This window comes from Thamnophis elegans, chromosome 4 (assembly GCF_009769535.1).
Source record: "Thamnophis elegans isolate rThaEle1 chromosome 4, rThaEle1.pri, whole genome shotgun sequence".
Classification (NCBI taxonomy): domain Eukaryota; kingdom Metazoa; phylum Chordata; class Lepidosauria; order Squamata; family Colubridae; genus Thamnophis; species Thamnophis elegans.
The window spans coordinates 76,290,571-76,418,309 of NC_045544.1; the positions used below are offsets into that span (position 1 = coordinate 76,290,571).

The following is a 127,739-nucleotide window of genomic DNA, read 5'->3' on the forward strand; positions in this document are numbered from 1 at the left end:
TTATTTTAAATCAGATTCCAATCCAATCATTAATTATTGTTGTGGGGAGGAGGATGATGTATTGAAATATGCTTGCCATCTTGACTTATTTGTAAAAATAAAAAGGATACAAATAAATATAAATTAAATGAATCCGGCTTCTCCCATTAACTTTGCTTGTCAGAAGCCGAATTAGAAGATTCTAAACCTCGGGATACTGCAACCATTATAAACACTTGCTGGTTGTCAAGTGCCCAAATTTTGATCATGTGACCATGGAGACTGCAGTAGTCAGCAGTATAAGAACCAGACTTTTTTCAATGCTGGTGTAACTTTGAACAGTTCCTAAATGTTTACAAATCAAGGACTACTTGGGATAAGGGTAGAAATTCAAGGCTGATGCTAAATGGTCACTCATTCAGCATTACAGATTCTGTACACTTTATGGCATTTGTGATCACTGCTACAGGATGGCAACTCTCCACAGTGCAATCATGCAAAGTTTTAGCCCAGCAATGGGACTATACAGACCATACTTGAGATGTTCCATCTCTCATATACGCATTTGAGATATTCTGGAGCATTACTTTCCCTTTAATCACTTGAAGTAGCCTGATTTTGTAGCAGAAGGCTACCTTGCCACTATTTGTAAATAAGTTACAAAGCACCATCACCAATGTAGATCCTTGCAAAGGGAGGGAATCCATTTAAGCTTAAAGGCAGTATCGTCCCTTCCACCCGTGGTTGGTAGCATGTCCATCAGATCCAGGTACGGTCTTATGAGCTGCAGTAATTCTTCCAAAAATTTGAAAAACAAAAATGAAAACAAACAGCATAACGAAGGGATAGGAACTCAATGTCACATGTACCATTTTCTAAAAAGCAGAAGTCAAAAGTCAATATCCATCCAATCCAGATATGGTTACTATTAAATATTCTCTTCATCATGATTAGATTAAGCATTTATCTAGTCTTCCCCAATTCTGCCTGTTCTGAAGATATGACAAAATGACTTTACCAAATGACAGACTATGTTTTGCTATTGTTAATTTCAAGAATTACTATATGCCTGTAGAATTATTTCAAGTTCCAAGTAATGTCCTCTCTTACAAGTTTTTGTAGGATATAGTCACTTCATCTTATGAGCTGCAGTAATTCTTCCAAACATTTCAAAAACAAAAATGAAAATAAAAAGCAGAATGAAATGATAAGAACTATATGTTGCCTGTATTATTTTAAAAAGCAGAAGTCAAAGGACAGTGTCATTTTTCCAGTGCTTTTGATTAAATAATAGACAAGGAATGCATCTTGCCTTCTGAGAAATACCCAACAGGGAAGTTGTGAAAATATACACGCTGTATATTAGGGAGACTTCTAAAAGCAAAAATAATTGCTGACAATCAGCTAAAGCTTAAACTTGTTTTGAAAAGATATAATGGAGACTTAACAGGGTGAGCTAAAACCTATTATAAATACAGATGCATGACTTTAATCAATTACTCAATTAAGAATGTTTCACTGTTCTAAATGAGGCCTTCATTAAATGTTATTAGGTTAACTGAAGAAAACCAGTCTTGACATAAAAGACTGTAGGCAAGATGCAGCTAATTGTCGGCTTCAGAAGATGACTGTGGGCATTTAGTGATGTACCTGATCTCAATTTATGATGAAGGTCCAATAGAAGAAACTGCTGAGAACCAATATCCATTTAATTTAATTCTTCCCTTGACAAAGAAGATTTACATAGTCTAGAAAGACAAAAGCAAGCACAAAGAATATATGCAGGAAAAGAGTGACTTATGCAATCCCAGTTAAATATACAGGGCCCATTAGGAAGGCTCTATCCGCTCCACTTTGGCCAAAGTTGGACAGAGGCAGTTCTTCTGAAATGTCCTTGGAATCTTCTTCCAAAAGCAAATCTGCAGATAAGCCAATTACTTCTGCTGTGACTTTGTCCATTTATTGTGGCAACAGCAGCCAATGAAAAACAGGGTGAGCACACCAGTCTGTAAGGCTAGGTCTATGCAGCAACTAATTTGTTTGTTATATTCATTACAGCAGAAGAAATGGCTGGAATGTCTCTGGCAACTCTCTGAAAGGGAGGAATGCCGGGTCTTTCCAATGTGTCCAGGATGCCTACAAGTGAGAAAATCAACAATCAACAGTAAACATTAGGCTGTTTGTACCAACACTCATCATAGTTAATTTCATATTACCTTACCTTTTTTGTTTCAGTCTAACATCTATGTACACATGGGCGGTTGGCTTACAATTGCAATTGGGAGTACAATTGCTGTCAACTACAGTTGTCATCTAGCAATAACAATTCCAGCAGTCCTGCTTGCCATCGTTAACCAAGTGGTAGCAACTTCCACATTGTGGGAATGTTACCACATTGACTTTGCTTGTGGGAGGCCAGGAGGGAACAAGGAAAACTGATCTCAGCTTGCCGAGATGTCATAATTATGAATATTATAAAGATGGGATTTATTGCTTTGGTAAATACCAGCAGTGCAAGAAACTGACAGCTTAGGTACAATGCAAGGCAAAGCTGGCTCCACTCCAATCACGTTTTGTGCTAATACAAGTGGCCCTCAATCTACGACCATAACTGAGCCCAACATTTATGTTGCTAAATGAGACAATTGAGTTTTGCCCCATTTTACAACCTTTCTTGCCGCATTTGTTAAGTGAATCATTGCAGTTGTTAAATTAATAACATTGTTGTTAAATGAATCTGGCTCCCCCATTGACTTTGCTTGTCAGAAGGTTGCAAAAGGTTACATGACCAGGGACACTGCAACCGTCATAAATACTAGTCAGTTGCCAGACATCTGAATTTTGATCAGCTGACCATTGGGATGCTGTAACAGTCATTGAATGTGAAAAATGGTAATAAGTCACTTTTTTCAGTGTCATTGTAACTTTGAATGATCAGTAAATGAATTGTGAGTCTAGGACCTGTACTGCTTCTTCTTAAGTTAAATCTGTCTCACTTGAATGAATGTATACATACTCTAGAAATAAGGGCTGCACTATCAGAGGATTATGCTAGAAGAGTCCACTTAGGCCACAACTTCTACAGACAGTGGGCAGTTCTTCCAAACTCAAAACACTTTAATTTCTTCTCTTACCTTCCACAACCTTATGATAAGCAAAGTGCAGGTAAAGAAGGAAGAGCATGTGCAGGGTAGCAAGTACTCCACACAAGATGAGTCTCTGGGTATGTCCCACTGTGCGTGATACCAACACAGCAACCTAGGAAAAATAGAAATCAGATTACAATCTCCGGATATAAAATCTGAACAGCATGGGGACAACAAAAATACCAATTTCTGTGATCCATTTATGTATATTTCTGAACCCCCCCATCTGCTCCATTTTTCTTCAAAAGGAAGCTATTTTAGGTTCCAAATAATTTATAATTTTATACACCCTCCTAGCCTTACAAATATCCCTTTGGAGATATGGTGACCAGAACTAAATATAGTATTCTAAACTTTACACAATATGCAGGATTCTTTTTATGGTTGCTTATTCACCTTTGGTTGCCATCTCTATCCTAGCTCTCACCTGTAGCTCCAAGTAGCTGTAGTAACATGGGCAGCAGCCACAACGGCCTTTTGGTCAAACCAGGTAAGATTAGCCAATAGGTCTTGGACTCTGAGTGAGATAGCAGATTTATCTATCCCTGCACATAAAATCTGGCCCTCACAGACTGAGTGTGGGAAACTGATCAATGGTCCAATAGTAAAAAAATGAAGGCTCAGCAAGCATTGAGGGCCACTAAGAACACAAAACATTTAGATATCCTAATATCCACTGCAGCAGGAGATATCTCCAGTCCTATCCACAGCACTGGATTAAGGTCTCTTCTGCCAAGTGAGTGGAACTTTCCCCATGCAACAGCTATTCCACTTAAAACTCCATTATACCCAGTTTTTTGTTGTGCAGTTAATCATCATCTATTTTTTTGCTGTGCAATTAATATTCATTGCTTACATGCAATCCAAAATCTAAGTTGTTGAGCCCTGTACTGAAGAGAGTGTCAAAGCAACAGGTGGAAATGACCACTGGCAGGTGGCCCTTGGGTCAGAGGTCATTCGTCTTAGTACTCAGGGCAGCAGGAGATGGGCATCTCTTTCTAGGATAGCACTGCCCAACCTCGCACGAGGCAGGTGCTTAGAAAACATTGCCTCTCCCAGAACTCTTCTATGCCTTGCACAGAGCCTCCCAATGACTCCTATAACTCACCATTCGTAGTGTGGAGAGACCACCAATTCCCAGCCAGAAAATATAAAAAAGAGAGTGAAGATGGATATTGTAGGTGACAAACAGGGTGACACAGTGCCCAAAAAGTCCATAGCCCTAAAATGAAGGAAGAAAGCATAGCTAATAAGAGCATGAAGGCAGGGAAATGTCTCAGACAAAAAATAACATCATTATATACATTCTGCTGTTCCTCCTGACACAGCAGGGAAAGAAAACAGTAACAGATTACTAAAATAATATTTGGCTATTACAGCCAACTCAGTAATATCCATGCAAACTAATAAAAATAAATTGTTTAGAAATTGATCAAAATGACTGAACTTTAGCATCATTTGCCTCCATTGTCCGATTTACAGTAATGAAAGTTTGTGAACCCATGAGAACCAATTCTAATTCTACAACACTGTGATCAAAGCATTAACAAATACATTTGCTTAAACAAACGATAGTTCAAACAATGTACTACATATTATTTTATTGAACATACCATGCCAATATTGACTGCCTTGTTTGGAAAAAAATATACGAATAAACTCTCTAAAGGGCATAAGTTGAATCAGGTGTTCCAATCAATGATATGGCAATCAAATGTATGTAGGAAGGATTTCCCTTATAAAAAGCATACACATATTGGTTGGCACCACTGGAATTAATTTTTACAGCATAGACATGATAAAATTAAACGCCCGTGTTGAAACAGAACCCATTGGATTTCATAACGAAGATTGTTGTTGCTTATGAGAAGGGCTACAGAGCCACTGCTAAAATGTATCTCAATCAATCCAAGGACAGGAGGTTATATACAAATGGAATTACAGTACCACCATTTTAACTATTTGCAGAAATGGTCACCCAACAAAAAAAGTATCACTCTAATAGTCTAGGAATTTACAAAGAATTCCAAGACAAAAGGCAAAAGATGGACAGGCTATTCTTGCATTGTCTTGTAGCAGTGTTCGAGTCCACCAGAAGAACACTGAGCAAGAATGAGTAGCAAGGATAAAATCATTGATCTCAGAAAACATACTTCTGCCTGTTTCAAGCTTGTCAAAGACCACCTGGATGATCCAGCAAGCAATTAGAAAAATGGCCCATTGACAGATGAGAAAAAAATGAATCTATTGACCTTAATGAGAAAACTGTATTAATAGAAAAACAAAACAAAGCATTGCACAAAAAAATGACAGTATTATTGTTTGAGGCTCTCTTAGGGTCTCTTAAGGTCTCTTAGATGAATCTCATAATCATTGTGAGAATGATGGATTATAGATTGTTAACTGCCCATTCAGGGGTTCTTTTTGTGAGTTGAAGTTTGAAACAAATGTAATCTAAAGATAACACTATAGCTGAATCTGATGTTTTGTAATGCCTGAATCTAGCAAGAACAGCGAATATTATAAATTCCATGTCACAATACCTTGCTTTGGTTTGGTTAAGCTCAAATCACATTGTAAATCACAGTATTGCAAAAAAAGACTTGGGAGGATACAAATGAGTAATAAAAGCAATAAGAAACCAATCCAAGATGGATACCATGAACATTCAATTTGTACTGTAGGCTCTAGGATTAACAGAAAGTTGTTCATCTATACTTGATGTGGATATAAAAACATCAGTTTACTCAAAATGGAAGTATACAGCGGTACTGTTAAACTTACTATCTTTAATTCAACATTTGCCAGATATGGTGGACTATCTTAACTATGTTGTTTTGAGGTAACTCTAGATTGGGAAAACTTGCTCTAGATTCCAATAGACTAGTCCTTGATAGAAAACTGACTTTGACTTACCAGGAGTGACAACATTTGGACCATAGTGATCTGAGCATTGCATAGGTATGCCAAGAAATATATGAAGGAGGAAACACCTATCCAGTAACCAAAGCAGGTGCCAATTGCTGTGCCCATCAATGTACCTTCCCTCTGCAGAAAGAGCAAGAGAATATCAGAAAAGCATTCCAGGAAAATTGCAAACGGGGCTATCAACTAATACTTCCCATAAATATTCCATGTAGTGAAGTCTGCAGTAAGCATTAATTGTACAATTGTACTCCAAACAAATCTTTCTCCATCAATACACACACACACACACACACACACACACACACACACACACACACACACACACACACGACTGCAACATCAAGGAAGTTCAAAAGATACATAGAACGGATCACTGATCAGACAGGAGAGCAATTTCCCTCTACTTACAATGATAGTATCTGATGTCTTCATTCCATGCAACAAAATAGCCACCAGCGTAAAGACTAGCATGAGAGGACCATAAAGCTCACCAGCTATTTTCTGGAAAATAATGCATGGTAGCCATTTATCAATGTTCAAAGAAAGTTATTATGTCAGCTAGTCAAATATATATTCAAAATCTCATTCATATTTTCTTAAAACATTTGCAAAAGTACCGTATTTTTCGGAGTAAAAAGCGTATAACACGCAGCAAGGTTTTAAAGAGGAAAATTAAAAAAAAAAGTTTTTGCACTCTGCAAACCTCCCAAAAATGCTCCCCCACAAACAAGAGGCATGAATAACCCTCAGGAGGCTTGTAGAGTGCTCCTGGGGGTGGGGGAAAAACAAGCAGAAAATGGCCCAATTTTTTGCAAAAATGGGCCTGTTTTTTGTCAAAAAAAAGGGGGGGCATGGATAGCCCTTAGGAAGCTTGTAGAGTGCTGGGGGGGGGGACAGGCTGTTTTTCACTCATTTCTGCCTTCCCCAGCCCCCAGGAGCTCTCTGAAAGCCTCCTAAAAGCTATGCACGGCCATTTTGGTGAAGGGGAGTAGTTTTGGGAGGCAAAAAATGCTGTATTCAGTGTACAAGACACACCCAGATTTTCAGCCTCTTTTTTGAGGGAAAAAGGTCCGTCTTATACTAGAAAAAATACAATAACAGAACTATTAGGGAAGAACTCTTATACTATTTTCATAAATGACAAGTTATTCTATGTAATTGTTTGGGAAATGATTCTGATAGTGTTCAAATGACTTGATATAATATGAAAACTCATGTTATAAAGTTCTAGATGAAATCAATTTCATAGTTTGAGTTTATTGAACTTGGAATTCAATTTCTACAATTAATTATGATGCCCTAAGCATTTGTCTGTTGGGACAATTACGTTTGAATGGCCTGACAAGTTTGGCTGCCCACTGTGCTGAAGGACTATTCACTAAATATAAACTAAGAGATGTGACAATATAGTATTGAATGAAGCAATGAAGCCATTACATTTTGAATATGGTCATCACTCTTTAGCATTCATTGTTTACTCTCTTCTATTTGAGCAGTTTATCAACTAGAAAACAGAGGGTTATACTGGTGAAACGTAAGGTAGATATCACTCTGTCACACTAGTTTTATTGCTGAAAAGAAATGAAGTAATATAGGGATGATTTTGATTTTTATGATCACCCATCTCATCTAAATGACTTTGGGCAGCTCACATTAGCAATAAGCTTACCTGGGGAAAATTGATCATCTTGACAGGTATCATGGATTCCAGCAATCTAAATTAAAACAGATTGTACAGATTAATAGCTAGAAAGAAAACACCTGATTATTTAGGCAACCATCCCATTTAAACATTGTTGGTTTTCTTAGCAAATAAAATAGGTTATGAAAAAAAACACGCCAGAACTGATACAACATAAGCAAAATGATCTCTCCATACATAATCTTTACATAGCCATGCTCATACCAATACTAAGCCTTAGGGTGAAACAAGGAAAAGAAGAGAAGGGTATAACTTATTGCATAAAGTTGCATTTCTTATTGTTTTCATGTGATCAAGACAATGGTCAGAGAAGCTATGGACTCAGAAATGAAATTTCTGACTTTTAATTATTAATAAAGGACCGATTAATAGAACTTTGAAACAACGTTTACTAGATAAAAGTGCTAAATCAAATACAACTGAAAATTAATATTCAATAGTTTTGCATGTAATTCTTTCATCTTCTGTTTTTTAAAAACTCTTTGAAAAAGGAAAATAGAGCTAAGAATATCTTGAGTACCCTCCCACTTGTGAAAAAAGGCTTGAAATAGATTTTCAATAGAAAACAAAACCAAAACCACTTCTAAGCCTGAACAATATTTATGGAATCGAATGGCCTTTTTTCCCCATTAGCAGAAAACAATATCATGGTGGATAACTGATTTCAATCACAATGACAGCTCTGTAATTAACACATTAAACTATTAATTGAACTATTAATAAGCAGCACCTCTATGAATGGCACTGATAGATAAGGCAGCTGATATTCTTATAGGCTTGCTTACCTGTTCCGAACTTGGTTTGGCTCAACGTCAAAGTAGGGCCTGAGGATATCAATATTAGCATAGAGATTGAAGGCTTTGGAGGCTTGTCTCTTTCCAGCCTGCCACATCTTAAAAAAGAGAAAATATTAATTAAACATTCTCTCCTTTCTCGTTCTGAAGAATTAGAGAACTTAAAAAAGAAACAATCTGCAAATCAAGGGCATTTCTACCACACCACATCAAAGCAGAATTACTTAGTATAGGATTATAATGCATAGAAAGATACTATAGGTCTAGAGTCATTCCGCCCCCCCCCCCCTTAATACCATGAACAAGATTTACTTTACTTCTGAGATAAGGAAGTAAAACCAATTTTTCATAAATTAGTAGTAAGTATTGACTATGCAATTTTGTTAATACACTATGCTAAACCATGTTTTGATTAAACATAATTGTTTAATCAAACAATTGCCTGAGTTGAATGGTTAAGAATCAAATGATAACCTAACTTATAAATCACAATGATATCATTTGTACAGTATCATAAACATGGTATGACTCTTATTAAATTCCCAAGACTTTGGGTGGTAAAGATATCCCGTATATCGTTTATGTAAACCACATATTGTTGATGTAAAAAAGACAGGTATAAATTTAAAATCAATACTGCATTATGAAAGAAGAATCAGAACATTGCCCCCTTGAGGACTAGAATCAGAAGCATATTGGAAGCAGGAGTCTACCGAGTTCAAATGTCATCAAATTGGAGGAACACTAGTAAACCAATAAGAGCTCCATTTACCTGATCTGCTACCTGCCGACTCAACTGCCCCTTGAAACCTTTCATTCCTAAGAATTCTCCATCTTCTTCATCTGCAGCAGCAGCTGCTTCTGCATCTACTTCTTCCTCTTCCTTCATGCGTTGGTGCATTTCTCCCATATCTTCAAAACTAGAGCCAGAGGTGTCATCCATGTTTTCCATATCAATTACAGCAGAGCCTGCACCCTGTGTAATGCAAAAATAAAGAAGCAGCTCAAGACAGGTACGCAATTATCCGCTCTTAACAGGAAACATTGGATTATCACACCCCCTCCCAAAAAAAAACCCAAAGAAAAAGGATCCAGTTAGAGCAGGAAAAGGCACAGACTGTTACAAACATTAGAATAAGAATAATTAGCATATAATAATAATTAGAATAGGATAATTAGAATGCATATTAATTTATGCAGCTAATGAGGACTACTCAAAGAGCACGAAACCCCCTATCTGTCACTATTTGCTATATTCTTCCATATATACAGAGTAAACTTAATATCAGGAAATAGAGATTATCATTGGGATTTATAAAGAAAAGCTCTATGTATAGGTGCAAGAGTAAGTATTCGTAAAAGTGCTGTTTTCAACTTCACCTTGGAAACTATTTCAATATAAAAATGTAACAGCCTGAAGAAAAGTTCAAGGTAAGAGACAACATTGTTACCCAGCTCAGGAAACCACAAAGTATCCTACAAGGGGTCTGGCTTAGAATCTGCAGGTGGTGTGAAACACAGCTGTGAGGCCACTGCCCACTGGGGATGGGATCCTAGCAATCATATCATTCCTATAATATCATTGTTGTAGCGTTTTATTAGGTCAAGTTTGGTCTGTTTCTGAGCTAAACTCAAAGTAGTATGCTTATTTTTATGTCTCTATGATGGCCTGGGCAGTAGACATAGAATAAATTCTGAGTTGTATCTACCTGAAAGGGAAGACACACAAACTGTTATCTGGGTAGATTCACCAGGACCTAGAGAAAAACTTTTTTTCAGATATTCCACACATTTGGGATCTTTTGCCTAATCTCCACTTTTGATATTTTTTAAAAAAAAGATTAAACAAGCTGTATTTCTGTTTTCTTAGGCATTAGAACTTTCATTTTTTTGTACTTGTTAAAAATATCCCAACTGCCTGCTTTCTCAGCTAGGGCAATTGAGCTCCTTTCAGCAAATGAGGCTTTGCTCTCCTGCAATGTTTGCCTTTAGAGATCTGGACCCTTACCACTCTCCCAGCCTTCCGTAAAGCCGTCAAGATCTGGCTGTTCTGGCAGGCCTGGGGCTGTTGATTGATATCCAGTCTCGCTTAGATGGAATGGATGATGTGGACTTTTAATTGTATTTTTTACTCTTAAATTTTAAATGTTTCTTTTGTCTTGTTGTGAGCCGCCCAGAGTCCCAATGGGAGTGGGCGGCATACAAATTTTATTAAACTCGAAACTCGAAACTTTATATGTTTAGTTTTTTCCTGTTTTTATGTTTGATTAAACTGAAATCATACAAAACACTCTGGAAATATCTCTTGAGAACGAAATGTAAAATTACACAACAGAAAAATAGATCTGTTACTGAAAAGAAAAAGAAAAACAAAAGATGTAGTTGATAGAATTATCATATCTTGACTGCAAAAATCCAGACAATTACTAAATGCCATCAAGGAGATACAGAACATGTTAACTTTTTTCTGCATCTGGCAGCTGCCCAGTTTCCTCAGCCCAAAATTATATGTTGGAACATATATAGTTATATATATATATATAGACATAGTAGTTACCTTTAACTGAAAGAAAACCTGCTAAATTAATTTATGGGTAAATTGCTCCATTTGCAAAATCAACAGTGAAATGACAAAATGCTACTACTTGGAATACTGCATCCAATTTTGGTCGCCACAATGTAAAAAAGATATTGGGACTCTAGAAAAGAGTACAGAGGAGCAAAGATGATTAGGGCACTGGAGGCTAAAACATATGAAGAACAATTGCTGGAACTGGATATGTGTAGTCTTATGAAAAGAAGGACTAGGGATGGCATGATAGCAGTGTTTCAATATCTCAGGGGTTGCCACAAAGAAGAGGGAATCCAGCTGTTCTTCAAAACACCCGAAGAAAGGGATGGATGGAAACTAATCAAGGAGAGAAGCAACCTAGAAGTAAGAAGAAATTTCCTGACAGTTAGAACAATTAATCAGTGGAACAATTTGCCTCCAGAAGTTGTGAATGCTCCAACACTGGAAGTTTTTAAGAAGAGATTGGATATCCATTTGTCTGGAGTGTTGTAGGGTTTCCTCCCTAAGCAGGGGGTTGGACTCAAAGACCTCCAAGGTCCCTTCTAACTCTGTTATTTTATTCTATGGTTCTATTGAAAAAACATAATCATATCTTCCCTTTTAAACACATGTACTGTTTTTCTTTTGATTGTACAGTTCAATGGCAGTATACTGTGCATATACAGTTGATTTAGTGGTTAAAGCACAAGACTAGAAACCAAGAGTTTCCAGTTTTAGTTTTGCCTTAGGCATTAAAGCTGGCTGGGAGACTTTGTGCCAGTCACACTCTCTCAGCCCAACTCACCCATTAGGTTTGTTGTTGTAGGGAAAACAGGGGGAGAAAACAGTATCAGGTATGTTCACTACTTTGAATTATTTATAAAAAATAACATAATGGCTGGATTAAAAAAATATTTTAAAAAAAGTGCCCACATTTTGATCATGTGACTGCAGGAGTGCTACAATGACTGCAATTTTAAGGACCAGTTCTAACTACCATGATTTCAGTGCTATCATAACTTTCAGTGATTGTTGAATGAATGGTTATAAAGAAAGGACCATTTGTTTTGTATTGTATCATAAACTGCCCTGTCTTAAAGATACTGCTCTTCTCTCCTACTCTCCATGTCTCTTTCACAACATTGAGGCAGGTTACAACACTGTTAGCAAAGAATGCTGGGCAGGACACTTTACTACTAAATTAAAATGGAACACAGAATAAACATTAATATTTATTGCTTTGGGGAACTATAATTAAAGCTGCTGCTTTATATAGTCTGATAGACAATCTGTTAAACAAACATCTAGTGATAGTTACCCACTGAATATTAAATACTTCCTATAACAGGGCACGTGATAGGGAGCGATTGGTTACTGTAAATAAGCAATTTATGCAAAATCCCGGAAAAGAGAAAGAAATAATCAAAGATTTAAGGGGTATGGTAAGAAAAAAACAACAACCAAAATTTAGTTTACATCAATGCCATTTACTGTTTTACCACTTCATACTTTTTATCCTTGTAATTTTTTTTTTGTCCATACTCCCTGTGTACTGTATTTTATTGTGTAATACAGTGTTTCTTAGAATTGTTGGTCTTCTGGCCTGTTCTCAAAATTATGGATGATCCCATGTTGGTGTGGGTTATATTTATCAATATTTACTTATTAAAAATTAAAGCTGATCCATTTATACAACAGCTGAGTATTGAATCATGTACAAATAAAAATATTAAACTCATTCATTTTTTTCATGAAAACTTTTTTTTTTAACAAACAAAAAAATTTAACAAACAAAAAATTAAAACAAGAGTGACCTTATTTTAATTAATTGCAAATATCTTCAAGATCTGGCAAATAATTTTGATTTTGCAGAGCCCTCAGAGGATCCTGGAGTCACACTTTAAGAAACACTGCTTTAAGGCATTCAATATTATGGATACATTCCTGAATCCTGTGCAACTGTGTGTATAGCAAAGGCAACAGAAATGGACGACCGAACTGTTTCCAGAGCTTGGCTGGATTGGCAGAAAGGCTGATAACAAGCAGATTGGACTCTGCCAAATGTTCAGTAAGTTTGACAAACAAATGGCCTACAAAGAACAACAAGGGAATGCGGATCGCTATCTTTTATTAGTCCAAAAACCAATCCAAGCACAAGCTTAAAGTTAATGTTGTGAATATCTTTTCAGCTGCATAGCTATCCAAGTCTGCCTGGAAACCAGGAACTAATCTTACACAAGGTGCTTGCCCCCCCCCCCCCCCACAAAAAAAAACTAAACAGCAACTTGATGGATTGGATATGTATCTGGAATCCACCTTCTTCCTCACACAATCTGCCTTTGAGACCTTTCCCTTGTATTTATTTTGCTGTGACACTATTCACGTTTGTTTGTTTGTTTGTTTGTTTGTTCGCACTACACACAAGGATTCTCTTTATGGACTGCCTGAGTTCCAAGGGACACGCCGGGAGGCTCAGCTGTTTCTCCTCCATCCCACAGAGAACACGGGCATATTTCCAGCCTTGTTGGGTGTTTTAAATTTATTTTTATTTTATATTTCTTCACCGCCCATCTCCCTCAGAGAATGGATGGTGTACCATATAATACAGGTAGTCCTCGACTTACAACAGTTCATTTAGCGACAGTTTGAAGTTATGACACTGAAAAAGCTAACTTACGACCAATTGTTCACAGTTTCGACCTTCACAGCATTTCCCCTATAGCCCCTTGATCAAAATTCGGACACCTGGCAACTGAATCGCATGTACGACGGTTGCAGGGTCAGGTGATCCTCTTTTGCGGACCGCCTGACAAACAAAATCAATGGGGAAGCCAGATTCACTTAACAATTGCGGTGACTCACTCAGCAACTGGGGCAATAAAGGTCATAAAACGGGGCAAAAGCCACCTTAGGAAATGTTTCACTTAGCATCATAAAGTCTGGCCTCAACTCTGGTCGTACGGCGAGGACTGCCTGTGTAGGTGTTTCCCAAAGCAAAGCCCAGGAACGGGGCGACAGAGGCTGCGGGGAAGGGAGCCCAATTCGAATTGGGGGGGATGGATCTCAAGAAACGGGAAACCCCGACCCCCCTTCCCTTTACCTGCATGTTGTCCTCGAAGGCTCCCCACTCCGCAGTCGCCGTCGCAGCCCCGCTCCTCGCTACCCCGGCGACCGGGGCTGCCCCAGGGCCGGACATCTCCCCAGCAGCGGCTGCGGAGGCACCGACGCCCCCGGCCGCGCTCTGGCTAACGGAAGAGCCGGGGGGGCGCGGAGACCCGACCGAAGCCAGGCAGAAAAACCCCGGATGGAGCAAAGCCAAAGCAATCCGCGCTCGGGGGGGTTAAGGAGCCGCACCGGGGGACGTGGAGACTCGGGAGTTCTCGCGAGATTTCCCAGGAGCCGGTCTGACTACGGTGCCATCTTGGTTGTTCCGGCTACGCCAGACGAAACAGGAGGGACGGATAGCGACGGGACAAACAGAAAAGCGGAAAAAATTACCAAGACGTTTCCTACACGTCCTCTTGACACGTGACTCTAAAACACGCCGACCCACCCACCCACCCAAAAATGTTCATTTTAGAAAGCGCCACACACAACATGGCAACACACCGCCACCCATTTCCGTTCTGTGGGAAGAGCCGCTCAACCGGAATTCGAATGTCACGTGAGAGGGGACGCTTTCCTGCTCGATGGTAAAACTTTGCGCTTGCGCACTGGACTTGGCTGGACCCTATGTAACGTGTTTGCGTGAAGGATGGCAGCGCCCGGGAGCGTGGAAGAGATGCGGACCCGCGTGGTTCTGGGCGAATTCGGTGTTCGCAATGTAAGCGAAAGAAAGCAGCGGGATGGGTGGAGGGATAGTATTGTCTGGCCACGAAACGGGGCTTGTAAATTATTTCAGTGGATGTTTCCTGGAGAGAAACCTGACATATAAAACAATATAAATCTAATGCAGCCGAATGAATGAATGAAGCTCTGCTAACAACATTTGTGATGCAGAGGAAGGGATTTGCGAATTTTGTCTGGGATATTTGACAGTTTCTCCACATAAAAACAAGTTGCTGCTTGAAGATACACAGATGCATGTATGCAAGATGGATTAACAGAGTTGGAAGGGACCTTATAGGTCATTTAGTCCAACCCCCCCAATCCCTGTTCAAGCAGGGGACCCTACACCATTTCTGACAAATGGCAGTCCAATCCCTTCTTGAAAGTCTCAAGTGATGCTGAACACCAGTTGTCCAGATAATTCTGTAAAGCGTTTTTTAGTAGTCATCTTGGCTTTGAATTTGGAAACTCCTGTATGTTGAATTAAGTTGTTGCAGCTAGTCCTTGAATTACAAGTTTGTTTAATGACTATTTGAAGTTACAAGAGCACTGCAAAAAGTAACCTGTGATTGTTTTTCACATTTACGACCGTTGCAGTATCCCCATGGTCACATGATCAAAATTTGGATGCTTGGCAACTGACTCATATTTATGACGGTTGCAGTGTCCCAGGTCATATGATCACCTTTCGTGACCTTCTGACAAGCCAAGTCAATAGAGAAGCAAGGTTCATTTAACAACCGTGTTACTAACTTAATAACTGCAGCGATTACATTTAACAACTGTGACAAGAAATGTCATAAAATAGAACCAAATTCACTTCACAACTTTTAACGACAAATTTTGGGCTCAAGTGTGGTCATATGTCAAGGACTACCTGTAGTTTATTGAACACATACCCATATAGAGAACACAGGTTGGCAACTGTTCAGGATTTCAGTTCTATCCAGGGATTGAACCTGGCATAATCTGCATTTTCTATCAAAGAGTTACCAAGTGTTTCTTTCCTCTCCAGGTCCACACAACAGATTTTCCTGGGAATTATTCAGGATACGATGATGCTTGGGATAAGCAAAGATTTGAAAAGGTGAGAAGGAAGTGATTCTTTCCGTTAAGTAGTTTAAAGTCAAAAGTTGCCGATTTCCTTGGAACGGTGGTGTTTCTAACTGTACTTGATAGCAACAAATCAGTGCAAAACACTATTTCTGAATCTTATTAGCTTGTTTGTAGTCTGGTTCAAGCTGTAGTGTATTTTCAAATGTAGATATTGCTTGTATGGTGGAGAACCTAGTTCAATTTCTTGCTGTTTATGAAAGATTTGCACAAGCCATTTTCTATGCTCATCTGACTGGAAAAACTAGGGAGAATGTGAATTGAATAAATGAATATTTATAGAATATTGTAAAATACCAGAATTTTCAGCATTGATAATGACATACACATTTAATTACATGGTAAGACTTTTTCAACCAGGGTTCGATTTAAAGAGGCTACTGTTTGAATAGATTTGGTTATAAGGATAATTGTTGTTTTTACTATTTGTCAGCAAAATCTTTTTTTAACCAAAAGAGGATGCCTATAGATGCCTGTTTTCAAACTTTGTTTTCACAGAATTTCAGAGTAGATATGATCCATATGGATGAAAGTACTTTGGAATTTGACATGGTGGGGATTGATGCAGCCATTGCTAATGCTTTCCGAAGGATCTTGCTTGCTGAGGTATTGATTTCTTTTCCACAAAGTAATGCCAGCATAGTCATATTGCAGTGGTGGGATATGACTGGTACACCCCAGTATGAGCGTACCGGTGCCTGCTGGGAGCACCAGATCCCATTCCAGTAGGGTGCTCCGGAGGGCCCACCTTCCCACCTGCCCTCCTTACCTGCATTTGAGCTGATTGGGGCGTATGCGCACGGAGCTTATGGTGCCTGCGCGATGCTCCTCCGAGCAGCTGGAGGGTCGTGGGCGGTAAGTACCACCACATGCTGTGCACGTGCATGTGGTGGATGCCCAGCCCTGTTGCAGTGTACCGGTTGCAACGGGATCTGGAACCCACCACTGTCATATTGGTATTTTAATGCTTAGGCATACTCTGAAAAATATCACAAGATTTGCATTGAGAATAGCAATAGCAGTAGCAGTTAGATTTATATACCGCTTCATAGGGCTTTCAGCCCTCTCTAAGCGGTTTTACAGAGTCAGCACATTGCCCCCACAGTCTAGTCCTCATTTCACCCACCTCAGAAGGATGGAAGGCTGAGTCAACCTTGAGCAGGTGAGATTAGAACCGCTGAACTGCAGATAACAGTCAGCTGAAGTGGCCTGCAGTACTGCACCCTAACCACTGCGCCACCTCTGCTCTGGATTGTCAAAGACACTGTTGTGAAAGACAAATTGTAATATGAAGTCTTCAGAACAGTTTTTTAAATGAGGTAGTTTATTAGAAAATAAGATTTGTAGAAGTTTAAACTACTTTTGTGTTGTAGGAAAAGAGCAAGTATTATTATAGATAAGGTCTTTGAAATTTAGAAAGCTGTTGTCCAAAAGGGCAAACCCATAGTTATCTCTCATCTCCATCTCTCTCCCTCTCTCACATCCCACCTTTATTATTTATTTAAATAATTCAAAGTGGCGAGCATTCTTAATACATTTCCCTCCTCCTATTTTCCACACAGTAACAACCATGTGAAGTGAGTTGGGCTGAGAGAGTGTGACTAGCCCAAAGTCACCCAGCTGGCTTTCATGCCTAAAGCAGGACTAGAACCCACAGTCTCCTGATTTCTAACCTGGTCCCTTAACCATTAGGCCAAACTGGCAGTATTGTTATATGTGCCTAGTAGGTATAAGCACATGAAGTGGGTACCTCTGGGATCTCATTTATTGTTAAAAATTGCTTTGTTCTTCTTCCAATTGGAGCTTGAAGAAACTTTTCAGAAATAAAGATCAGAGGGTAGTGAATAAATAATACAAGAACATTGGGGAGTCTACAAAACCTTTTTTTAAAAAAAAATCCAACTTAAGACTTGATGTTTAGATCAGTATGTTAGGCCACCAGAATCCAGAAATTCATAAGATACTGAGAACCAGTGCTTTGATTAATTGCTACCTAGGTGCCAACCATGGCTGTGGAGAAAGTCTTTATATACAACAACACCTCCATTGTACAGGATGAAATCCTGGCTCACCGTTTGGGACTGATTCCTATTTGTGCAGATCCTCGTCTCTTTGAGTACAAGAGTGAAGGTAAGATAATGTTGGAGGTGTTTGTCAGAAGCTGAAGCTGGCTACTACTAAGTAGAACTTAAAGCAATGTGTGTGTATCTTACTTTACTTTGTTCTTCCTTGCTTTTTTCAGAAGATGAATGCGATGAAATTAACACACTACAGTTTCGATTGAAAATAAAATGCAGCAAGAATCTTCAGGCGGCTAGAGAATCATCTGATCCTAATGAGCTTTATATCAACCATAAAGGTAAAATTCTTGCTTTCAAGTCATCCGTGGCTGCTATTCTATGTTTCTAATACAAATATTCTTTTGATATAATCTCATATTCAAGGCTTCTCAGTCTACCAAATCTTTCCCCTTCTTTAAATTGAAATAAAGAACCCAGGGCTTCATTTTGTGTGTGTGTGTGTTTGTGTGTGTGTGTGTTTGCCTTCCCCTCTCTTCACTTTGAATGTAATTGTTAAGCTATTTCCTTCTGATTGAGAAGATGTCCTGCTGGATTGGAGCAGCACATAAGGCCCTACAAATAATTGAATCATGCCATAGTTTTGTCTGTGTAATTGTAAGCACAACTCTTTTTAAAAATAGTCTTCTTATAGTTTACAGCAAACACATGGAGTGGGTACCACTAGGATCTCAGGCTGACAACATGAATGCAAATTTCCGACCTGTCCACGATGATATCCTCATTGCTCAGTTGCGTCCCGGCCAAGAGATCGATGTACTTATGCACTGTGTAAAGGGCATTGGTGAGACAGCTAAAGTTCTGATATAAATTTGGCTATTTTCACTTCTTTTGGGGTGGTGTGCCTATGGGTGATATTTTCTCAATAGATGCTAGATCTCAGTGATGGGCTCCCTTTTAGAGAGGGTAAGGTGTAGTTGATTCACCACTTGGATTATTCTAGCTTGTTTAATAAGTCAGTGTTCTGTTGTTTATGGGCTAGCATAACTGGTCCACAGTACTTTGTAATTCTTGTCTTTGCATCGTAAAGAGCGTGTTTGAGTTTTGGATTAGATAAAGTCAGAGACGTGAAATGTAGCATCCCTGTTGCTATTCGTTTTATCGTTTGTGTGCTTCAGTGAATCTGTTTCAGTCGATAATTCATTTTTGTGAAGCAGCAAGTTGTAAAGGTTGGTGGTAGTAGTAGGTTGGAGACAAGGGCTGAGGTAAATAGAGTACTAATAAGCTAATTGCAATGAATTAGTGGGAAGACTGTTATGGACTATGTGGAATTCTGGGAATCTGCAGACCATAGTTTGAGAATCCCTGCCATGTGTGTTCTCTGCTTATGCTCAGAGGCTTCTTTGGTGTAACCAGCATTACTGGTTACGAAAGTTTAACGGCCTATTTAGAAGAGTGCAACTGGTTTTTATTATCTATCTAGAGCAGGGCCGTCAAACTCCCAACCCGTGGGCCGGATGCGTCACGGGCTGGCCACCCCCATGCCTGGTTTAGCGAAGGCCCAATATGTCACGTGACGTCACTATGACGATGTGACTTTGACACCCCTGATCCAGAGGGTTGGACAGATGTGCAGAACAAATCCTGTTTGCTGCCAGCTTTCTCTCCCTCCCTCCACCTCATCCCATTCATGCCTGATTGCATTCATTTGCTTTTTAAAAATCACTCTTTTTCTTTAGGCAAAGATCATGCCAAATTTTCTCCAGTTGCCACAGCCAGTTACCGTTTGTTGCCAGAAATCACTTTATTGAAGCCTGTTGAAGGGGAAGCAGCTGAGCGGCTGAAGAAATGTTTTTCTTCTGGAGTTATTGAGATTGAGGAAATCAGAGGTAATTTCTTTCTTCATTCCTTAAATGGTACAAAATCACAAATCGTATTTTATTTCGACCAGTTTCTAACCTCCTCCCCCTGCCCACACACAAAATCATAGAACTTAATATCTTCTGTTTGATGAAATGCATATTTGCCTTCCTGATGGTCTAATTTTTGATCTTTCAATCAGCTCTTTGGGGGCTGTATTACAAAAAAATGGCAACATAGCCACAACAAAAATGAATCTTTGGTTGGATGCCTCCCTTCACTTTTTTTTCCTATTTGCTATGCAGAGACTGGCTATTTTCCTCGACTAAAATCAAGTGAATGCTTGATGTTGGGTTCTGATAAGTGAAGGCTGATTCCCACCCTTAAGAGAAGCTCAATGAAGTTCATTGAGGGGTATCTGGAAAAGTCTACATAGAATCAGACTGCTTGGGGGTGGGGGGGGGGCGGTGGGGTTGTCCAGGTTAAACCAGCAATATAGATGGGCAAGATGTTATTTGGAATCTGTTTTATAGTTGGGTTGAAGCAGAGACAAATAAATATAATCCAAAAGTATGTAGAAAAGGTTCATTGAAGCTATGTTAATATTTTTTGAAATTTAGGTATTGTTTTTTTTCCCCCTCCCTAGGAAAGAAAGTAGCAAGAGTAGCTAATGCTAGATTGGACACATTCAGTAGAGAAATTTTTCGTCATGATGACTTAAAAAACCTTGTACATTTGGCTCGGGTACGAGATCACTACATCTGTGAGTAATTTCCTTTTTAAAAAATTGATATTTATGGATTGTAAAATTGATACACAATTTTCCTTGAATCAGGAGCAATATTCCTTTTCTTGGAGGTAATAATTAGCAGGTGGTTTTTGACATGAGAATGGGGTGAATGTTTCACCATATTGTTTTTTTTTTTGAGGGGTAAAGGTTTGGAGTCCTAGGCCTCTGAAAATCAAAGGGTTTTCATTCCTAGTATTTTTTTTAACTCATATCAAATTTGATGGGTATGATTTAGGACTGTTTTGGAAGTTGAAATAATAGAAATGAGAATTGTGGGTGTGGCTCAGCCTTATTAATTTTTAAAGAAAATTGTGCCACCGAAAGCCAGCCTTTAGATAGGACTGCGTTGGAGAATGCCTGCACTAATATTATTGTGTAGTAGCTAACCACTAGCTTGGAAATGTCAAATGACTAAGCACCTTGTGTAATTTCCTTACTTTTTATTCTAGTTCTGTATTTTATTTTATAGTTTTAGTTTTTGCATCAAATCTCAGTAGAACCAAAACAGAACCAAATTATCTCAGTAGTCATTTTAACATCATTATGTAATTCTATCTTTAGATCATTTTGATCCAGTCCTTCATTCAGTGCTAAAAATCTGTAACCATTTATACAATGGTTTATACCATTTAATGCCTTATCTGCTACTTAACTGTTTTATACCTTATCTTGTTTATGCTTTGATAGTTCAAACTGAGACCCTTTTTTCTCCCTTCAGTCTCTGTAGAATCCACAGGCATCTTGCCTCCAGATGTGCTGGTGAGTGAAGCCATCAAAGTACTAATGGGAAAATGCCAACGCTTCTTAGAGGAGCTAAAATCCATCCAGAAGAAATAAATTTGGGAACACAAGAGACTCTTGTGGGGAAATCCCTACGTCTGATTTGAAGAACAAGAAGACTGCATCAGTCTGTAAGGCAATGACCCTTCTCTGAGATGTCAAAGAACAATCATTGCTGAACCATTACTATCATTATTTACACAACATGGACACAACTGAAATTCAGGATAACAAGTGCCCTGTGTACTATTTGTGGTCCGGCAATGGTGGATGCCATTCTTTGATAAGGCTTTGCAATCTGAAGCTCCTAGCGTGAACTGTACAATTTCCTGTGTTAGTCTTAGTTTTCATTACAACAGTGGGATAGAAATCTTACCTGTGTAGTCGATCACCTATAATATAGTACCTTTTTGCTGATCTGGTATTATATACTATGACAGTTTTATGATTTAGCACCTCTCTACTCGAGGTCCATAGTTTCTATAGTCAGCAAAAAAATCCCCAAGTCAGTTGATCTGTGCTTAACCTGTAGTTTTCTGCTTCAATATCCATGAAAATACTTGATTCTTTCAAGAATTTAAATGCTGTTAACTGTCATTATTGAGTACATTTATATATAATACCGGTATTACATGCTGGTCTAAAATATTTACTCCTAACATTCTCTCACTACATTTATTTTAAAAGATTACTTTTTAGTTACTGGGACACATGCCTCTCTTCAAAGTAGGGAAATACCACCTTGAATATTCCTCCCACCCCAAGTATAGGATTCCAATCGTTTTTAAAGTTAAGGAAGTACATTTTAGCTACTTTCTGGCAAAACATGAATATACTTCCAGTTTAATAAATTATTCACTGATAGAGAATTTCTAATTGAAACAGGAGAGAAAATTCCTATTGATAAAATAGTTGAAGTAGAAAAATTAAGCTGCAAGAAATCATCTCTTAACTGGAATATTGTTATGTCTAAGTCTTTGAAGTACATGAGCTAAGTATATAACCTTTGGCAGCATATAACATTATGAAGAGTAGAAGGCACAGGGCAGGAATTGCTCTAGCTCCTTCTACTTTGTCATCAAAAATGTTATTTTTAATTTATTGAACAATCCTATAAGCCTCAAAAAGCTGGAGTTGCCCAACTTTGATAAGAATGTCTAATTTTTACCCCAAACTTAAAATAATGTATTCTTTATTGAGTATATTCAATAAAGCAAGGCAAAGCATTCATACAAAAGCTTGAAGCATTAAATCATCTGCAGGCTTTGCATCCTATGCTTATTTATTGTATGTGTAAAGTTTACTAAAGGTTTCTGTGAAAATACTTGTGCATGCACAATCAGGTACATCTTTTGAAGAAGTTGACCGGGAATTCTAAAGGATGCAGCTGATTTAATGTGTTAAACAGGAGCGCTTCTGTCAGGGCAGCATGTTTTGTATTAAGTATGCAATTCTCATAATTGCAGTGTTTGACCCAGAGAACAGTCATGGTGGTGATATTCAAAAAAGGTGTGAAAAGAGTTAAGGGGAAAGGAACAGCAATGTTTGTATAAAATTAAGAGACTTTTATTGACATTGATTTGGAGACATCTTCAGATACAACATCTCTACAAATAAAAAAAACCCTCGGTTGTTTTAAATGCATCTATTACGGGCACAGTAAATTAAAATGTAATTAAGACACAATAAATACAGTTAGGCTAGATTCCAAAGCTATTTTAACAGGGGAATTTGGTTTAAATAAATGTTACACTGAGATCAGGATTATAAACAAGTTAGAGTGGAGTCTGGCTACTAGTGAGAATCCAAATTACCCCATTACCTCCCTACGGCCTATAAGATCTCATAGGTTAGGCCTCCTCCGCATCCCATCGGCCAGCCAATGCCGGCTGGCAACCACAAGGAGGAGGGCCTTCTCAGTAGCGGCCCCGACCCTTTGGAACGAGCTCCCCGTAGAGATCCGCACCCTCTCCACCGTCCAGGCCTTCCGCATAGCCTTGAAGAACTGGCTCGCCCGTCAGGCCTGGGGATAAGGACCATTGCCCCGCCCGAATGTTGTATGCATGTTGTGTATTATTTTATTATGTGTTGTTGTTTTAGTATTGTATTGTTTTGTATTCCCCTCTCCCTGGTTTCTGTGAGCCGCCCTGAGTCCCCTCAGGGAAAAGGGCGGCCTACAAATAAAATCAATTCTAATTCTAATTCTAATTCAAATATCAATATTAAGACCTGTTTTCTTTCATGTAACCAGATGTGTATACTACTAAGCCGCTTAACTGAAAATCTCCATTCTGTTATACCTGTAGTCAAGCTATTACAGCAGCCCCTAAGGAAAGTCCTATTTGATACTAATTCTTCAGACTGCAAATTAAATTCTGGCAAATTTATGCCCACATTCTATTGCTCTCTCGGATAAACAAACACTTAAGACCTGGCCTGTAGGCATTCTGTATCATCAGACACTGAACAAAATTATCCAGAACTGTACTGCATTCTACATTCAGGGGGAGCGTTTCAGCATACGTTTTTTTAGACTGGTATAAAATGGTTCTGAATTCATTATGTTTAGAAAATTCTTACTTTTGACAGCTGAGAACTGATTGCAGCTAGAATACCTATTTCAACAATGTTTCTAGGGCAAAGAAGAGGATGTTTAATCGGAGGCTTCCTGAGGCTTGGTTGAATTTAAAAAAATGTTTTCACCCCCCCGTTTCTCAATGGTGCTTGGTTTGGTGGAACATACGACCAAGTGCTACTTCTCAAAAGTAATAAAACTTTTGAGTTAGCATAAGTTAAGTGATTCATCAACGCCCAATATGCACATCTGCATTTCTTCATCCAAGCTGTCTTTTTCCAACAGGGAAGCAGGAGTCTCCTATTAGTGTCATGTTGAGGCAGCAACAATACAGGTGTCCTGAAGGAGAAGTAGCAGAGAGAATGAGAGGCTGCAGAACCTTCTCCTTTCCACGGTCAAGTACTGTATGCATGTATGAAGGGCTGTTCGTAAAGAACTGGACAAATGACAGTTGGACTGGAATGCTTGAGCAACCACCATCCAAAAGTAAAAAGATAAAAGTTATTCAGTAAAGCTGCAAATGGAGCTAGAAAATCTTCCCCATCTCCCCTCCCCCCTCCCCAAAAGGAGAATGAGGCCAGTGAGAATTGTATCAGGGCTCAGGAAAGGAGTAAACAAAGGAAATATGGCTACTGTGAAACAACACAGAGTGTAAAGGAGGAAAAAGTGGAATTGTCTTTAGCTTATGGCTCAAAGAGGGCAATGAGGATTTCCTCTTCATTTTTGTCAAAAACGTCTGCTCCTAGGGGTGCTTTCACCTTCTTGAAAAGAGATGGAAGGTTTCTGATGTGGACTTCTTTCCTGAATTGTTCTCCTAGGGGCTTCTGCAAGGAAACAAAGATGAATAGGCAAACGATGCATAGAAATATTCCACCAAGAATAGCCTCTGCTAAAATTGTAGAATTTCCTGCCCCCTCACTCCGTGGTGTTATGACCCCCCACATAATTGGGGTGGGTGGGTGCATCTTGTTCCTGTATCCTAGATTGTTCAGCATGTGTTGAATTTAGCTCAGATCAACTTCAAGTCACTCAAAGCCAGAAACAAAATAGCAAATGCTATATATTCTATTGCCGTTAAGCAGAAAGTAGGTAATTAGCCAGGGATGGCCTGGTTCTGGAGAATATTTTGAATCATATAGAATAGTAAAAGCTACATGGTTATATCTCCGTAAGGACCCAATGTTTCTACCATCACAACTTAGGATTTGTGTAACATAAGTCACAACTAATGGGCTGAACACGTAAGCTCTGACATTGGTTAAAGTCAACAGAGGGGAAGAAAAAAAAAACCTGTTTATCCTTCTGAGAAATGAAATGATTTCTCTGTTGCTTGACATCATGCCTTACCCCTATGCAGCCTGCAATTAGGCGTTTGAAATGGTCCTTCCGCCGTTTGTCTGCCGCCTTCTGAAGCGTTATGTTGAGTACTTTGGAATCAAACTGCTCCAGGGAATCTTTCTGGATTTCTGGGACTTGTTCCATCACTGTTTTCAATTCAGCATAGCGTGGACGCTTAAAATAACAAAGAGGAGACTCAGGAGGCACCTTTGCCTGAAGAGAAATGGCTATTTCCAAAAAGGGAATTAACCACTAATGGTATGTTCAGAACTTTGCATCCCACCAAAATGATCCTTGGATTTGGAATGGCATTAAACAGCAAAGATGGCAGCAGACCTGGGACTGGATTATCTCCCCCATTCCTTACCAAAGCTTCATAGATCTGGAAAGCCAAATGGACAAGTGCTGCCATACACCCATCATGTTGTCCATGAACTTGTAACCCTTTCAGTACACTTGTGAAAAACCAGATCACTGCTTCAGGGATCATCATATTCTTTGAGAGCACCTATGGCAGAGAGATTGAAGTGAAGCAAGATGGGGAGAAGGGGCTGAAATTCTGATATCTACCCCTATCTTATTTAATGAAATACCCCTTTATTACATTCACCACTTTGTATCCTTCTAAACTCAATATTGAGGTACCTGCTTGAGCAATGGCCAACAGAGGTGGGTGGTAGTTCTTTGACAGGACAAGGTATCCTTCCAGGAAAGGGATGTGAAGGCTGTAATTAGCAGAGCGGTACAGACATTCTTAGGAAAAAATAAAAAGAAAGTCAGATCAGTTACAGCCTTACAGGATTTTTCTGTCTTATTGTTATGGGGCAGAATTAAGAACTCAAGATGTTTCACGATATATAAGAACTCTTAATGTTTCATGAAGCACAGAAATAATACTTTTGTCAGTTTAATCAAGTAGAAAAAGATGAATCATCCTATTTCCCCACGGAACTAGAATTGGCCACAATATATCCATATCTTGTAAAAAGACGTTATTCATAATAAATGTTTTTCACAAAAGCAGTATCTTTTAAGAGCATATTTGATTGTTTTAAAAGCAGATCTGTGCTGAATATTCTGTGTGTAATTTCTAAGTTTACGGACATTTTTTTTCTACAAGGATCCCAATCTCTCTAGGGCTGCTGGAATATAACTGGTAATGTAATGAGGTTACAGGAGAAAGAATCTTTTTTCTTTTCTTCAAAAACAGAAGAAAGGCCTTGTTGAATCAGGAAAAGAGTGTACAGATAGTCCTTTAAGTTATATTCATTAATTCAGGAACTTCAAAGTTATGATGGCACTGAGAAAAAGGATTTATGACTGATTCTCAAAAGTTCTAGCCTGCATTGCCTGCAGTCATGTGATAAAAATGCGGGCCTGCCTGCATTCAGGATTGCCACCTCATCACACCAGTTTATTTTTGTTATTTTCTTTGTCTAGGAAGAGGCAGGATTCCCAGGCAAGCAGGCCAGTGGTTGAGAGCTATGGGTAGGGTGGCTAATTCTGTGAGTGGGCACTAGGGAGCATGGGGCTTGAGACCGGCAGGTGCTGGGAACAGTGGCGTGGGCCAAGATTGCTGAAGGCCATTGCCAAGGAGTGCTGCTAGCAAGTCCCATGATCCCTAGCTCCCACAGCAACCCCTTGGCCTGTAGCCCTCATCCATTAGTCTGCTTTCCAGGGACTCCTGACTCTTTTTACAATGAAGTCATGTGAAGTCCTCATTTAATGGCTTCCATGTTCCTGTGGTTATGGCAACTGGGACTGCTATGATTTCCACTGCTGAGAGAGATAATCATAGGATGTGACAGTTTATGACTGCATTTATATCTATCTATCTATCTATCTATCTATCTATCTATCTATCATCTATCTATCTATCTATCTATCTAATCCATCTTTCGTCTGTCTGTCTGTCTGCCTACCTACCTACCTACATTCTATCTATCCATCCATCCACCTACCATCCATCATCTATTTTGAACAAAGATGTTCAGAATTGCTCACTTCCTAAATTTATTCTAAAAAAAGGGGGGGGGGCTAAAAGAACAAATTCCCCCAAAGAATGTGAAACAGGAAGAAGTTATTATCAGATATTATATTTTCAAGAGTTAAACTGAACCCTTCAATTCTCACAAATAATATGAAGACAATATTGAACCAGTTTCCTTACCTCTTGTTTCATTAAGCATTTGCCCAATTCAGTGAGCTCAGAGCTGGCTGATGGAGTCACCTCTGTGGACATCATCTCCTCATCTATCAGGGAAAATAATGTGAACAAGATTCATTACTAATTCATTACTAACCATATCTCGATCAGAATATCTGTTCCTTGAACAAGGCACAGATGTATCAAAAATGCTGGCCGGACACACACAGAAATGTATTTCTTCACAATTCCATTTATCTTGAAGTCACAGTACCAGAAAGTGTCAAGAGGTGGCAGATGACCTAAAGAACAGCAAGCCGAAATATGAATCTTCGGGGATAATCAATCTGAGAAAAAACCTGCAGTGAAGAAATACTATTCTTGGAGTCATGGATAATTAAGATTCTTACATCCATTTTTGGGCTGGGATATTGTGTCACTGATTCCTGAAGTATGGCTTTGATTCCTTGCTAACAATTAAACTACTGGTGGTTAGCAATTCCAAAGGTATTTATAGAACAAGGAGAATAATCTTATTTTTTAAAGTAAGTTAGTCACAAAAATTTTATACATGTAGGACCAATTCAATTCAAATCTCAAGGGCAGCAGAATGACCAAAACTTTTACCTACCATCTCCATCTGCAGTAACTGTATTATTCTGCTCAGCACCTTTTTTTGACACACAGCAAACAGCTATAAATACATCAAAAGAAGATAAATATCAGAGTCAATGAGACACAATGCCTTCCTTTCAAGAATTCCTTTCAATATCATTTAATTTTTATTTTGCAAAACTTTGAAATTTATCTTACACTGGAAAATCTCAGTTCATTTAAAAAAAAGGAATGCTATCCTTTTTTATATTAAGTGAATAACATAAAATGTGATCACTAAGCCTCCTCTGATATCACCATGGTTAAGAGCAAGGAATTCCAAGTGTTCAAGTGATTTGGACACAATAGTCAAATGATAAAAGCCAAGGAGGAAGGAATAAGGCCAGACTCTACATGAATGTATATTTTGAGAAATTCCTTATTAAACTATCACACACTGCAGGACATACTTTCAAACAATTTTGATCTGGTATTTAGCAGCTGAGAATATGCTGTAGAAAATGGCTGTTCTTTTCTTGTTATTTATTTGTCATTATCAATCTTTTCATCCTGGAGATCAAGATCCAAGTACAATGATTGAAAATAATTAGGCCTATCTTATTAACCTACCGCTGATAAAGGAACTTCTTGATGAGATGAGCAAGAGCATTTTTGAAAATAAAAGAAAAATAGCAAATACTTATATAATCTGGTAGTTGTCAAGTATTGTAATATCTAAATTCCTGTAAAAACTGCGAATAGCATTCCCCCCACTTAAGGAGATGTATCCATATATTACTCATTTCACCCACCAATTAGATCCATAACTTCTCGGGTGAGCAGTCTAACAAGCTGCTCTTCCAACATCTCTTGAGATTCTGGATTGTCATCTACTGCATCTTCATCACTGTTCAAAAATAAAGGAAACAGATTTTAGGATGGCAACAGAAATCTGAGAGGCACAACAGATGCTGACTATTATCATATTACCAAGACTAAAATATTAATGAAATATGGTTCATCTGATCCATATGGTGATGCCCAGCCTGTTCTAAAGGAGATTGCAATAGGCTCAAGATCATAGCTTTGCGATATAATATCAGCAACATTGTGGCATAAAATATTTTGTTATTTTTTAAAAAAATTCAACTTGTTAAAATTTAACTGACAGGTAGGTTGCTGTCTAGGAGTAGCCACCAAGTGAAACAATCCTTTCCATTTTTTAAAAATGCTGATCTGTTTTTAAATCAATTCAGAAGGCAGGTTCAAACCTTTAAAAGTTCTAAATTGGGAATGAGGTAATCAAACATCTTCCAAATGAGTCGTTCAGGTAAGTCAATGTGTTGATAATCTTCTGGGGTTCCACAATCACAGATTAGACAGAACATAATTAGGGGAAAGCTTCTGCATTATTCCACCTTAGTTTTGAGTAATTCAGCAAGAACGTCTTGTCCAATGCCAAAAGTCCTCTTGTTTAAGCCTTAGACTTACCATACCAAACTCCGCTGATTGATAACTTGCCATTTCTGAGACAGCCTCTGGCAAAAAAAAAAAAGCAACATGACATAAAGGATTTCAATGATAAGGTGTATGCTTGGAGTTTTGTATGATCTACATGAAATCATTTTAAACTCAAGTGACAGATCAAATTGAATTCAGTGACCTGTTCATGCTATGACAGGTTATCAAAGTTACCTAATTCATTCTCCTTTGGCTGTGCTCTATTCTTTACAAGAGTTATAATAAGCACTGAAATCTTTATAAAACATCTCACTCAGCTGCATTTTTTCAGAGTTTTAAGTATTTTGGAGGTTAGTTTTATATACCTATGAATTTCACTGGGTATCCCAGTGGCCGACACTTCTCAATTTACTCTGTTTTATAGGGCATAAAGATGATATCAAATTCCACGTAAAACTTATCCAGAAGTTTAAGGTCCAAGAGAGAAAACCACTTGCTATTACTGATATCTCCAGTACAGAGTCTATTCTTAGTACCTGTTATGAACAACAGTTCAATACTGTTTTCAATACAATATATTTCTGGGTTGCCAAAAACTCTCAAGTATACTATAAGGAGGTAACAAAGGCTAAAATATTATAAATCAATAAGGAATGCATCCCAAATTAAGTTTGGGATCATCTTAAATCCTCACCAAGATCTGTTTCTATAAACTAAAGCTTTGAGCAATAGTATCTATTAACATAAAGATGTGGGGAGTATGCATTCTGTGATTGGGTTTGGGTCATTCCTAATGATATGCAAAAATATCTCTAGGAATTTTGCCACAACATCACATCTAGCAAAATCCTTTGCTTAAAAGATGCTTTCAAGCATAATAGTGCTTGACAAGTACAAGGAAACTGAGAACAGATGTGATCTTGGTTTTTTTCTAACTAATTTAGCATTTTCAAACTTTCATCGCAAAAACTCACTCTTTCAGTATTCTCAGACACAGTATTTTGTTCTTACCATATGTAGGTAGGTGAACAGAGGTCCAAGTATAGGGCAGATCAAAGATTCATAGTGTTCAGGTGGGCAGGAGACAACCAAAGGTTTCACAAAAACACCTTGCATGAAACTAGTTAAAGAAGTGGAGCAGCACAAATACACATCTATATTTCCCCCACGGAAAACCATTAGATTCATCCAGTCATGGCAATTTCTGCTCTTGAACTGATAATTTTGCTCCCAGATACCTCAGAACAGGCAGATGCACTCATCTCTGAATTTTTAATAGATCTGATTTTTTCCAGCACCCCTCCCCCAAAAGACATTAGATTCTCAAGGAAAGAATGAGAGAAATCTAATTTAGAAATCTAAATCAGGATTTTACAATGCACTGATATGGCCATAGTCCACTAGAGGCATCATGTAACAAAATGCAGTACATTATTTTAAGTGTAGGATGAAACAGCTATTAAGACCACACTTGCCTTAGTAGACTACAAGTTCTACAAGTCTGATTTAAATGGGATCTCTCTTTCCTTTTGGACAGTGAAAAACATTGGATCAATGGATGCAGATGTTTAGTAGGATCTACCCGCTGAACATCTGAATCTGTTGAATCGTGTTAGAATCACAGAAATGTCTGCTTTCATTCTGAGCTATTCAAATAGTTTAAAAACCTTGGGAGGCATATACCTTTATATTCTATTCTGATACAAGTAGTCCTCAACTTGTAACAGTTCATTTAGTGACTGTTCAAAGTTACTACAGCACTGAAAAAAGTGACATGATTATTTTTCACACTTACAACTGTTGTGACATTCCCATGGTCATGTGATCAAAATTCGAACACCTGGCAACTGACTCATGTTTGTGATAGTTGCAGTGTCCCGGGGTCATGCAATCACCTTTTACGACCTTCTAACAAGCAAAGTCAATTGGGAAGCTAGATTCACTTTACAACCGTGTGGCTAACTTAACAACTGCAGTGAGTCACTTAACAACCATGGCAAGAAAGGTCATAAAATGGGGCAAAATTTAACAACCATCTCACTTAGCAAAATAAATTTTGGGCTCATTTGCAGTCGTAAATTGAGGACTATCTGTACTATCTAGATTGCTTTTAGTATTTTTTTTTAACTAATTAGATCTACAATCTATAATGAATCTGGTCTGTTGCCGAAAAAGGGGTCCTAATTAAGAACAAGACTCAAGCTGGGACATTGTATGGAAATCAGAACAAATTTGGAAGGAGAACTATAAACAAAAACCAGGCAAAGGATACGAAGCATAGGGCGCAGTCTGTAGTCAGGAATATTGTCCAGATTGATGAAGGCTGAGTTGAGGAGCTCAGCTGCTAGACCCTCAACAACATAGAAATCTTGCTGCATGGATGAGCCAGCACTACCCAGAATGTGGAAACTGCAATTCAAAAAGCACAGTCTAGGAGAGCCAAAAGGTACTCTGCTTCAAAAAACTTCCTTGTACTTTATCCGTGCAAAACAAAATTGGCATTTTGGATCAGGCCAATTTCCATCTAGCCCATCTACATTCCTTTCTCTTTATAGCCGTTACAAGAACATACAAATCCAGCTGGGTCAAACAAAGATCTTCCTTGTCCCATACTGGAAAAGTAGTAGAATGTCCACAGGTGAGGTAACATAGCATTATGGAAAATCTATAGATTTCTTACCAGTTGTCATAGAGTGTACAGAAGAACCCCTGCATCCTTTCTAAGACTGTTTTGTAAACAGGAGAATCATAAAGTTCCAGCAAAGGCTGGGGGAGACCTAACAAAAGAGGAAATACTATCAGTGGAGAGATTCATGTCCTCAGGCAGTGACCTGAGCAGTTCTGGCTACCAAAAGCACAAATTTACTTGTGGATGTTTGGAGTGGGTCAATTTGGAGCATGAATGCTTTTAATTTAAAAGTTGAGAGAAACAGCAGTAAAAATGTGATGTTTTCAGAGAGTAGTTATAAGCAAAACAATATTTTTCATGATTATTTTTACAAAATAACTAATTATAATCATGCTCGTGCAGACTTCTACCTGCTTGGAAACTAATGTAATTCACGATGCACTGAAATCCAAATAAATTTAGAGCAGAAGTATCCTCCAAACATAATATCTGTGTAATGTAAATAAATCTTTCCAGTCCGCATTATAAACTTTATATAATAAAAATTATTTGCAAAACAGAAGTAGCTTCAGATCCTTAACCCATGTACAATTAACTTGTTTAACAGAATGTATAGGTATACCATAAATATTTTGAAACAACACTTTTGTGTGTTGAGTTTTTTGAACACTGATCAAGTCAAATTATTTAGCAATTTCCACCTTATTTGTTAAAACAGATGGGGAGCTGGTATCGAATAAACACAATTTAAAAAATACTTTGACTAGGGATAAGCAAGTTGTAAACCATGTCCTTCATGAGGGGGCGGGGATAGGTGTTTTCTACGCAAACAGTGTTAATCCCCCGGAAGTTAATTCTCAGTCTCAACCCCCCCCTCCATCTTTCTTCTCTTTGAAGAGAAGGGGGGCTTCTATTTTTGACTTGGCTGGTTGGATAGAGCCCCACTCTAAATTGGCATTGATGTATTTCCTTAATTCCAGCATTTCTTTAGTGGTCATGGAGTACATCTTAGGCTTCGGTAATTTTGCCCTAGGCATGAACTTTATTGCACAGTCGGTGGGTCGGTGAGAAGGGAGATAATTATAATCTTCCTCACTAAAAACTCTTCCAAGTCCCAGTACTCTTTTGATATTTACTGGATGCCTGGAAGTTTAGTGTCTACTGCAGGAGCTGCAGGCTCTGGATTGTCTGCTTTGAGGGGCTTGATGGTCCCCGGATGGCCTTCTGGCTTCATGGGGGGTAACGGCCAATGCCTAGGGTCAACTTTTGATAGCTGTCACATGCTGATAATGTTCATTTCTTTGCTACAGGCGTTTATGTGACTTTGGTGCAAATGGACTCCAGCAGTTTTCTCTGTAAAATTATTTTGCCAGTAGGCAAGAATAAATAGAAACACTCCTGAGAAAACCAGACAGAGCTATAAATATATGAGGGGAGCTTGGCTTTGGTTTGAAAGGAAAGAACATCCCTCCAAAGGTCTTGGGGTGGAGATCATTAAAGGCCGACATGACTATCAGCTGTTCTAGTCTGTCAGTGTCCTAACTGCAAGAAGAGACCCTATAGAAAATGAGTAGACATTGTTGTCCATGCAAAGATGAATCAAGGACTCACCGTTTTGCTAGACCAGTTTCTCCAGTTTTGATAACCAGTATAAATTTGCTAAATCTCTTCCTGTATAAAATCCAAATATAATACAAAATGGCAAGCAAGAATAGCAGTTTAGAGAAGTCAAGTTCAGGCTGAGTTTGGAAGGAAAAGTCAGGATTTAAACTTGAATTCTAAAAAACCTGAAAGTCAGTAAAGGTCATGTAAAGTACGGCAAAACCTTGATTCAACAGGGCCTTGTTTAGCGGACATGAGATACAATGGACTACAATGTAGTCTGAATGAGGTATTTTTGCTAAATTGTATTTAGTTCTTTTGCATAAATTTATCATTTGCATACTAATATCATCATGCAAGAGATCTATATCATCCCAAATGATGTATTTTGCACTGGTTATAAGGTAGCATCACAAATGATGCACTTTCAGTTTCTACGGATGTCCCCTTTCCTCAAAAGGTCCATTCAACAGAGGCCTTATTGCATGTGGTAACTGTGCTTGGATGACCTGGAGAAGGTGTAGGTGGATTAGTTAGATTGTGTTGCACTTGAAAGCAAGGAAAGCAGTGTTGGGGAAGACAGGGGCACATTTTTGTCATATTTGCCTTGCCAGACCATCTAAAATTTGTTTCATTCAAAACAGAAGAAAATCAGAGGCTCTGGGTTTTAGTTTGAATGGACAATAATTTACTCCAATTTGGGCCACCTTAATACTCGACTTACAACCATTCATTAAGTGACTGTTCAAAGTTACAACACCACCAAAACATCTAACTTATGACTGTTTTTCACACTTATGACTGACTGTTCGACATCCCCATGGTCAGGTGATCAAAATTTGCCTGCATGGCACCTGACTCATATTTGTGACAGTTGCAGTGTCCAGGGTTCACCTTTTACAACCTTCTGACAAGCTGAGTGAATGGGGACGTCAGATTCACTTAAATGTAACACTTAACTTTGCTAATTTAATCACTGCAGTGATTCACTTAACAACTATCTCAAGAAAGATAATAAAATGGGGCAAAACTCGCTTAACTGTCTCTTAGCAATAGCAATTTGGGGCTCAATTATGATCGTTAAGTCGAGGAATACCTGTACTAAATGACATTTCCACTCTGGGCTTTCCTGTAAGCAGCAGCTACTTACCAAGGATGGCATTCTTCTCCACTTCCAGCATATCAAAGGCCTTTGCAAAGGTATCTCCCAATTTAGCCACCATCTCTGGCATATACAAATTGTTGTGGGTCCTGGAAGAAAATGTGATATTTTACAATCACAAGTTGAATCTAACAGTTACCCTGACAGTGGAAGTCCGGATTCAGCTTGTAAACAGCTCCTGTATCTGGTGAGGAGGAAGGTGAGACCAAGCACTTGTGCATGGGATCCCCCTTCCTTGCCAATAAAAAACACCCTTGCCTTGGGCACATGGAGAAATCTCCAGTTTGTGTGGAGGATTCATGTTACTCCAGACAACATTTTGCTCCAATTTGCCTGGCCTTGGCCCTCTGAAGCGCTGGCTGCAAGGACCCATGCAGGTCACACTGCCTCCCTAAGGATGGGTCACGGTGCCTAGAATGGCAGGCGGCTCTGACAGAATGCAGCAGCTTATGAATACGCTCACATGCTACAAGCAACGTTGTGGCAGAAAGATGCCCCCCCTGAAAGGCAGGACAACTCTGTGTTAACCACACCATGCTGCCAGGGAAGAACCTCCATTCAGCCTAGGGTGACGTCTTTCTTGCCATCCAGGCTAAAGAGGGACCCTCAGCAGCTGGATGGACCATCTGAGTGGGGAGGAAGGGTCTCTGTCTCACCTACCTCTCTCCTTTTGAGACCTCAGACCTCCACTCAGGGCTTCGGTAACTGCACACAGCACAAATTCTGCAGCCAAGGGGCCCAACAGCCTTCGCCAAAACTGCCTCTGTGCCTGCTGCTAGAGGCGATCAAGGGTAACTCAGACTGTTCCCCCTAGAGCAGCAATCCCCCAAAGTAAGAGGGTGCAGGGCAAGAAAGGACTGGGTCGTTGGGTGGCAGGGGCAGGCCTCTCAATTGCTCTCCAGAGTCTCAGCTGTCATTTTTAGAAGTCTCTAAAAGAAGTCTCTATACTTGTGAAGAAACGGGACCAAAGTGAAACCAATTGCAGCGATGTCTGCCTGAGCTTGCAGAGGGCCTGGAACAATAGTTCTGAGGTGTGAACTGCCCATTCATTTCAAAGGGTGCTAACAGAGGCTGCAAGAAAGGAGAAGCATCACATTATGAAGAGAGAGTGACTATTTCTTTTGGTTAAGCCTTTAAGCACTAAAGTAGGGGCTTAAAATCATATTGCATTAGATAAAATGGCTTTTAAGCCAAAACTTTCTTTAAAAAAAGATAGATAGGTCTATGGAGATTCTCAGTCATCAGGTCATGGTTGCCCCAAAGGTGCTTTTTTTCAAGAGGCAACTGGACTTTCTGGTTTTTCTCTGAAGACATTTTGCTTCTCATGCAAGAAGCTTCTTCAACTCTGGAGAAGTGAAACATCTTCAAAGAAAAACCAGAAAGCCCAGTTGCCTCTTGAAAAAAGCACTTTTGGGATAAAGATAGAATAGGGTTTCCAAACTTGTGGAACTAATCAACATTAGATTGGGCAGCATTGTAGTGTGAGTAACACTGCCTGCATTGGCATAAAACAATACATCCTGCTCAAAGCTCACTGGTAAAGCTATCCTCACAAGAGTATTGCTCTAGGGAAAATTGGAGGAGGGAGAGGTATGAAGAAAAAGCTCTCATCCTTAGATTTTTTTTGGGGGGGAAGTCCTTAACGCCTTCCAGATTGGTGATAAGGGACACTTCTCTGTTATGGATATGGGTGGTTCCTTGGACAGCTTTCTCTTGGTCAGGTTTGGGTTATCATATATTTTAATGTTATATGGTATTGCTTTTAGACTGTAAACTGCTTTGAGCTTCACTGGATGGAACAGCATATACTGTTGCAAATAAGCATGTAAACCATCTTAGGTCCTAGAGGACAGGAGGGATGTAAACCTGGTAAATAAATCCGTAAGATACAGGAGTTTGTCATAGATTAAGTAAAATGTGTCAGGGACAATTTATGGTCTCACGAATCTCTGTTACTTCTGGAGATGAAGAATGCCAAAGAGCTGAAAACATATTTTTAATGTTCTGTCAATGTGACTGACCACAACTTAATGCAGTCAATATTTTCAAACATATACTGGAATCAAAATGGCATGAGTGTGTCTGTGTGTATGATATTTTAAATATGAAAAATTGATACTCAAAAAGTTTTGTTATCTGAAATAAGAGTGAAAGCTGATGCATTAGCTCCTGGGGAAAGCAAAAGAACAGACACTGAAAGATGCCTTTCAGTGACCTGCAAATTCTTTTCCCATACTAGGCAGCACTCAGTGGATTATCTATTAAATTTGTAAGCATGGCAGTGAACATTTTGGCAATGCCATCAATGCCAATTTACTTGATGTGTTTACATGCCCCCAAATTGTGTCGGAAATGATTATGACACCACTTTGGATGTTTGGATATTTATCAAGATCACATATACAATGCCATTTTAAAATGTGTAATCTTGCTTGGAAAACATTTCCTTATCCTTTTTATAGTAGCCTGACCCAGCTGCACAATCTTGCTGACCCCTTAAAATACCCTCTCCTGTTCCTCATCCAGTCTCCTCCGTTGCCCTCTTCCCTTTTGTTCCTGCATCTTCATAATATCAGAATGGTGGCTGCAGGAAGGAAAATCAGGGTAAAAGAGTTAGATTGCCTATGCAGGTTACTTAAAGAATAATTTGCATGGTGACCACACAACAATTCTGCATCTGCATGCATGTGATTTGATTTTCTGGCAGGCTATAAAAATTAGGCCTAGGGGGAGATTGTTGCTATAGAAGATTCTATGAGCTCTGGGTAACAGGTCCAAGTAACCGTTAATTTGGCCAATAAAGTTCTAACTAAAAGCTAGGGCACTCAAATCTGAAGCAGATGTGCTTTGGATCTGACATGAGTATCTCTGCTATACAGGTAGTCCCCACTTAATGGCCACTTGTTCAGCGATCACTCAAAGTTATGAAAGCACTGAATGACGGGTCTTATGACAGAAGTTCAAAACTGCAGTTGTCACAGCATCATGTGACCACTATTTGTAACCTTCTTTGCTGGTTTCCATCAAGCAAAATCAATGGGGGAACTGGCAGGGAAGTGACAAGCCGTGATCACGGGACATCACACTTAATAACCGTGCTTGATTCCTTTAATGGCTGCAACTGAAACTGTGATTGTAAGTCATTATAGTCATCCATCTTTTCAATTTACAACCACCTTGCTTAGTGATGGAATTCTGTTCCCAACTGTTGTCATTAAGTGAGGAGTACCTGTACCTCTTGGTAGCTCTGTAAAGGAGAGGCAACCTTTCCTTGGCTCAACCATAGCTATGTAGGGTCACAGATATGCGCACATGAGAAACAGAAATCAATCATGTGTTAATTAATTACTTAATTCAGCTGAGCATTTTCTTGAGCCTGGGTACTACATACAAGCCCAAGAAAAGGTGTGGTCCCTTTATGAGCTGTTAACATGTATAGTGAAGGTTCCATTCTGGAATGGAAGCATCTCTACTTGCTTCATGTCCAAATGCTGCATTAGCTCTCAAACTAGCAAAATAAAGCATGCAATAAGACAGCAATAACAAAACTATAAGGTGTATTCGAAATAATGAATTACTAATGATACGTTTTCTTCAGACCACAGAAAATGAAAAGACCCGAAAAACACCCAACAAGATGTGAATAAGCAGCCAACACAACAGTTCAACTAAAAACAACATTTGTTGCATCACAGTAGATTCCCTAAATAAAAAAGCCTTCATTGAGTGCAGCTTTGTGACGTGTATACAGTTACACTATTCTCTACCAATGACACAGCTGTGGAAGTTTTATATTAATATTTCTCCTTTTTGCAAATGTATTCACTTGTCACACAGAACACAAATTTCCATGTGAGAAATCCAAAGCAGAGCCATTTATTTAATTCTGCTATTCAAGAGAAAGTGATTTATGCTGGGAACAAGTTGTGGACAAACAGTTTACCTCCACAAAAGCCACCAAGAAACAGATACGAGGCATTTAAATGAAAGAAGATAAATGCCTCTGTAATTTAATTATGTAAAAAAAAAGCTGACATAATGAGAATGCAATGCTTCTAAATAGGGATAAAAACAAATTCTGAAAGAAGGCGGCTCTAGCTCAAACTATTTCTTTTTGCATTAGTTCTGTACTTATAGGGGGCCTTCTTTATAAAAGAATACATTATCAGGACACAAAATGATACAAAAGTTTTAGCATGAAAGGGTCTATTCTAACATATTTGAAGTTTCCCAATTTAACACGTCTAAGATACATTTTTTTTTACAAACATATAGGGGCCCATATTGCTTATTTCCTACAAACTGAGACAGTCAGGAATACTGAGTTTTGCTTGTACTTTGTACCCTATAGTTACTGTGAATGATTATGCATCCTAGTTAGTGGGATGTAGGCAACAACATGTTAGTTAAGACAGATAAATTAGTTATTCTAGCTTTCATAGAGAAGTATAAATATATTTCGAACAAAAACTGCCTTTGACTGCGCTTGTGAAAAAAAGTGTTGAATCTGACCACTACTTCATCCTTATAGTTAACAGAAAATGCTGTCTGTGCCATGGGTCCAACTAAGAATGGTAATCTAATGCATACTTGCTTATTTTACTAAAATTTATTATATTAGAGCTACTATGGACAGCAACACCCAATGTTCCTGCTCACCTCAGTTGGCAAGATGTAGATGATTACAACTTGGATTGTACAAGATATTCATGGTAGAGGATGTCAATGAATACATGTTAAGGAACAAAAATGGTATGTCCCATTTTTGTGAACCAAGGCAAGGTTTAAATTTAATTATAAATAAAATAATTAATGTATATCAAATAATTTGAACTAGTATCATCTAGGTTGTTTGGTATATACCCTATTTTCCTGAAAATAAAACCTTGCCGGATAAGCCCAATTGGGCTTTTGAGCGCATGTGCTAAAATAAGCCTTCTCCAGAAAATAAGCCCTCCCCCCAAAATACTGCAACACAGCAGCAGCCATGAGATGATCACGCTCGCCACCTCCTGCATCTCAAAAATAATAAGACCTCCCTGAAAACAAGGCCAAGTACTTATTTGGGAGGTCAAAAGAAAATAATTTGGGAGGTCAAAAGAAAATATCTTATTTTTGGGGAAACACGGTATGAAAATAGGAATTAATTGATTAGTGAAAATGTATGTTATATGAATCAGGGCATAGTTTTAAGGAAAAATGAATGGAGGCTAACCCAAATAACATTAACTCCCAAAATTGTTCTGCTACAATGAATGAATGGGGACAAGTACTGAAAATATGATTAGATCATTTGGCGATCCAATAATGAATAGTAAAGGTGATAATTTGGTATCTGTTTAGAAAAAAATCTGCTTCAAATATGCAGTTTATACTTAAGTCTATTCTTATGGAAAGATTAAAATAATTGGTAATTACAGGCCCTGAAAGATCCTTCAGTTATATCTTTTCAGATGCCATCATGCTGAATTCAGTAAGGCTTGATTCTGAGAGAGTATACAGCAGGCAGAGTTTTTATTCTCAAACTGTAATAGGTACATATGCAAAACTGACGCCACCAGGAGCCACCATTTTGAGATCAGTTCTCAAAGACTATTTATCCTTCACTTTAAAAAGGCTGTGCCTGACACAGCAGCTCCCCTTTCACTCCAATACAGGCAAAAAAGGAAGTACACAAGCTAATACTATGAGAAGTGCAGGAACACTGTTCTCTTTGAGTCTGGTCACTCTAGCAAACTGCATACAAGTAAATATTGTTCCCCTGAATTAGGTTGGAATGATACTCTCCACTCCAAAGATAAAAGTATTTAATATGAGATTGTACTATCAGATCAGTACTGACATTTCATTTGATTATTCCTCTCTCCTTCAAGGTAAACAAACAAAAAATATTCCTAACAGAGAGGCACAAGACATTTACCAATAGTGTCACTGACAAGTTCCCTACTCCCTCAAGATAAACTTACAGGCTTAATACAGAAAATCCTTCTTCAACAATAGATACATGAGAAGCAAAAAGTTATCGTATAAGACTGAAGATATGACCTGACTAACGGGGTTCAAAATATATGAAGACTATTACGAAAAGCTGGTATTAATTTTATGTTATAGGAAATTGGAAGACTCTCACAAAACATACAGTCCAATTGGCAGGATAAGCCAAGGGGTTCCTTTTTCTTCTCTATTCTTTACATGCTTTCCTATAAAGTATTTCAACAGATGCCACCATTCACTTTAAGGGGAAGTATGGAACACATTGACTATGAAACAAGGATCGTGTCATACTGACCCACCTTATCAGAGCAAGCAAGTTGTCAAAAAGTTTCAGGATCTGCACTGAGCAGGGGTTACGGTAGATTGGATTGCCATTAGGTGTATATCCCACCACAAATCCTCCAGCTTTTGCCTCTTCCAAGGAAGTGGGCCAACGAGCTCGTTTTATAACTCCCAGAATTGTGTATACACAAAAGCTTATCTACACAGAAAGACACAGAAGTTACTTGAAAAGTCAGTCTAAGTACACTGAAATTTAAAATGTCTCAAGAAAATGGTTTTAGATATAACTATGTCCCTAAATCGCAATAAAGACATTCTTAATTATATATACATAATCACATGTGATGAATGCACATACATATTACTTCATGTATCTTTGAGATGAATGGAACTGCAAATGATTTAAAAAAAAATCTGTATAAAACTATTATTGTGTATAAATTATCCATAAATTCATTTTTCCCTGTCTTATTCTAGAGCTTTCTCTAGTCATCTCTCTTCTCCTGTTTATCATTATATTCCAGGGTCTTCTAGAATCTTCTCAAAACATAGCTGTATATAAATCGGTCATTTAAAAACCAAATTAACTGAGAAGGCCTGAACGTATTTAATTGATACAAAAAGATAATTACTTGTAAGAAAAACTGAGTGCCATTCGGGGAAGCTCATATCTCAACTCTGAAAAGATCTTGTGGAACAACAAACTGACTGATGCAATCTTAATAGTCTATGCCAAATAGTATGTCACGAAGGAAGTAGCAAATCTAAGAGTTTCAGATTAACGAACTGAGATCTATTATGACCCATCTTGAAAGAAGCCAATTATTACTATGCAATAGGAAACATTTAGCATTTTAGGATAACCCCCTTCCAACTTCCAATAAGGCAAATAACTTTAAAATTACTTGGGCCCACTTAAAATTATGCAAACAGAAAGACCAAAACCTTACCCCCACCCTACTGTGATTTCTTCTTGCCCAAAAGCATGAGTAGATCTCAGCATATCTGTGTTCAGATCACACATCATATACCCTATATGGAGTATAAGACGCATCTTTTTTCCTCAAAAAAGAAAAAAAGGCGCTGAAAATCTCGGTGCGTCTTATACTTAAAATACAGCATTGTTTTGCCTCCTGAAGCCCCGCCCCTTCACAAAAATGGCCGTGCATAGCCTTATGGAGGCTTCCAGAGAGTTCATGGGGGCTGGGGAGGGCAGAAATGAACAAAAAATGGGCCATTTTTTGCCCCCCCCCCAGCCCTCAGCAGCACTCTATAAGCTTCCATAAGGCTATGCATGCAATTTTTTGACAAAAAATGGGCCATTTTTTGCTCGTCCCCCCCCCCCCCCCCGGAGCACTCTACAAGCCCCCCCCCCCCCCGGGCCGTTTTGGGGAGGTTTGCAGAGTTCAAAAACTTTTTTTCCCCCTTTCGGAAAGCTCTTTAGTTAGAATGGTTGATGAGAATTACATTGAGCTGCAGGGTGTCAGCGATTTCCTTCCCCAGCACATGGATAAATACACCTGGAAACATCTACCTACTTACTTTCTCTCTCTCCCTACCTACCTACTGTTTTTCTTTCTCTCTCTATCCCTCTATCTACCCACCTAACTACCTACCTTCTCTCTCTCTCTCTCTCCCTACTTACCCACTGTATTTCTCTCTCCCTCCATCCCCCTACCTACCTACTCTCGCTCCCTCCCTACTGTATTTCTCTCTCTCTCTATCTACCTACCTTCTCTCTCTCTCTCTCTCTCTACCTACTGTATTTCTCTCTCTCTTTATCCTTCTACCTACCTACCTACCTACCTACCTACCTACCTACCTACCTACCTACCGTATTTCTCTCTCTCTCCCTCTCTCTCCCTCTATCTACCTACCTACTTTCTTTTAAATTTGCCTCTTCAAAACCTTGGTGTGTCTTACACTCTGAAAAATACGGTACTTACTGTGCTGTTATTTCCAAGACTATCCACTATTCACTAAGGATAAATTTTCAGTGATATGGGCAAATCTCTTTTTCTGAATTCCATATTTTCTGACAACCTAATACTCACTCTGGAACGATTCAAACCACAGGGATCTTCCATGATGGGGTCTACAATCCTATTATCAGCACCAACATACCGGATAAAATCTTCAGGATTCATCAGAACTCTGTGTGTGAAAGCAGAAAACAGAGCCATAAACATATTTTATTCCAAGAAACCAATTCAATCTAATGAGTTATGGAAGCTGGTTGTCATGAAACACTATTATTAAGTTAGATCCATGAATACTTGTGATATTATATCTACAGTGATAGATTAGAGCAAGCCAAGATAAAAAGATTTATACGTTGAAATCCAAACAAGCACCTCATTAAACTCAGTAGGACAGATTTCTAAATATGTATGCATAAGATGTTATTTGACATTACCATGTCTACAAACTGATCTCAATCTGAGTTATAAATGACTTTGCTACAGTATCTCACTTAGTGGACTAGTCTACATGCCGTTCTTGCAATTTTCTGTGAAGATGATTTTAAAGTTGAAAAAAGGTGATCTCTACTGCTCTTTGTATAGAAGTCTGCATCTTTTTTTGCATTTGCATGCCTCTTAATTTTACTTTCTCACATAAAAGATGAAAGATATTCATTTTTATTCACAATAGGTTAACCATTTATCTTCTTAATCTAAATCCCACTTTAACCATGAAACCAGCTAGGTGACTTTGGGCCAGTTACTTTCTCTCAGCTCATCTCATCTCACAGAGTTGTTGTTGTGAGGAAAATAAATGGACAAAGGTATGTTGGATGTATTCACTGCCTTGAGTTATTCATAAAAATAATAAAGGCAGGATATAGATAAAAATAAATTTAGACCGTATCACATTGTCAGTAGAAAAAACCCACATACTATTTTTATCAACATCATCCATCGATATTAAGCACATTTTCTCTTTTCACTTTTAACTTTCAAAGATCTTTGATGCAGTTCACACCCATGGAGCTCATATATTGTATAAAGAGTGTGAAGTTGCTAGTAATTCTCATTTCCTGTAACAATATTCCATCAGAGGTATAAGATGACTGCCATGGAACTCTGTTGTTCTAAACTCTCCTGAAAACTGGAAATAAATGGTAATCAGAATAGCTGACTAGATTGGCTTCATTTCTGCACGTGCTAATTAAGTCAACTGTACTGTGTGGTGAGTTTTCCAAAAATGACACTGCCATGGAAAAGGAGCTGGAAGTTGTGAATTCAATGGGAGGAGTAGCAGCTACTGTCTTTGTATTAATAGTTTGTACTGAAGACATGCATCTCTTTCCTCTCTTGTACTCCACTTTATTCTGGAGGCAACCTACATATTTGGATTAGAAAAATCTCTAAAAGGACAAACATTTAGCAAATGCCATATTCCTGCACACTGAACTCAAAACAAGAAAAGGTTTAATAAATGCCTGCACAAAAGCACTTCTTATGCACAACTACAATGAATTAAAATAGCTGCATACATGTTTACTGCAAAGCTCAGCACACATCTGTAGGTTTATATGTGTGTGTATTTCTTTTGTCAAAACCTTTTCTCAAAACAAGAAAAGGTTTAATAAATGCCTGCACAAAAGCACTTCTTATGCACAATTACAATGAATTAAAATAGCTGCATATATGTGCAAGGCTCAGCACAGATCTGTAGATTTATGTGTGTGTGTGTGTGTGTTTCTTTTGTCAAGCTATTTGGTATGCCCAAATAGCTTGAAATAGATCTATATTAGTCTCCTTTTATTTATTTATCAGCAAAAATGCAACACACACAGACATATATATGAGTCTATCAGTGGACTTGATTAAACTTTTCATACCTTTTCATCTCATCAGATAACCAAAGTGTAGCAACAGGAGCCATGAGCTCTTCCAAGAAAGCTTTTTGCCGCTGATAATCCTTAAATTGATTGCTAATTAGGACCAAGGCTTCCATGAGAGCACACTTCTCCATCTGAGTCAGGAGTAGCTCATTTGATAGCAGCTGCTTCACATGGTTATATAGCATGTCAAAGTTGGGCTATAATCAACAGATTAAAGAAACGGTTGGTTAAGGGAAAACGCCACACAAGATTAACTGCAAGGATACATTTTGCACTACAAGAAGTAATATTTCAAGATAAGGGTCACCTCCAGTTCCGTTCTGATGTTTTAGAGAGGGCAAAGAGTTTCTTTATGCTGATTGTGATAAAGATTGAAAATCAACTCTTTACATATTTTTTCTTTATTATAGTCTCATTTTTGTCTTTTTCTTTTTTTGTTTCAGGTTTTATTCATCTCTATTATTCTTTTAGTTTGTATTACATATTACTATTATAAATATTCTTAATAAAAATTATGCGCACAAACACAAAGAAGAATTAAAGTCCCTTATCACTATTACCTTTTGTTTCGTTGAACGTCTTTACAATCAAAGACTATACAATCACAGGGTTAGGTAAGAACATATTACCGTGTTTACGCAAAAATACGACAGGGTCTTATTCTTTTGCCCCACGAAATATGGTCTTGGGCTTATTATCAGGAAGGGCTTATTGTTTTGGGGTTGCTGGGTGGCTGCTCTCCCAGGGCACTGCCGCCGCCACGCTCCGAGCATAACTTCCAAACTCCAAAAATCGGCTGCCGAGTCTTCCAGCATCGGCTGCTCTAGGAGTGCTCTCCATGGTGGGCTGGCTGCTGGAACTCTCTGTCTGGAAGACTCTCTGTCTGGCAGCTGGCCCACCATAGAGAACACTCCTAGAGCGGCCGATGCTGGAAGACTCAGCCCCAAGTTTTGGAGTTTGGAAGGTAAGCTTGGAGCGTGGCGATGGTGGGCGGCGGTACCCTGGGAGAGCTGCGCAAGGGCTTGGTGAGGCTGGGGGCGGAACAGGCGCTTGTGGAATTCCCCTCTCCAGCTGGGAAGAGCTCCATGCACTGATCTAGGGGGTATCCCGAATGTGCCAAGCCATGGGAGCTGGGGGGCGGGCACAGCGCCACGTGGCTTGGCGCCTTAGGGATACCACCTAGGTCAGTGAATGGCGCTCTGCCTGGCTGGAGAGGGGATTTGCCGGGCGGCTGCTCATGAGCGTGATTACCTCATGGCTGCTTTGCCCCTGAGGCTGTGCCTGGCTTTTCGGGCGTCCGCTTGCAAGGGAGCAGCCGCCCGGCAACTCCCCCCTCCGGCCAAGCAGAACACCATTCCCCAACCTAGCGGTATCCCGAAGACAGCAAGCAATGTGAGCGCCTTTCCCCCGGCTTGGCGCCTTCGGGATACCGGTAGGTCAGTGAGTAGTGCTCTGCCTGGCCAGAGGGGGTGTGTGTCTACAGGGTTTATTTTCGGGGGTGGGCTTATATTTTTGCCCACGCGAAAAATGTGGCAAGGCGTTAGTTTTGGGACAGGTCGTATTTTCGGGGAAACACGGTAGGCCTTTGAGAACAATCTCCTGCTCAATGCAGGGATCCAAATTGAGGTATGCCTAACAGATGGCAGGCCAACCTCTGGTTGAACAAATCCACTGAAATGGAGAATCTGGGCATAACTGGTTCTGATAAGAACAGGATCAATTCATATTAGAAGCTTTCCCCCCTAATTTTTTAAATTTAGTTTTTAGGATTTTCTTCTAAGAAAATTTTGTGTCTGGAATGACAAACTGGGTATGACCTTTTTTTGTCTGAAACCTCTTCTATATTTAAATAGTGTTGCCACGTTGTTCATAGGATAAAGCATGTCTAGAAATTTATTATGGATTCCCAGCAACTAATTTCTAGTATCTAGCCATCCACCCATTACCATTCACATTGCCTTTCTCTAAATCAGTATTTCTTTGAATTTCTCTTAAAGTTTGGCTCTAGAACTGCAGTCTGCTGTTATAAAGCTCCATCCACATTTTCATAGATATACTGTATACACACTGCAATCTAAGATAATTCATAACTATGTACTTGCTATGAAAAGAACCAAAGTATTCTTGAAAACAAAAGTGGGCTGTTTCTCACTTCTGACACCAATGAAAGTCAAAAACCAACCACGATTATCTTTTTCTACTAAAACATACGAAGATCTATTATTTAAACTTGCTATGCTACAGACTACAAATAAAGATCTTAGAGAGCTCTAAACCATCGACTAAAAATGTGCATTCCTACCCCCAAAATAGCTTAAGTTTGAAAAACTGTTTCAAACTGAACAAAATGAAATTGAATACCAGAACAAGTTGAGGGTAATCCCGACACATCTTGATGATGGAGGAGCAAGCATGTCTTCTCACATTCTTTACTGCACGGGTTCTTGGTGCCTGGATAGACAAATAAAATTTAAAAATAGCATTTTTAGCTTTAGCAAAAAAAACCTTAGTTAAGTATTTAATACATTTTCAAGATATTAAACAGAATAATTGAAAACAACTTCAAAACAAAGCAATTTTCTAAAACTTCAGTAGAACTCTAGCACAACTGTCCTGTTTGGAAAACTAAGACAGCTTGGTTTCTATCCAAACCTCTAATGGCAGAACTTTTAACATAATGCCCTACTCTTACCACTGATCATGACAGGGGTAGCTATTGAGGAATTTTTTTATAGTGAATTCTGGTTTTGCTCTTAACAAGAAGGGAAAGAGAATTGCAAGGCTCTTAAAACCATTACCTGACAATTTCCCCCGCAGAAACCATTCTAGTGTCTGAGATTTCAAAACTACCTACACAGCTTCTTGTTCTGTCCTTTTATGAGATTAATATTCCCAAGATACTTAACTGTATATTGAATATAAAAAATATCTGTTGTATAAAACTTGCTTTGCAGTGGAAATTCTATGAATGAAATTCGTTTCTATAAGTTTAGTATTACTGCAAAAGTGACTACTCAAATTTTTGTTTTTATATCATGCCTTTATTTATTTAGTTACCAAATTTCTATACCACCCATTACACGTACATGCCTCTGAGCGGTTGGCAAATAAAAACTCTATAGTTTGTAGTGTCTCAATCCTGTTTTCCCTGGCTACAGTAGTCCACATAGAGCTTGGCCATTGAAGTATCCTTCTCATTTCATAGTCTCAACAGTGTCTAAGACAGGGGTGTCAAACTCACATCGTCATGGCGGCATCATGTGAGATATCAGGACTTTTTTCTCCTTCGCTATGCTGGGCATGGGAGTGGCCAGCGCCTGATGCATCTGACCCGTGGGCCGGGAGTTTGACAGTCCTGGTCTAAGAGTTTTTATATAATCAAAATGAGCTTGTTCTGCAGTTTCATCAGGAAACATCATCCTCACATTTATGAAGTGACCTTACCTTGCTTTCTTCTTCAACTTCAAAGGTGACAGAGGCAAACAGCTATGAGAACAAGAGCAAAAAGTTACTAATCATTTCCTGGGAACATATTTTCTCTTTATGTGAGTTACTTGTAAAATACTGCCCCTTAAAATTATTTACCAATTAAATTATTCCTGTTTTTATTTTAGATAAGATGATATATTACAAAGCCACGTGCATGATTTTTTTCTTTTTCCCCTCCAAGCAAATTCATAGAAATAATGAATAATATACTTCAGTGAATCTTTTCTAGCACTGCTTCACAGTTCCAAGGCTACACTGAAAAAGCTTTCTGCCTAAGTAGGCAACTTTAACCTCATTCACTAATAAAACCAGGAGAGAGGGGAGGCAGTCTCTGCAGTTATTTTATTTATTTAGCATATGGCACATGTTAGCAAGTGGCTGGCTGTCTCTGTGAAAATATTTTTTTTCGGGTGGTGTTATCTTACCTGTGGGACACCTGAATACCAGTAGGCAATTGGGGAAGGCTCCTTTCCTATCCCTGCGCAGTTTATTCGCTCATGGGAATTGAGCCGCCGAGCTGCCGAACTCAGTGGAGCGCTAGCTCAGCGTCTTACCACATGAGCCACCACGGCCCCCTTACACTCTTAAGTGTAGCAGAATTAATATCTGCAGATATTAATTCTGCTGCACTCATTGCAATTCCAGCACCTCCTGTTGCAGTCATTAAACAATTTCATATGTCATTAAGCATACAAAGTTCCTCTCTGTGCCTGTGGCAGGACACAGGAACACATTGGGAAAATCAGTCATGTACTGTAAATCAAATATGAACACTACCATTTAAAAACCAGCACCTGGACTTGAACCTCAGATAAAATAATCAGTCAATTACAACATTGGCTACAGGGATTCTTTCCTTTTCAGTTCTCCAGTATATATTCAAAAACCCCTTTCCCTATCCTAGAATGCTGAAAAACATAAATGTGTCGTATGGAACATGGTCTACGTCTAGAATTAAAATAGCTACTTCTTTATTACCCAAGAAATTGTATATTTAAAGTTATGCACCCACAAATGAAATTGAGTCCCATATTATAAGTTAACCCAATGTTTACTGACTGTAATAGAAAACATTTACCTTAACAATAACTTCTGGCAGGTATTCTGGTCTGTACGTAACAAATGGAAAGAGTGCTGAGACATTAGAAAGGATGCAGGACAGAATCAGGGGGTCTTTTGTTTCAAAGCCAAGGACACATTGCAATAGTTCTATGCCTTGAGAAACTGGGATTTTCTGGAATAGGAAGAAAATGGACAGTGATCATGCATCTTTTTGCTTCATACAATATCAGTATTAATTTGTCAGAAAAAACTCACAGGTCTGACTAATTCTAACTGGACAGTTTTAACAGAAAGTAGAGGTGCCTTACACAGCTGTTAAGATTTAAGCCTTAAAATCTAAGGCACCCAGAATTCTTCAAAACACACAAAAGTTCATTTGTTGGCTATATCTATGTAATGAGGCTCTGGGAGGCACAAAAAGATAGAGGGAGGATAGAGATGGGTACATGAAGTCTGATGTGGCATGATAAGAGAGTAGAAAAGATTTCAGAGGCTGCTGTGGATCAGGGGAGAAGATGCAAGGATCCAGTGTGGTGTAAGGCTTTTGGTGGGGTCTGAGGAAGGTGTGCAAGGATAAGTGAAGGTCTGGTGTAGTGCATTGTTTTTCTGGTATTAATTCCTGTTTACTGGGATTAACTCTTGTTGGTTTATCTCTATATATCTAAGCTATCAAAGGATACAGACAGGTCATCACATGACTAAGTCATCAGTAGAGACATAGAGATAAACCACATTTAGGCACCATTCAATAAAAAGGCTAAAAGGGAAACAAAACGAACACATCTTTTCCAGCAACCAACACCCAGATAAGCAGGGATTAACACCCGAAAAACAATTAAGCAGAAAACAATGCCCTAATTAAGGAATTACCAAGGGAGGGGGGGAAGCCCCATGCCCAGCAACACTGGCAAGTCAAGCTTCTGTATATAAATAGGGAACAAAGCCAACGTTAACTATCCCTGATGATGTCTACAAGCAAACAACCAAGCTCAGAGAAACCAAGGACTTCACAATGTCATTAGCACAACAAGCTTTAAATATTTTAAAATTAAAATTTTCCCATGGAAAATGTTACAAATAATATAACCTAAATATAATTAAAAGGCTTGTATTCCCCAGAATGTTTATCAAGAGACAATATAGTCACATTGTGTCAAGGATAACTGAAAGAAGACAAAAATTTGGGCACGTACTTCTTTATCCAGGGTTCGGAACATCGGGCTAACGATGCTTTCTAAGAAAAAGGTCATAGCATCCCAATGCACAAAGGAAGGAGAAAAAATGGAGTAGGATCTTTTATTTCTTTTAGCTATCAAGGAAGACAAAGTTAAGAAAACTTGAGAACATTCACAGTATCAGACTCTGCTTTTAACAAGAACTGATTGTCATAAAAAATGTCACAATGAATGCAGTTACAATAAAAATAGGTTTTGCTGGAAAACTGCTTTCACTATAAAAAGCTGTAATTATGACATTATGATTAATTGGAGAAATGTATGGATTTTAATCAAACACTGAATGATCATCATGTTTCAAGTATCCCCATCTAAATGGAAAGTCTAACTTGGAACAATTAAGAGAAACTGCTAGAGCAAAGCAAACAAAACTATGTTGTGCATCACTATTGAATACTGAGCATTTTCCCCTCCTGTTAAAGAAACTTACAATTTGCAGTTTCAGTATCCAGAGGAAGGGACAATTGGTATTTCAGCCATTCTCCAGCCATCTGGAAGCCAGTGTGAGGATCTAGCCGACATGCCATCCTTATCACGTCTCCCTGTTGTGCACGGAAAGCTGGCAAAGAAAAACAATAAAAGTCTGACTTGCAGCTACCATAACTGAGAATTACTCATGTAAGCAACTTGGATATAAAATCTGAAATTTGAAGTGTTTGTCCTGCAAAAATAAACTGTTTGAATGGTTTTATAGATTGCTCTCAGTTTCTGGCAAATTCCATGCTGCTGGTGAAACAAAAGCCCATAGATAATATTAAATTGGATAGACTGGAGGAACACTCATTCTTTCTTCAAACATTTTTTTCAGCTATACTTGAAAATATCTACTTTCAAAGGAAAATTTAAATAGAAAATGTAACAGAACTTTGCAATGGCTTTCTGCTCTGAAAGAATGAAATTCTATTAATGCTGTTAAAATCAAAATAAATTGAAAATCTTTTAGTTGGGTTTTGCTGAAACAACAACTTACAATTGAAGAAGCAATTGAAGTCTTCATCACTGTCAAAATCAAAACGAGAATATTCACAACTAGGGCATTCTGTCTTTGAAGGAAACCCCAACTATAAAAAGAGAAGGATGAGATGAGAGGTAAAAACATTATACACATATATTGTAAAATAAAGACTTTAGAGAATGATCTTAAAACAGATTAATGGAGATGGAACATATTTTACTGAATGGAAAGGATTCTTCTGTCATCCAGTCATATTAGAGGTAGCTTGCTAGGAAAGAGGTTCAGAAAATAGATGACTCAGTTTGAAAACTTATTCTTTTTTCAAACATTCATATTTACATCTTATTACACTCTTAACATACCTTCACTAGATTAGTCATGCATGCCCGCAGATAACTTGGGATAATAGCCAACAACACAGGATCACGCGACAGGACTTCATGACGAAAAAGAGCACCCCATGTGATCTGGGTAGAAGAACGTAAGAACTAGGAAAATAAAAAGTTAAAGGATCTATTAGATAGACATTACTATCATAAAACTAGAACAGCTATGTAATCTACATAATTTCTTTTGCATCTGCTAAAAAAACTCCACCAAAAATATTACTTAAACTACATAGTCACTTTCAATTACAAGGTAGATATTAGTAGTGCAAGGCACCAGACAATCACATGCTACAACATTTTCTAGATCTTCAGAAAAGAAAGGCCAAATGTCAAATATATTATAATTGAATAAACAGACTAATGCAGTTGTATTTGACTATGGTAACTTTGGCTTAAGAAGCCTTTCTTCATCTCAGAAAGGAATAATGAATTCATTTTAAAATATTTGTAATCCATAAGGTCATCACAAATACATACCACATATGACTAATCTTTATATTTAAGTACTGGAAATTATTTCTCTTCAGCCCTATCTATTTACCTGACTGGGATGGGTTGTGAAAGCTAGAAATGACTCAAGATATTTTCCCAAGTTGACAGGTATTTCTACATCAGAATCAGGACCCTGTTAAGAGAAGAATAGCAATATGAATTTGGACCCAAACATGATTTAGATGACAAGGATGTTACCAGCAGAAAAGCTTTTTGCTGGCATGAAACTTTCTGTGGACAGGAGACTCAAGTCTGGAGTGTTCAACCATACAATTAAGAGCAGCATTTCCCTTTTTTGCTCACTTCCCTTTTTTTTTTAAAGCAGAGAGAACAAATCTTTAGTACAGGGGAAGATACAAGACCTGATTCCTCTGGATGCATTAAAATTGGAATTCCCAGAGGTGCTGGGATTGTCACAGACTTAGGAGACTGAGAATATGCAATAAATTTTTGGCAGTTTCCAAGTGGCTGTCTCTCCCTCCCTCCCACTCTCCCTCCCTCTCCGATTCTGATTCTCTGGCATCTCATCCAGGGGTCTCGCTGCCCAACAGACTAAAGCAGGAAATGGCGGGCAGCTACTTCCAGCCTTTGTTGGTGCTGGGCGTGCCTTGGACATTTGGGGATACATACTAAATTTTATTGTGCTGTGCAGGGCAGTGGATAGGTCATGTGGCAGAGGCCATGAGGTGTCAGGCAGGTCATGAGGCGCTCTTGCAGTGCCTTGTGCAGCACAGCAAAATTTAGCACCCTTCACAATGGGTGAGATAGGTCCCCTCCCTTATGACGCGGATCCACAATGCGACCCTGCCCCACTCGCTCCTAGCAACAAGATGAGTGATAGGGACCAAGAGCAAGTCTCTTCTCTTCTCAGATCAGGCAAAATAGTGACTGGGAGGGGAGGGGAGACAGGCGGGCCCAGCCAGTGGTGAGATCAGTCGAAACTGCTGAAAAATATAAGTACAGGTGGAGTGACAGGAAGCTGCAGGAAAGAGGTAAAAGAGCCGCATGCGGCTCAGGAGTCACGGTTTGCCAACATCCAGTCCACACCATTCCCAAACTGGGCAAAAAAGCAATTATCTTTTGAAAACCAGGCTGTTTGGTAAGAAGAAGCAAAAAGAGATAATTTTTGTTATTACCACTCACCACTAATGCACACAGCTGGCTACCCAAAGAACATAATACTTGGCAAAGTCTCTTCAAGAAAACATATTGTTTTTCTACCAAACCTTCTCCATCTGCAGTTCTGGAAAGTAAAGAAAAAAGCAGGAGTGATGTAGGTTCTACCACATAATTAAGAACCATTTACACATGAGATAACACTGTTTATAAAGAAATATGTAAAATTTCAAGCTGACACCTCATGATTTCATTGATACATTCATACATTTGCCATTATATTGTTCTAGGATATGTTTTTGACTTCCCAATCTATTCTATTCTCCTATTTTCCCTTCCAATAATAATCAGACCGAACCCTGCTTAATTTCCATGCCTAACCCCCCCCCCCCCCAATTAATTGGGGCCTGTTGACAAAATTGATTTTACTGGTGTGTAATTTGATATCTTCCATCCATTATTGTTGGAAGACTTAAAACCCCAAGTTAGGGACAGATCCTTGTTGAGAAAATCACTATGATTCAACAATTATTTGATAGCACATAATCATTCATGCATTTACAACAGCAGAGAATAGTACTTACTGGGCAGCAGAGAGAATATAGTGCATGGCAACATCCCCAAACAAAACCATTAAGGGCTTGCGGTCCTCCAGTTTTCCCTAAAATACATACACTTTTCATCACGTTATTCAGAAACAATATTACCCACTGGAAGTGTATTAGCTAGCATTATTACACTGAATGTTTTCTTCTCACAGTGATTGTTCAAAGCAGAACATGTAATTCAATATTCTGCCTTTTCGTCATTTAAAATGTTAGGAATGGTTCAATCAATAAATAACAGTAAATTAAATTGAAGTAGTGAACTCATCCAGCACTCAAAGATTGGAAACAGGACATTGATAATAGTTTTGGAGAAATTCTCTTCAATGACTAGCTTCTACCCTAACTGCCAGAGGGATAGTTCAAAATACCAAATAGGAGGATATTCATAATAAATAAGAAAGGACTTTACAGCTTTCCATTGGACGATCTTGTAATGTAGTGTATATGCCCAAAACATGCTTATGAAGAAGACAGAAAAAACTCACCTTTCTGCTGACCACAATCAAGAGGCATTCTGCTGCTCCTATTTGAAGCTCTGGTTCATTCAAAAGCAAGCAGAGCATCTCCAATAGCTTGCAGTTATCTGCTGTGATATGATTCATAGCCACCCAGTCAATATAACCAGCCAGAGTATTGAGTGCTGCAATTCCTACTCGACAATTTGCTTGTGCCTAGAGGGGGGAGGGGAAGCAACAAGAGTCTACAGAATCACCCAACTATTGACATGTCATCTAATTTAAGTCTTAATCCTATTGCTAAATCACAGTGAAAATGTTAAATGCATTTCCCTCTTGTTGACATTTAATGTTTTTGCTCCTGTGAAAGTAGTCCTCAGGCAATCTGAAAATATTCTTTAGATGCTGGAAATCAGGCTGGCCAACCCACAGACTTGACCTTTCTTTTTGTTGCTTCTGGAACCCACCTCTGATTGATGAGAAATGTAATTATGGTTTTCTGCCTTTCTGAAATGGGGAGTACAGGAAACATTACTCTAAATCCTAAAATAGGCAAATTACCATTAAAATGATCTTCCCCTATTCTATCACATCCACATGTATGGTGCATTACTCTCTTTGCAACCTTCAGTATCTCTCCAAAATGTTAATTGTGGTCCATGGTTACCAAAAATAACCTATTCTGCTCTACATGGGGAAATACAGTGGGAGCAGTATCCAAGCAATATTATGAACTCTGATGAACACTGTCCCTTATATTCTATCATATGTAATATGAATTTATCAAGAGGAGATTTAATCAACAAAACAATGAAAAAAGAATATTAGCATTAATGGTAATAGATGTTTGGAAAAGAATGACTATATCCTAAGCATTATGACCATGATAAATGTTTGTATTTATTAATCCTGGTTTCACTTACTTTTGATTCTTGAGCTGCATCAATTTTCTGAAAAGAAAAAAAAGTGAATGATTTATGAAACATAGTATGGTTTCTTGGTATTACATTACCTCCTAATTCTCTTTTTATAGGAGACAATCACAGGATATTTACAAAGCTGTATTTCCAATTTTAGCAATCAAATGCATATTTAAATGAGATGGACAAATGTCAACAAGGTTAATTATCTTCTGAGGGTTCAACAGCAATTCTGTCAGAATCTGCAGTTCTATAAATGAAAGTTAAGTATTACTTTGCTCGTTTTTCATGCAGTAATATGTGAGAAAAACAATTCCATGATTGGCAAGATAAACATAGTGCTATGAAAGAGTTCCATAAAGCCAACATGTGGTAAGAGTGCATAAATAATCAAATTACTCATTGTTCTTCTACAAAATGATAAATTGCTGTGAGCAATCCATAAATGATAAACCAAGAAAAATATTCAACTTCTTCTCATTCTAAACATGCCAAGAATTAAGGCTAGTCCATCCCTTTTTGTACATAAGGTCCAATTTTCAACATTTACTGATTTATTGCAGGATTTATTTTAAAAGATAAAATAAAAGCAATAAGCTACACATGAAAGAATGGTCTCTGTGGATTTTTAAATAATCATTGAGTCTTTATAAATCCATTTCTTTCTTCAAAGGCTAGGTGATGCTTTCTGACACAAGGATCAATTTCTTTTTACTCTACTTCACATCACAATTCAACCATTATCAATGATGTCATATTTTTGCCATTCTTGAAATGTGGGACTATGTAGCTCTTACTAACTAATGGTATGTTCTTACCGCACATCTGTATTTATTAACATTTTGCTGTAGTGCATTTAGCAAGAAACTAAAAATTTTCTCCATATTTTGGGAAAGAGTTTGCTGGATATCCCGTCGTCTTTGAACTGGCAATGTCTGGAAAGTAACCACGTCCTCTGCCAGGCGCAGAAGTATGAACATCACTAACTCTGTCTGGGTTTCCTAGAGTGAAAAGCAAAACAAACTAAGGAAACAATTCCCATTGTCTTCGGAATAACATTTAATTTTCAGAAGGTCACTTATAGATTATACTAAAGGATTGTGCACATAATCAGGTGCAATAAACTCAAATAAAATTATCCCCTAGAACAGGATTGAAGCCTCCATGCCATTCCCAACCTATACTATGACCATCATTATTAAAGGATAACAAAAATTAATATTAGAAATGGGATATATATTTTACAAGGCTGATGTTCTCACAAATCTATATTTTTATTATATTTTCCCTTTTACAAATTTATTTGACATGATCTTTCTGAAAATCATAAAATTATATTCATGCCCTGTAGGGGTGGCCAATCTGACCTACAAAAACAAGTCCAAAAAGGGTATAGTAATATCACTGTGAGATGCCCTACCCCTTCTTCAGACAGCGTGTCCAGTTCCTTCAGCAAATCAGGCCAGTGCTGTGGCCATTCACGTTTGATCATCTCTACCACAATGCGAGAGAGAACATCCTTAATGTGACTTTCTTCTTCTAAAATATTCTGGGTACCCTGTTAATCAAAAACTGAAACATTACAAAATGGAAGATAGGACTACTATATTATTCAATACTCACAGACCTATTTTTAGAAATATACCGTGTTTCCCCAAAAATACGACCTGTCCTGAAACTAACGCCTTGCCAATTGTGGGCCGGTGACGGACAGAGAGTCATCCAGCAACCAGCCCACAACCTTAGAGCGTACTCCTAGAGTGGCTGCTGCTCGAAGACTCGGCAGCCGAGTTTTGTTAGTTTGGAAGCAGGAGAAGTTATGCTTGGAGCGCCGCCGCCGCGGTGCCCTGCAGGGAGAGCTGGGCCAGGGCATGGTGAGGAAGAGCGCCACATGGCTTGGCACCTTAGGAATACCCCCTAGGTCAGTGAATGACCTAGGCTGGAGAGGGGGTTTGCCAGGCGGCTGCTCGTGAGTATGGTCACCTCATGGCTGCTTCGCCTCTGAGGCTGTGCCCGGCTCTTCGGGAGTCCGCTCGTAAGGGAGCAGCTACTTGGCAACCCCAAAACAATAAACCCTCCCCCTATAATAAGCCCAAGGCCATTATTTCGTGGGGCAAAAGAAAATAAGACCCTTATTTTCGAGGAAACACGGTAGTATAATTTTTTTTAAAACCCTTTAAATTAAATCAAGTAAGAACAGAATCCTACACTATTAAGAGTTTGGAATATTTTATAAAGTAGGACGAGAAAAACAATATTTTGATCATTTCTGTATTAAATGCGACAGACAATTTATATCCAGACAAATGTAAAAGTCCAATCTCATACTGTATTGTCTGCTTTACTACATGTCCGAACAATATTGTTCAGACAAGCTTTACTCCTTGCTTTTGAGTATTGCACTACAAACATTTTGCAGTCCCTTTCCCGCGGCCGTTCGCGGGCTTTAGACCTTGCCGGTGAGCGCAACGGCCGCAGCGGCAGCGGCCGCATGGACATGGTGGGAGCGGAGGCGACGGAGGGCGTTCCGCGGCGGCTTCGGCGGCCTCGGCAGCGGCTGGGCACCCTTGGCGGCGAGTATAGCGGTCTCACGGTGGCACTGGGAGCGGAGACGATTGAGGGCGTTTCGCGGCGGCCTCAGCAACGGCGGGGCCTTTCGGCCCCTTTTCTACCAGCTCTGAAGCCTGGCGAACAGCTTGGTGGACAGCTCGGAGAGCTTGGGGAATTTATGGTAACTCTGACTGGGCTGATTATTCATCATCGTTGTTTAGAGTTGGGGATTTCAAATGGGGGCTTGGTCCGGCCTTGGCGAAGCGGGCGGCTGATTGGGTGTGCCGTAGCTGGAGCCTTTTCCGGATGCCCCCCCCTCCTCCATATTGAACTCAGCTTTACAGCGATACCATTGCTTTCAACAACATTGCTCCCCTTATCAATACTGTCCCTTCTACCAACGCTGCTACTGGTACTGTTACTACTCTTTCCAGCAACATAACCCCCTGTTCCAGCATTGTTTCCTTTACCAACGCTGCCTTATTCTTCGACGCTGCTCTTTCCATCAACGCTGCCTTTTTACCAACACTGGTTCCCTCCCGCCTCGGACTCTGCTTATCAGATCTCCCACACCTATAGACCTAGGCCCTGTGTGCCTGTCTGTCTTAGCCCTGACTATTACTATCATTACTACTGGTGCCTATCCCCAGAAGGAAACTGTGGTCTGGGCTGTGGATGGACAGTTGATGGCAACAAACTGAACTCGCATTTTAAAACTTTTTAATCAATTGCGCAACTATTTTAACTTTCACTCTTTTCTTTCATCTTTTTTTCTTCTTTCTTTGTATGGGCTATGCATGAGGTTCGTACGAGATGAATGAATGTCCCACTTTTATGATTATATTGTTGTAAATTTTGTGTTTTTTAACTATTACGTGGGGACTGTTTGGGGGAGTGTATGAGTATGTGTGATTCGGAGGACCTGCCGGGAGTTGCGGGGGCTATAGGGGTGGTTGAGGGGACCAGAGACACGGGAGAGGGTCAGGGTATTGCGGTCATAACAGGGAGGGGCAGATACGGCGGGGACTTCAGGGCAGGCCATTACCGGGGAAGGAGGGTTCGCTACATCACAGAGATCCCTCCTTCCGGCCCTGGGAGTCCCACTCCGAGACCAGATGGCGTAAGTAGTCAGGACCCTGGTCTCAGGCTGTTGTCGCTAAATGCCAGGTCTGTTGTCCATAAAGCTCCTCTCGTCCGGGACTTAATTTTAGACGAGAGGGCAGACCTGGCATGTATTACTGAAACCTGGCTGGGCCCAGAGGGAGGAGTCCCCCTTGTAGAGCTGTGCCCAGAAGGATTTCAGGTGCTGCATCAGCCGAGAGCCCAGGGAAGGGGTGGGGGTGTGGCCGCCGTCATCCGGGAGTCGTTAGTTCCTCGTAGGGTCCCTGCTCCGGAGATTGTCGGGTGTGAGTCTTTGCTGTTAAAGTTGGACCTCAAGGGTCAAGTGGGGTTGCTGCTAACGTACCTGCCTCCCAACAGCGTTGCAGCAGCCCTCCCCTCGCTCCTCGAGTCGGTAGCCGAGCTGGCAGTTGAGTTCCCTAGGCTGATGGTCCTGGGGGACTTTAACTTGCCATCGCTCGGTGAAAACTCTGATGGGGCGCAGGAGTTCATGGCTTCCATGACAGCCATGGGCTTGACCCAAGTAATTCGAGGCCCAACCCATTCAGCGGGACACATGCTTGACCTTGTATTTCTCTCGGAGCAGTGGATTTACGATCTTGGTCTGAGGGGGAGCGACATCATACCCCTGTCGTGGTCAGACCACTGCCTACTGAGGCTCGACTTCCGGAGGCCAAACCCTCACTGTAGGGAGGAGGAACCGACCAGGTGGTTCCGCCCCAGGCGCCTTATGGAGCCATCAAGGTTCCAGACAGAGCTTGGGGTTATTCCTGACACTTTCGCCCACAGTCCGGTGGAGACTCTGGCTGCTGCGTGGCACTTGGCAGCGTCAGAGGCCCTCGACCGGATTGCGCCACTGCGGCTCCTCCGAGGCGGCGGATCCCGGAGACCCCCTTGGTTTACTGAGGAGCTCCGGGAGATGAAGCGCCGGAGGAGATGCCTAGAGCACCGTTGGAGGTCCGATAAGTCCGAATCGAACCGAGCAATGGTAACCACCTGCACCAGGGAATATACTAGGGCACTTAGGTCAGCAAAAAGATCACACATAGCCACCCTGGTTGCATCCGCTGAGTCCCGCCCAGCCGCCCTGTTCAGGATAACCCGCTCCCTGTTGAACAAAAGGGAGACGGGGGAACCCCTGCAGGGCAGAGCTGAAGAATATGCCCAATTCTTAGCGGACAAAATTGCTCGGTTTCGGTCGGACTTGGACTCCACACCTGCAGTTCCAGCCGAGGCACAGGGGGATCAAGTAGAACAGCTCTGGGTTGAGTTTCAGGACGTTACCCCCGGGGATGTGGACAAGGCCATGAGAGCTGTAAGTTCCTCCACCTGTGCTCTGGATCCGTGTCCCTCATGGCTGGTTGTTAACTGCAGTGAGGTGACACGAGGCTGGATCCAGGCGGTTGTAACCGCCTCCCTTCGGGAGGGGAACTTCCCCGCCGCACTGAAAGCGGCGGTGGTGAGACCCCTCCTGAAGAAACCATCCTTGGATCCAGCTGTCCTCAATAGTTATCGCCCGGTCTCCAACCTTCCCTTCTTGGGGAAGGTTGTTGAGAAGGTGGTGGCCTTCCAGCTCCAACGGTCCTTGGAGGAAGCAAACTATCTAGACCCCTTCCAGTCAGGCTTCAGACCCGGTTACAGCACAGAAACCGCGTTGGTCGCATTGATGGATGATCTTTGGAGAGCCAGAGATGAAGGACATCCCTCCATCCTGGTCCTCCTTGACCTCTCAGCGGCTTTCGATACCATCGACCATGGTATCCTTCTGCGACGACTGCGGGAGGTGGGAGTGGGAGGCACCGTGCTACGGTGGTTCTCCTCCTACCTCTCGGACAGGTCGCAGTCGGTGTTAGTGGGAGGGGAGAGATCGTCCCCAAGGCCCCTAAATTATGGGGTGCCGCAGGGTTCGGTCTTATCCCCCCTACTATTCAACATCTACATGAAACCGCTGGGAGAGATCATCCGCAGGCACGGGATTAGATACCATCAATATGCGGACGATACTCAACTGTATCTGTCCGCCCCGTGCCAAATCAATGAAGCGGTTGACGTGATGGGCCGGGGTCTTGAGGCCGTTATGGACTGGATGAGGGTTAACAAGCTTGTGCTCAACCCAGAAAAGACCGAGTGGCTGTTGTGTTTCCCTCCCAAAGATTTGGCAAACATTCCAACACTCAGGCTGGGGGGTCAAATTCTACACCCCTCAGAGAGGGTGCGCAACTTGGGAGTCCTCCTGGATCCACAGCTGTCATTCGACCACCATTTAACGGCTGTGACCAGGGGGGCATTCGCCCAGGTACGCCTGGTGCGCCAGTTGCGACCCTACCTGGACCGGGAGGCCCTCACAACAGTCACTCGGGCCCTTGTGATCTCTAGGCTGGAATACTGCAATGTGCTCTACATGGGGCTGCCCTTGAGGAGCATCCGGCGACTTCAGCTAGTGCAGAACGCAGCCGCGCGAGTGATTGCGGGTGCCCCCCGATTCACCCGCATAACACCTATCCTCCGCGAGCTGCGCTGGCTACCTGTCGATCTCCGGATGCGCTTCAAGGTGCTATTAATCATCCATAAAGCCCTACATGGCAGTGGATCTGGATACTTGAGAGACCGCCTTCTGCCAATTACCTCCCTACGACCTATAAGATCCCATAGATTAGGCCTCCTCCGCATTCCATCGGCCAGCCAGTGTCGGCTGGCAACTACAAGGAGGAGGGCCTTCTCAGCAGTAGCCCCGACCCTTTGGAACGAGCTCCCCGTGGAGATTCGTACCCTCTCCACCGTCCAGGCCTTCCGCATAGCCTTGAAGAACTGGCTCGCCCGTCAGGCCTGGGGATAAGAATTGCTACCCCGCCCGAATGATGAATGAATGTTGCTTACTATTTTTATTATATGTTGTTGTCTTAATATTGTATTCCCCTCTCCCTGGTTTTCTGTGAGCCGCCCTGAGTCCCCTCAGGGAAAAGGGCGGCCTACAAATGCTAATAAACCTAAACCTAAACCTAAACCTTTAATAGCTGACTAGTGCAGCTTTTCATCACAATAGCTATAAATACAATAGCTCTTTTGTCCAGAAAACAAATTATAAGGTCTTTAACTAAAGAATGATTTAAACACTAGAATCTTATTTTTGTGAAAAATACTGTACCATTAAAATAAAATTTAGCAGCTTAAGTTCAAGAAGAAGCGAGACTTACATTGGATATTAGTTCCATGACCTTGTTCTTCAAAAAGACTTTGTCAAATCGACCCATAGTATTCCATCGAAATCTAACCCCCAAAAACACAGACATCAAATCTGTTATTCTGGTTAATAATAAGTAAACTTTCATAACATGGTTAGGGTTAGGGATAAGAGAGAGATTCTGTTCTCATGTTGTCCTATCCAGCTCAACTTTCCCGTACCAAAGCAAAAGCAGTATAGATAGCCTTTAAAAGAATCAAAGCCAGTTCTCATTTAACAACAATAATTGGGTCTTGGTAAGCAATGCAGTCATAAACTGTTACAGTGTATCATGTGACCACATTGCTTAGTAATGGCAATCTTAGCAGTCTCTATTGTTGTTGTTCAGCAAGGATCTCATGTAACTGTAACTTCCTGTTGCCTTCCCACAAGTAAAGTCAATAGGAAAGCCATCTGGAAGTCACAAATCCTAGGGGGCGTGGGAGGTGGTAAAAAGCAGTCTGGAGGGTGGGTGAGTACTACAGAGAGAGGAGTGGACTATGCCCTATGGCAAGTGCCTGCAAGCTATTTCATTAACACCAAAATACTGAATATGAATTCCTTGCATGAACTGTCACCAGGTCATCTTTGTTATAAAGTACACATGTAATACTACTATTATAATTATATTATAATATAATTGCATCTATTGCTATATTATAATAAGACTGATGCAAATCTAATTTCTTAATAAAATCAATCTAAGGACCTCTGGGAACTTGCAATATTACACCACTTGTTGGAACTAAAAATTCTTACTTCACCACATGCTCCAAGATCTGAAGACCAAAATGCCTGACAATTGCAGTCTGGGATTTTTCTGCTAATTTCAATCCACAAGGAACACAAACTGGACTTTTTTCTTTAAATTCTTCACAAAACTGAAAAGGAATAATAATTTATTTTAAGCGCTTAAGTGTATAATTTGTCCACCAAGGTAATTATGAAAAGGCCAACCAAATTCTGAGATAAAGTAATATTTTAAATCATTCCCACTATATTGTTTTGAAAATATGGAAAACAGTCTACTTATGTAATTTAGGATATGGCACTATACAGCATATTAACTAAAAGTGATGTGTATCACACTTATGAACACAACTTTCAGGATAATAGCAAGACTGGCTTGCCTTTCAATTTTCTAATTTGTGAATCAAAATGGATTACTTTCCCCCTCTTAATTATTGGACTATTTCCCTGAGAATTTCTAGGTTACATAGGTACTATTCAGCACTAACTATACTATTATATTTGCTCATTGCTAACTTTTTCTAGTTTTCTATTTTTTAATGTCAATTTTCAATGTTTACAATATTTTAACTAAAATTAATTTGTCCCAAACTTCTTTCTATATATAGTTATGGTTGATTTCTTCTATCAAGCTCAAGTTTCTATATCAGATTATTTTGAAGGTTCTGTCTTCATTACATCTAAAAATGTAGCCCAACACATGCTTTGATATTCCCTTCCCCTTGCCTTCCTGTGTTTTAAATCTACCTGCTTGATGAAAACTTCTTGCAAACACAAACATGACCATCTATTTCATCAATGTTCAGTGAGACAATTAAAAATATTGCTTCCATGAGGAATGTCGATTTCCCACCTCATGGTTGACATAGCACTATTTTTGTTAGTCCTTTCTTGAAAACTTTCATATTTGCTACATGTTGTCTTCATGCTTTCACAGCCAGCAGAGCACTATATCTGGGAGTCTGAGAAAAACGGTACAGAACATAGAGTTTTTATTCCTGGAATACCACCGCATACAGGCAGCTATCTGGCCTGCTCAACCAGCAGTCAACCTTACAGAAGTAGGTTGTTTCCCATGTTTTCAAAACAATACACAGGTAGTCCTCGATTTACAACAGTTCATTTAATGACCATTCAAAGTGGCACTGAAAAAAGTGATTTATGACCCTTTTTTCACACTTGCGACTTCTGCAGCATCCCAATGATGTGATCAAAACTCAGATGCTTGGTCATGCAAAATGTTTTTAAAAGAAGGATAAAGTTTAGTCCTCAGTTATTTTTACTAGGTATATGTACTGACTTTACAGTGGTAGAGACCAATTTGATTCTGCACCTGATAACTGCAGCAAGACTGTTGGTGGCGCAATATTGGAAGAAGGAAGACTTGCCTACAATCCAAGAATGGACATTGAAAGTAACAAACTTAGCTGAAATGGCTAAAATATCGGCATATCTCAAAGATCATTCAAATGAGAGATATAAACGAGACTGGAAAAAATGGATTGACTATATACAAAATAAATACGGGACTAAGAAATTCCAGTTAGCCTATGCTTAAGATCAGAAATGATTTAAACTGTTAAAAGTTAGTTCAGTAAGAAGAAGCTAAGTTCAATCTAGAATGTCATTAATTTCTTTATTTCTTTTTTCTCAATAGATTTTAGACTGTGTTAGTTAAAAATCCATACCGTGTACGGGTTCTGGGAAGTCGGGGGGGGGAAGGAGGAGGGGGGATGGGGGGGTGGAGGGAGGGAGGGGTACACACAACAAAAAAAATTGTATTTCAATGTCTTAATGATTGACAAATGATGACATATTTGTGTTTGTTTTTTTTTTAAAGAAAAAAAAATAAAAAAGTTCTCTTAATATAAAACTCAGATGCTTGGCAACTGGTTCACACTTATGACCATTTCTATATCCCAAGGTCATGTCATCCCCTTTTGTAACCTTCTGACAAGCAAAGTCAGCAGGGAAGCCAGATTCATTTAACAACCATGTTACTAACTTATCAACCTCAGTGATTCATTTAACAACTGTAGCAAGAAAGGTTAAAATTCACTTAACTAATGTCTCACTTAACAGCAGGCATTTTGGGCTCAATTGTGATCGTTGAGGACTATCTGTGGTAGGAATGATTTAAAATAATACAGGTAGTCCCCGACTTACAACAGTTCATTTAGTGACCGTTCAAAGTTACAACATCCCTGAAAAAAGGGGGGCTCATGACCGCTTTTCACACTTACAACCCTTGCAGCATCCCCATGGTCACATGATCAAAACTCAGATGCTCGGCAACGGACTTGTATTTACGATGGTTGCAATGTCCAGAAGTCCTGTGATCTCCTTTTGACCGGCAACGTCAAGGCGCAAGCCGGATTCGCTTAACATCCGGGTTACTCCATTTAACCACAGCAGTGATTCACTTAACAACCGGGGCTGTTAAGTAAAAAAAATTCGCAAAATGGAGCAAGGCTCCCTTAACACTTGTTTCACTTAGCAACACACATTTTGGGCTCCGTTCTGGTCGTAAGTTGAGGACTACATCCCTGTACTTCGATCTCAGAATAAGCGGCCCCATGAAGAACAGATCGTGACTGGGGGAGAGGGGGATGCGCTGCCCAAGGGGCGTCGGGGGCCCGAAGGCATCAATCAAGCCGACGAGGCGAGCGAGTCCCCACGTTCTCCACCCCGAACGACCTGCTCCAAAGGATGGCTAGGCGAGTTAATGGTAACGGCAGCGGGGAAAAAGGCCAGCGGAGCCCATGCATTTCCCTCCCACTTTACTTCGGGCCGCTGGTTTGCGTGCATGCTCTAAAGGGGCGTTCCCGCCCGTAACCGCTGCCGCCACGATACCTTGAGGGCCTCCAGACGGTAGCGCTGCGTGGAGGCCGGGTCCATCATCGCCGTCACCGCCTTCACCAGCTGCTCGCAGAGCGTGTTCACGGGGTCCCACGACATTGTGCCTGGACGCAAGGTCTTCCGGCGGGGAGGGGGGAACGGGAGGGGGGGAGAGGTCCGTTGCCTACGGCAACCAAGCAACCGGGGGGAAAGCCAAGAAGCAACGGCGTGCCGGGTCCAACGGAGAGAAAAGTCACAGTGCGCAGGCGCAGGAGGTCGGCTGATCTCTTCTTGAACGGCGGCCGGACAAGCTGGATCTAACTCTATGGTATGCGTATAGAGTTAGAAATGTAGAATACATCGTTTTCCTTTGAGGGACTTCGGTTCTTTCGGGTTTCCTCTCTCCCCACCCCCCCCTCCAAACATTGGACTTTCTCTTTCTTCAGAGAAAGTCATTCCACAAAGCCCAACCTGCAACAGGGAATATTCAGAAGTATATTCATATTGGTGAAACGACTTCCAGTTGTTTTTTTTTTAAATGGACCTAAGCTTGACAAGGTTGAGTCTCAGTTTTTAGTTTCATGGGGGACTGGACTGGAATAATAATGCATTGTCCAGGGGTCATAATAGCCAAGTTTCTTAAGCGTCTTAGGCAGAGGTCCTCAAACTTGGCAACTTTAAGACTTGTGGACTTCAATTCCCAGAATTCTCCATAAAAAACATGAGTTGAGCGATATTCGAAGGACATTACTTTAATGGTATGTTTCCTTTTAAAACTACGTTTCCCAAGGTGCCTTGAGTTTTGGGCGGAAGTTAGAAACCGTAGAGGGAGGAGGTTTTTTTTCTCTGATCCTTCCCGACGGCGGGAACTTAACTCAGGCAGGGAGCTTATCCCGGATTCCTCTGCTTCCCTTTCTACTTTTGGCTTCGGTTTAATCCTTTTGGGTGGCCGTCAGCGGAGCGCGATGGTTCGGGGGCAGGAGCGAGTGGTGGCTTTGGCGGATATGGACTGTTTCTATATACAGGTGGAGCGACGGCTGGATCCCCGTCTGCATGGAAAGCCGTGTGTCGTGGTGCAATATAAGACGTGGAAAGGTGGCGGGTAGGAAATGCCTCTCCTTGTGTAGACTGGGAAGAAAATGGAAGTGTTAGATAATCGAGGCGAAGGAAGGAAAAGTTTTAGAAAACAAACGAGCCGTGTCTTCTTCCGGCGTCGTTACAAGAAACGGCAACTTCGCGGAGACACGTTTTAATTCAATTCTACTTTTCTTTGAGCCAGTTTGGTGTGATGAGGGTACAAGCCGACTGGGGGACCTTGTCACTTTCGCACTAGGAAGCAGAGCAGGATTTGGGAAATCTTGCCAAGAAAACTGCAGGGATTATAGTCCAGGCAGTCAGTCCCCAGGACTTAAAAAGCCAATTCAAGGACACACACAAAAAAGTCTTCCTTCTGTTAATAAGCATATTATTTAAAATAGCGGGGAGGCGGGGGAGCCTAATGTCTCCAGTATTTTGTTTTGCATACATATCTAGATTAAATAATACATTCCTAAATGGTAATGGGAGAAAATGAATGTTTCATGTATACATGTTTTTATTTCTGGACCAACTTCTGTAGTGTTCTCATTTAAATATCAGGTCTCTCTCTCAGATTGCTCCTCTAAAATTTGTTTGGTCCTTTATTTTTGTGTTTTATATATAGAACACTAGTATTCTTGAGTAGGATAATTTTTGCCCAGCCTTGTCCCAAAATATGTATTTTTAACCTGGGGTGGGGCAGTGGGGGTACAGGAACCCTAGCACTGTGGTACATGCAGTGATTAAGTAGCTGTCAACTACCACAGGTTCACAGCCTCTCAATATCTTCTAAAAATCTTTAGGAATAAATGATCCCCATCAAAATGATTAAATATTCTATGGTTGAAGAAAAAAATCCTGAGAAGTATTCAATGTGTAGGTGATACTGTAAAACCTGTGAAAGTTCTCCTATCTAATGCTAAACTGGGGGAAATGAACATTTTGTCCTTTATGTAATGTCAAATATATTTCCCCTTCATGGAATTCAGGATAATTGCTGTGAGCTATGAAGCACGTGCTTTTGGAGTTAAAAGAAACATGTGGGCTGCTGATGCCAAGAAGTTATGCCCAGATCTTGAGTTGGCTAGAGTGCCAGAGGCCCGTGGCAAAGCAGATCTCACCAGGTAAACCTGGGATTGGTAGCTTTTTACAATTTATCTTGTCCTCCACCCACTTGGGTGATTGTGAAACCATCTAAAACAAACAAACAAACAAAAATGTCTCAGTATGGTTCTTAATCACAGCTCCTTTTTGGTGAATTTTCCACTTTTTGGGAACTTATGTTTGTTTTCCAAACAGTTTAAAGAAATACATTATGCTGCCTCTTAAAAAACTGGATGCAGTACGTTTAGTCTATTCTTCTTTAAAAAATATAATCATGTGGTAACAGAATTCAGGATAGTGATGTAGTAGTAGAACTAGGAATTAATTTAAGGAATTTGTGCATGTATGTATATGTGTGGGTTTTACCTCAACATTTTATCTCATTTTTAAAAATATTTAAAGCCCTTTGCATATCTCATTTTCTATTCATTTTACTACTTCTTACTGAAAATCAGAACTATGATCACCATGAATAGTTTGTTGTTGAATGTTGATGTATAATTTCAGAGTTTCTCGATGAAGGTGTTTTCATGTGTCAAATTCTGCATTATGAAAAAAATAATGCTACAGACCCATCACTTTGATGGCCAGATTTTTATTAGATTCTTGAGGGCAGGATAAACAGAAATATCAAAATTTATTTGGTGCCTTCATGTAGATATAGAGAAGCCAGCATAGAGGTGATGGAAGTGATGTCACGTTTTGCTGTGATTGAACGTGCCAGTATCGATGAAGCTTATCTGGACTTAACACAAGCTATACAGGAAAGGCTGAAAAAGATGGAGGGTCAACCTATTTCAGCAGAGCAATTGGGAACTACGTATATTCAAGGATTCCCAAATAGCCTTGAAGAAGAAGAAAATACGGACAACAAAGGTATAGTGGGGTGTGTGTATAGAGAGAGAGGGTGGGTGGGGAAGAGAGAGACTCCATTAATACTAATGTTCAGTCCAGTTATGTTTTCTGGGGAATTGAATAACATTTGCAAGCAGATTGGATTCTCTCCCCCAACTGCATTCACTTGATCTTCTGTGATTTTGCTATTACTGTGTTTCCCCGAAAATACGATAGGTCTTATTTTCTTTTTATCTACAAAATGTGGCTTGGGCTTTATTATGGGGGGAGGGTTTATTGTTTATTGTATTGTTAATAAACATACATACATATTGTTTTGAGGTTGCCGGGCGGCTGCTCTCTTGCGAGTGGACTCCCCAAGAGCTGGACACAGCTTCAGGGTCGAACGGCTGTGTTCCACTGTCATAGCAGCGCAACACAACAGCCATGAAGCACCATGCTCACAAGCAGCCACCCAGCAAACCCCCTTTGCAGCCGGGCACTGCGCCATTCACTGACCTAGGGATATCGCCAAGCCACGTGAGCGCCTGTTCGCCGCCGCCTGACTCCTGCAGCTTGGTGCCTTCCAAATGCCAGTGAATGGCGCTCTGCACAGATGGAGAGGGGGGTTGCATGAGTGGCTGTTCCGCTCTCACTCACCCACCTCCCAGCTCACGATGCATGGTCCAGCTCTCATTACGGAGCCCGGGCACCGCCGCTACTGCCACCATCCCAGCCTGGCTTTTTCCGCATCTTCCAACCCAAGTCTTTCGGCAGTGGCCGTTCTGGGTGCACGCTCTATGGTTATGGGCCAGCTGCCTGCAGAGCATACAACCATAGAGCGTGTACCCAGAGCGGCCACTGCCGAAAGACTCGGGTTGGAAGGCGCGGAAAAAGCCAGGCTGGGATGGTGGCGGTGGCGGCAGCGGAGGTGCCCTGGCTGGGCCATACATTGTGAGCTGGGAGATGGATGAGCGAGAGCAGAACAGCCACTCACGCCATACCCCTCTCCAGCCGTGCAGAGCGCCATTCACTGTCATTTGTAAGGCGTCAAGCCGCGGGAGCCAGGCGGCAGAGAACAGGCATTCATGTGTCTTGGCACCTTCAGGATAATGCTAGGTTGGTGAGCGGCACTCTGCCTGGCCAGAGGTGGGGGGTTGTCTAGGGGGCTTATATGCAAGGGGGGGCTTATATTTTTGTCCAGCAGAAAAATGTGGCATGGCTGTATGATGAGGACATGTCGTATTTTTGGGGAGTTGAGATTGTTATACTGAAGCTGGAAAAACTTTCAGTGCTACTTTTCTTTTTATCTAAACTAAAATATATGGAACCAAAGACTGGTTTCCAAATTTCTTGTTTACGTTTGGAACTAAAAGATTCATTCATGCATGTTTTTCTCACTTAAAAGTTTAGCTCACTGTGATATGTTTGAATTCCAGAAAAATCAAGATAGAATACCAACATGAAATGCTCATTCTGTGTGCTGACTCTAGGACTGTGTTCTCTTTTACATACATACATACATACATACATACATACATACATACATACATACATACATACATACATACATACATACATACATGCCTACAGTATATACATTCCAGCAAAACTTGTTTGATCCAACTTTGGAACTTTTCTCACATTTATTTTTTTAGGAACCTTGCTCTGAAATATATTCTTCAAACTTTTATAATGATATTTTTATATGTTGTGTAAACTGAAATCTTCCTGAGCACACTTTTATGCCATTTGATCTGCTTTGAATGAATCTCACATGCTCCAGTCACACAAATGCATTGTGTAAGGTTATATATTATTACTGTACCATGGCATTATATAATGAGTGACATTAGGATGCTAAGAACAGTTTATTGGTATATTGGTATGTGGTTCATTAATGAATATGGTTACAAATGGTTAACAGTCTAGCAAGATCCTTACTTTGAATCGGTTTGTGTTCTTTTTTAGAGGAGATAAGGCAACGTGGTGTGTGCCAGTGGCTCAAGTCATTGCCTTTTGTAGATCCCAGCAATCCAGAATTGCAGCTGACAGTAGGGGCAGCGATCATGGAAGAAATGAGGGCTGCAGTGGAGTCTGCCACTGGATTTCAATGTTCTGTTGGAATTTCTCACAATAAGGTATTACTGCTTGTTTTCTAATGTTGAACTCACTCTACTATTCAACACATAGAACTTGATTGGTCTATGTCAAAATTTGTATCCAATGAATGCAGGACATATAAAAGAGAGAAAGAGGAAAGGAAAGACCTTGAAGCACTTGGGAAAGTTCTGTTGGATAATACTGAGGGGATACTGTTTCAATCAATTGGAATAGAGCTGGAAGGGACCTTTAAGATCTTCTAGTCCAATCCCCTGCTCAAGCAGGAGATGCTATACCCGTGATGGCGAACCTTTGGCACAGGTGGCACACAGAGCCCTCTCTGCGGGCATGCAAGCTGTCGCCCCAGCTCAGATTTGCCATGCATGTCATAGGATACTAAATAAGCCATCAACATAAATCATAAGATATAAGTAACACAGTTATAGTCATAAGATAAGGAAATAGGTAATAGGAAAGATGAGAAGGATAATAGTAATACAGCCCTACTAGATAGTTTGACAGTGTTGTGGGAACTAGTTTAGCAGAGTGATGTCATGGGAATGTCCTTGTGTATAGTTGTTTTTGCCTGCAATTCCCTATAGCATTGAATAGAACTGAGGGAAGAAGTTGAAACAGTTTATGTACAGGATACGAGGGATCTATAGATATTTTCACAGCCCTCTTTCTGGCTCATGTAGTATACAGGTCCTCAGTGAAAGGCAGACTGGTAGCAATTGTTTTTTATGCAGTTCTAACTATCCATTGAAGTCTGTGTCTGTCTTGTTTGGTTGCAGAGCCAAACCTGACAGTTATAGATATGCAAATGATAGATTCAATAGTTATAGCTTCATAGCTTCACCCCACAGTGTTTTTGGCAAACCTGAATCAGCTATCATAGTTTGAGCCATGGCCTGTAATGTTTGCCCCCTTCGTTCTACAAACGAGTTATGTTGTGGCCTATAAGGAGCAGAACGTTTGTGCTCGATTCCAGCTGTCCTTAACATTGTTTGGAATTTATAATTGGTAAACTCCGTCCCATTATCAGTAACTACAGTAATAACCTTGGCTTTCCTCATAGTTTATTCCATCCAACCGGGTTATCATTGATAGACACTGCAGTTTAAATAGGCTTTTACTTTTGTGGAAATAGAGGTATTGGAGTCCATCAAACAGTCCAAATCATACATGGATAAGACAGTCAGTCATCAATGTCTCTCAGTTAAGGGATAATCCAAATAACATAGTCCAGTAACATATAATCAATTCAGTACTCAAAGTTTGCTAGCAGTTACAAAACTTACAATAGCTCACGGCACTTTCTAACAGCCAGCTTCCAAAACACTCAGATCAAATCAGCCCAGCATCTAAGGAAACAGCAAACTAACAGTCATTCTGGCTCCCTCTTATGGCCGATTGAGGAAAACAGCACCCAATTACATTTTACAGTATGATTTAAAGAAACAGGTATAGCATTGTTACATGATTTATATATTTCCAACCCAAACGTTAGATTATATTCCTAACACCTTTCTAAACTGTATCAGCAGCTCCTTGAGCAGGCTGAGCTTTCTGAGTTGGTGTAGGAAAAACATTCTTTGTTGTGCTTTTTTAAGGACATTTTTGATGTTAGGGGTCCATTTTAAGTCTTGAGATATTATAGAACCCAGAAACTTGAAGGTCTCTACTGCTGATACTGTGTTGTCTAGTATTGTAAGAGGTGGTAGAATAAGAAGGCTTCTCCTAAAACCGACTCTCATTTCTACAGTTTTGAGTGTGTCCAGTTCAAGATGAGTCGTCATCTGATTTACCTAACTGTTCCCAACTGAGATATGTGCCACACAGCAGCGTGGGCTGGGTGCTGTTCCTTCACCTCTGGGAAGAGAAATAGTTTCTGCAAGTCTAATATGAGAGAGAGAGGGAGAGAGAGAGAGGGAGGGAGGGAGGGCGGACGGACACAGACAGACAGACTGACCCCCCCCCCCACCCCTAGGGCTCAGTTATACTCCAGGTCAACCTCCTCATCCATGGTCAGATCAAGGGGAAGGGAGATCTTATTTATTAACTTGGCATTAGCAACAACACCTGCAGGCCAAAGGGGTTAGCTAATATGATTACTACAGTCCACCTACTGGAGGTGGGAGGGAACTGGCGGAAGTTATCTTGTCTCTTTTCTTTATAACCTGACCAGTTATTTCCCCCAAAAGTCACTTCCATCAGACTGTCTTAACTGAAGTCACCTCATCCTTTCCCTTATATAATTGCAGAAATCTCCTAAACTCTTAGAAAGAAATAAAAGTTAGTGAAGTCTGAAGTGGCTTTCCCGATGAGGTCAACATTCTAAGTCTGCTACCCACTCAGGGTTAGTCTTACTTCACTTCACTTTTCAAAGGCCTTTGGGACAAACTGAAATAAGCACCCACAAAATGGAACAATTCTATTCTGGACCAAAAAAGCAGGTAGCCCAAATTGAAGCAAATGCATTATTCTCCAGGATTCTACAGTGCTGTGAACATATCATTCTATCCAAGTTTGCTGTAAAAGTTTTTGTAATTTTATACATCCTGGTATTAAGAATGAATACAATTCTATTGGGTGTTTTGGCCCCAGGATGAACTAAATACAAATATTTATGATAAATAAAAATGAGGGAAAACATACAGTATGAGAATTTATATTTTTGGACCAGATATAATTTCCTTTTGGTTAAGTAAGTTAAATGTGTCATTGTGTCCTTGAAATTCCACAATATAGTGATTATCTTTATATACTTTTGAGTAATTGTATTTGCACTGTGTCCTATATTTTGATTTCTTTTGTTCTAACATTTGAATGTAGGAAATTGTTGCTGTTGCTAAACTAGCCGTTTGGTTCATTTCAGGTATTAGCAAAACTGGCCTGTGGCCTCAACAAACCAAATCGACAGACTCTGGTATCCCAGGGGGCTGTTCCTCAGCTCTTTAGCAAGATGCCAATCGGCAACATGTACGTAAAACTGAGGATATAGCCATGAATTTCAAAGTTATCCTTTTCTCCTGCATGTTACTACTTGGGCATATTTGTGCTTGATTCCTACTAGTATAGGGAGAAGCTGCTTATGCATTACTGTTTCTGTCCACATGCTTTAGCCATTTGTCAAATAGCAAAAATCCCGCAGTCCTTCCCTCTTTGGGCAATTACCTGAATACTTTTGCTGATTGGTACCCGGATCTAGTATCTTTTCTTTCTCTAACCAATTGGTTTCTTTTTCTCCTGCAGTCGCAACCTTGGAGGGAAACTAGGTGCTTCTATTACTGAATGTCTTGGAGTGCAATATATGGGAGAGCTGATCCAGTTCAGTGAATCACAGCTTCAGACACATTTCGGAGAGAAGACTGGGCAAGTCAATTTTTTTGAAATTTTGGCTTCTATGTGTGTTTCTTGTTGTGCTTATACAGTAATAGGCTGTTCAGTACTTAACTTGGAATGGATTGTGTAGAAATCAGGCTAGTTCTGCTGAGAATCCGAATCAGTAGGATCTGATGTTTTCTTTTGCTTATTCACTTAGTCCAAGGGAAAATAGACATTTTGGGAAATAATGAGAAACAAATGTAGTATTGCATGAAATATGTTCTGTTTTGAAATGAGGGGTTTTCAGTTAAAAAAAAATCAGCCAAATGTGATAACAAATAAATCACAAGATTAGTTGATACAATGTGTTGGAAGAAATGTTCATCTGAATTCAGTTCCAAGTGGGGAAAAAGACACTGGATTCATGGAAGGTGCTTGGAAAGAAGGTTTATTGATGATGGACAGGATCACGTGGTTTGAGGTCTGGGGGAAAGGGGGATCACATGCCTTGCAGATCTTGAAGAAAAAGGGAATAGATGCTGGAGGGGGGGGGGGCGCTGAGTTTCTGCCTCCCTTTTAGGGGGAATATTCTTCCCTTTTAATATTTCCCAAAATATTTCATTTTCCTAGGAGAGGTGCTAACTTCCTACAGTGCAAGGCTATTCTAACCCCTTGGAATGCTGTTTGGATTGACAAATGGGATATTCAATGAATGAGTGCCAAATGAAATCTTCCTCTAATAGCTTTCCAGCTAATATAGCAGTGTATTGAATTATATCCACAGCTTCCCTTCAGCCACAAGTGTTGATCTCTTGCAGTCATCTTTTTATGTTTTTTATATGATATCTAATTTGGCCTTCTGTTTTTACTTTACTAAGTTCAGGGTAGAATTCATAGATGTCTTAAAATACAACACATGCAAATTGGAATATATTATAGTAATGTAAAATAGATGGACAGAGATGGATCTTTAGGTGGTCAGTGTTACTTTTTATTTGTAGTACCCCACAAATTTTTTTTTATGATTTCCAGTGTTTCAACAATAGGAGCAATAATTCAGGAGATTTGTTGATGTAAAAATGTAGTTACAAATAATTTATTTGGATATCCAAAACTAAATCCTGTGTCAGAAACTCTGTGTTCCTTAATTCTGTATCTGCCTTTTTAAACCATTATTTTGGTGAACTTTGGGATCTATTGAGCAAAATGTGGCTTTAATGGAAATATATAAATGGTACTTAATGTTCGTTAAATTATCCATTTTGGAATCCTTTCTTTTAAATTGATGCAACTTCCAAATATTTTAGATCATTAAACAAATAGCAAGATAAATCAACGATTAGTTGCAGACTTAGATGTACTATTTACTTGGGCTTCTATGTATGATTTACAGATCCTGGTTATATGAATTGTGCAGAGGAATTGACTCTGAGCCTGTGAAAGCTAGACAATTGCCAAAATCCATTGGTTGCAGTAAGAATTTCCCTGGAAGAACAGCATTGGTTACCCAGAAGCAGGTAAAAAAGTGCAGAGAGAATAGCATGTGATTTGGACTGGCAAGGGTTGAGCAATTGGAATACATTTTGGCAAAAATTGTATAGGCTTATTGATTCAGAAATCCAAAATAATTGTCCCTTTATTAAACTCCTTAATTCTAGTGCAAACTACATAGAAATATTCACAGCCAACCAACTGCCTTCTCATTAACTGGAGTGTAACCTAATATCCTCCCATTTTAGGATGGCTGGATATTCAGGTTAGTACTAATGTCAACTTAGAATAGCAAATAGCTTTTCCATTACCATGGTGTATGGTAATTTGAATCCTATGCACTTAGATCTTCAGCAGTCAGTAAAGAGACTGTTGGAAAACTTACTTTGACAGTTCAATCAGTGGGAATACCCTACAGCTCTTATAATATATTGAAATAATTTGGATTATAGATTTCTTGGACCATAAGCAGAAAGTTATTCTGCTTTGTATTTCAGTACTTTTCCAGCTGCATAGATTATGTGATATTGATTTCGTATTGCTGTTATGAATCTGATTTTGAAGATATGGGAATCTGACAGTTCCAAAAAGCCTGCCAGAAGTTTTCTTTTGATTTGATTTAAGTTAGCAGCATACTAATCATAGTCCTAAGATTGTAACTGTATTGTAATGCTTTCTGAAGGTGCAGTATTGGCTCTTGCAATTGGCCTTGGAGCTGGAAGAAAGATTGAATAAGGATAGAGACCAGGTAGGCATAATGTTATCTAACCAATGTGTATAGAACTGAAACATATATGGGAGAACAGCTTTTATTATTTGATGGCATTTGAATTGTTTAATTCAGGGCTTTCTCATCAGTATTTTGCTGCAGAACTGATTACCATGATCTTGAGTAGAATTTCTGGTGATAAATAAATGAATGTCAGCTCTGAAGAGTGAAAATGGTGAAAAAAAATCAGTGGGGTGGGCCAGGAGGAAACAAAAGATAGAAAAAAAGAAAGGTGACCATTTAAAAAGCCTGCTGAGGCTATTTTTCTACAATCTTTGTTCCTTTATACTAGCTCAGAGTTTCCTGTTTCTTAATTCATAGTCCTATTGCTTAATTCAATTAATCCATTCATTAATGGATGCATTCTACTGCCTCTTGGCCCAGAAAGGAAAATGGAACTACAAGTGAGTTGGGAAGGGGCTACAGCCACAAACTGTAGAAGTCTTAGGCCCACTTTTCTTATGGGATAAAGTTCTAACCCTTTTCTGTTGACTATATCTTCAGTGATGAAAAAATTCAATAGCTTCATATCTTAAGTACCGTATCTCTTGTTAATGGTCTTTTATGGATCTATTTCCATTATTTAATATATTTATTTTTCCACAGAACAACCGGGTAGCTAAACAATTGAGTGTTGGGATCCATATGCAGGGTGGTAAACATACCAATATAACACGCTGCTGTGCCTTGTCCCAGTATGAAGCTCAAAAAATTAGCAGAGATGCCTTTGCACTAATCCAGAACTGTAACACAGCAGCAGGCCAGCAAGCAACATGGTAAGAATTTTAGTTCTTGAATTTAAGAATAAGCTACTGTGGCGGGGAAAAAACGGTTCCTATCCTTGCTGCTTAAATTTTGCCATATGCAGTAAGAGTTAGGAGATGAAATACAATAATAGAATGAGATCAGTAGGAACTTTTTTCTTTGAAAAATAAGGGTTACCAAACATATGCAGGCTCTTCAACCAAAGCACATTAGAAGATTCTGTGCAAGATGTTGGCAAAGAAGCTAGTGGTATAGTGTGAGAAGGAAAATTTGCATTAAAAATGGGACAGAGCAAAATTTGGAGTGCTAGTTATCAGTTGGAAGTAGTGGTGTATCTTGCTTGGGTAGTTATTTTTTAACTAAAGAAAGAAAGATCTTGAAAGGAAGTACTAGCTAGAAGAAAGAGTATACAGAAAGAATAACCTTGGGACAGATTCTTCCATGCTTAGAGAAGTCAAATTACTGGAAAAATTATAGTGCAGTTTAGTTTTGAAAGTAGTTTTTTTTTTTAAGCTTGATAATTTGCTTCTATCATTAGGTCTCCTCCTGTTACACTTCTTCAGCTCTGTGTGAGCAAATTTACTGAGGCTTGTACAGTATCGTCTGTGGATATTACTTCCTTCCTAACTAATAATAGCCAATGTACTCAACACACCTCCACCATTACAGAAAGCATGAATGCAAAGTTCCTTGAAAGTCCCAAAAAGGAGACCAGCAAGAAGGCAGTTAATGCTATTGAAATGCTCTTTCAAAGGGCAGCAAAAAGAAAACAAGCCCAGGCTATTGCTGAGCATTTTGTTCCTGGTGTAAATGATATCATAGTACCACCAGCTACTCAGATCAAGGATTCTCAAAATAGCAGCCAAGTTTCAGAAGGCTTAACGGAAACAAGCAACCCAAACGTGATGCAGAAACAGCAGTTGATGGAGCAACCTTTGCAAGACACCACTTTGACTGGTGAAGGTTATGCATCATCTTCAGAAATGAAAATCCTTCCTGGTTCATTTAAAGAAGAAAACGTGCAGACGGCTCCTGGACTTTTGCAGGAGGGAGCTGTGAGTTTGGCTGATCCCTCCTCAATGAATGATTGCTTGTTATGTGAGAAATGTAACCAAAGAGTGGCAGTGTGGGAGTTCAGTGAACACTTAGATTACCACTTTGCTGTAGAACTGCAGAATTCTTTCTCGGGGTCTAACTCCTTCAGATCTGTTGAATCTCTTGCCAGTCCAATGAAGGAGAAAAATAAATCAAGGGAACAGAGAACCACTAGTGCCAAACGACCAAAGCAAGATGGAATGAGAACTTTAGATTTCTTTTTTAAACCATTGCCACCATAGTTGCTCACTTGAGTAACTGGTGACTTAGAAAATGTACTTTCCCTGATTAACTAATCCTAATAAATTATTCCTTAAAACGTAATCTTTCTGGGAGCTAATGAATGGGGATAAAAATCTGTAACAAAAGGTATGCTGTCTGCAGGGCCTTCTGTTACTTTATTGACAAGATGACAATGGACAACGTGACGATGAGATTACGTTCTGCTAATAGTTCTGTAGTTGTCCCATGGCTAGTTTTAAAATGGAGCTCTGCAAGTAAGAATTCATCTATTATCTATCATGTAGAAGATTTGCTTATTTCAAAAGTCTTGCATTCATGTAGAGGTTCTAAGAGCCAGATTACAGTCAAGATTACAATGAGTGAAAATCATAAGAAACCTTGATATCAGACAGCACATAATTTTGGATTTGATTTTGAGACAGGATTAAAATCTAGACTTGCCACAGATGGTGGATTTCAACTTCTATTATCCTTTCCTATTGGTTCTGCTAGCTGGATTTGATAGCATTGAGGAGTCCACAACCTTTGGAAAACAACAGTTCAGTTCTTGCTCTCTTGCGTTTTTTAACATTTCTTAAGAACCTTTCTATATATTTTCTAAACTTATGTAAAAAACCCTGTATTATATGTTCATTGGGGCCGCAGGCCGAAAAAGGCAAACTTCTGGGTTCTAGTACGCATGACAATCAGCTGGCCGGCATGCATGCTGGTTTTTGGCACTGCCATACACAAGAAGGACAGCTGATTGTTGTGTGCGCATGCGCTCCAGAAACCCGGAAGACAAAACAGGCAAGGCCGCGCATGCCGCGCAACATGGCTTCGCGTGCTATAGATTCGTCATCACGGTACTAGTGTATAAAATCAGAGCAAATCCACTCCCTACTAGTATTGATGATATTACCTAGTTTGGTATTGAAACACCTATAAGAAAACAATCAAATTTAGAGAGCACCAAAAACTCCACAGTTCAACCCTCAGCTACAATTATTCTCTTCTATAATTTGTTCTTTTTTATCTATGACAAAATTGCACAATGGGATCATCTTAATTTAATTAAAAATAGTTTACTATTGGATTAATCGGAGCTGTCAAACTTCCGGCCCAGAGGCCAGATGCGTCATGGGCTGTCCACATCCACGGCCAGTTTAGCAAAGGGGGAAAAAGTCCCGATGTTACGTGTCGGCGTCGTGATGATGTGAGTTTGACACCCCTGGATAAATATTCTCTCATTATTTTGGATCCACTCATTAGGAAGAAGCTGTTTATAGCCTTTGAAGCATTTGTTTTGATATACCTTAGAATACCTCTTGGCATTACAATATATGCAACTGAAGTATTTGTTATTTATTTGAATCTCGATCTGTTAACACTGCAATTGTCAGAAGAGCTGGAAGAATCATCTATGGGTCCTAAACCAGTAAACCTTCTTTGTAAGAGGTTGAAGGAAATTGGTGAAATTGATATTATTTACATGATCTTTTAGGGACGCGGTGGCTCAGTGGCTAAGACGTTGAGCTTGTTGATCAGGTCGGCAGTACGGCGGTTTGAATCCCTATTGCTGTATAACGGAGTGAGCTCCCATTACTTGTCCCAGCTTCTGCCAACCTAGCAGTTCGAAAGCATGTAAAAATGCAAATAGAAAAATAGGAATCACCTTTGGTGGGAAGGTAACAGTGTTCCGTGTACCTTCAGTGTTTAGTCATACTGGCCACATGACCACGGAGACATCTTTGGACATTGCTGGCTCTTTGGCTTTGAGATGGAGATGAACACTGCCCCCTAGAATAGGGAACGACTAGCACATATATGTGCGAGAACCTTTACCTTTACCTGATCTTTTGAATTCATGCTTGAATGTCATCCTATAAACTGGTTGCATTAAATGTAAAATTAACTTCCTATAATCTTAAAATCAATGTAGTGCATTTAAAATTTGCTTTGTTTTATAAGATGCTCCAAATAAAATTTAGCAAGGATTGGTTAGTGTTCCTGCTGATGGAGATACAAGTTAGGGATTGGAGCATTTTCCCATATGGTTTGCTCTTATCTTATTATTGTTCTGATGACAACTTTGGATTAATCATATTATGTTAAATACACATATATGCTTCTTTGCCATATTCCAGTATTTGGAATCTAGCAAAAAATGTGAAAATTTTGGGCAGGGAAGTTGGTTAAATGAATTTAGAGTAAGGAGAAATCCATATTGGACTTGCAAAAATGGAGTGCTATATTTGAATTAATATTTTTTAAAGGTGGCAAAGAATACTGCCAACCAATAGTATCAAAATTATTTGAATTCTGTTTATGACATAATTTTCTGATCTTGTGTATTTCTGTCTTAATTTATTACTCATTATTACTATGCTTACAAATTTTAAAATATATTGTTCCTTTAATGCTTAAATATGCACTTTTTTGTTGATTAGTTTAGCAAAATAAAACTTATTGCTTTCAAATACAATTCATATTTCTATTATTTATAAAGTTTACATAGCATAAAGCGTGGTTACTGGAGTACTACCTGACACCCATAGCATCTATCCAGCTGATTTGAAACTACAGCAATGGCACACACCAATTCCTTTTGATTTACGTACATTCTCCATTGGGATCCCAGAAGCACACCTCTTCTGTAGCAGTACCTGATTTCTGGAATGAGATCTCTTCCACCTTGAGATCCATGCTGTTGTTTAAAGGAACTAGAAGATCTGGCTCTTTGCTCAGGACTTTGGCCAGAGAGAGTGAAAACATTTGTCCGATTAAAAAATTTTTTTTTTTTACTGGTGATTGTACTTTTCTTTAGTTATTATGAGCCACCCAAAGTAGTGTGTGTGTGTGTGTGTGTGTGTATGCATGTGTAAGCCTGAAGTTTTTTAATAGGAATTATCGACTTCTCTGTAATACTGCTTCATTTTATTGCACTTCAGAATAACAGGAACTAATGTCGTGTAGCTGATGTTACATAACAACCATTGCAGCACCAATAAACGGGTTAAATAAAAATTCCTCACAATTAGGAGTGTCATTTATTAGAATAAAGAAACAAGATATATGATTAATGATATACTAGTCCAGTATTTATAAACGGTCTTGAACTTTTATTAGTCAAAGGATTTTTGCTTTTGCAAGTGACTTCAAATATTAAGTATAGTGTAATTTATTCAAGGCACAATCTATATCCTAAACTCTCATGAAATGCTTAGCACATCGAACTTCCTGGGAGGAGCCTACTGGTGGTGGCAGCAAAAAATCAGCTGCCTCCGAATTCCTGGCTACGTACCTGTTTAGAGGATCTTCCATCTGACGTCTTATCAGGTTTTCTTATCCTTCAGGCAAGAAGGAAAGAAGAAACTGTTTTGCTGGCAAATGCTCTTCGATTTTTGCAGCTTTTGTGCTTGCAAGGAAAGGGGGGCTAGCCCAAGGCAGAACGGCTGTCCGTGCTGGGAACTTCAAACTGCCTTGTGCAGGACAAAGTAGGTCTCCCCCACTCTGCTCAAAGTTTTGTTTGATTTAATCTTATCACGAGCTGAATCCGTTTACTGCGTGGACAATAATTGCTTATCAACATTTTAGCTTCTTTTCTTTTTCTCCTCCGAAAAATTATTTACTCAGAGGCTTTTAAAATGGCGCCGAGCAGGCTGGTTTCTCCGGTAATAACGAACACTTTTTGCTAATCCTCACAAGAATTCAAAACAAAAGAGATTGCTTATCATATGTTTTGGTTTCACAATAGAAGAATTTTACTCCTTCATTAACCTTGCTTATCTGGAAGTTAAATGGTGATGAATCTGCTGAACGGTCTTGTTACAATGTTTACTCACTGAAAGTTTTGCCAAGCCTTAAACTTCAAAATAAAAGCCTCTTTACTTAAAGCTGCATATTCAGGCAATAGAGTTTTATTAACTGCAGGCAGATAAATTTTGAAATGGCCTCAAAACCAAATATTAACTTGAAGTCGTCACCCTCTACTTCCAGGGGCACATCCTCAGTGCCTGGCACAAAGCTGCAGCCTCCGCTTCCTACGCCCCCTGCTGGGGATGTGTTAACGAAAGAATTTTTCCTGAGTAATCTAAGCGAGGCTCTTAATGCACAGACAATTAAAATGGAAGATAAATTTAGAGATAATAGAGAGGAGAGAAAAGAGGAAATAAAAGAAATGAAAGAAGAAATTAAAAGTGAAATAAAAGGACTTAAACAGGAGCTGTATGAGAAATTTGAGGCTAAGGTTGATAAAATTAGAGACGATATGCTGAGTCTTGTAACTGTATTAACAGAACATATTTCTGGAGTGGAAGATACTCTAGAGGTTCTTAATGATGCCAATGCTAACTTGACATTGAAAACAGAGGTGGTGGAACAAAAAGTGGAAAATGCTGAAAAAGAAATTATTATGATACAGTACCGACAAATGGAGTTCGCATTAAGAGTAAGGGGGCTGCGTGAGGAGAAACAGGAGAACCTGAAACAGATCCTATCGGAAGCTTTTGACCGCCTGATGGGAAGACCAGGGACCAACCAAGACTGGCAAATTGACAAAGCTTACTGCGTTAACTCCTGGCTGGCAAAGCAGAAGCAGCTTCCTCGAGACATCGTTATATATTTTACTACAAGAGAGCTTAGAAATATGGTACTGCAAGCGTCTTATAACACTAAGCTTCAAATTGGCGGTCAAGACCTGGCTGTTTTGAAAGAGATACCACCTCAAATGTTAAGAGCCAGGAGAGACTACGCTTTTTTGGTCGAAGAACTCAGAAATCGTCAGATACAGTATAGATGGGATGCACCATTCGGCATCATATTTACATTTGATAAGCAAAGGTACCGCCTCAACTCTGTATGGAAAGCCTGAGATTTTTATTATAATATATTGAAGGCCGGACACCCTGCACCATCTGGACCTAGAGAAAGACCACAAGAAGGACAGGATAGACAGCAAACTACACAACCACCAGACAAGATGGAGCATCTCTCTTCTCTAGAAGTGCAAGGTGCTATGGAACCAAGACCTAGCCGCATGACTACTAGACGTATGGAGAAACAAGCTAAAAAGCAACAGCATCAACAATCATCGGCCATCGATCAAGGAACTACAATAACAAATCTGGAAGCAGTGGGAGGAGCTAGACCTAAGGTTAAACAGGCCGTGCAGGAAGCTCTAAAAATGCTTCAACCAACCAAAGATGACAACTAAGATTTTAACATGGAATGTCAACGGACTGAACTCTCCACAGAAGAGGAAGAAAATATTTCATTATCTCAAACAGTTTAAGAACGATGTAATTTGTTTGCAAGAAACTCATATCAAGTCAACTGATCAAAAATATTTGATCAACTCAAAACTTGGTCAACATTTTGCAGCTTCTGCTATGGAAAAGAAGAATGGTATAGTTGTATACTTAAGAAAAGATATGAAAGCTGAATTAATAGAAGCAGATCCCTTCGGAAGATATATTGCTTTAGACTTAATCTTAGAAGGGAAAAAGACATTACTTTTGGGAATTTATGCTCCCAATCAACAGCAAGATAGATTCTATAGAAATCTTCATGCTAAATTAGTACAGTGGGACTATAGTTCCTGTATACTACTGGGTGACTGGAATGGAGTGATAGACACTAAGAGAGATAAGATTTCCCGCCTAAATACCAAGATGCGAGCAAAGTTACCCAAATCTTTCTTTGACATTATGGATGATTTTGAATTGAGAGATATTTGGCGAGAAAGAAATGCAGAGGAATATGACTTCACTTTCTTCTCGGACAGGCATCAATCCCTCTCAAGGATTGATTTTATTCTAACCACTAATGATTTGCTTTCTAGGGTCAAGAAAACAAAGATTGCAGCTAGGGTCCTTTCGGACCATAACCCAGTTTGGATGGAGTTGGGAAGGGTAGTGCAGGCAAGAAGGTCTTGGAGATTGAATGAAAACTTATTTAGATATGAAAAGTATATTAATGATTGTAAAAAATTACTATCTGAATATTTTGTTTTGAATATGAATAAGGGTACATCTATGGAATTTGTATGGGACGCAAGCAAAGCGTATATGAGAGGAGTTTTGATGAATATAAATAAAACACATAGAAATAAGCAAGAGTTAAAACGAACAGAACTGGAAGAGGAAATTAAGAGAAAAGAGCTGGAGTTAACAATGAACCCAGACGATACAAAGGTTAAGGAAGCTATTAACATATTAAAATCTCAATTTGACATGTTGATCTCTGACCAGGTAGCTACTAATTTATTATATGCAAAACACAATACTTTTTGTAATGCAAACAAACCTGGCAGATGGTTAGCTTATCAGATTAGGAAAAAAAGGAAAACTCGAAATATATCTAAACTGATTTACAGAGGGAAGGAGGTGTTTCAACAGGAAGAGATTCAAAAGGCTTTCTGGGAATTTTTTACAGAACTGTATAAAGGGGATAAAATTAATGGTTTAGACATAGACAAATATTTAGACAAAGAGAAAATACCTTCAGTTAGAGAAGAACACAGGCAAAAATTGAATCAACCAATAACCTCGGGGGAAATCCTGCAGGTAATTAAGCAATTAAAGTCAGGGAAAGCACCAGGTACAGATGGCTTGACAGCGGTTTACTATAAAAACTTACAGTTAGAAATGGTAGAACCTCTTAGAGAATTATTTAATATGATTCAAACGGAAGGTAAAGTCCCTCCATCTTGGAAGACAGCGTTTATATCTTTGATACCCAAAGAAGATCAAGATACTACTCAACCCAAAAATTATAGACCTATTTCATTACTGAATGTAGATTATAAAATTTTTACTAAAATATTAGCAAATAGGTTAATGTTGGTCACTCAACAATTGATACATACGGACCAAACAGGTTTTATACAAGGGAGACAGATGAAAAGTAATGTTAGATTAATTATTAATGCATTAGAATATTTGGGAAAGAACAACCAGATCCCTGCTGCGTTTATATTTTTGGATGCTGAAAAGGCCTTTGATCGAGTTAACTGGCAATTTCTGTTGAAGATACTGCAAAAAATGCAGATAGGAGATAATTTTTTACAGTCAATTAAAGCAATATACCAACAGCAAACAGCACAAATCATAGTCAATGGAAGTTTAACAGACTCTTTTCAAATTGGAAAAGGTACAAGACAGGGCTGTCCTTTGTCCCCATTATTGTTTATTATAACTTTGGAAGTATTGTTGAATAAAATACGGGGCTTGGATGGTTTAAAAGGGATCAAGATTAGGCAGCAAGAATATAGAGTCCGCGCTTTTGCGGATGATTTGGTCATAATATTGGAACAACCGCAGGAATCCAGTATGGTTTTAATGAATACGATTAATCAATATGGTCAAGTGTCGGGCTTTAAAATAAACTTAGGAAAAACCAAAATATTAGCTATAAATATGAATATTAAACAAAAGGAAGAATTAGGAGTGATGCTAGGATGTGAGGTAGTTAAAAAGTCAAATATCTTGGAGTTAACATTTTAACTTCAAATGGGAAATTATATAAGCATAATTATGAACCACTTTGGCATAGCATACAGACAGAGATGAAAAAATGGGAGAAATTGCACTTATCTTTGCTGGGTAGGATAGCGGCAGTGAAAATGAACATTTTACCAAAATTTTTATTTCTTTTCCAAATGTTACCTATACTTAAAAAAGATGCGAACCTTTTAGAATGGCAGAAGGGTATCAACAAATTTGTGTGGGCAGGAAAGAAGCCGAGGGTAAAGATGAAAATAATGCAAGATGTACGCGAGAGAGGAGGATTGAAACTACCTAATTTAAAACTATATTATGATGCAGTGGCATTATCTGTAATTAGTGATTGGATTCATTTAACCAATGATAGAATATTGAATATTGAGGGACACGATCTGGTATTTGGTTGGCATGCTTATCTGTTATTCAACAAAAAATTGGATAAGAATTTTAAAAGTCATATTTTAAGAAATGCTTTATTGCGGGTTTGGAAGAAATACCAATATAAATTAAATGACAAGATACCCATGTGGGCAATTCCTAGACACGCAATTGAAAATATGAATACAGCACAAAAACAGGACAGAATTACTTACAGACAGCTTCTTACCTCGGAAAGGGGGGTATTACAATTAAAATCTTTAGAGGTATTAAAAGAGGAGAAGGTAGTTCAAACATGGTTCCAGTATGGGCAATTACAGGCTAGGTGGAAAATAGATCAAAAAATTGGTTTTATTCAAGTTGAGGATAATCTGTTTAAACAAATAAGAGATCAAAGCTTAATGCATATAAAGAGGATATATAATGTATTAATACAGATGGATTCGGAAACAGAATTAGTTAAAGATTGTATGATAAAATGGGCTCAAAATATTGAGGAACCAATAATGTTGGATACATGGGAAAGAATCTGGGTAAGAAATGTGAAATTTACACAAGCTCAAAATCTGAGAGAAAATTTTTACAAGATGTTCTATAGATGGCATTTAGATCCTAAAAAGTTGGCTTCTATGTATCCGAATGTACAGCCTAAATGTTGGAGGTGTGGTTCTCTCGATGCTACATATTATCATATATGGTGGACCTGCCAAAAGGTTAAGGCATTTTGGATAAAAATATGGTGGGTCATGCAAAATGTTTTTAAAAGAAGGATAAAGTTTAGTCCTCAGTTATTTTTACTAGGTATATGTACTGACTTTACAGTGGTAGAGACCAATTTGATTCTGCACCTGATAACTGCAGCAAGACTGTTGGTGGCGCAATATTGGAAGAAGGAAGACTTGCCTACAATCCAAGAATGGACATTGAAAGTAACAAACTTAGCTGAAATGGCTAAAATATCGGCATATCTCAAAGATCATTCAAATGAGATATATAAACGAGACTGGAAAAAATGGATTGACTATATACAAAATAAATACGGGACTAAGAAATTCCAGTTAGCCTATGCTTAAGATCAGAAATGATTTAAACTGTTAAAAGTCAGTTCAGTAAGAAGAAGCTAAGGTCAATCTAGAATGTCATTAATTTCTTTATTTCTTTTTTCTCAATAGATTTTAGACTGTGTTAGTTAAAAATCCATACCGTGTACGGGTTCTGGGAAGTCGGGGGGGGGAAGGAGGAGGGGGGGTGGGGGGGTGGAGGGAGGGAGGGGTACACACAACAACAAAAAAATTGTACTTCAATGTCTTAATGATTGACAAATGATGACATATTTGTGTTTTTTTTTTAAGAAAAATAAAAAAGTTCTGTTCGAAAAAAATGAAATGCTTAGCACATCCTGTATTTGGTAATGTCAGATAAGCGTATACTAGCTTGCACACATGACCCTACAAACATCTGAAACTAACAAAGTCAGGGCAGGATAAGAGCACACTTTCAGAGCCAAAGCTATTAAGGGACAGAGCAAATGACAGAGTTTATTCAGAGCAAACCACAGCTTTGTTTTCTCAATAAAGCATCTTTATTTTGTGAATTATACAGAAAGATGAAAACATCCCTCTCCTTTTAAGAAATCACAAACAGTGAATATGAAAGGCTTGGCACTGGGAACATACACACATAATAAAAGGGAAGGGAAGGAGGAGATCAGGAAACGCCTGGACTTGAGGGTAGAAAAAGCACCTTGAATGTTTACATTTGCAATGGGTTAACTTAACCATCACTGTAAACTGCAGAGAAAGCACATATTCCTACCACAGAATAAAATCTCTCGGAAGGTATCTAGAAAGCCAGTTTTTCAAAATGCTTGTGTGTAATTAAGGAGAACTTCAAAAGAAAAAACTGCTTGTCAACAAATAGCCATGATACTTAGGAACTGTTTATTGGACTATTGGAAGGATTTTCTTTTATCCAGGGAGGTGAGTAAAGGTTTTTCTTAAAAGGCTATATTAAATAAAAATCTTTCTATATATGCAGACTTAACAGTAATATGTTAGAGAGCAGTAGCTCTGAATAATCTAATCTCTGTACAACAGAGATGAAACAGCAGAACGGGGAATCGAGTGGAAGGATAAAAAGTCATATGTTTTACTGGCCATGTTAGCTCGTTTATTCGAGCCCTTGATGCAACAGTGGTTAAAACATACAATAAAAATAACATTACTATCTTTAAAAATCTTAATAAAAAATGAAGGTATCTTTCAGTGTCTGAGACCATTCTATCGGATGGCCAATTCAAAAATTCTGCTGTACTTTCAATAAGTCATAGATTTAATCTTAGGTATAAAGTTGATTTTCTGCAAAAGATACTAGTTTAATACAAATGATAGCCGATAGCAAAGCTGAATGGGAGAATTAGAATTGCAGGAACCTTCCCAATATTGCAACAGCTAGAATAGCCTTCACTGGTATGACCATTGGCAATAAAGACTCTTGTCCCAAGGAATAGGTTGGACCTGGATACCCATATCTCAGAAAAGTTATAAATATCTTAAGAGACAGCAATCAAAATTGCCAGCCACCATTCACTTCAAGAAACAAGCAACATGGGCGCTGATGTTATACTGGGGCAATCTGCTCGAAGAAGTTGCTTAGGTAGGGCACTTGCTGAGGAACAAATGGCTAACAAAATGGCAGGGAAATCTGACAATATTAAGAACTGAGCTGGAGAACTGTGGTTGCCATAAGGTCAGGGCTATTTTAGAGCAGCAGATGGGCAGCCTGTGTCCCACATGTAGCTTTCCATTGCATCCCTTGCTCATGCTGGTGAAATTTGGTAGAACCACTGATTTTCAGTGGCATTTAAAAAAAAAAACAATTTTGTGATGAGTATAGCTGCATAAGGCCTCAGAGAAATTATATGTATTCATTTACATAAAAGCTTCCACCCCACCCCCCCTCCAGTCTAGGCGGAACATTTCAACCCATCTACCCTAGCAATGTCATTGCATCAGCAGCTATGGATTCTGTAGTTATAGGAGTGCCCATTAAAACAACAACAACACTTCATGGCTCCGGTCATGAAATTGTTATCTATCCCTGCATTAGAGGGATTTCTTCCTCCTGTATTCTCCCCTCTCTTTTTAAAGCGCTGGTAAGGATTTGCACACAAAGGTGGAGGGAGAAGAGAGGCTCTTCATTACTGGCTTAATGTGAAACCAACAATAATTTAAAATGATTAGAAACATCCTGAGCCGTACTGTGGGAAGTACAGAACGTTAAGCTCTAGTTCCTAATATTAATAATAATAATTCATCTGCCATAGAAAGCCTGCAAAACCAGGCACTAGGACAACACTAATATCCTTCTGAACACAAACGAGTCCTCCACTGTTGTTTCCCAGGCAGCAGCATCCCAAAATTACAGTCCAACTTACTATGGTTATGCCCCTCTCTGGTAATAACTTCCCCCACAAAGGTCAACAAAAGCAGGATGTCCAACCTAGTCAAAGATGCAGCTGTTTGCTTGTCTATTCCAGGAAAAGCAGGAATATGGAAGTAGCAGGTGATGCACAAACAACAAGCTTAACTTGCTCCAGGAAGGGTGCTCAGTCCAACAGGTAACTCTGGCTTCTGCAGTGCAGAAAAGATGTGCCTATGTAAATTGATTAGCCAACAGTGGCTCTGCACAATGGCACGAGATCTTTCCCTTATTCGGAGCACTGAGAAATGCTGGTGTGAGTCAGAAGCTGACTGGATCAGGGCACAGATTGTGTTCCAGGCCATTTTCTCCAGTGGTGATAGCCTGGATGGATGTGACATGTCCAATACCTTTGGTAACTCCTTCACGAAACAATAGTTTGGCTCCTATCTTCAAATATTCAGGATGTTTAATGAATCTGAAACGAACCACTGCCTTTTCTCCTGTTCGCAATTTGTCCTGCACAAAAGGGAAAGTACGTATGTTAGAATTTTAAAAGTTCAATTTCTTACTTTAGGGATTCCGGAAAACATGGAAAGCAACTTAGCATACCCTTGACTTTCTGAAATTTGCAGTGGGTTCATCTGTGAAGAATCCTTCTTTATTTTGTAATACTCAAAGTTGAATATGTAGTGCTCCCAACTTATATTTTCCACAAAACAGCCACTCCAATGGGTGGATTGGATTGAGAGACAGTGACTGATCCAAAGTCAGTTTCCATACCTAACAAAAGGGTTAGAACTCAGGATTGTCTGGTTTCTAGTTCACCAGGTGTCAGGCCTGGAAGCCATCTTTTACACTGAGTCTTTAGGCATGCCACATTTTTTTGCTGTGGGAAAATGGGAGGGGGGATTATATGGAGTATGGGAGATATATACGTAGTCTAAATAACATTCCTTTCTCAGAGAGTCAAGGATATCTTGCCCTGCAATTGGAGTGATGTGACTGGGAGGCATCTCCAGTTGGGACAGTGCCTGATTGGACCATGTGATGGACTTGTGGGTGCGGGGAAGGGACTTGAACTTTCACTTGGGTGGGGAAAACCTGGAAGCTTTCAGATTCGGGTTTTCCAGATGTGCCAATATGACATCTCTAATAAAATGGAAGTTTGAGGAAACTCAACCCTCGGAGTCTTCTTTCATTGGGGTTGTTACTTGGAACCCTGACATTAACCAAAATATCTTTTAAAACTCAACCAGCTCCCCCGAATTGCGGGATGCTGTCTGAGCCCCAAGCGTCAACCCAAAACCGGGCGACGCTAAGACTCAGGGAAGATGGAGGAAGACAGGAAAACCATGGAGGGAGCCACAGAAGATGGTTCAGTGATTTATGCTGAGCATCTACACCCCTTCCCAAGCCATGGTGGAAGCGGAAGAAGCTGCAGAGAAGGAGTGTTAGCTGGGTGCCCGCCCTAAAGAACTGGTGCTCGAGTGGGGCTTGCAGCTGGACCTGACACAAGGGGCATCTCAAGGATAAGGCTTAAAGTGAATGTGACACAAGTGAGAGGACAATCAAGCAAATTTCTATTTAGCAAGAAAAGGGAAACTTACCTTCCCATGGATGTTTTCCACAATTGCTGTTTGCCGTACATTTCCAACATGTGCTGTTACTTGGAATCCTTTCCGGAAAGTTGTGGCATGGAACAGTAGAACAATTTCAGCTTCAAATACTGAACAGATAGTTGGGTTCATCTCTGGGCTGACCATCACCATGCCCTAAATGACAGCAAGATTGGGTAACTGAATTTTCTTGACAATGGTACTCACTCAACTCTTCAAAACTGAAGCACTACAGATTACAATCTTTCCAGAAAGAAATCCTCATTTATTGCCCCAAAAGCCAAAGAAAGAAGGGGAGATAAGAATGTGGATGGCAAGCAGAGATGAGTGGGAAACATCTAACAGCTGACTAATCCTGCTTAAGAGTTCAATCTAATTACTTCTTTGTTCTTTTGAAACTCAAGGCTATCACCTTAATGCTATAGTTCCCAGTTTTCCCATCTCTTGAACTTAAATTTTAAAACATAAACTGCAAAGAATTTAATATCTATAGCATTTTGGAATGTCTTCAAAAAGCAGATGGCCCAGAGGAACCCAGCCTGCTATTGTAAAGACCTGCCTGAGCTACCTTCCCAAGAAAGTAAAACTCTTGAAACAGTTTACATTTCAAGAGGGACATTTACTGAGCGATAATGATTACAGAGAAGTCAGGAGGAGTCTGAATTCAGGCGCGAAGTCTTAGGCTCAATTTCCCCCTCACCCCCCACCCCCCAATGTCCCATGTTCATCAGTAAGCAATAAGCTGCGGGAAGGGTGTTGTGAGAATCTCCAGGGCTGGATGGTGAGAAGAGGTTGTCCTCTGGGCACCATGACATTGAAAATCTAGCTGGAACTGACAGTGAGGGAGTCAGTGCAGATGGCCATTTCTCCCCCCTCAATTCCCAGTTACAACAAAGCGAACGCATGCAAACTATTCAGTGGTGAAATTCAATTTTTTTACTACCGGTTCTAAGCGTGGCTTGGTGGGCGTGGCTTGGTGGGCGTGGTAGGGGAAGGATATTGCAAAATCTCCATTCCACCTCATTCCAGGGGAAAGATACTGCAAAATCTCCATTCCCACCCCATCCCAGGGGAAAGATACTGCAAAATCTCCATTCCCACCTCATTCCAGGGGAAAGATACTGCAAAATCTCCATTCCCACCCCATTCTGGGGCCATTCAGAGGTGGCATTTGCTGGTTCTCTGAACTATTCAAAATTTCAAAGTTTCCCAGAACCTGTCAGAACCTGCTGGATTTCACTCCTGAAACTATTCCACCCTCGGTGCCTCCCCCCTACTCCAGAATGGCAGTGTTCCGATAAAGACCTATATTTCCCAATATCTGTAAGGCAGGATACTTTGTTTTCAGAAAAGATACAGAGGAAAAAGTTTGTACAACCAAAGACTCCAGAGAGGGATTAAGGAAGAGCTTACTTTGCGTAGCAGTGAGCGATCAAAGGATCCAAGAGCTAAGGTGGCAGCCTGCCCAGCTCGAAGAACGCGACATGCTGAACGATTTCGTTGGATACTGCATACTTTCAGTTGAAGGAACTTGCCATCATCTGTTGGACCAACAACCAAATTCTCCCCCTCTTTGCATATCCCACTAGAAAGGGCATGAAATGAAAAAGACCGCATTTAGCTGTCAGAAGGCAAGAAAAGCCTTCTTTTGTGCCTAATTGAGATAATTATTTTGATGCAGGTTCTTTGATCTTGAAATATGAAAAATTACAAAAGAGAACGTTTGGATCTGATATTCCACAGAATAAATATTTATGCTATGTGCTCAAAGAACATAGTATTCCTTTAGGGAATACTTTTTATTTTTTTTATTGGAGTGCAGTTTTATCTTCCTTGGCTCATTCAGTAAGATATAAACTTTTACCTACATTTAGTACATTTATTTATAACAAGAAAAGGAGAATAAATGCTACTTCCTGGTCCTTCTTCTGGATCAAAGCAGTCTTTGACACCACTCCCTACCCATTCCTGGCTTTTCGTTACAAAATCCATATGTACCAACCTTGACAACGTTCCTCCAACAACTGTGCCTACCTCTGGCACAGTGTAAATTTCATCCACCTGTAGCAGAGAAAGAACATCAAATATGTCGTGCTGGACTGTAGTATTTCAAAGCCAGACTTAACAATTTTTATTGTTAGACATAACAATACAAGTTCTTGTATAGGAATTATAAGCCTATCCTTGAATGTTGTCTTCCTTAAACCAGTTACAAGCCTCAAGCATCCCAGTTCTCAGTGAACCAATTATATTCTGCAAACATCTCCTAGGTTTGTGATGGCAAACCTATGGCACGTGTGCCACAGGTGGCACGTGAAGTCCTCTCTGTGGGCATATGAGCCATTGCCCCAGCTCAGCACCACCATGCATGCATGTGTGTGTGCCTCCTGCTGGCCAGTTGATTTTCGGGTCTCTGCCGTGCATGCATGCCCCCCCTGTACCCCATTTTTGGTCCCAGGAGGCTTTAGGGAGGCCTGCTAAGCCCAAAACGGCCTGCCCTGGTGTGTGTGTGTCGCACATGCATGCATAGGGGGCGGGGCACATGGGGGTGTAGCATGCACATTGCATTATGGGCGTGGGCATGCTTTTGGCACATAAGAATAAAAAGGTTAGCCACCACTGTCCTAGGTGAAACCAGGGGTGGGCTACTACACGCTCACCTGGGTTTGGGAGAACCCGTAGCTAATGTTATGGCCAGTTTGGAGAACCTTCAAATCCCACCCTTGGCTGGCCCCTCACACCCCACCCCTCCCAGGAGTCTCCACACTGCCTATTTTGGATGCGAGGTAAGTGCAGGGCCCCATGGAGGCTCAGGGAAGGGGAAAAACAGGCTTCCTGGTAGTTCTGGAAGGCCGGAAATAGTCCCAGGGGAGGCCACTTTTGCCCTCCCAGAGGCTCAAGGAAAGCCTCCGTAGCCTGGGGAAGGTGAAGATGCCCCCCCCCAATGGTGCAGGAGGCTGACTAGGCCACACCCACCCAGCAACCAGGCAGAGAACCTGTTGCTGAAATTTTTGAAGCCCACCCTAGGGTAAAACTCATCAAAGAAATAACCAGGGAGTCAATTCAATGATTGGTAGGACATTAGCAATGAGATTAAATGAAGAATGGTAAAGACAAATAAAGGGGGAGGAAGAGATATGGTGGTTAGAATGCACTATTGCAGGCTGATTCTGCTCACTGCCAGGAGTTCGATCCTTACTAGCTCACGCCTAACTCGGCCTTCCATCTTTCTGAGATAGGTAAAATGAGGACTCTTGGGGGCAATATGCTGACATTGCAAACCACTGTAAAGCACTATGAAGGGTATATAAGCCTAAGTGCTATTGCTAAATAATAAATAGTGTTAATTTGACTTTGAATCAGAAAGTAATTACAATTACTTGGTTTTTATCTCCTCCCAACTCTAAATCCATGGATCAGAGAATACCCTGCATACTACAGCTGGAGACTCTCAACTGAGAAGAGACTGTTGTGTACCTGGAATTCAGTGAGTTGTTGCATCAGCTCTTCCTGTTCTTTGCTGTTTGTCAGAGGAGGAAGGATATTGAGAAATACTCTCAGGAGATCCAGGTTCTCTCCAGAAACACTGGACAAGGTGAAGATGGGAGTGATACTGCAAACAAATGAATGAAAGAAGCTGTTGATCCATGACTTTGTACATCTCTATTAGTACTGAATACAATAGGAATGATATTGGCTTCCACCTGTGTCAGGGGAATGTGTAAATAATTAGGGAATAACAGTTTCGGCATCCAATAATTTTTACAGAATCAAAACTTGGTACAGGATAGTCCTTGACTTACAACTGGTCACTTAAGGACCAGTTAAGATGGACTTAAGGTCAATTGCTATCTGTCTTCAAAGTTACAACAGCTGGACTTCGTTCACATTTCAGATGTTTGGCAACTGGCCTGCATTTTTGACTGACTGAAGGATCCTGCATTTTACAATCTTTGTACCATTTTCCAGCAAACCTACCGATTGGATAAGCCGGATTCAGACTTATGACCATGTAACTCACTTAACAACCCTCATAAAAAGGGTCATAAAATTGAATCGAGTCAGGTGGTCACTCAACTTATGACCACAATGACTTAAAATTCCAGGCTTAGTTGTGATCGTTAAGTCAAGGACTACCTGTATGCCCGTAACTGTTCCAATTCTAACGATGTAGTGTAGCTGCAGATGATCAAAGGCATCTGAAGTACCCAAAGTTTTCTCAAAACAATGAAGCAAGTCTTGAGACAGTGTCTTTTCTTTCATACTTGTGTGCACTATCACAATATAAAGGGGGTGGAGCTTGCATCACAATGGCAGAGCACTCGTTTCATCACCTGTTCTCCTCCAATTCCATAAGTCACTTCTGCAGACTATCCATTTACTACATGTAAGCTATACATACTATAAAATCAAAACAGCCCATTCAAAGCAGAGAGTGAAGACATAAAACCAAAGAGTATAATCACTTGAACTTTGCTTATTGTTCTTTGATATAAACCACTGCCGGTGCCTGACTCACTCACACCTTTTTTGCTAAATGCATCCTTTTGAAGGTGTGTTAAGTTTTAAACTGCATCCATACTCACTAATCGTCTTCCCTCCCATTCAAACAGCCCGTAATACGTACTTGGGAGATTGTGCAAACTGCTGCGCTGCTGTAACTGCATCATCATCGGAGGTTACTAGCAATGGTAATTTGTTGCAGCCAGGCTGCTTCAGAATCCGCTCCAGCTGTTTCACTGTTCGCTCCACAGTGGCCTTTGAGCACAAGTCCACTTTGCTAATGACAATGAAGAAAGGCACCTTAAGGGCCATCGCCAAGCCGAGATGCTCCCGTGTCGTACCAGCTGTAAGAAATAGAAGACAGAGAAAATCAAATGAAAAAGGTAGGTCTTCAGTGTAGCTAAAACACACAACTCAATGCCATGTGTTTGAAACTAATGGAAGCATTTCTATGTTACGGTGGATGAGTCTTGTTTTAAACTACTGGCACCCACTGGTTAACTAGAGGCATTATGTCACCCTTCTGGAGCCCCAAGGAGAAATCTGACCATCCACTTACCAATTCCAGTATTGGCACTCACCACCAGCATTGCAAAATCTGGACAATAGCTTGTAAGCCCAAAAATGGTGGTTTTTAAATATTTGTGATGGCCAGCTAAATCAATGAAGGTAATCATTTTGGAAGAGCTCTCGCAGATTTCTTCAGCTGTCCGTGAATCACTGTAGTTCACCACCTAAATGGCAGAAAATGCAGGTAACTGAGCTCTTATAAAAGGCCAAACAAAAATTCATACCCAGAGCTAGAAAATGATAAACTCGGTGTACAAATACTCGTACCTCTCCCTTACTGTTGAAACCAAGAATTTCAAAGCTAATGCTAGATGTTCTTCCTGACTGGATCTCATGCAAGTGCCGGAAGAGATTGAGTCGAGCTCGGCCTCGCCCATTATCCAGTTCTCCTTGCGTCAAGACGCCTAATAAGGTTGATTTGCCTGAATCCACATTTCCAAGCACAGCCACTCGCAGATCTAGAAACTTAAAAGAAAATTGAGGAGCTATTTTAAATTGTTAAAAAGATTATCTGATAAGTACAAGTTAGACTTGATTAATGCATTAGGGTACCTAACTCACAAAGTTTGTATAATTATAAGTATAATCTTTATTGTCATTGTACTTAAATACAATGAAATTGGATTGATAATTCTGAGGTATTTACAACAACTAATTCCCTAGCATTTGGAATTTACTACTTTGCATTATAAAATATACACAAGGTAAGACATTGGGTTTCAAAGTTTAACGTTTTCTATCAAGTCACTCCTATCAATTATAGTTCTTCAAAATCTAAATGAACATAGCAATCTATAATGAAATATCTATAGTTTTTCACTCATGATGTTTAAATCAGGTTGATTTTTACCTGTTGGTTATCTGGGACCTTTCGGACAAGAACTTCTGTTATCTTCCTGGGAATGTCACTGTCATAATCCACTTCTCTTTCTCGAAGCACAGTAATGTCAGCTCCTACTCTGCAAAGGGCAAAACAGAACACTGTTGGGGGTTAGTGAATCATCTGCAATCCACCATAGGACAAATACCTGGTTATCTGATAATGCTGCTCAGAAAAGCCTCTCACAATTAAGCAATATGGAGGAAAATGTGTGTGTTTTCCAAATGATCTGATTTTTATCCACATGAATGTGCATCTTTGCCAGTTTTGGGAGGTACCATTCCCCTGAAATATATTTGCACAGATGTCAAACGAGTTTCCTCATTTTAAGATCAGTAATAATTTGGCTTTATTTAGATCCCCAGATATGACAAATGTTCCACTAATTACATGTTTCTCACAGCAGGACAGGGTGAGATAAAACTTTATCTAAATGAGGCTGAAGCGGGGGAGGGCGGGAGGGATGACAGCTATAGTAAAGCTACATATATCTGTCATTATTGCTAAATCTAATTGAGGTAAATGCTAATTGTTTTTCTGTGTTCACTAGAAACATGTTAGGAATGGATCTCTTTCCAACATGAGCTAGCACCCCCACTCCCCAATGAATGAATGGGGACACTTCAGCCCTAACCTTCCCTTTTTGACACTCACAACACCCATGGTCATGATTGTTGATAACATAACTTGTCGTCTTGACAGGAGAAACTCACGAAAACTACAGACACAATCTTTGTCAAAAAATTATCAAACACCAAACTCTGTCCTACCTTTATATTTTTAGTGACCCTGCTCATTTACAGTTCCCCACCCCTCCTCCCAAATACGACATATGGCCTTTGCCCATCAAAAGGTTGCCCAATCCCAGTTCAGTGTAATGGCACATAATAAAATATGCATAGCCACACACTAACTTTTTACAACTGAAACAATTAGTAGGTACTGCACCGATGTGGTGGTACTCTGAGAAAAGTCTCTTGCTGAAACCATCTTCTCTGTTGGCTATTAGCTGACTTTCCAATATTAAGTCTACCTAAGACAGCAAAATAACAGAGCACACCATTGGCTAACTCTGGCCAAGAAGCAGGACAGATGCACATACTTCTCGGCCATCCGCCGTAGTGTTTTAAGAGAGGCGTGCATTTCTTCTTCAGACAGTCCAACAAGCAGCCCGTTGTCCTCTACACCAATCTGGTACACAGCCTCACCACGGCCTTCTTGTAGTCGCCACTTCATTTGCGTTACTAGATGTTCAAAGCGGTACTGAGATGGATTAACTAACTTCAGCTGTCCAAAGAAAGAAGTAATTATAATCAGCATCCAAGAAGGACTGATGGGGTTGAATATTTTTTACAGTATTTTCTTCACAATGTTCTAACATTTGTTAAGTCCCATCAAATTAAGCAAAGAAAGTTCAGTGGGTCAGAAGACTAACAATTTTTCAAAGGCATTCTAAAATAATAAAAGGGTATTTTTTGGTATAAACTTAATAATACCCAGGTTCAGTATTCAAGTGTGAAATAGCCAACACATATATAAATAATGTTTTGGCAAAAATCATTTTTATTTTTCTGTTATTTATCTCTCTCTCTCTTCCTAGACATGGAACTTATAGAATCATTTGGCTTAGAACTCCTAAATGGCTTGCATGAGAGACTCACCTTGTATTCTATGTTCCCATCTTCTGCCTATATACAAGAAGAGATCTTAAATTAATGGATAATGTGGTGTTCAACATTTCATATACAAAACCTGACATCTCTTTTGATAACTAAATATAGTTGCCAGAGAGCAATGACCGGCTAGTTTAAATTATAGTAGTTAAATCAAGTCAGTTAACATTATGGTTCTTTCATTATAAAAACGATGACATTGCATTGGATTTATTTATTCAGTTCAAATATAATTAACAAGATAATATTTAATCTTAAAAACAAAACAAAAATACAAAATAAGAAAGAAAAGAAAAATATAAGAAAAATTATAAGAGGAAATCCATATTTTATACTTATTCATTGTGACTAGTTTACTAATGAATTCATTACTATATGACCAATACAAAATATTGTTCAAAGACCTCACAAACTCTCTGCCATAGTATCACATATTGTTGCATTCTTTGGAAAATACTTTTTCCAAAACAGATTAAATTATACATTACTGAAAACCATTATTTGATATTTCTCAATATAATTCCCTTAGCCACTCCCAGGCATTAAAATTATTATGTATCATTCAGTACAGTTAAAAGTACCATTTGTTTTATCTGCATCTAAAGCAACTTATGCACTAACGTTCATTCTTTCAAGAATTCAATAAGGATTTTAATTAAAATGATTCTATCAACCATAATAAGGCAAATCATGCAGAAAGCTTCAAAATCATTATTTCATAAACGGCAGACAAGTTTTAAATAGACTTTTGACTCTCACTCTGTTTTCATGAATCTCTTCCAAATACCTTTTGGTTAAGTGTTCTGGTATTATTCACTAGACATTTTCTTTAGAAATCAAGTAAAGCCACGGTGGTGCAGTGGTTAGAATGCAGTACTGGAGGCTGCTTCTGACTGCAATTTGGCAGATCGAATCTCACCAGGCTCAAGGCTGACTCAGCCTTCCATCCTTCCGAGGTTGGTAAAATGAGGACCCAGATTGTTGGGGGCAATATGCTGACTCTAGAGAGGGCTGTAAAGCACTGTGAAGCGGGTATATAAATCTAAGGGCTATTGCTAAATACTGTAATTGACATGCTTGCACATTGGTTTTATTGAATATTGTTTTTTACATCTCATCTGTGGATTATGTTCTTTGGTTTTTTATATTGCTTTATGATTTTTAATATGTTTTAATACTGTATTTTGCAGTATTACTGTATTTTCGTATTGCTTTTAATTGTTGTAAACTGCCCAGAATTCATGCCTTTCAGGTAGGCAACGAAATAAATAAAAAACCTTATTTTGTTTCAGGCTTTAAACTCACATTAACAAGTGCACTAAAAAGTCTGGATTGGTAATTGATAAACATTTTATTAAATATTACTGAAGAACATCATAAAAAGGAAAATTGGAGAACTGACAAGAGATGAACAATTTTACACTTCATTCATCACTAGTCACATATTTGCACTAACATTTTATTTGCCCCCCTTCCTAAAGGTTCTCTGCTATACATTGTCAAAGAACTCTAGCAAATAACTAATGTTCCTCATGACCTGAACATAATGTTAAGTGAAAAAAGTAATGGTCAATGTGAATTATGTCATGGCAGATCTAAAGAACAATAGTTCTTCTAATTTTCCTTAACAAGTTATTTAACAATCTCATTTAATAAGATTACTCATAAAACCCATAGCAAGAAACTCTATAATCTTTCTCTAAAAACAGGTATGTGACATTGATTCATATCCTGCTGGTCCTGAACCAGGAGAGAGAGGTTTTAATACCTCTGAATGCAAAGGAAAGCATTGTAAATCAGATTAACAACAACATAAAATGTATCTACTCAAGTTTAATTTCTTTCTAAAATAATTAACCATTTCAGATCCAGCATCAGTCTCTCTTTAGCAAAACTCCCTTCCGATATCTAAAGTTACTTCCATGTAGTCTACTGTTTTCAAGCTCAAAGCCTAACTATGGTGTAAAAGGCTGGTGACAGGAAATCCTTAGCAAATATCCTGCAATTAGACACCCCCACTTTTGAGATTAGACTAAATACTAAATACTAATTTATTCACACAGCACAAGTTTATTAATATGGCATTATTCTACAATGTATATAAATACACATATCCAAATTCATGAAAGTTAAGAAATTATGCCTACAATACAAATTAGCAGTGTTGAAGGAGCCACTGGGTCCTTCCCAGTGCTGGGTTGCTGTGGAAATCAGGAAGGAGAAACAGGTTTGGGCATGCCCAGCAATACTTCATGCTGTTAACTGAGGACAGAAAAATAGTACTGTAACACTGAAAACTCAGGGACAGTGTAAAGAATAATTCTTATTTTGGTACTTGGAAGAACTCAGTATTGTAAAATATAACACAAAAATTTGAATAAAAGTAATTCTTTTCATGTCCTGGATCACATAGAAAGTATAATACTAGTATAATTGTTGGCAAATCACCAAGAGAAATAGGAATTAAAAAAAATGAAAACACTGCTATAAAAGAATTCCTACCACACATCCACATCCACATAAACTATATATAAATAACAAAAAAGCAGGCTTAATAGAATGGGCCTGTGATTATATTGGATTTGTGATTATATGAACTTTATTCAGCCTTTCATTAAATTTCATTTTCTACTTTCATATACTAATACTTAGTTTGCTAATTTGACTTTTTATATGACCAACTACCAAAGTGAGCCAAAGGCTACTTAAATTTAAAAATGACAAGTATCCTCATTTACACCCCTGTTCAAAATATGTGTATTTAAAGATTTTTAAAAGCTGGGAAAGAGTCATCTGTTTGATTTGATAGCCCCAGTTTGCCACCAAATGAGTCAAGGAAAACCATAGGTAATAATTGCAAATTATCTCTATGAAGAATACCAACAGTTTTTATCTCACTCAAATATATTCTGAGATCTTAAATTTATGTGTATAGGATACAATCTTGGATTGCGGGGAACACACATCACATAACTTTTCTAGACATTCATATGCACACATGCCCAAATCTTATATAAATTCATAAAATCTTCTCCATAGTGATTATTATAATTTATTATAGTCTGTAGATGTATAAAGATGCATTGTTTTCTAGTGAATCAGTCTATCGAACCATGTAGTTTGATATCAGCTATATCCATCTTTGCCATTAACAGAGGATTGGTTTTGAGGGTAAACTAGTACTTGCTTGTCCCACCATCTAGTAAAAAGCTCACTGTTCAGAAATATGTCAGTAATCACAACTAAAATTATCTTAAAAACTAAACTGCAATTTTGGAGTTTCTTCATTCCTTCTGTATTTGATTGGCTGGCTACATATCAAGAAACAACCAAAGATTTACAAAAATATGTGTCAATAATCTCAACTGAAATTATCTTAGAACCTAAATTTCAATTTTGAAGTTCCTTAATTCCTGCCCTATTTGATTGGCTGGCTACAAGAAACAAGCAAAACCGTAGACATGTAAATGCAATTTTAGTAAATCAGCATCAGCAAAAGGAGAAAGAAGGTCCTTTCGGGAAACAAAAACTGAAATCAACTCTTGCCTTCCCTGTTCAAATCATGGTCTCAAAATTTATTAATTCTCCCTTGAGCGAAAGCCAAGCTCAAAGTGCCTGCGATGTTTACTTAGAGCGCGGTTGGCGGCGGAGCTGTCAGAGGGAAGAGTTCTAATCCCCATCAGTCAAAGGACCCTGAATAGAATCGAAGAGGGGTGTGTGTGTGGTGTGTGTGTGTGTGTGTGTGTGTGTGTGTGTGTGTGTGTGTGAAAAGATAAAAAACGAAACTCAGCGGTGCGTTAACCACAGCAGCACCCCCGCCCCCCAAGTGGCTGCCCTCTCGGGACACGTCGTTTCTTCCTCTAAAACACAAATAGGCTCTTTATTTTGCCAGCAATCCCCTTGAACGCTGGCAGCTCCAGTCCCATTGACTTCCAACTATCAGCATCCTCATCCCAGGCAAAAGCTTTGGAAGAAGGGCGGCCCTCCGCTTCGTGCTCGAAAACTCTCCTGCCGACCCAACCTCGGGCTCAGCAGGATGTTTCGCTCACCTCCGGAGGAAGGTAGGGCGGGTTGTTGGCCTTGCCACTTCGGTATCTCCCGTTCTTCTTCCTCCCCTTGGAAGAACCACCGCCGCTGCCTCCGCCGCGGCCTCGCAGGGCACCCCCATTGCCCACGGGCCGGCAGCAGCCCCCAAACAGCTCGGACACCCGCGAGTCCATCCTGGCGCCAGCCGGCAGGACCTCCGCCTCTGCGGATGCCTCTCAGCCCGGGACTGGGCTTTTGACGGCTACCTTCCACTCTGGCGCTTGGCGTCAGAAAGAAGCGCAGGGTACCACGGGAAACAGGGCCCCAGCGGCAACACAATTGGACTACAACTTCCAGCGTCCTCTTTCCCGTGGAAGGCAGCGCTTTTCGGACAAATGCGGAGGCGAATAGGACGGGTGCCAGAGCCTTCTCTGATCACTTTGCAGAACGAAAGGCCAGCTAATTTGTGCTGGCAAACCAACGCCTGGTAACGTTGCAAATTGCCTTAAAAGGCATACGCTTCCGTGCCACAAGGCTCCTGTTTTTTTTTTGCTTTGTTTCCAATTATTTCAGCTCTTTGAACAGAACGCAAGGACTGCAACATCAAGCAATCTCGGGAGCGATTAAATTAATTTTGGATTTTTTGTGTGTAGCGCCTCGTATAAAAACATCCCAATAAAATACTTCTGTCTGCTTCAGCTTTATTGTTGTATGCTTTACCGTAGGAGCAGCATCCTAAGATATCCTTCTACTTTGAAGTTCTAAGAAATGTGCGATTTATTATATTAATAAAACTATTTTCCACACAGAATTAGGTCACAATTTAAATTAAAACTATGTTTTGTGTTGTATCCTAAAAATGCAAGATTCGTTTCCTACATCTGAATTCTAATCTTGAATTCAATTTTTTAAAATACTAATTGTCACAAGAAAGAAGAAAAAGTTATTACATTTTAAATAGCAGGCATATACATACTCACCTGTAAATTCACATCTTATATCAACTATATATGTTGAATTATTAGAGAGGGTCAGTTATCATTTGAAATATGACTCGCTTTATCATTTTGTATATCTGATTCCTATTAAGGTATCGCCATCACAAAAGCACAGTGACTTTCAACAAATAAGTAATTTTACATAATTTAAATAGCAAGGGGGGAAACCTTAATTTTTCCAATACGCTTTCCAGTGGAATAATGTTTTTCATTGTATATTCTTTGTTTTGTATTTTACCGTGTTCATTTTATTGAAATATTTGACTGTGCCATATAAATGAGTTTCAATTGTCTTGATAGCTCACAGTAATACATTATAAACAGTACAACAGCATATTTTTACATTTATGTACAGCAATAACATTTCAGTCACAAACTAATATATCCATAAAGTTCAGATTTAATTTCCCAGTTTAAACAAAACAAAGCACATGTTTTGGCCTAGGAGTTGTTTAGTTACAAAAGCAGCTGAATGATAGATTCTTCCATGTGGTCAGAACAGATGCTTGTCCCACTTCAGTTAGTGAACTATTTTACTTACAAATATAGTCACAGCCTTATGTAACACCCTCAATATGAGATTGCTGTTACTGGTAGGTATTGACAACATGTTGCATCAGTTGGAATGAATTGCCCATTGTAGGAAATACATTGCATCAGATTCAGCTGACTATATACAAAAGACTGCATGATTAATGTATTATGACAATGATGTAGAAATACTGAAAGCATTACTCATAGATTGTCAGTGCAACTCAAGTTCAACTGCTACCTGGGTTTTCAGTTGCAATCACACCATCCTTTTAAAAATGCACAATGCTTTATAAAATTTCTCTTTTTTCTCAGAACTTGTCATCATAACGAAGTGATGGGAAGAATGTTCCAAGATTCTCCTATCCCGAAATATTTTAAAATAACGAATAACGGTACACCTCTCAAAATATTTCTCACACACAATGGTCTCAAGTAGCTGTTAAAAAGTTATATACATACAATGATTAACTTTCATTTGGGCAAAGCTATCCCATTTTATCTTTTAAAACGGGGAAGTTGAGTTAAGTGGGGACATACAACGGAGGCAAATTCGCTTTCTATATTTGCCTGGAAACGGGGGAAGTCAGGTCATGTTACTTTCGGCAAATATTTGAAGATCTAAACTTAGCAACGAAGGAACGGTTCCTCGACTAAGTTCCGCTTTTGAGCCACCGCCAAAGTTTAAAAGTTTGTTTGGGGGCGGGGATAATCAAGACAGTTCTTCTAAGGATCATGCAAATAGCTGCCCTTAGACCCATGTTGGATCCCCCGCATAGCATCTATATTTTAATCATACTATAAAGTCAGACATCAAGAGAAGGCGGGCAAATGAGGCTGGCCAGCTTGACCATTTCAGAAAAAGTCGCGAAAACATGCAATTTATCTAGCCCAGGGCTCTCCAATTTTGGCAACTTTTAAGATTTGTGGACTGCAACTCCCAGAATTCCTCGGCCAGCTTTGCTGAAGTCGAAGTCCAGAAGTCTTAAAATTGCCAAGATTGGAAACCCTTAAATTCTAGCCCATACAGGCAAGGGCGCACAACTTACCCGAGACAAAGATGGCGCCGGGAGACTCGGCCCTCGCTCCAATGACGTACGGGAGATATTCCCACGAAGCTCCGTGAAGGCGGCCATTCAAAGCTGGCTGAGGAATTCTAACAGTTGAAGCCCGCAAGTCTTAATGTGGCCAAGATTGGAAACCCCTGATTTCTAGCCCATACAGGCAAAACGGCGCTCAACTTACCCTAGACAAAGATGGCGCCGGGAGACTCGGCCCGCGCTCCAATGACGTACGGGCGATATTCCCATGATGCTCCGTGAAGGCGGCCATTCAAACCGGAGTAAAGGGAAAGGCAGAGAAAATGGCTGCGCCGATAGCCACGCAACGAGAAGGTGAGGCTGCAGCGCCACCCGGGCGCGGTTTCCCCCTTGTTCCTTTCGAGCCGTTTTGCGGGGGAGGGGTGTTCTCCTTGGACAAGTCGTCTTCTTTCTTCTCCTCGGGGCTTTTTCTTTAGTTCTCGGGCAAGCAAGATGAGCAGCCGCACACCAGGGTTACCTCCTCCTTCTCCTTTTCTCGTTCTCTCCCTCTTGCAGCCGTCGACCTGCTGAAGGCCGCCGAGACAAGCCTAGAGCTCGGCGAGGCCGCCACCCTATCTGTGACTCTGACGACCCAGCCGGCGGCTCCGGCTCCTGGAGGTGCCTTCTCGTTGTCAGTCGTCTTCCCGGGCTCCGTCACCCGCGAGGGATGTTCCCGTTTCATCTGCGAGCTTTTAAAGCACGTCCTGTACCAGAGGCAGCAGCTGCCTTTGCCTTACGAGCAGCTCGCTTGCTTCTGCCGGATGCAGCTGCCGAAGCCGGCTAGCCAGGTGAGACGGCGGGGGCGGTGAACGGTGGCTGCTGCTGCTGCTGCTCCCTTTGCGTGGATGGAAGGACCAGCCGCTCCTTGCTCCACTGGCTTTTGCTTGAGACCAGAAGGAAACCGACATTGGGCCTGAATGATGGTTTGTATAATGGGGGAGTCTACAAGTAGACCTCGACTTACAACAGTTCCTTTAATGACTGAAGTTGGCACTGAAAAAACTGACTTATGACCATTTTTCACACTTATGACTGTAACAGCATCCCCAGGGTCATGTGATTTACATTCAGATGCTTGACATATGATTCACATTTATGACAGTTGTGGTGTTCCCAGGATCATGCAATCTCTCTTTTGCGATCTTCTGATAAGCAGAGTCAATGGGGAACCACATTCACTTAACAACCATATTGCTAAGTTAACAACCACAGTGATTTGCTTAACAGTGGTGCGGTGGCCTAGAGATGGAGCTCTTGCCTCACAACCAGGAGGCTGTGACTTCGATCCTAGGTAGAGGCAGATAGTTCTCTTGGGCACAATGAGAATATATCTGCTGAATATAGCTCCATGTTGGTGACAGGAAAGGCATCCAGCCAGTAAACAGCTCCATTCAGTCGCCCAGACTCCACCCTGTAAGGGATTATGGGGTTGTTAAAAGATGATGATGATGATGATGATGATGATGATGATGATGATGATTGATTGATTCGCTTAACACATGCTGGAAGAAAATTCGTTATGCTCATAAGCATTGTTATGCTTATGCTCATAAGTTGAGCACCATCTCTATTCTCTGCTGCTTTTCCCCTCATAGAAAAATAAATTCTTGGACGCTAACATAAACTGGTGGTAGGAAGGTTAAAATTTTGAATTTTAAAAATGTGAAAGCAAGAAGGGAGATGTTTGCATGCAGAATCTAGCCAACACTGCCTGTTCTTATGAAAAAGTTTTACGCCTTAAAAAAGACTTCCAAAGCTGAGCCCATGCAAAAATATCAGGGAGTGCCCTGTTCCATAAGGTAGGTGCTGCAGTTGAGAGGACATGCTTATATCATCCCAGTAAATGGTACTTTTTAAGAGGGGGCCTTGAAGCATAACCACATTGTAATATTTATGGAATGAACAGAGGATACAGGTACTATTCAATTTACGACCACACCTGAGCCCAAAATTTCTGTAGCTAAGTGAGGTGTTTGTTACCTGAGTTTTGCCCCATTTTACTGCCTTCCCACAGTTGTTAAGCGAATCACTGCAGTAGTTAAGTTAGTAGCACAGCTGTTAAGTGAATATGGCTTCCCCATTGACTTTGCTTGTCAGAAGGTCACAAAAAAGTGATCATATGATCTGGGGACACTGCATCCATCATAAATATGACTCAGCTGCCAAGCACCTGAAGTTTAATCACATGACCATGGGGATGCTGTAACGGTTGTAAGTGTGAAAAACAGTGATAAGTGTCTTTTTTTAGCGCTGAATAGTCATTAAGTGAACTGTTGTAAGTTGAGGTCTACCTGTATTGGGGAGAGCCATTCCTACAAAAAAACCAGCCTGAAGTATGTTTCTGGAAGTCCATTGGAAGCTAGTGCAGATGTTATATTTAGTAGAGCTGTTACATAAAGCTGTGGCATGTCAATAATTACTGACATGGATCAGTTGTAACATGAATGATTTTCAAGAGTAGCTCTATGTATATGCATTATGAGAAACCAAATGTAAGGTGGTTAAAGTATAAATGTTAGTAAGAAGGCTTTCTACTACTATTTTCCCTGCTATCTAGGAAGGGATCCAATTGCTGCAAATGATAGAGCTGTAGAAGGGCCTTCCTAGCTATGATAGCCACCTGGTTTTTGAGGAAGAGCCAGGAGTCTAGGAGGATGCCCAAATTGTATGCCATCTTGGTCTGCTCAGAGTGCTACTGCATTCAAAGCCAAAGATGGGTACTCCCGAACTCGAGAGGTCCCAAACCTGTAACCACTCAGTTTTGCCAGAACCTGAATAGCCTGAACCTATTCCTTCCCAACTGGCCTTGAGACTTTTGAGGATAAGCATCCTGACAGCATCATTTGGCTGGTTTGAGTTGAGATGTATAATTGGGTATCAATATGCGGCTTTTTCACGCTTCTGATGGGCCGCTCATGTTTGTAGCCGAATGAGAAGAAAGACACCGGACAAATCCTTCTTGGGATGAAGCTTGGCCCCAAGCGATGCCCCGGGGGCTTCTTTTATTAGTTCTAAACAAAGAGAAGGTGTATACAAATTACATCAAAAGGCACATGATTCAGTAATCCAATAATAATATTGCAACGTGGCAATCGGCAATCGTCTCTGGGCAGGAGAGGAGAGATAGATGAGAGGGGAGGGAAGTGGAGGAATAGGGAGGGGGAGTGGGGGAAGAAGCAAACAGCTCGCATTCCTGCATCCCTTTGAAGTACTGGCTAACTGTTACATGCCAGATGCTGAAGGCTGGTACAGAGGAGCACACTAATTAATAGGAAAGCTTTTACATATTGCTAAGAGGAATGTTTTGTTCATCCATCTCTGGGCCTGTGTTTTCAGGCAGCCATAACTGCCCTATACACAGAACTGGTAATGGATCTCAACACAATATCCTACTGATGATATCAATCTTGTACAGCTGGAGGAACTCAGCCAATAGTCTTGTGTTGATGTTAAATAGGAGCAGGATGACAACTGAATAAATATGCATGTATCCATTTATCCTAGCAGTAGACGCTGTTATTCTATTTATCATATCAGTAGGTACCATTTCTTATAAGCTGGGAAGGGTTTCTAAATAATATGTAAATACTTTGTTTTGAAATAAAGTGTTTCCTTATTCCATTTATGCTAAATTATGCATCTCTTCTCCTAATTTCATAGGAAAAAGACATGGTCAGAAAGGTCTGTCTGAAAGATCAGGACAACAAAAAGTGCCAGCAAGTGCTGAATGATCTTGAAGGTGTTTTCCAGCACTTAGAAATTATGTTCAGTTTGACACTGGTCCCACGAGTTCTTATTTTGCTTGGAGGTACAGCTGTCAGCCCCAAAGAGCTTTATGAAATCAATTTACAAGATATATCCATGAGTGGCACTGAAGAGAGTTTGTCAACCTCAGCCTGTGTTCGCAAGTTATTCCGTTCTCTTTTCATGGCAGATGTGTTCAGTGAGCTTCAGGCTGTTCCCACCATGAGTGTCATTGTTATGGCTCAAGGGCATCGCAACTGTGGTATTGACTGGTTCAAACCTAAACTAAACTACAAAGTGCCTACTCGAGGGAGGAAATTGACTGTTAACTTATCATGCAGTCATGAAAATAGTACAGCCCTTTCCACCTGCCAAGAAATAAACTTTGCCTCTGATGATTATATATGGTTCCAAGCTCCAGTAATAATCAAAGGCTTTAATTATTTTTCTTGATAAATATTTTTAACTAGCTATGTTAATCTTGTGTTTGTTTCATTGCAAAGAACAATTCCCCTGTTTAAAAGTTATTTTCCTTTCAGAAGTAATGTTAAACTCTGCAATACAGAGCTGAAAAAGTACATGTGTCTATGATGACAGAAAGTATCTCTGGAGAATTGATTCAATATATTGCCAAAGCCTTATGCAACCCATTAACCTGAATTCTGTGCTGCAGATTTTACTATAAAAGGATACTTGAAAATATCTGTGCAGTATACGCCTGATTCAATACTGAATTTCCAGTGGGATATGTGCACCTATGCAAATTTGATGTATTCCAGTATTTTCCCCAGAAATATGGTGAAAGTTATACAAATTGCTTTTTTTCAATAGTGAAAATTGTCTGAAGTTTGATTGTAATTCAGGTCAGCATAGTTTCCCTCCCACTTGCAACAGTGGATGTATCATGATACTTTAGGTGCATTCCTATCTCAAGCAGCTATTCAGAGTGTGTGTTAGGTGATAGGTGTGATTACAATTACATACATGCTTATCTAAAATGTGAATGATCTCCAGTTTTCAATTTCAATATTCACTTTTGGAATACTAACCTGCCTCTGATTTTTATTAGTAGAGCTTACATTTTAAAATTACTCCTTATGGAATTAGAAGTTGTGTTCAATTGTTCCTATAAATTCATTTTAAGTTTGTAAAATTTGGTTTTTATTTCCTGTTCAGTTCAGTTTGCCAACACTGTCAGAAGTAATGAGATGGGTGAAAAAGAAATCTTATTCCCCACTAGCTATTGCATGTGCTCAGATTGTATGAAGACAGATTAATATTGGACAAGCATAGGATAATATCTAATCTCATTTTGAAAGAAGCCTGATGAAAGAAGATAGATGGGACAATAGAGTAACTCTGAAAATGGATATGTTTCTTAAGTAGTTACTCTGAGGCACAGAAAGATATAAGGGACTTTTGGTGGCAGTCTTAAATATGTTCACACTAGAGTTAAATCTGGGCAGATGTAGCAATGACCAAGCACTCTCTGAGGCTGCGGCCTTTAAATAACAAGCACATTGCTTTAAGTGCATTGTTTTATTATATCTACACTATAAAAGGCTGTCTTCCTTTATGGCATTGTGTAATATACTGTAAGGGGACCAATCTAAAGATATAACTATTGTATGTTTTAATACTTCCTTGCTTAGAAAGAAGCAATACATCCTTGTTTAGAGAAAAAGTAACCATGTCTAAAAAGTAAAATTCAACATTTTTCCAGGTACTAATCAATTTGGAAAAATGTATAAAGTGATGTCTTTAATATCTGATTGTGCAAGTGCTGCTTCAATGAACTATAAAAAACTGTCCTATTTCATTTTGTATAATGAAGTAAATCTGAACAAGAACTGCTACTTTGTAGAAATCTTGTTTTAATGTCAGTATTGTGTTTTTTATATCTTATATGACTCTAACAGTCAGCTTCACACAAGAAGAAATTCTTTTTAATACTTGAACAGTAACAATATTTTGCTATAGGTGATTCAAGCTGTACAGAAACTTTATTGGTTGATAAAGCATTTTCTGAAAATATATTGCTACGTAGTTTAATTCAGACGTTCCACTTTCTTCACAAATTGTCTGATGTCTTCAGCCAGGAGCTCTGGTTCCTCAAAGGCCGCAAAATGCCCTCCCCTGGACATGTAGGTATAGGTGACAATGTTCTTAAATTGCTTCTTTGCCCAGGAGCGTGGGCAATGAAGAAGTTCATTTGGGAAGGCAGCAATGCCAGTTGGAACAGAAACTTCAACCCTGTGGTAGAAGAGAACATATCTAACATATCTAGTTCATTAATTACTAGATGCTATTTTCTCTTAGTTACATTGGTGTCAGTATAGGTGCAAGATGGTTTGGAGAATCTATATTTTCACATATATAGCTGAATTATTAATCTTTTATCCCATTTTAAATGAACAATCTGCTCAATAGTAGCCTTTGAATGTCTTTTTAGAAATTGGGACTTAACATTCTCTGGGACATCTTATAGCAAGGATGTCAAACTCAAGACCCGTGGGCTGGATCTGGCCTGCAAAGTGCTTAGATCTGACCCAGGGAGCCGTCCTGGAAACAGCGAAGGACCGGCCTCTGGTGCCTCTACCAGCAAAAGCAGAGCTCGGGAGGGCTGCATATCGTCCTCCTGGGCTCCATTTTCGCTAGCAGAGGGCTGCAGGACATAGAGCTCCCCCCACCCCCGAGGTTAAATACAACCCTGATGCTTCCCTCAATGAAATCAAGTCCTACAGAATTAAACTCTAGGCATTCACAACAGGTTTCATATGAGCAAAGTAATTTTGATTATGGCCCTCACTTATCAAACCAGAAAGTTTCATATTTACATCTAACTTAGTTTCAAAGCCAGAATAATTTCTTCCTTCTTACTTGGCATCAGGAGCATTACTTGGATCCTGGGACATATTCTCTTTATAAAAACGCATTGAAGGCACAATGGAGGAAGTCACCCAATAAATCATGACATTTGTCAGAAGTTCATCCAGAGAGTATTTCCTGAAAAGGGGCATCACACTTTATTAGCAGATCTTAAATGCACATTCTTAGTTCACATGTGTAGAGCACAGAGAAAATAAATGCCCAGCAACCATTGGCTGATGCTAAGAGAATACAGAGGATTAAACAATTGCAAGTCATCTGATATAACTTGCGACTGTTCATTTTTCAGCAATATTCTCCAAATCATTCTAAGCCAGCAGTTATATTTGCAATTTCTCTTCTAATGTATAGTTATTATACATAATCATACCTTTCCAAATTCCCATCTTCCATGTTGAGGAATGATTCATCTGTCCATGTGGAAAACTTCTCTAGGATGTATGCAGCAAGACCTACAGGGGAATCATTCAGGCCACACCCTAGGTGAGAAAAGCAGCACATTTACTTTCATATTACTTGCTTACATTAGAGTTAGAAGCTCTATTAAAAAGATTCGTGAGCAAGAATTAGGGCTTTGGATTCTAGCCAATTCTCATTTTTTATTACGGTGGCTTAACTCTTTGTAGGTATGAAACTAACTTGGCTGAAAAAACTTCTCAAGTATAAGAAATATTGAGTGTTGGGTTGCTGTTAAATACAGCATACTAACTCAAAGCATCTGGACACACTTCCCCTCCATGGAAATAAATAATATTTGAATAGCATTAATAGGTTTGAAAATGTTTTTTGACTTCCATTGTCTGGAGATAACATGAACATACATAATTCAATCTGTAATGTATTACCTACAGCTGAAATAATACAATTTCAGATTTATAGAACTCAACTTAGTGAATTAAACTTGAACAAGGATATCTAGGAGTTGTGAAGAATTGAGTTAAAAATGGCTTAGAAGCATCCCATCAAAGTATAGATTTGTTGCAGATCTTGGTATCTTTCCAATACTGTAGTCATAATGTATACTTTTTAATGTAACAAGAGTAAAATGTTAAGTTGTGATTTAAATTATATGTATTTGTTGTCATATTCCAACAATCAAAAAGGTGATTGCAATCCCTTGGTTTAGATTATGTGTATGGGACATGGAAGATAATATATATATCTTCTTGGGTAGGAGAGAAAATTGAAAATGCTTTATGACTGTGAATCTGCAATTTGGAATTAATTTTATTTAATCCAGCCAAATATTCAACCTATCCTTTGTGCTTATATTTGGTTTCAGTTGTTTAAAATGCGTTATGAAAAAGATAAAGATTTCCCCTGTCCAGTCATGTCCGACTCTTGGGGGTGGTGTCCATCTCCATTTCCTAGCCATAGGAGCCAGGATTGTCCAAAGATACTTCCTTGGTCGTGTGGCTGGCATTACTATATGTTGAGGTGCATGAAAAGCCATTACCTTATCACCAAAGTGGTACTTATTTATATACATGCCTTTGCATGGTTTCAAACTGCTGGGTTGGCAGGAATGGGAGCTAATCCTATAGCAGGGTACTTGGGTCTTGAACTGCCAATCTTCCGGTTGACAAGCCTAGCATCTTAACCACTAGACCACCATGCCCCTTTAAAATTCTATTGCAAATACAAAAATAAACATGTCTTGATTTTGAATTTTGTTTTTTAATCCAAGATTTGTGGGTAGAACCACATGACTCTGAAACTTATGATTCATTGCTTCAATAGGTGCTTCTTGCTTTCCTTAAAAATGTTTTATACATTAAATTCAGATTTGTTTCATCTGATGTCTGAGTTTTTGATCTTTGATAAAGGATTGAGTTTACAAACCTGCTGTATCTGGTTTGGTGGCTTGGATGTGCATATACCCAGATTCACGCAATATATAAAATATGTGCTTAAAAAAAGGGAACATGCGCCGTGCGTCTTCTCTGGTTAGGCCCACCAGAAATGGTACATAGGCTCCCAGTAGTATATCTATCATGGCTGCCAATCCCATTTTCGATATAAAGATCATATTGACATGAAGCCCTTTTACAGATCTGAAATCAAGAAAATGAAGGTTATCCCAACTAAACTTACTGGGTGGTAATTGAGACTCATTAGTAAGTGTGCATAATATAGCACGTTTGAAACAGCAAAATAGGGAAGAATGTTAAGAGATGTGAGAAAACTGATATTGACAAAGGATGTAAAAGGCAACTAAAATTATTGTTTTGTTGTAATCTATATATATAAAAGGCAAATACCACTCACTCATCACGAAATCTCCAGAACCGTAAAGCTTATAAACTTGAAATTTGGCATGTATGTTCCTCTTGGCTTCTAGGTACTTGCTAAGAAAGGATTTTTTGAAATGACCATCGGATCATTAGTATTTCTTATACAGTAATTAACAAGCTTTGATGCTAAGGAGTTCTACTCCCCCTCCCCACCTGAAAAGAACTCTGTTCCAACTGCCAATTGCCTTATATTAACACGCTCAGATGCTAATGGGTTAGACATTCTACTCCCCCTCCCCACCTGAAAAGAACTCTTGCTTCAACTGCCAGTTGCCTCACATTCCGTTACCTCAGTTCAAACTGGCAGACGTTCCACTCCTCGACTCAGGAGTGGTCTGGGGTTCCTTACAGTACTAAACATTGATACCTCACCAAAATGTCTACGTCTTCCACCTATGGAACTGCTTCCAGACTCAAGGCAGCGAGAATTATATTCCCTTATGTGTTTCAATCACCGACCACCACTGAGCCAACGGGTTGTGAACCAAATTTCTCCTGCATAGCCCGATCACATAGTTCCGTTGCAAAGCATGTGTATCCAGCTAGTATCTGATATTTTTCAGTTGCTTCTACTTATAGTTAAACAATCTAGAAATTCTTCATGAGGAAAAAAAAAATTCTTCATGGGGCTAGAATCCCCAGTCCACTTTTTAAAATTATTTGTTCTGATAATTTAGCACAATATTTTTTTTCCAATATACTGTATGTTATCTCTCCAGGAATAGATTAAAGACTCACAACATAGAAAAACGGTTAGTACAGCTATATGATAATGGCTGCAACTTTAATTTGCATAGTAGAATCATTCTTGTAAATTAAACCACCTGCTTTTCAGCAGTCCAACTAAACTAAATGGTGAAAAATTGATAGTGCATACATCATCTAATCTCCATACCATGGATATTGTAACATTCCAGTTCCTGTCATATTATATAAGTAAAAACACCGGAGCGAGTGACAGAGAGATTCCAACCACTTACTTTGGCAGCATCTGTGCCATGTTCTTGGTGATTCGGGAGCCCCAGTCTCCACCTTGCAAGTAATATTCCTGGAAACCCAGTCTCTGCATCAGCTTGTGAAAAATCCGAGCAGTAGCTACTGAGTCAAAACCTGTTAGTTGGGATAAATGTGATATTAAAATGTGTTTGTCTTGAACTTAAAAAATAAGCCGAACAGAATAAAATACATATCTGACATCAGAAAAGTCAATATTCAATAAGTGTATACGAAATATTTCAAACTTACAGGATTCTGGAACACAGAAACTACTAAAAATGATTTTATTATGACACGGCTGAGTTTAATCTATGGCATGAATAATGATGTACCTTTTATCACTTGTAGCGCTTGTTAGTTCATAATGCAAGAATGTATGTCTCCCAAGAGCTATTACAGGTAGTCCTCGACTTATGACCATAATTGAACCCAAAGTTTATCTTGCTAAGTGAGAAATTTGTTAAGCGAGTTTTACCCCATTTTTTAACGATCTTTCTTGCCACCTTTGTTAAGTGAATCATTGCAGCTGTTAAATTAGTAAGACCGTTGTTAAGTGAATTTGGCTTTTCCATTGGTTTTGCTTGCCAGAAGCTCACAAAAAGGGATGATATGACCCCGGGACACTGCAACCATCATAAATGTGAATCAGTTGTTAAACATCTGAATGTAAATCACATGCCCGGGGGGATACTGCAATGGTTATAAGTGTAAAAAATGATCATAAGTCAATTTTTTCAGTGCCATTGTAACTTCAAACAGGCATTAAATGAATTGTAAATCGATGACTACCTGTATATATAGGCCAGATTACCACTAGATGGCACAAGTAGACACAAGAACTAACTCTGCTGCCACCTAGTAGTTGTGCAACATGGATTAAGCAACCCTAGTCAGAGCTAGTAATTTGCCAATAGCAATAGCACTTAGACTTACATGCTGCTTCATAGGGCTTTACAGCCCTCTCTAAGCAGTTTACAGAGTCAGCATATTGTTCCCAACAGTTTAGATCCTCATTTTACAAACCTCAGAAGAATGGAAGGCTGAGTCAAGCTTGAGCCAGTCAGGATCGAACTGCCAAACTGCAATCAGCCAGCAGTCAGCAGAAGTAACCTGCAGTACTGCATTCTAACCACTGCGCTACCACGGCTCATAAATAGTCTGTGCCTTTTGCATTTCATTTCTTTCTTACCTCATGTCGATAATCATCCTATACCTGAAGAAATAGTCCATCCAAACTAAGGTCATAATAAATTCACTAACTCTTAAAGTGCTATAAAACCGTATTGACATACAGTTTGTCCAGCCACAGTGCGTCCAACATATTACTCCATGTTCCTCCATAAAGAAAAAAAATATCACACTAATTATAATAAATTAAAACCATTTGCTAGGAAAATAACTTACCCTTCTGGTGGGGAGGCTCAGAAAAGCCATAGCCTGGGATGGATGGACAAATAATCTCAAAGACTACATCTTCGCTGTTTGAAAGATGACTGGATGGGCCAGTAAGCAAAGGAATGATCTTGTAAAATTCATAAAAGGAGCCAGGCCAGCCATGCACCATCAACAAAGGTCTGACAATTTGGTCTTTTGAGATGTGAGATGGTTTCACATGAATGAAATGAACTTCTATCCCTGTTGGAAATTCAATACAATGAATAGTGAGTGCTATATTTGATGTAGTGGTGAATGAAACTGGGAGACCATGAGTTCTAGGTGTGTAATGTCCCGCAGTTATCTACGCATTAATAATGATCTAGTAATATTTCCTTATACATTTTAGGGACCTTTCCTTACATAATTGGTATTTCTTTCATACTTTTGGATTCTAATTTCTGTTTCCGTTAGCTGGCAATTGCTAAAGCCAATCCCACATGAAAAAGTATTCAAACCTTCTTGACTTTAATTGTCAATTTATTTATTCCTGCACATTGTAATATTTATTCATTTACATATCTCTGTTTTTCCACTGTTGTGCAAACACAATTCCAGTAGCTGCTAATATGTGTAAAATTAAATATATATTATACTCCCTTTCAAATAGCCAACAAAATATTTCTGGTTTTAATTCCATATCTTGCTTTACGATTGCTTCTAACCACTAACTTCTGAATAGCTACTTGGACCGACCTAAGTACTAATTCATAATTTCATATCCGGTCACATGGGCGGCAAGCCACTCCCATCCGGTCACATGGGTGGCAAGCCACTCCCACAAAGGAGGCCACACCCACAGAGTAGGTTCCAACAATTTTTGAAACCCACCACTGGTTCTAGTCCTGCTTTAGGCACAAAGCCAGGTGCGTATCCCTGGGCCAGTTACTTCCTCTCAACTCTAAGAAGGAGAAATGGCAAACCACTTCTGGAAAACCTTGCCAAGAAAAATGCAGGGACTTTTTTCAAGCAGTCTCTAAGAATCAGACACGACTGAATGGAACAACAACAACAAAAACTGCCTACTGTATAGGAGAAGAAGTTTAATGTGAAATTCAGAAAACAGGCAGGACACAAGATCTTTGTTCCATTACAGGAGAGCTATATGTAAAGCTCAGTGGGAAAGTATTTACCTTCAATAGTAGTTTTATAATGTGGGTACTGGTTAAGGATTTTAACTTGCTTCTGCCAGTCAAACTGATTTCTCCAATAGGAGACCACTTTCTGTAAATAGTTTGAGTTGAAACCATAATGAAAGGCAGCTCCCTCTAATGGTGGTGTATAGCGGGTCTGGTCAAGCCGAAGGTATAAATCCTAAAGAGAGAGACAGATAATATTTTATGGGGATGATATTATAGCAGGTATTTTAAGAGCATGTTCTTGCTGGAGAAGGCAGCCTAAAAGGACAGCTGTTTGTCATTTTATTTGAACCCATGTAACGCTGGACAGATATCACTGCATGATATTCTATATCAGGGGTGTCAAACTCATGTGGTCATATTGTCATCACGCAGGGGTGAAATGCTACCAGTTCGGGCCAGTTTGCCTGAACCTGTAGTAAAAAAAATGCTTAAAAATAGTAACAAAAGTTCTGATGATCACGCAGCATAGATGATTGTCACAGCTGATCGTCGGAACCTTTAAAAAAAATTCCTTTAAAGCATTTTTTTTACTACCTATTCACACGAACCAGTACTAAAAAAAATGCTTTAAAAAGTAAAAAAAAAGTTCCGACGAACAGGTGTGAGCTTGTTGCCAGGGCCATTTTGTGTGAAGTCCAGCTGCTTTTGCACCGTAAAGCCGTCAAGACTTGGCTGTTCCGGCAGGCCTGGGGCTGATGAGTTCCCAGCCCCACTCGAGTTGTTGCGACTGTTGTGAAGTTTTCTTTTTAATCTGTTTTTTGGATTTTGTTTCTGTCTTGTTTGTTTTCTTTGTATTGCCCCTATTCCCTATTGGTTTGTTAGCCGCCCTGAGTCCCTTTGGGAATAGGGCGGCATACAAGTTTAATAAACTGAAACTGAACTGAACTGGGTGTGTCAGTTGTGCAGCTTTCGTGTTATTTTTGTGTAAAGTGTGATAGTTTGGCCATGAAGCCATGCCCACCCAGTCACATGACCACCAGGTCATGCCCACCAAGCTATGCCCAGAGAACCGGTAGGGAAAACTTTTGAATTTCACCACTGTCGCCACATGACATCTCTCAACTTTTTCCCCTTTGCTAAACTGGGTATGACACATCCAGCCTGTGGGCTGCGAGTTTGACACTCCTGTTCTACGTAGTAAGTTATGGGACCCATAAGTAGGCATACAATCTACAAACTATAATATATGCCTTATGTATATTCGACATGCCAAATTTAACATAGTTATTATATAGTGTGAGGTAAATGATGCACAATAATACACAAGACATGTTGATAGTTAAGTTGCAGTCTGCCATGATGGGATTGAAGCCCTGCCTTTTCCCCCCAGCAAATAAAGGGGTTATGTGAGTTGGTTATGCAGTGGCAACCACCATCTTGACTTCTCTAATTTTTCATGTGATTCATCACTCTGGCAGTATAGTTAATTTTCAAAGTCTCTTGAATTTGCTCATGTTTGTTCATACCTCGATTTCTTTCTCAGAGGTTGTCACTTGGAATGGTCTAATGGTTTCATCTTCTTGACTTCTTGATGGTTTTTCACCTAAGCCCCACCATCCCTCTCCTATTTCTAGAGTCTTCGTCCTGCACCTTGTCAGGAGCCAGTAAATCATGAGGCTTCCACCTCCTATAACACAAGACGCTGCAATCACATTTTGCTGAGATGTGTCATAAGACCTATAAAATAATCAAAATAATCTGAGGTAGAATCTGAAAGGAGCTCTGATTAAAGAAGAAAAATGACATTTGCAGCCAACCGCTGCAGATAAAACAACAAATTCGTGGGAGGTGGGGGGAGTTTTCCATGATTTAAAACATAAGTTTCAAGATAACAAATACTTGAGATAGTACGGATTTTATCTGGGCAGGGATGTTGGAGAGCGGATCAAAAGGGGCAAGATGACAGCCACAGTCATGAGATCAAAGCTCTATACTTTTTATATATCTTGCATTGAACGCATGTTAGCAATGGGATGGGACTTCAGTCTTCTGGCCACTTTGTTTTTAACCTTTCTTTAAAGACATCACTGCATCTTCATACATTTCTGCCACCCTTTCATGCTGATGCTTGCTACACAACAGAAATGGTGAACCCAGTTTTTATCAGTACGGTAAGTAGTGGCTACCTGGGATAAAAATTTAGGAGAAAACATACAGTGGATAAAGTGCGTAAGTCCTGGTTTTTTTTTCTTGATTGATATAAGGACAGACAAGTTTGTTCTATTTATCTATACCCCTAATAAACCCAAAGCATAAAACAGCTTGTCCAAAATCAGAGTCTACAGATTCAATGATCAAAGAGCTTGATCATACTGAGTCCCAGCTACAGGCATTACCTAGATCAGGGGTGTCAAACTCAAGGCCTGGGGGCTGGATCTGGCCAATGGGGTGCTTAGATGTGAAGGACCAGCCCACAGTGCCTCTGACAGTGAAAACGGGCTCCCAATCTTCATTTTCAACTGGGACAGCTCCTGCAGCCCTCTACCAGCGAAAATGGAGTCCGGGAAGGCTATGTTATCACTGGCAGAGGGTTGCAGGAGGCTGTCCCAGTCAAAAACGGAGATTGGGAGCCTGTTTTCGCAGGCAGAGCACTCGGGCCACCACAGTCGCCCCTGACACAAGTGATATCAAGCTGGCCATGCCCACTCTCGTGACACCCATCCCAGTCCCTCTAGGTCAAACCCAACCCTGATTCGGCCCTCAATGAAATTGAGTTTGACACCCCAGACCTAGATTAGTATTTCCCAAATGTGACGACTTGTTGATATGTGGACTAACAAACTTCAATAGATATTAATCTGCACCTGTGTAGAACTTCAAAGTATTGGGTGTAGAAGCTAGCTGGGTAAAGAAACTTGAAAACTTGTAGTGATTTATAATGCTGTTAGTTTATTAAAGGTATCGGTTTTAAAGCTTTGGATTCCCCTCCCCCCCCATGATCAACACAGCTACTATGTTTTTTTTTTCTCTCCAAATTTTTAGTAATAAAAGGTGAAGACTTTCAAAAGCATGTAAATTTCAAAAAACAAGAGTACAATCTTTTATGGACAATAAGTAAGTTACATATCATGGGGGCAAGTGTGGTATGGTGAGGAGATCACCTACCTTAAAAAGAACCTTAACTAAATGAGTGATCTGTTAAAGCCAAATGAATAGTGCACATTTCAATTTTGAAACCTTACTCCAGTATCTTCTGCAAGATCTCTTCAGACAACTATTAACTTGGTACATTCTTTTGGATTATACATTTACTTTTTTTGCAATAGAAAAAGCTTGAAACTGCCCTTTGCCCTGGGATCAGTGGCATATGAAGGAAAAAACAACAAAATTATTTTAGTTTCCATCCAAGCAGAGAGAATAATAGCATATCTTTCTATTGAGTGATTGGGAATTTAAAATGTTTCCTCTTCTCATCTTTAAACTTAATTCTAAGGTGTTGCTATTATTCCCAAACTTTAATCGAATATAGGAAAGACAATGACTTATATAAGATCATTTTTAAAATATTATTTGGTGCCTTCCTGGCATAGGGAAGGAACCTTCTATTTTCTGTAAGGTAGCTGGAAATATTTCATGTAAGGGCACTTCTCTAGGGCAACATTTCCTTAATCTTTCCAAATCATTTTGAAGTTAGCAGTGTGATTGTCATTCAAACTGACCAATAGTGGAGGGGGAAAATTGTCATTTACTTCTCCCATTCCTAAATAATCATGGATTTTGGATTAAGAAGATTATTCTTTTCTCGCTTGATTTCTTTTCTGGTTCCCTGCAGGTTCAGGTTCTTCTTTTTTTTGGGGGGGGGGATCAACCAAATATTGATCCATTGGTTGTGACAGAAATTGACCAACTGGTTTGTTGCCTAAGCCTGACATTATAGGCTGAGAAAGTGTGACTGGCCCAAAGTCACCCAGCTGTCTTTCATGCCTAGGGTAGTACTAGAATTCACAGCCTTCTGGTTTCCAGCCTAGTGACTTAACTACAAGAGAAAAAAACTGGGTCTCTCTTGTTTCACTTAATATCAAAAAGATTTTTTAAAATAGTAGTGTCCTCCAGAACCTATCCATATGGTTTGATTAGGAAGCTGAGTCCTACATGAGCTTGATATTTGTGGGTCCCATTGCTAATCTTTATGCTGTCTCTGCTGCTTCTGTATCATTTCATTAATAAATTGAGTTATTCTGATTATGAAGTTAGTTTGAATATATAAAGCAATTGGATGGATTACCACCCTTTTGTACATTATCACCTGGCAATGAAAACATCACCCTCTCACTCTGTACAGGACTAGGTCTAACCACAGAACTCTGTCATTACTATGCTCTTTTCTATATCCTACCGCTGCATTCCATTTAATTGCATAAATTTCTTTTAAAAAGTCAGTCACAAATGGAGCTAAGTCAGAAATAGAACTTTTACTTATGATACCTGCCTTCCCTGCTTCTTTTCTTTTTGACATATATGCGATAAAAGCTTATTTGCAAATTCCTTTGTACTACTTTCAGAGCCAGAGGGATAGGGGAGGGGTTGGTGTCATAGTTCCATTTTTACATGCTTTTGCCCTTGCACTAAATTGATAAGAGTTTAGGGAGGTAAAATGCTTAGCACACTGAGCAGTTTAGCATTATTGCATAATTGCGATTAGCCTTAGCGTCAGCAAGGCTCTATCAGTCTTTTGAAAGACAAGGGCAGAATGGCAGGTGAAAAAGCTGACCACAGATCAAAGGGGAGGTTCTGTGTATATTGCCAATATATCCTGCTTTGATCTCATTCAACTAGTGAGTGCTGGACGTGGCCGCTGATAGCCCTTGGAGGCTCCACCTTCTTCTGCCATGTTTCTATGATGTTGTTTCATCTTACCACAGGCCATGAATAAATCAGGCTTATCATCTAGTGATGCTTAAATATTAAAGTGCCAATAGCAATCAATGACAAATGCAATGTATGCAGTTGTGGGATCCTGCTGGTTTAACAACTGGTTCGGTGATCATGTGGTTCGTGTGCGCGCTCTGCGCGCATCAGCGGTTTTAACAAAACTTACCTTCCATGTTACTTCTGTGGAGTAACACAGCTGAGGCGCGGCAATTTGCTCTGCTGCGCGAATCAGTTGAGAGGATATAGGTAAGTAAAGCACAGGGATGGGCGGGCGGGCCAACCTGATTGTTGGAGCTGCATTCCATTTAATTGCAGTTCGCTCCCCAGCTGATCTCCAGAGCTACCGGTTTGCCTGAACCGGTCTGAACCGGCTGAATTTCACCCCTGAATGTATGTAAAATCTTTTGTGCTCTTCTTTCCCCTGATTTGGCCTCACATTATCCTCAAAACTGAATAAGGTTAAATTAAACCCAAAACCTTAGATATGAGAATTCCAAAGGCTGTCAAGTCATAAGTAGTACTGTCAGGTTACACAATCTTCTATTGAGGACACTTCAATTTGAATTTTTACACAAAATCAAAGGTGGAGCTTGGTAGCCGCAACTAATTCTCTGATTCTATGACTCCACCTTTTTGAAGGATGTGCTTGAACCCAGGAGCCTGGAGGTATGATAAGGCAACGAAACTCTTAGTGGAAAATTGGGCTGTCCAAGGCTACACCTTTGTGAAAATAGGATAGAATAAAATAATATAAACCCGATTTTGTTCCGGTTTTTATTTAAAAAATTGTCATGCTATAAGAAAAACATAAGTCTCTTTTCTTCAAATGCACCAATATTATGTGGTTGGATAGATGCAAATATAGAACTGAAGTAATTCAAAGCTGCCAGGTAGAGGTGTCCACAGGGGAGCAGTTTTGAAGCTGGATACCTCTCACAATACTGCTAACGTAGTTGTAGATGGTTGAGTTAGGGAAAGAGAGAATGAATGCATATTTCAATTTATAGGATAGGAACAGAGGTGGTATTCAGCAGGTTCTAACCAGTTCTGGAGAACCGATTTCAAATATACAGGACTAGGGCTAGAAAAGGCTAGTTTAAGCTCCTAAACAATCCAATATTTTATTTTGTTTAATATGGATGTTGCTCAATTCCAATCAGCTCTCTGTGGCTCACAATATAGCAACATAAAACGTCTTAAATATTTTATAAACTGAAATGACTTTAAATGGATTCAAATTTCCTCAAACTTACTTCTTGAAAATTTAACACATGGTGTGTTTCCAGGTGCAATTCAAGGAACTGAACTGTATATTGTATTTTTTTCTTGTTAGAGTCAATTGTTCAAGACAAGCAGCCATAGAAACTGAATAAAGTATGTATGTATGTATGTATGTATGTATGTATGTATGTATGTATGCATGCATGCATGCATGCATGCATGCATGTTATGTCAAAGCACCTGGTATGCCCAAATATGGGAGGGAGCATACTGATTCCCTTAACACTTATTTATTTCCTTGGCTCAGCTGATAAGGGAGGAGAGCTTGTGGTTTAGTGGCTAATACAACTGCCTAACATGTACAAACAGCCCAGGTTCAAATCTCAGTAAGGGTACGGCTAGCTGATGAAAGCTAAATTCAAGACTTTACAAAACACGAACAAGTTTGGGCATATCCTAATCTCTGGAGGCTGTTTGTTCAGAAGGGTGGGAGTTACAGCTGAAAAGCCATCACTCTTAGCCAGCTAACATTACTTGGTTGTTGGAACCTGGAGCATGTCCAACCTGCCTAACCAGATTGGATGAGTAAAAACAATCAAGAAAAAACAATCCTTCAGGTAACTGAGTCCCAAAGTCACAAAATGTTTTGAAAGTGACAACCAGAACCTTGAATTGCATCAGGAAACACACTGGTAACCAATCCAGCTCACGGGGTAGAGTCAAACATCCAATACTTTTTACTACCTGGGCAGCTGCATTGTGCACCAGTTGAAACTTCTGAAGGCTGTTGAAGAACAACCTCATGTAGAGCATTGCTATGGGTTACACACAAAAAATATCTCCAAATAATTTAGCGGTTCAGAGTCCTTCAGCACCAAGGAATTTTAGGAATGTTAATTTGAAACTGACTGCAGGTTAACTTTCTCAATATTTTGCAAAGGGAAAACAGCGGTATGGTTCTTCCATTATATCCTCAATACAGAATGTACTTTCCTTTGTTCCATGCATATACTATATGCACGTTTCATTATATCAAGGATTTCTCCATCATGGTTTCTGTGCATGTTTACATAAGAGGCAAGAATTAAAAGATACATCTGTAGCCTGAAGTTGCAAGCACTGCAACTTCATTGCTGCATAAATAAAATCTTATCGTTTTTATCGCACCATTTCTGTCCACAACAATTAGGAGTGGCTGCTTTTATATTAAGGATCTCCCCTCCCCTCCAGCAGCAGTACAACCAGTGCTTCTTCACTACTGGAGTAGCTTCCTTAGTAGAAGTCCAGGCAATTGTCAACTGTCCGTCACTCAAATGCTACCCCCTCCCCAGTTTGGTTGCCGCTTTTTACACTCACCGGACAGTCTGCAGAAACTGCTGCCACATGTCTGCAACAAAGAAGAGCCACAAATGAATTCAATTTAGCTTACGCTGGGTTGAAGTAATTCTGGATACTTCCTGCTTCAACTGACCTCTGATATGTGGCTGAAGGCTATAGATTATCAAGTTAACATAGTCTTTCAGCGCCACCTACCGTCTAAAACTTGCTTCCATGGTTGCTCACGAAGACACATCTCTTGGATTCTATGATTATCCATTTATTTCTCAAAGAACTTGAGCTGTATTTCTCAAAGCCACCACCAAAGAGGAAGATAGGTTATATTTAAGGAAGGTCAAGTTCAAATTCACCCTCAACTATGGAAATTCATTAAATAGCTTTTGGCAGGTGACCATCATTCAACTTACCGCAGCCAATATTTTGTTTTTTTGGGGGAAAATGAAGGAAGGAGTCTTGATGAATCCCATTCATTTTGTTTTCTGGAGTAAATGCAATATATAAATCTAGCAAATAGATCAGCTGCAGATGTCTATCTGCATTCTCATTCTTGGCTTTTGTACACCACCCAAAGTTGATGGGTTGTTTTTTTTTTGTGTGTGAGATGGGTGGCTATACAAATTTGATAAATAAAGTCATGGTGGAACCATGTCAAAAACACATTCTAATCTTGGTATATATATCTGGTGAAAGCATCTCAAAATATCCTACCCTCTTCTTTTAGACAAGGCGTTTGAGACCTTTGATCATTTTGTTACCTCCCTTTGAACTTTTTAAAGTTTTTATATATAGCACCTTAAAACAACAGAACATGAAATTGATTTTGAAGGAACCAGGTTAATCTCCAAAACTGAACACTTCAACAAGAGAATAATTATGGAAGCCATCGAAATAAAGAAACACCCCCACAAATGAATAAATGTGACGATACCTCCCGCCTACCAGACATCTGGAAACTAGCCCTAGTCAACAAACAAGGCTCAGCCACGAAAACCGACACCGGACCCAGAACAACACAGGACGCCACCACCAATCACTCTCACCAGACTCAAATCCAAACCCATCTCATAGACGAAGTGCAACCACCATCCAGAAACCAAACCACGGTGGCATCATCAACTGCTGCACCCCCCTCTGACCCCCACACAAAGCAAACTGACACATGCCATGAACACATGGCCAGACCGCAAACTCAGAGGCAAATGAAAGCCTGGGATGTTACATCACAGCCATCTGCTCAGGACATTACATCACAGAACTCAGGAGGTTACAACGCAAAGGCTCAGGATGTTACAACGCAGCCAACCTCCCAGGATGTTGCAGCACAGGACTCAGGATATCACTACACTAGAGCTCAGGATGTCATCACGCAGCCCATTGTCCAGGTCGTTACAAAAGACTAATGGGCACACAGCTAGTACCTAAGCCACACAGGATGTTATGAAACAGCCGACTAGTCTGCATACATTAACTCCATCAACTAATCAAGATGTAACAACACAGCCAACCAACCCACTTACAGCAAC

General features: G+C 39.6%; 8 protein-coding genes across 10 annotated transcripts in view; 4 read left to right on the forward strand and 4 right to left on the reverse strand.

Moving 5' to 3' along the window:
- Positions 1-604: 604 nt before the first annotated feature.
- On the reverse strand, positions 605-14,464 carry YIPF3 (Yip1 domain family member 3). Its single transcript, XM_032217080.1, has 9 exons — positions 14,201-14,464; positions 9,322-9,525; positions 8,541-8,647; positions 7,723-7,768; positions 6,462-6,554; positions 6,042-6,173; positions 4,234-4,347; positions 3,114-3,237; positions 605-2,115 (listed from the first exon to the last, which is right to left on the reverse strand). Exons 1-9 carry the CDS (start codon positions 14,294-14,296, stop codon positions 2,000-2,002), a joined length of 1,032 nt encoding a protein of 343 aa, XP_032072971.1. The 5' UTR covers positions 14,297-14,464; the 3' UTR covers positions 605-1,999.
- A 355-nt stretch (positions 14,465-14,819) lies between these two features.
- POLR1C (RNA polymerase I and III subunit C) lies at positions 14,820-22,697 on the forward strand. The gene is made up of 9 exons (XM_032217079.1): positions 14,820-14,923; positions 15,944-16,015; positions 16,540-16,647; positions 18,039-18,171; positions 18,284-18,400; positions 18,754-18,903; positions 19,799-19,948; positions 20,566-20,682; positions 21,428-22,697. The coding sequence occupies exons 1-9, from the start codon at positions 14,855-14,857 to the stop codon at positions 21,544-21,546; spliced, it is 1,035 nt and encodes a 344-aa protein (XP_032072970.1). The 5' UTR covers positions 14,820-14,854; the 3' UTR covers positions 21,547-22,697.
- A 1,092-nt stretch (positions 22,698-23,789) lies between these two features.
- Positions 23,790-66,602, reverse strand: XPO5 (exportin 5). Of its 2 annotated transcripts, XM_032217078.1 has the most exons (33): positions 66,333-66,602; positions 63,489-63,610; positions 62,704-62,776; positions 57,261-57,398; positions 56,659-56,841; positions 55,844-55,870; positions 54,951-55,136; positions 54,442-54,518; positions 53,885-53,984; positions 52,791-52,874; positions 52,223-52,348; positions 51,876-51,966; positions 51,336-51,464; positions 50,864-50,979; positions 49,687-49,842; positions 48,564-48,605; positions 47,481-47,570; positions 45,117-45,316; positions 43,327-43,426; positions 41,290-41,471; positions 34,985-35,085; positions 32,284-32,380; positions 31,876-32,012; positions 30,615-30,712; positions 29,634-29,680; positions 28,955-29,049; positions 28,180-28,242; positions 27,573-27,655; positions 26,048-26,155; positions 25,770-25,910; positions 25,412-25,576; positions 24,823-24,888; positions 23,790-24,403 (listed from the first exon to the last, which is right to left on the reverse strand). In XM_032217078.1, the coding sequence occupies exons 1-33, from the start codon at positions 66,435-66,437 to the stop codon at positions 24,374-24,376; spliced, it is 3,558 nt and encodes a 1,185-aa protein (XP_032072969.1). In that variant the 5' UTR covers positions 66,438-66,602; the 3' UTR covers positions 23,790-24,373. The 2 variants fall into 2 exon arrangements, with proteins under 2 accessions (XP_032072969.1, XP_032072968.1); XM_032217077.1 differs by having other exon boundaries at positions 23,790-24,888; positions 66,333-66,601.
- Positions 66,603-67,127: 525 nt separating this feature from the next.
- POLH (DNA polymerase eta) lies at positions 67,128-79,485 on the forward strand. Its single transcript, XM_032216810.1, has 10 exons — positions 67,128-67,419; positions 68,384-68,518; positions 69,157-69,374; positions 71,304-71,473; positions 74,314-74,417; positions 74,691-74,810; positions 76,156-76,279; positions 76,936-77,001; positions 77,629-77,798; positions 78,326-79,485. Exons 1-10 carry the CDS (start codon positions 67,283-67,285, stop codon positions 79,122-79,124), a joined length of 2,043 nt encoding a protein of 680 aa, XP_032072701.1. The 5' UTR covers positions 67,128-67,282; the 3' UTR covers positions 79,125-79,485.
- Positions 79,486-88,546: 9,061 nt separating this feature from the next.
- GTPBP2 (GTP binding protein 2) lies at positions 88,547-104,041 on the reverse strand. 2 transcript variants are annotated; one of them, XM_032215083.1, is made up of 12 exons: positions 103,702-104,041; positions 99,641-99,667; positions 99,082-99,266; positions 97,950-98,058; positions 97,367-97,564; positions 97,089-97,263; positions 96,654-96,873; positions 95,504-95,639; positions 94,029-94,087; positions 93,440-93,611; positions 92,018-92,182; positions 88,547-90,926 (listed from the first exon to the last, which is right to left on the reverse strand). In XM_032215083.1, exons 1-12 carry the CDS (start codon positions 103,870-103,872, stop codon positions 90,729-90,731), a joined length of 1,815 nt encoding a protein of 604 aa, XP_032070974.1. In that variant the 5' UTR covers positions 103,873-104,041; the 3' UTR covers positions 88,547-90,728. The 2 variants fall into 2 exon arrangements, with proteins under 2 accessions (XP_032070974.1, XP_032070975.1); XM_032215084.1 differs by lacking the exons at positions 99,641-99,667; positions 103,702-104,041 and having other exon boundaries at positions 97,950-98,080; positions 99,082-99,158.
- Positions 104,042-106,546: 2,505 nt separating this feature from the next.
- On the forward strand, positions 106,547-110,526 carry LOC116507139 (MAD2L1-binding protein-like). The gene is made up of 3 exons (XM_032215087.1): positions 106,547-106,601; positions 106,803-107,074; positions 109,947-110,526. Exons 1-3 carry the CDS (start codon positions 106,571-106,573, stop codon positions 110,481-110,483), a joined length of 840 nt encoding a protein of 279 aa, XP_032070978.1. The 5' UTR covers positions 106,547-106,570; the 3' UTR covers positions 110,484-110,526.
- Positions 110,527-111,884: 1,358 nt separating this feature from the next.
- On the reverse strand, positions 111,885-126,349 carry LOC116507137 (epoxide hydrolase 1-like). Its single transcript, XM_032215085.1, has 9 exons — positions 126,235-126,349; positions 120,252-120,462; positions 118,777-118,957; positions 117,614-117,844; positions 116,194-116,323; positions 114,762-114,973; positions 113,290-113,398; positions 112,911-113,036; positions 111,885-112,283 (listed from the first exon to the last, which is right to left on the reverse strand). Exons 1-9 carry the CDS (start codon positions 126,261-126,263, stop codon positions 112,079-112,081), a joined length of 1,434 nt encoding a protein of 477 aa, XP_032070976.1. The 5' UTR covers positions 126,264-126,349; the 3' UTR covers positions 111,885-112,078.
- LOC116507141 (MAD2L1-binding protein-like) overlaps positions 121,358-127,739 on the forward strand; it is an 11,135-nt gene continuing 4,753 nt past the window's right edge. Inside the window, exon 1 of the mRNA XM_032215088.1 lies at positions 121,358-123,903. The gene's annotated coding sequence lies outside the window, so the exon portion shown is untranslated. The remainder of the gene's footprint in view (positions 123,904-127,739) is intronic.

What these genes read in the sequence shown, in the direction of transcription:
- POLH (XM_032216810.1), top strand. Translation starts at nt 67,283, where the DNA reads ATGGTTCGGGGGCAGGAGCGAGTGGTGGCTTTGGCGGATATGGACTGT. An exon ending in CATTTCGGAGAGAAGACTGG is followed by an intron (nt 74,811 to 76,155) that starts GCAAGTCAATTT and finishes TATGATTTACAG; the next exon opens with ATCCTGGTTATATGAATTGT. An exon ending in GCAGGCCAGCAAGCAACATG is followed by an intron (nt 77,799 to 78,325) that starts GTAAGAATTTTA and finishes TTCTATCATTAG; the next exon opens with GTCTCCTCCTGTTACACTTC.
- YIPF3 (XM_032217080.1), bottom strand. Translation starts at nt 14,296, where the DNA reads ATGTCCGGCCCTGGGGCAGCCCCGGTCGCCGGGGTAGCGAGGAGCGGG. An exon ending in GTCGGCAGGTAGCAGATCAG is followed by an intron (nt 8,648 to 9,321) that starts GTAAATGGAGCT and finishes CTCTTTTTTAAG; the next exon opens with ATGTGGCAGGCTGGAAAGAG. An exon ending in CCAAACCAAGTTCGGAACAG is followed by an intron (nt 7,769 to 8,540) that starts GTAAGCAAGCCT and finishes GTTTTAATTTAG; the next exon opens with ATTGCTGGAATCCATGATAC.
- LOC116507137 (XM_032215085.1), bottom strand. Translation starts at nt 126,263, where the DNA reads ATGTGGCAGCAGTTTCTGCAGACTGTCCG. An exon ending in CCTCTGAGAAAGAAATCGAG is followed by an intron (nt 118,958 to 120,251) that starts GTATGAACAAAC and finishes CTCTCTCTTTAG; the next exon opens with GATTTATACCTTCGGCTTGA. An exon ending in CACCAAACCAGATACAGCAG is followed by an intron (nt 113,399 to 114,761) that starts GTTTGTAAACTC and finishes TTTCTCACCTAG; the next exon opens with GGTGTGGCCTGAATGATTCC.
- POLR1C (XM_032217079.1), top strand. Translation starts at nt 14,855, where the DNA reads ATGGCAGCGCCCGGGAGCGTGGAAGAGATGCGGACCCGCGTGGTTCTG. An exon ending in GAAGGATCTTGCTTGCTGAG is followed by an intron (nt 16,648 to 18,038) that starts GTATTGATTTCT and finishes ATTGCTACCTAG; the next exon opens with GTGCCAACCATGGCTGTGGA. An exon ending in GCTTTATATCAACCATAAAG is followed by an intron (nt 18,401 to 18,753) that starts GTAAAATTCTTG and finishes GTCTTCTTATAG; the next exon opens with TTTACAGCAAACACATGGAG.
- XPO5 (XM_032217077.1), bottom strand. Translation starts at nt 66,437, where the DNA reads ATGTCGTGGGACCCCGTGAACACGCTCTGCGAGCAGCTGGTGAAGGCG. An exon ending in TTAATAAATACAGATGTGCG is followed by an intron (nt 55,871 to 56,658) that starts GTAAGAACATAC and finishes TTTTCTTTTCAG; the next exon opens with AAAATTGATGCAGCTCAAGA. An exon ending in AGTTACTGCAGATGGAGATG is followed by an intron (nt 27,656 to 28,179) that starts GTAGGTAAAAGT and finishes TTTCCCTGATAG; the next exon opens with ATGAGGAGATGATGTCCACA.
- GTPBP2 (XM_032215083.1), bottom strand. Translation starts at nt 103,872, where the DNA reads ATGGACTCGCGGGTGTCCGAGCTGTTTGGGGGCTGCTGCCGGCCCGTG. An exon ending in CGCCCTACCTTCCTCCGGAG is followed by an intron (nt 99,668 to 103,701) that starts GTGAGCGAAACA and finishes TCTTGTATATAG; the next exon opens with GCAGAAGATGGGAACATAGA. An exon ending in CTACGGCGGATGGCCGAGAA is followed by an intron (nt 98,059 to 99,081) that starts GTATGTGCATCT and finishes TGCCCTTTGCAG; the next exon opens with AGTAGGAGCTGACATTACTG.
- LOC116507139 (XM_032215087.1), top strand. Translation starts at nt 106,571, where the DNA reads ATGGCTGCGCCGATAGCCACGCAACGAGAAG. An exon ending in GATAGCCACGCAACGAGAAG is followed by an intron (nt 106,602 to 106,802) that starts GTGAGGCTGCAG and finishes TCCCTCTTGCAG; the next exon opens with CCGTCGACCTGCTGAAGGCC. An exon ending in TGCCGAAGCCGGCTAGCCAG is followed by an intron (nt 107,075 to 109,946) that starts GTGAGACGGCGG and finishes CTAATTTCATAG; the next exon opens with GAAAAAGACATGGTCAGAAA.